At 45.4% G+C, this 143,457-nt stretch overlaps 3 protein-coding genes across 3 annotated transcripts in view; all 3 read left to right on the top strand.

Moving 5' to 3' along the window:
• RAE1 (ribonucleic acid export 1) overlaps positions 1-13,844 on the top strand; it is an 18,336-nt gene extending 4,492 nt beyond the window's left edge. Inside the window, exons 4-12 of the mRNA XM_060230746.1 lie at positions 4-96; positions 1,229-1,315; positions 3,654-3,740; positions 4,582-4,653; positions 5,001-5,108; positions 6,760-6,866; positions 6,995-7,070; positions 9,090-9,284; positions 12,389-13,844. Coding sequence (XP_060086729.1) covers positions 4-96; positions 1,229-1,315; positions 3,654-3,740; positions 4,582-4,653; positions 5,001-5,108; positions 6,760-6,866; positions 6,995-7,070; positions 9,090-9,284; positions 12,389-12,475 — 912 coding nt within the window. The 3' untranslated portion in view covers positions 12,476-13,844. The remainder of the gene's footprint in view (positions 1-3; positions 97-1,228; positions 1,316-3,653; positions 3,741-4,581; positions 4,654-5,000; positions 5,109-6,759; positions 6,867-6,994; positions 7,071-9,089; positions 9,285-12,388) is intronic.
• Positions 13,845-32,397: 18,553 nt separating this feature from the next.
• Positions 32,398-38,555, top strand: LOC132567551 (uncharacterized). Its single transcript, XM_060233232.1, has 3 exons — positions 32,398-32,608; positions 35,264-35,321; positions 37,271-38,555. Exons 1-3 carry the CDS (start codon positions 32,474-32,476, stop codon positions 38,395-38,397), a joined length of 1,320 nt encoding a protein of 439 aa, XP_060089215.1. The 5' UTR covers positions 32,398-32,473; the 3' UTR covers positions 38,398-38,555.
• Positions 38,556-48,976: 10,421 nt separating this feature from the next.
• RBM38 (RNA binding motif protein 38) lies at positions 48,977-101,087 on the top strand. The gene is made up of 4 exons (XM_060230745.1): positions 48,977-49,606; positions 60,396-60,519; positions 68,929-68,983; positions 99,637-101,087. Exons 1-4 carry the CDS (start codon positions 49,439-49,441, stop codon positions 99,938-99,940), a joined length of 651 nt encoding a protein of 216 aa, XP_060086728.1. The 5' UTR covers positions 48,977-49,438; the 3' UTR covers positions 99,941-101,087.
• Positions 101,088-143,457: the final 42,370 nt, after the last annotated feature.

Genomic DNA, 143,457 nt, shown 5'->3' with positions numbered 1-143,457 from the left:
TAGGTTCGTTGTTGGGAAGTCCAGGATAATGGGCAGACTATTCCAAAAGCACAGCAGATGCACACGGGCCCCGTGTTAGACGTTTGTTGGAGTGACGTATGACCCTTTATTTTACAAGAAGTATATTGCGAATATGTTGAATTGGGGGAGGGGGCAACTTTGGCTTTCTTGTTGACATTTTGCATTTGTTTCTGTTTAGTGTTTAACCACATGTCCACTTAAGACCAGAAGCATACTTTGCAAGTCACGAAGGTTAAGCAACCCTTCTCAGTGCTGTCACCAGTCTGTGTGTAAATACACCCAGTGTCTATGTGATGGATTATGTGTTAATTTATCTGAGTCCAGTAGCATTTTTGAGACTGACAAGATTTTGGAGGGCATAAAATTTTGAGAGTCAAAGCTTCCTTCTTACCTGTGTCTAATGAAGGTAGCTCTGACTCTCGAAAGCTCGTACCCCCAAAATCTTTTTGGTGTCTGAGGTGCTACTGGACTTGAATCTGTTGCAGATTAACACAGCTACCTGCTGAAACTATATTCATGTGTCTGCTCTTTATGTGAGTGTTTTATGCTGCTACGCTTGTGCTGGCATAGTACTGGCTGTGTGCCAAATGAAATGCACTGCTAACCAGCTGAGGTTGGGGGAACAGGTCTAAGGGCTGTTGCCATGGGAAGAAACATTTACAGTACACACACATCCGGTTTGATCTAAACCATTTCCATAGTTGCTGTTGGCCCAGGAAGGAAAAACAGTTGAATTAGTGCTGCAAGGCAGGATGACAGCTAGTTTAAATGGCTTTAAAAGGCATTTAGACAAACAGATGAAGGAAAAGTCTATCAATGGCTCCATATATTGAGACCATGAGGATAGTCTCAGAGGGTGGCTGTGTTGGTCTGCAGTAGAACAGCTAGATTCAAGCCCAGTAGCACCTTTAGAGACCAAAACATTTTGTTGGGGGGATGAACTTTTAGGAGTCAAAGTTCCCTTTGTTGCAGAAACCCATACCCCCCTGCAAAATCTTGTTGGTCTCTAAGGTGCTGTTAGACTCAAATCTAGCTGTATTGCTAACAGTTACAACAGAGGATTAGTGTATTCATGTTCTGCTTGTGGGTTCCCTATGGCCATCTGGTTGGCCACTATGAGAAATGAGAGGCTGGACAAGATGGACCTTTTAACCTGATCCATCAGAGCTGTTCTTACACCTGTTTTCTCTCTCCCCCCCCCCTTCAGGATGGGAGTAAAGTGTTTACAGCGTCTTGTGATAAAACTGCCAAGATGTGGGACCTCAACAGTAACCAGGCAATACAAATTGCGCAGGTATGATTTCCAAGGGTAATCTTTTTACCAAACTGCTATACAAGGATTTCAATAATTTTGTGAGGCTTTTTGTAATGTCTAGAACAGGGGTGGCTATACTGTGGCTCAGGAGCCACATGTGGTTTTTCCACACATTACTGTGTTGCTATCAAAGCCCCCACCTCCCCATTGGCTGGCTTGGAGAAGGCATTTCTCTTTTTAAATCACTTCTCCAAGCCAGCCAGTGTCTTGGAGAATGCATTCAAAGTTAGAGTTGATTTCTTTCCACCTCTCCATCCCTCCTCCTTCCACATCTATTAGTTTCCATCCTTCTTTCCCTCCTTCCTTCCCCTCAAACACTTGATGTTCCTGTCTCGCAGCTTTTAAACATCTGAACATAAGAACATAAGAGAAGCCATGTTGGATCAGGCCAATGGCCCATCCAGTCCAACACTCTGTGTCACACAGTGGCAAAAAATTTTATATATACACACACACTGTGGCTAATAGCCACTGATGGACCTCTGCTCCATATTTTTATCCAAACCCCTCCTGAAGCCACCACCACCTCCTGTGGCAGTGAATTCCACATGTTAATCACCCTTTGGGTGAAGAAGTACTTCCTTTTATCCGTTTTAACCTGTCTGCTCAGCAATTTCATGGAATGCCCACGAGTTCTTGTATTGTGAGAAAGGGAGAAAAGGACTTCTTTCTCTACTTTCTGACATTTACTATCTGGCTCTTACGTTAAGCGAGTTTGGCCACCCCTGGTCTAGAACTTTAAAGCCTCCACACATGTCCTTTCTCTGGAATGAACTGTTTATTTCTGATCTTTGTGACAGCGCTTCTGATAAAATATAGTGACCTTGAAAATATAAAGAAAAGCATGTCCAGCTGTGCACTTACCTTGACCATGTTGTAGCTTTCTCCCTAACGCTGAATCTTAGAACTGTTGGTTTTGCTTCGTTTGGGCAAAACCTGAGTTTGCACTGAATTGATGAGCAGGGGTCTTTTGATACCACGAACTTGCTTGTGAGCAGTTTCTCTGTTCTGTGCATCATATTCAAGGGTGCTGAACAAACTTTAAATTGTATAAAGCACCATTTGCGAGTTTCTTTTGTTTTCCAGCAAGGCTGGTTAGCTTGCCTGAAGCATGGGGAGGAGATGCAAGGCGGACAGTTCAGTAATAAGCTGGTAAAAAGCATTTGTCAAAATATTTAGGAAAGAGGTTAGCCTGGCTTTCCTGCATGGGATAGAGAAACCAGAACATGTCTGTGTGTATCTGAAACAGTGTAAATAATAGACAGTGACAAGTGTCTTTTGAAACATTCTTTTTTTATTTTATAATTATTTTACAACAAAATAGGTTATTCAGTGATTTTTAAGTAAATCAGAAATTGTCACATTTTCAAATAATTAAAGTAATTTAATTTGCTCAAGTCCAGTGTGGGTGTGTGTAAGAGAGATGTACCATCAAGTTGCTTTCAACTTAGGGAGACTGAATTAATGACCCCCAATATGTCTTGTCATTAACAGCCTTGCTCAGGTCTTGCAAACTGTAGGCCATGGCTTCCTTTGTTGACTCAGTCAATATCATGTTGGGTCTTCCATTTTTCCTGCTGCTTTCAACTTTTCCTAGCATTATTGTCAAGTGAATCCGGAATGTGACCAAATTACCTTAGCCTCAGTTCAGTCATTTCATTTTCTGTGGAAAGTTCAGGCTTGATTTGATCTAGAACTCACTTATTTGTCTTTTTAGTAGTCCATAGTATCTGTAAAACTCTCCTCCCAACACCACATATCAAATGAATCAACTTTCTTCATTGTCCATTTCCCACATCCATATATTGTAACAGTCCTTCCAAATATCTGTTTCCTAATTTCTTAGTTGCAGTCTCCCTTTTGGTTGATGATTGACTCAACTAACAAATGCTGTCCCCTTATATTTAACCAAAACCTTCCTTAATGTTAATGCATCTTTAAATTCTCCTTATAAACTTAAACATTTACCACTGTGCAGCAGTTGGTTCTTTATTTGCTTAAGTCCTGTGTGTGTGTGTGTATCGGAACTAAAGTAATCTTAGCCTGTTATTAGTTCTTTGATTCTATGGAGTTTATCCTTAAAACACAATGTTACACACTTTAACAGTCCTTCCAAATATCAGGGAGACCAGTTGCAATCTCCCTTTTGGGTTTTTTTGCCTTCCCATCTCCCAGTTGTTCCAGTTCTGTCAATTTGAGTTATTTCATCAACTGCCAGATTTTAATAATCCAGTCCTCGCTAGTCAATCCTTGGGAAGATTTCTAGTGACTAGCAATTAACATGTTAGTTACCTTTTAAAACATTCTTGTTGTCTAGCATGAAGCTCCTGTTAAAACCGTCCATTGGATTAAAGCACCAAATTATAGCTGCGTAATGACTGGAAGCTGGGATAAAACACTCAAGGTAAGCTGTGTTAACAAGGATATTTGTATTCCAGGAAGCTAGATCAAGATGGGGAGCTGTGTATAGCAGCAGAAAAGAACAAGAGTCCAGTAGCAGACTAACAAAATTTGCAACAGGATGAGTCACTGCTCACTCCTTGTATTCCCGGCAAGATTATAAATATTTCCTGCATAGCATCCAGTGTAGTACAGTGATTTGAGTGCTGGGGCAAAGCTCAGGAGACTCAGGTTCAAATCTCCACTCACCAAAGAAGTCATGGTGGTGTCCTGGGGCCCATCATTTTGCCTAACCTACCTCACAGGATTGTAGGGGGTAAAACAGAGGAGGGGAGAACTAGTGTGTGCCATTCTGAGCTCCTCGAAGGCAGGTTGAGACAAAAGGTAATAAATAAAACGGGGGGTGGGGGGGGAGAGCTGTTATTTATTTATAACAGTGGTTAAGATGGCGAAGTACAACCGAAAAGTCTGCACAATTCAGCGACGTGCTTGCTTAAGCAAGGCATTCTCTACCCACCCTGCCTCTTGTACCTGATTGTGTGGTACAATGATAATTCTGGTCTCACTTATACAGAGTTTCTGGAATAAAGGGTTTAAAATAAATTGTGTATGAAGTGTCCTGTGAAAACTGTGGTATAAATATGAAGGCTGAGAATGGTGCTTTTGAGTCGCTCTTCGAGGTGGCCTTTGAGCCAAAGTCTACCATGTCTAATACGTGGACATTCAGGCGCTGATCTGCATTAAGGACAGAGCCATTCAAAGCCAGGCTGACATGGCCACTTGCATGGGATTGTTGATACTGGATTCACAGGAGTCATGCCGTATTTTTAATTTTTTGTTTTCAGTTTTGGGATACGCGATCACCGACTCCGATGATGACGCTGCAGTTGCCTGAGCGGTGTTACTGTGCTGATGTGGTAAATAAAACTAGTTTTTGAGGCCTTCAGCTTTCACTTTGCTAGGAAAGGTGTTATTTGCCATTAGTATAGAATTTTACTTTTTCTTCCCCTTTGTATTTGGTGTTGCCATCATAAAAAGGATATGTGTCATCCACAGCTCTGAGCAAGAGAAGGTCACATAATGAATTGTGCATAATTGTCACATAAATAATTTCACTTTTCTGCAGTGAAACAGTTTGTTGCGAATTAGAAGCTTCCTAGAGTTGCCTTTTCAAACACAATTACTCTTTTCATTGTGCTCTACCAGTTAATTTTTGGTTCAGGTGATTATCAAAAATGTTCTCTTAACTGGATTTTTTTTCCAGGTATACCCCATGGCCGTTGTGGCTACTGCAGAGAGAGGTTTGATAGTTTATCAGTTAGAGAATCAGCCTTCAGAATTTAGAAGAATAGAATCTCCGCTTAAACATCAGGTAATACCTGAACTTAAGAAGCAGTCTCCTTTAGTTTTGGACACTGGATTGTTGTTTTTTAAATGGGACAGGAAATTATGGAGGAAGTCACATGATTTTGTTTAAGCTCAAAATATATTATTGACCTTTTTATGCAATAGAAATATTTTAACCTTTTTATGTATTTGAAATATTTTAATATAATAGGCCACATTTTAGAAGCTGTTTGCACAAATAATTCTGCCAGAAAGCAGAGACAAAAAGCAGGAACACACCAGTTGCTGTCTTCCTTTTGACTTTAGAAAATTCAGAGTGAGTGGGGTCCAAGAAACTGAATGTTTAGAACGCTGTTGGCAGAATTCTTTATTAGAAGAAGATTGTTTCTTCACTGCAACTCGTAATTTAATTACCAAGCTGGTGAATTATCAGCTCTTAACTATCAACCACATTTTTCCCCACCAAATTCTCTGGTTCTTGTAGTTGCAGATATTATCATGAAAGATGTGCTTCTCCAGTAATGTCTTTCAGTGCCTCCTCTTAAGCTGTGTGCATTAGCAGCTGGCCATTAACTCAGGAAACCCCATTCAGCAGCAATCTGGATCCATGCAGGGTCTTGCACTGCCATTGCCCATTTTAGAAGAAGAAAAAGACTGCAGATTTATACCCCAGAGACTCAGAGTGGCTTACAATCTCCTATATCTTCCTCCCCCCACAACAGACACCCTGTTGAGAGCCAGTTTGGTGTAGTGGTTAAGTGTGCGGACTCTTATCTGGGAGAACCGGGTTTGATTCCCCACTCCTCCACTTGCAGCTGCTGGAATGGCCTTGGGTTAGCCATAGCTCTGGCAAAGGTTGTCCTTGAAAGGGCAGCTGCTGTGAGAGCCCTCTCAGCCCCACCCACCTCACAGGGTGTCTGTTGTGGGGGAGGAAGGTAAAGGAGATCATGAGCCGCTCTGAGACTCTTCAGAGTGGAGGGCAGGATATAAATCCAATATCATCTTCTTCTTCTGTGAGATGGGTGGGGCTGAAAGGGCTCTCACAGCAGCTGCCCTTTCAAGGATAACTCCTACGAGAGCTATGGCTGACCCAAGGCCATTCCAGCAGGTGCAAGTGGAGGAGTGGGGAATCAAACCCGGCTCTGCCAGATAAGAGTCTTAACCACCACACACTTAACCACTACACCAAACTGGCTCTCCAGTTTAAGATTACAGCAGTTCTGTTCTGTTCAGGATGTCAGACTGCTCTGCCTGGGGGTGGGGGGTGGGGAGGAGAGGAAACATTGCACCTGGTCCTTTTAAGTGACTACTGAAATGCTCGTTCTGTCCATTGAGACACATATGCTTCAAATGAATGTTTAATTTGATCTATGCTGTTACACCAATAAAGGTTGTTGTTGTAAAATTTAATTTGATTCCTCTCCCCCCCACCTCCCAGCATCCAGGTAGCATTGTAATTTCTGAGAAACAGAGTAAAATTGATGATCAGATTTCAAGCTTTGACATAGACACACCAGCTATAAGTTAATCTAAAAGCATGAAACAAACTGGTTTTCATAATCAGCAAGTGTTCTCTGGGGCCTTAACGAGTCAGTATCTTTCATACTGTGCTGTGCCTATAGTGAATGGGGAGACTTCTGTACTGACCTGTCTAAAATGCGGTCTTTTTCATCTAGCATCGCTGTGTGGCGATTTTTAAAGACAAAGTGAACAAACCGACCGGGTTTGCCCTCGGAAGCATTGAGGGAAGAGTGGCCATTCATTACATTAACCCACCAAATCCGTAAGTTGTCTTGAAACATGTTGTGAGTTGCTTCCTTTTTTTGCTTGCAGTAACTGTGGACTTTGACTTGCAAAAACTCTTAATGTTGTAGTGTTGTGCAATATGAAATTTTGCATGCCTTTTTTCAGTGCGAAAGACAACTTCACGTTCAAGTGTCACCGTTCCAATGGCACAAACACATCTGCACCTCAGGATATCTATGCTGTAAGTATTTTCTAGTGCTGGCAACTATGTGCACAGATTATGGAGAAAACTGACATCTATAATTGAAATGTGGGCTGTGGAGCAGACCCAGAATATTTTTGAATGCAAAATGTGACAGTTTCCATGCTGATGACAGAGAACATATGAACATATGAAGCTGCCTTATACTGAATCAGACCCTCGGTCCATCAAAGTCAGTATTGTCTACTCAGACTGGCAGCGGCTCTCCAGGGTCTCAAGCTAAGGTTTTTCACACCTATTTGCCTGGACCCTTTTTTGGAGATGCCAGGGATTGAACCTGGGACCTTCTGCTTACCAAGCAGATGCTCTACCACTGAGCCACCATCCCTCCCCAGTTCCGATTCTGTGGTTCTTTATGTTGGATCCAGGTGGATAGCTGTGTTGGTCTGAAGTGATAGAGCAAAGTTTGAGACCAGTAGCACCTTTAAGTTTTATTCAAGTATGAGTTTTCTTATGCATGCACACTTTTGCAGGTATAAATATATATCTGGAGATAGATATAGAGAAAACTCATATCTTGAATGCACTCTTTTTCAGATATCTAAAGATAGAGAGATACATAGAGAAAGCTCATATCTTGAATTAAACTTTGTTGGTCAAACTGTGGCTTGGGAGCCACATGTGGCTCTTTTACACGTATTGTGTGGCTCTCAAAAGCCCCCACTACTCTGTCTTGGAGAAGGCATTTCTCTCTTTAAACCATTTCGCCAAGCCAGCTGGTGGCTTGGAAAATGTTTTTAAAGTTAAAGTTGCTTTCTTTCAACCTCTCCCTCATTTCCCCATCTATTTTCCTTCCTGCCTGCCTGCTTGCCTGCCTGCCTGCTGTCAAACATCTGAATTTCATGTCTTGCGGCTTTCTGACAATCGTTCTATGTTACACTTACGTTAAACAAGTTTGGCCACCCCTGGTCTTAAAGGTGCCACTGGACTCTAACTTTATTCTTTATGATTAGCTTGTTTTAATGAATGGAACCCGTTGAGCTTTGTAGACACCACTCAGCTTGTATCTCAGTTTTGTGGGTCTTAGCTGGCAGTGTTTTCGGGGTACCGAGGACTTATGGCGACTCTGTGGAGTTTTCAAGGCAAGAGACGTTCAGAGGTTATTTGCTATTGCCTGTCTCTGTATGACGACACTGGTATTCCCTGGAGGTCTCCCATCCATGTATTACCCAGGGCTGGCTCTGCATAGCCTAGCTGGAACACTGTCCCTGGAACACAGTTGGCAGTGTTTGAAACTCTCAAATCACTTGGAGCAGTTCTAGCTGTTGCCTGAGTGTATTCTGAGTTCTTGTCTCTACCTTGTTTTGGAGAATGAGTGACTTCCAAGCAGTCCTGTGGAGAAAAATTAACAACCCTGCAGTTTTTGGTGATGATATTGTGTGAGTACAACATGTCCACTACCATGGGCCTGTGTGCCCCAGCTGCCACCTCTAGCCCCATGCCACAGCAGAGGGAAAACAGAAGGGAACTCCAGGAGCGGTAGACAGAGACGCTGTCTGCTTTTGATGGGCTCCTCACTCTGCCCAAAAGCAACTAAGTTTAGGAGGAGAAAGGGACTTCTGGTATGTGTGTGTGGGAGGAAGCAACCATTCCCTTTCCTGGGGTTGAAAACCATGGTTGGTTTGGTAGAGCCACACTAGAAGAACAGGCCTAACCCCCTCCCCCCCCCCCCCCCCCCATTTGTGCTCTGCCTGTGCCACCAGCCTCAGTAATGGAGTGCTGAAGATGGGCAAGAACGAGCAACTCTCCCTGCTCCTTTTCTCCTTCATGACTGTTTCACTAGTAGAGCCAGTGGTGGTGTCAGGCTTGCTTTTTTATGGGAGTACTAACATACCGTATTTCCTCCATCCTAGCCTTTCTTCTGCCTGCTCTCGTGCCTGTCAGTTTAACTCCTCAAGTTGTTAGAAACTTACAAAATGTTCATATGCAATATGTACGGTAACGGTGTGTGGATCATGTCGCTGCTTGTTTAACGGGACTGTTTGTGTTACTTTAAAGGTAAACGAAATTGCTTTTCATCCTGTCCACGGCACTCTTGCAACCGTAGGGTCTGACGGTAGATTCAGTTTTTGGGATAAAGATGCGCGGACCAAGCTGAAAACATCGGAGCAGCTGGACCAGCCAATATCTGCCTGCTGCTTCAACCATAATGGCAACATTTTTGCATATGCTTCCAGCTATGACTGGTCAAAGGTAAGCTACCTGTGGCTAAAATGTAAAGAGTAGCTTTGGAGAAATTCAACATTACTAGTGGACTGAAGTGTCCAGTAGGAGGAAGGAAACTTCCAGTGCTGCAGGAAACTTAGCATGGAGGCTTACTCAGTTTTGAAATAAGCAGACTTCCTGGAAATAGAACTGAGAATGTCTGCAGAGTGCAGTGAATTCAATAACATCCCAAAGGAAAAAATAAAAACATTGAGGGGGGAGGGAGTTAAATGTTTTCTCTTTTAGAGTGAGCAAGATGTGTTTTAACACTGTGTTTGTCCATGTATGTTTTGCTCTGCCTTGGTTTCCTAGCAGCAGTGTCTTAAGTGGGGAAGACTTATGTGACGTTGCCCTTGATTCATCTACTTTGCTGCAGTCTTCTCTAAAACTGGTTTGGTATAATCCTTTTGAAAGGACTGCATTCAGGGCAGTTTTGGATGCTAGGTGTGCAGGAAGGTGTGTATTTTTGCAGATTCTGCCCGCATCAGCCATTTTCCTCATATCGCTTTAGAAATGCTATTTTCCTATCTCTCAGTGCACGCACTGGAGCAAGGGTGGCCAGACTTGCTAAACAACATCTGTTGTTTAAGAACCACAGGACATGAACAGATATTACACACTCATCTTTAGAAGAAAAAGATATTGGACTTGTATCTCATCCTATACTCAGAATCTCAGAGCTTTCACAGTCTCCTTTTCCTTTTCCCCCACCACAGCAGACACCCTGTGAGGTAGGTGGGGCTGAGAGAGCTCTTACAGCAGCTGTCCTTTCAAGGACAATTCCTATGAGAGCTATTGCTGACCCAAGGCCGTTCCAGCAGCTACAGATGGAGGACTGGGGAATCGAACCCGGTTCTTCCAGATAAGGGTCCACACACTTAACCACTATACCAGACTGGCTGTCTTTATTAAAACTCTTAATACTTTCTCTGTACAGAAAGATAAAATACATATGTATGCACTTTACAACATGACCATGCTAGAAGGAGACTTTTTAAAAAACAAAATCTGGAAATAACTGTCCCATAAGGCCAGCAATGGGAAAGGTTAGGGAATTATTTTTTGGCAGTTGTGGAAGAAGGATACACATGTGTACCATATAAATCACTGACCACCATTTGCACTATTATGCATACCTCTTTGCCTTGGCACCAAGGTTAGTAAATACAGCTTCTACAAGAGCTATGAAACTAAAGGGGAACCTTCCACAGCCCTCTTAATTCTGTTCCTCCTTCCAGTGGCTCCCTCGGCTCTTGCACTCTCTTTCGCTGCTCTAGGTCTCTGGGTGACCTCTGTTGTGGAGAAGAGTTTGCAAGCCTACCTATTTCCCCCTCCTTCCCTGCTTCATGGCGGAAATAGTTGCCTTTCGGTCAGTACTCAGAGGCTGACTGAGGTCCTGATGCTAAGCACACTTACTTGAGAGTAAGCCTATATTAAATTCAACCTCTGGGAGCCTCTCCTGAACCATAGTTTGGCCACCCCCGCACTTAGAAGGCTTTCTAAAAGCATTCTTCTAAATTTCAAGAATTGTTACACTGCTACAGTGGTACAGCAGTCTAGACCGCAGCATGAATGCCCCATTGCCAGTGTGAATGTCTGCGCTCACAGTAGCAGTGAGAATTACACAGAGGATTATCTCTGTAGTAGAAGCAGCCAAGGCTTTATAAAATTGGTTTAGAAGAGTGATTGAAATGCAGCCTAAGAATGTGGGCCTATGCAGTGTCCTGTAGTGATAATCACAGCTATGAATAGGGGTAGGGCTGAGTTGCCCGGAATTGATGCGGCTAGTCTAAGGGGGCAGGGGATAGGTTGTGGCTCAGCTGCAGAGCATCTGCTTGGCATGCAGAGGGTCCCAGGTTCAATCCCCGGTATCCCCATTTAAAAGATTTGGCAGTAGATGATGGGAAAGACCTTAACCTGAGACCTTGGAGAGCCACTGCCAGTCTTGAGTAGACAATACTGACTTTGATGGGGCTGATTCAGTAGAAGGCAGTTTCATATGTTCATGTAGAGATGGTGGAAACAGATGCCATCAAGAAAGGATAACTGAAAAATATTCCTAGCTTGCCTTTTAGGATGGAACGGCTTTTTACAAAAATCACAGGGCTGTTGTTGAGAATGGCAGCTAAGTGTTGAGCTTCCTCCCCACATAATATATAGTGCAATTTAAACCATGCTGTTCTGTTCCCCTTCAGTAGCAGCCAGTGAGAATGGTGGAAGAAATTCATTGCCTATCAATACCCAGTTATCGATTGTGCATGGAGTGAACTTGACCCTGGGTTGCTATTTTTGGCAGCTGCCCTGTGCTGCTTGTAATGAACAGTCAGTAGTCTTGCTTTGACTTAATGGGCTGCTAGTGTTAGCCTCGTTCAGCTTGTGTTGTGACACAAGAAGTCTTTTCCTTCCGAAGCTTCTGACACCAACTTCATACCTCTTCATGAAACCGTTCTGAACCAGTTGTGGGCTTACTCCATTTGTTTGGGGGGGGGGGGGGGCGGGTATTGGCAAGTCCCCAGGCAGCTAATTCTTCTTAATGGTGTGTTCTGGTGTTTCAGGGCAAGTACTTTAGTACATAAGTGACTGCCTCTGTCACTTATGACAACCAGTTTGGTATAGTGGTTAAGTGCGTGGACTTTTATCTGGGAGAACCAGGTTTGATTCCCCACTCCTTCACTCGCAGCTGCTGCAATGGCAGCCGTAGCTCTGGCAGAGCTGTCCTTGAAAGGGCAGCCTCTGTGAGAGCTCTCTCAGCTTCACCTACCTCACAGGGTGTCTGTTGTGGGGGAAGGAAGGTAAATGAGATTGTAAGCTGCTCTGAGACTCGAGATTCAGAGTGAAGGGCCGGGGTATAAATCCAGTATTTTCTTATCTTTTTGTTTTTTGCATTAAAAATTTTATTGTAGTGAGCAAACAGTTTATCCTGATAGAACTAGAATTTCCGTCATATTAGTGAGTGTCTTGTAATTATACAGCTGCATAGGGTTGAGCATCAGGAAGGTTTTGTGACTCAATCAGGAAGGTTTTGCAATTTGTTTGCAAAGCTTAACCTGGCAGCTCTGTGCCAATGATGTTCCTCTGGATTGCTTTTGCAGGGACACGAGTTCTATAACCCCCAGAAGAAGAACTATATTTTTCTGCGCAACGCTGCTGAAGAGTTAAAACCCAGAAACAAGAAGTAGTGAGTATCATTCACAGCATCCGTTTCAGCACTGCCTTTTTGCCGTGTGCCACCGTTGGGTCTTCTGGTTGCCTGTTTTGGATTGGTAACTTGCCGCTCAGCAGGGACTCTGTAACTAATAACCAAGCACATTCTCATAGGCTGGGAAATGATCTTTTGAGTGACTTTGTTTTATGCTGCACCAGCTGCTACCTGACACGGGTGTGAAGATGTGTTGGTTTCTTTAACCGTTGTGGTAGCCCCACGTTGGACCGAGAAGCACCGCTTGCATCCTAAGTAACGGCTTGACAACAAAAATATATTTTACAAACACTTCAGGGGAGGAATGTACATTGCCATCGTTGCAGGCAAACTTCCCTCCCCCATCTTTGCTTGAGAGCTCCCCCCCAGGGATGGGGGAATAATCTGAACGGGGGGGGGGGGGCTTTCTTTGTTCGTTGTTTCACAGAGATAATAAGTTTTATTTTTTACCTATGGGCCACCGAGACGAAAAGGTGTGTTTAAAATTTGTTGCGTCTTTTGTATTTTACATAGCGTCTTCACTCAACGTGAGCACGCTGGGGCAAAGATCCCAGGTAGAGACCATGTAGGCATTTATAACGATGCATTCCAGTAGTTAAGTTTCAGTTCTGCTTTTTTTTTTATTTAACAGCTGCATCCCCTTTAACTTAAAATGCCGGGGGGCATAGTTTTGAGGTGTGAGCGAGCCGCTAGGAGCTTAGAGTATCTTCTCCAGCCCTGTCTCTCAACCGCAACCGTGTCCTTAGAACTGTTCCACAATTCCAGCCTTGAGGCCTCAGCGTCAGTGTAGACACAGGTCTTCTGAGGGTGCTGTTCATTTCCCTCAGGCCTGCTGTACAGGCCACTAAGCATGCCCAGCAGAAACTGCTGTCTGTGCCTGCGGTATCGAGGCAAAGGGAGCTATAGCTTCAAGAATGTTTTATGTGAATGTGCCACATAATGCAACTTCAACGGTGACCCATTTCATGCCCTACAGGACTGTGTGTGTAGCTATTTCCAGAGGTCTCCCACATAGGAAGAGCTGGGTTTTTTTTCCCCTTGCTATGCCAGTTTCAGTATCTTAAGACAGGCAAACGTCTTCAGGTGACCAGCGTAGGAGAAACTTGTGTGGAGGCTTCTGTAATGTTCCTCTAGGCCAGACTTGTTCTTAGAAATGCCAAAAGATTGTCTTTTAAAAAAAACAAATAAAGCTGGGTGCCTATTTGTGTGGAGTGGAGGGGAAAATGAGGAGGACTGGAGCTTGTATGCCGAGGCGCTTCTTGGCTGTCCAAAACCTCTGTAAAAACCCGTATGTTGTACGAGTTGCTACAAATGAAATAAAACTGTTTATTAAAATGCTTCTGCATGTACAACGTTGTCAATATGTTTAGTAAGCTGGGAAAAATGGGTTGGGAGTCAGGAAATGGAGGGAGTGAAAATACTGAATTATAAGTCGAATTTCAGCGGATCGTTTGCATGCAAGTGAAGTTACTCAGCTTAGCAGTATCTTTTACATAATGCAGAAGAGCTCAGTCTGGGTTGTAAATTGGGCAGCCTCACTGTCATAGCCAGTGCATGCTCAGAAGCACATGCATTTTTACTCCTGTTCCACTGGTAGATATGGAATGAGACAATGCAGCAGAATTCAACAAAAACGGTCTTCAGAAAAATATCAAAATGAGGATTTCCTTATGGCAGGTACAAATTGTGCTTCCATATGTTGGGTTCCACATGAGCTATTGATGTAAAAGGTTCTTCAACCCTGTCACTTGCCCTTTCAAGGGCAATGTTCATGTGCCAGCATAGCATCCCTCTGGGCTCATCAATCGCTGATACACAAATGCTGCGTAAAAGCAGGCGAGTGATTGGATAGAAGCCTTCAAGCAAGATGCTGAGCCGCATGGAGTGATTTTGAGCCACACACCCAGTTTTTCTGTATGCGTCACATCTCATAAGATAGTCCAAAGCTGTGCAGGTGGCTGTCTTATTTTGGAGCTGGAATATGCTCACGTTACCTGTGCATACACCACATCATTGACAGTTCTGGGACAAATTGTATCACAAAAGGTCTGAGATGAAATTGATCTTTATTGGCTAATTCTTTCTGCCTCCTGCCAGGAGTTTACCAACATGTTTGTCTTGCACACTCTCAAGTGTAATTAGTGTCAGACGGACTCGGTGGGGAGGCTGCTGTTGCCTTAAGGCTGGAAGCCGCTCCTTCAGAGGACAGCCATCGATGCATATGAGCTTGTAAACAAGATGGCATCAGGCCTCTCAGCAGGGCAGGCAAATGGGAGAATTACAGGTTTCAGACCCAAGTTGAATTCTGTGTCAAATCCATTCAGTCTTTTCCCCGAGGCAAGGCTTCTAGCTTATGAGCTAAACTTCATCTGCGTTGGAGCTTTAAAAAAAAAAAAAAAAGGTTGTGTTGCTGAGCTTTGCAGACTCCTGTTTCTGTTCTGATTATAAAAAATAAATGTTTTTCATTTTTGCAGTTAACTCTTACAGCGATCAGTCACAGCCTAGCAGGTAAAAGAGAGAGAGTGTGTGTGTGTGTGTGTGTGTGTGTGTCTGCATGACCCATGCAGAGCAAATAATTTCTCAGCTTTAATAGAGCCGTTGTCCACTTATCTGTGTAACAAAATTGACCAGCTACATATTTAATTTCTTAGCAAATGGTGTTACATTTACATTTAATGCGTAGTGAAACCCTTTGCTGACAGTTCTGGGAACATACTATAATGCCGAAGTTCAGGGGTAGTAAAATTGACCTTCCTCGGTGTTTTTTTGCAAGGCATCTTACCAATATATGAGCTAGATTCAAGTCCAGTAGCACTTCAGACTAGCATAAACATACGGAGCAGTGGTCCTTGAGTAGCTGTTGGTCAAAAGGTATGGATGGAACACTGTGTCTGGGGCAGTGATGCTCCATATTCTTGGTGCTGGTGGGGGGGGGGGACTGTGGGAGGGCTTCTGGAATTCTGGCCCTGGAAAATAACAGAAACCTGGAAAATGGAGGTTCATGGGGTCTCATGAAACTTTCCATTTAATGAATCAGTTTGTGATGCAGCGCAACTTGTAAAACCCCCGTAAATGGCTTTTGCAAACCACACTGCCACCACTGGGGCTTGGAAGTGGCATTTAAGGAGACCTCCAGTCCCGCCGTTGGTACCAGCGTGTCTGCCAACACAAACCTCCTGGCACCTTGAGAATGTTGGGACAGGGAGCAGGATGGCGCAAACTGAGGTTTGGGATGAATTTTGATTTGTACCCATCCCTCGAACATTCTTACCAACCCATTCTGTTCATGTAGACCACTGACCAGACCTACAGGGGTTTCACCATTGTTGTACATCAACAGATGATGTGCACCAGAATCCTCTTGCAGTTCGTCATAAAGGGCAGGAGTGGTAGGCGAACAGTTTTTCCCAGGAACTTGTCCTCCATTGTGGATCTCTGAAAGGCCACTAATGAAAAACTTCCAAGGAACAAAAGGAGCCCAGCCCTTTATAGAACTGACAAAGCACAAGCTGTCAGAATTCTAGCACATCTGCAGTTGGTTGTCTAGTTCACCCACTGCTTGGTGAAGTGAACGCAGGAGTGGAGTCCAGATGTTTGTGGCTGCAGATGTGTGCCTGATAATGCATTTTCTGTGCCTTTTTGCTGTAATATGTATATGTAATCTATGTTCTAAAACCGTTCCTGCCTGTATATCTGCTGTATCGTATACCTTGAAGAAAAAAGAACCATATACAGCACTGCAGATGATCCCGTGCAATATCCCCAAACGGTGTCAGCCATCTACAGGGAAGGGGGCAGAAAGGGAGAAAACAGAGTAAGCCAGGAGTCCCCAGCAGGGGGTGGCACCCACTGACACCTTTCCTGGCACCTGCTGAATGTTTTTAGAATGTGGGCAGGGCCCAGTGGAGCTTTTGCCCAGCAAGGCTCCTTATTGGCCGTTGGAGGTTTGATTGGCTGTGCAGATTTTTTTTTTAAATGTTGCTTTGGCAGCAGCTGCCACCCCAGCATAAGGATCTTTGCCGTGACTCATGGTAAGCTGTTGCAGCCATTAAGTGGCTAGCTCTTAACTCCTTGTGCTGTACCCACCACGCTTTGTCAAAATTCTTAAGGTGACAGTAGGCTCAGAAAGGTTGGGGTGTGCGTGCGTGTGTGTGTGCTTGGATTTGGTGCAGATAAAACAATGTGAAATAGCGCATGTGAGCGACCACACTATAGTAGCTCCAGGGGATAAGAGGGAAATAATCCGATAGAAGTGCTCAGGCTAGCAGCATTGTGGGCCATTCTGGCTGTGATCTTGCTTTCTTTCAAACAGCGATCTTGCTGCTTAGTTTGCCTGTGCTAAGATTAATGCTTAAACCTTACGGCATCCCCTTGTGCGTCTGCTCAGCCACTAGTTGAGCAAGGTGGAATGAATTAACCTCTCAGGCCGTTCCACATTCCTGAGAGCCTTGTGGGACTGAAGTTTTTGAGCTTTATGAATAACCAGTCACGGGTTACAAACTCCTCGTGCTGCAGGAACCTTGCAGCTTGCAAGTAAATCTGTTTTGTCAAGGATCTGTAATTGAGATTGTATTTTAAAATCATGTACGGTTCACTTAAGTCTTGAGATGTTTATTTAAAGATTTGTTACCCAACAGTTTTTTGTTTGCAGGTATTTTAACCCTTCCATCTGAAAGAAAAACCAAAATAAAATTGTTTTCAGGGGAGCTTAGGACATGTTTCGTGACTGTTCACCCAAGCCTTGGCACACGATGGATCTTTCTCAAGAACAGGATCCTTGTTTCCCCAAAATCCACATGTGTTGCAAACCTGTAACTACCCAGTTGCCTGGTTCCCTGTGTGGTTCAAGAATCACCACTAGGTGAGCCAAGAGGAAGCTTTAGCAAAAGAAGGGAGGGTGTTTAAAGCCCCAAATGATGGACATACATAAAGGCTGTCATGTGGGCAGAGAGAACATGTTGTGGGATAGATCCAGGTGGGGTAGCCATGTTGATCTGAAGCGGTGAAACAGATTTTGAGTCCAGTGGCACATTTAAGATAAAGTTTTGTTCAAGGTATAAGCTTTTATGTGCAGGCTCACTTCCTCAGATACACGGAAATTGAAGTTAACATATGACATTTGCATGAAGTTGAAATGGAAGTTAACATTTCCGTATATATTTATAAACATTAGTTGGTCTTAAAAGTTTGTCTATAATATGGGATAGTAACTTGTGGACTTATTTCCAAAGCGGTTGTGGCAAGGATTGGTGAAATCACTTCATCCTTTTATTTAATAGTTTGTATACATAAGAAAAGCCTTGTTGGATCAGACCAGTGGTCCATCTAGTCCAGCATCCAGTCTCATAGTGGCCAACCAGTTCCTCTGGAGGGCCAGCACCAGGGCATAGAGGGTAGAGGCTTTCATAAGAGCCCTGCTGGATCAGACCAGTGGTCCGTTTAGTCCAGCATCCTGTCTCACACAGTGGCCAACCAGTTCCTTTGGAAGGCCAACAACAGCATAGAGGCTGACATCTTCCCCTAATGTTGCCTTCCGGCACTGGAATTCAGTGCAATTGTGTTTGGGGGAGGGGAGAGGGGTGAGATCATAGAGGTTCATGGGGGGCGGGGGCGGAATGTGTGTAAGGGACAGTTACACAAGTGCAAAAATAAATAGGCATGGAGTCCAGACTTCTTTTAACCTTTTAAAAGGTTCTAGAATCAGGATTGTGTCTTAAAATCTCCTAGGTTGGTAATTCTATAGATAATTCTGTAAAACTTTCTGAAAGAAATGCCTTGTGTTGGTATGCCTTGTGTTGGTATGCGTGCACAAGGTTCAAAAAGGAAAAGTGGCATTTAGATGATGGGATGTATAATTCCATATGAGATCGTGGAGTTAGCATATCTCCAGCTCTTACAAAATGGCATGTTCCATATGTGCTGATGGCTCCAAGGGTACCGTCACTTAGGGGTACCATCACCTAACCTGCTTTCTGAAATACAATCACTCCTCTTTTGTTCCTTTTATTTTTAAGGTGCCACAGGAAGCTTACTGAGGAAGATATCTCTACCAGGAAGTCAGTTAACCTTGCTTGCCTGCTGGGCTTTTCTTTCTTACGTTTTTTTAAATGCTGCAACAAAAGAAGCATTCAGATCATCTCCCTTTCCCCTCTCCTTATTTATTATACCGTTTTTCCTTAAAGTTTTTTTTCCAGTGACCCATTGTGTATATATATATAAGGGTGCATAGGGCTGGCTGAACGTTGAACTGAATGGTGGGACACTTTCACAATGGAAGTTAAGTGCAACATGAAGCATTTTTTCTGAATCCCTTTAAGGATAGGTATAAAACCACTCATGGAACCCCAGATGTTCATGGGTGAAGCTGCAGTTCAGTGTTTTGTTTTGCCTCAGTTCCCAAGCTCAGTTCCTGGCATCCCCAATTAAAAGAATCAGGTTGAAGGTGATGGGAAAGACCTCCTCTTGAGACCCTTGCAGAAAGAGATGCTGCCAGTCCAAGGAAACAATACTGACCTCAATGGACCAGTGGTCTGGCTCTGTATAACGTAGCTTCGTTATATCATACTTTCCTCCTCAATTCTGGGTTCATTTTATTGGCCAGTAAGATTTGCGACAAGTATTGGCAGTTAGACATGGCTGTACCCTCAGTATAGCAGATTCAGATGCAGTCTCCTATGTCCTTGTCAGGGAGTCCTGAGAAGGACTGTTTGATTGGTTGATTGTTTCCATGTGTTTAGTGTAGTCAGGAGATCCTATGATTGTCTGGCAGCCGGGAGTTCTAGCTCTTCAGCATTATCCAGGTGCACACTGAGGAGGAGAGCTAGAATTGCACCCCTCAATTCTGGGTCCTCTGTTCTTGCAAAAGATAAAAAGCATTCTAAGCTTTTGCTCCTCCCATGCTGGTTTCCTGCCCCCCAATTTCCCTGGAAGGTAATGGGGGGGGGCGGTGGGGGGGGAGAGTTTTCACTGAGAAGATGTTTGCCACACAAGGGCTGCTTCCACATGGGGATTTTAAAGTGAGGGCTGGAGGGGAGGGTCCACATGATATTCAGGTCTGAAATAGGAATGGCATGTGGACATTGTTCTTCCTGCAACCCTAGTGGTGCTGTGTTGCTGCTATAGGGCGAGCATGTTTTTGCATCCCTGTCCTGGAAGCAGTCAAGTTCCTCTAAAAGTCTCTCCCTCCTTCTCTCCCCTGCTCAGAGTGGCAATGGCTTTCCTGGGTTGAAGAATTCTTTTGCTGGGTAGTTTGAGATAATAATTTTGGTTGTCCTCTTCCAGACTTGTTCTGCTATAATTCCATTGGAAGGGTGTGTGTTGAAACAAATATCTCTCAGCAAAAGTGGAGTTCCTTGAATTTAAAAAGGTAAATGTAGTCCCCTGTGCATGCACCAGTCGTTTCCGACTCTGGGGTGATGTCGCATCACGATGTTTTTACGGCAGACTTTTTTTACAGGGTGGTTTGCCATTGCCTTCTCCATCCTTGAGTTTACAAAACTCTATATTTTAACTGTGGCTGGCCCCAAACCTTCTTTCCCCCTTCTACCTTTAAAAGGTGCCTGCCTAAATGGGAAAGGTGAAGGAACAGGAGATTTTGCAAAGCAATTTTTAAAACAAAAAGGAAGCAGAAGATTCACAACAGAAGGAACCCCCCCCCCCCCACACACACACACACCTGTGAGAAGGACTATGGAAACCAGGAGCAGTGACTGAGAAGCTTGGCAGCCCCACCTTCTGCTCTCTATACTTGGAGGCAGCTGAAGCTCAGAACAGTGAAGATGGGCAGAGGAGGGGGGAGAGAAGAGAGCCCCGTGCACTGGGCCGGATTAAAAGCCTGGGCAGGCCAGTTCCGTTCTGCAGGCTGTAGGTTTGGCATCCCTGTTCTAAAGCAAGCAAACAGACAAAAAGATTAGGTCCGGTGTTCACGAGGAATAATTATGCCACCTGACTGTATGGGGGGGATGGGGAGGGAGTGAAACCCAGCAAAAGCTAAGTTGTCTTCAATCATTATGTAGATTCTCTTTCCTGACTATGAGTCAGCTTGTTACAAGCCAGAAAAATAACCCATTTATTCCAGTTCCCTGGCTGTGCTTGTTCATTCAAAAGAGCTCTTCCCCCAGTCACTGCATAATAATGTGGTGAAATGTGGGCTTGGTGCTCTAAGGCCTCTTGTTCATAGCCAAACAAAACAAGTGCTGTTTACTTGGGCCAGTGGTTAGGGGCCAGTTGCCTGCATTCCCTTGACTGAAGTTCTCACTGGAGTACCAGTGGCAGTAGCTACCAACACATGTCCTGTCTGGGGCAATGATGCGCTGTATTCTTGGTGCTTGGGAAGGGCAACACTGTGAGGACTTCTAGTGTCCTGGTCCCACTGATGGACCCTCCTGATGGCAGCTGGGTTTTTTGGCCACTGTGTGACACGAAGTGTTGGACCGGATGGGCTATTGGCCTGATCCAACATGGCTTCTCTTATATTAATTGAGTTTTACGACTGAGTCTGGGGTCAATGAAAAGAGAAGAAAGGCAAAATGCAACTAGCTACCTTTCTGGTGTTCCTTGGATTCATCAGTGGTTCCTTAATGAGACGATACACCAGGTGTGGCCACATGCACGCATCTCTTTCGCACATATTGTGCAGCTCCCGGAGGTTGAGGCTTACTCTTCAGTTACTGCACATAGCATTGGGACCTCAGCCAGCCTCTGCGTGCTGACCCATAGGTAGGTAACTATTTCCACCATGTGTGAAGCGGGGAAAGGGGGGAAATAGGCAGGCTTGCAAGCTCTTCACCACCACAGAGGCCACCCAGAAACCTAGAGCGGGGAAAGACAGTGCAATTGCTGAGGGAAAAGAGTGAGCACGTAGGAGAAGGAAGCTGCCGGCTGCACCACTGAGTCCAATATTAAAGAGTTTTAATAAAAACTTGAGTGTGATATTTGTTCGTGACCTATGGCTCTCAAACATCTGACGTTTATTCTTTGTGGCTCTTGCATGAAGCAAGTTTGGCCACCTCTGAGATACACAATGCCAGAATGGATGCACATAAAGATACCTTATCTGTAAGAGGCTGGGGGCATGAAGTGCCCTTTAGTGAGGGGACTGGACTCAGTGTAGAGCATTTGCTTGGCATGTGGAAGGTCCCAGGTTCAAACTTCCAGTTAAAAAGGACAAGCTGTCGGTGATATGAAAGACTGAGACCTTGGAGAGATGCTGCCAGTCTAAGTAGGCAACACTGACTTCACTGCTCTCCCCCTATGAGCTTGCCCCAAAGCCTTTGTCAGATTTTGTGGTGCAGCTAGCAGTTTCTTGGTTGACAACCTTATGTGAAAAAAGCCAGAAGGAAAAAATAAATTGTGTCTAAAAGCTATAGTTGGGTGAAGAGCTGTACTATGTGAAACCTCTTTGGTATGAGTAGGAATCAGAACAAGGGGACCAGACAGACATTTTATTTACAGTCACAGACCAATTAAAATACAAGAATTTAAAAGCTTCAACACAAAAGATAAAATCTATGCTGTAATAAGTATTAGGATATTGTCTTAATATGTTCAGTATAAGAGACATCAAGATGCAAGTTAAAACATCTTAAAACTGAGAAGCAGTAAAACTAGTCTTTTGGATGATATAGCAGGCAGCGCAGAACTCGGCAACAGCTTTGGAAATGAGCTGGTTTTCATCTGAAAGCATGAGATTATTCTTATTAGGCATTCTTATTCTTGTTAGGTGTTCATTATTCTTAAGTATTCCTGGTATAAAGAGACCCATGTGAAATATATAGAGCCTGTATTACAGGCAAATTCTGGGCTGCTGGAATCGGGACCAAAATAAGTACAAGTTTGGGCGCTAAGGGATTAAAGTTCTCACAACCTGGACAAATCTAGATAGGTAGCCAGGTTGGGCTAAAGCAATATATTCTTCATCAGAATTGTTGTGGACAAATCTCAAATTCTCAGGCCCTTTGTATTTAGAAACTGCAAGCAAGCTCAGGGTTGGTAATACTCAGTTACAGAGTCCCAGATTCAGTCCTGAACATTTCCAACTTAAAAATACGTTGGGTGACGTCGCTGCTGAAACTTTGGGAAAGTCCCTGGGATGAGAGTACTGGGCTGGATGGGCCAGTGGTGCATCTCGGTATAACATAGGCTCATACATTCTTATTCACTTCTTAATAGCAAATCTATCTCTAAGCAGCAGCAGCTCAAATAGCCCACGCTAGCTCAAGCTCATTAACTGGGAAGCTAAGCAGCATTGGCTGTGGTTTGTCCTTGGATGGGAGACCACCAAGGTTGCTAGGGCAGAGGTAGGTAATGGCAAATCATCTCTTGCCCTGGAAACTGAATGAGAAGTCTGCATAAGTCGGCTGTGACTTTCTAGCACTTTTATGATTAATCCTAGGCATAAGAACAACTTGTTTGCTGTGATGGTAAAACCCTATCGATCATAAGTACACCAGTCTACAGAGGAAGCTGTTCTACTGGCAAGTTATCAGTCCACTTCAAAATCTGTTTCTTTGTTGAACCAACTGTTACTGCCAGGGGTGGAATTCTAGCAGGAGCTCCTTTGCATATTAGGCCACACACCCCCCTGATGTAGCCAATCCCCCAAGAGTTTACAAGGGTCTTTTTTGTAAGCTCTTGGAGGATTAGCTACTCCAGGGAGGTGTGGCCTAATATGCAAAGGAGCTCCTGCTAGAATTCCACCCCTGGTTACCACTGAATATTTGGACTGCCCAACTCCTTTCCAAAGCCAAACGCAAGATAATTTTTAAAAGCTGAAAGCTCTCTGTGGACCTCTGTTCCAGAAGCACTAAACCTGTGAAAGGCTGGCTGCTTTAAAAGGTAAAATGATGCAAGGTGTGACCATTTCTCTCAAATAAATATACACTCTGCCTTTATTTTGAAGATTCCAGCAGGCTTTGCTATGGTGTACAGTCTTCCAACCTAGAAGCCAGCCTCTTAGTATGCAGGGAATCCACATTGACTTTATGGCTGCAACAAAATACCCCAGAAAATACACACACCTACTGGATAGTCACTCTGATTTGATAGGTAAACTTTTAATGCTGTTCAGCATCTGTCATGTAACCACGCCCTCTATTTAAACTAACAAAGGCAGAATGTTACTTAGATTTATGGCACCCCTACGACAGCAGTCTGCTTTTTTCCTAACACTAACAAACACAAATCCCTATTTGTGATTCTTTTAATCTGCTAAAAACATCCCCATGATTCCACACTCTCCACTTATATTATGAATTGCTGCTTCCATTCCCATTTGTCTGATGAAGTTTGCTTAAGAGCATACGAAAGCTTACATTCTGAATGAAACATAGTTGGTCTTAAAGGTGAACTTGTCTACTGCTTTGTTTTATTGCTTCATACCAACATGGCTGCCTACTGGAATCTGTCATACTTGCTGCTACCTTTCCCTGGGCCAGAAGATGGCAGCATTTCTATATGCTGCATTCATGTGTTCAGAAACCTTTCAGCTTTTGAAGCATTCAATCCTACTAGGTACTAATAAAAAAAATGAAACTGCAAGTGAAAAAAAAATGGCTTTATCAAGTAAACAACCTTGGAAACTGGAACTCCCCTTTTTAATTATATGTGACTGCAACAGTTGAATCACAGGCTTTTATTCTGTGCTCTGGGACTGGGTCAGATTCCTCCCAAATCCAGGTCCCTCCTCATGTCTTCTCCAAAGAATAATACAGGTTTGTTCTAATTTTATAGAGTAATATCATGAAGGTTCTAATGATACACAAACAGGGACAGAAGCCTGGTAAAACCAAATTTATTTCCCCCCACCTTTTCTTTTCCGTGAGATGCCAAAACCACCTATCTTTTGCTTGTCTCTTTCGTCTGCTAAAACCCCTCTCTTTCCAAATGTAGCCCTGATTATAGCCCCGTCACAGAGTTTCTATTAATATATGTACTTTTTTAAGCCTGGGAAGACTCAGTCACGGATTTCCCAGCATCCCATCTCATTTGACCCTCCCAGCTGTTCCCAAAGGTGCTCCCATTTTAAACTCTTTGGTAGGCAGTCATTTGACAAGTGGGTCATAGCCAGGATGCTTTTCTTCTCATGCCTTGACCCCAATTCACGCGCAGTATCATGATAGTGCTGTCAGATACCATCATGGGACAGATGGCTGCACCTGAGAGTTGCCAGGCCTGGGTTGAGAAATTCCTAGAGATGATGAGGGTACAGTTTGGGGAGGAGAAGGACCTCAGAAGAGTATATTGCATGGGTTTCACCTTCTGAAGCTGCTGTTTTCTACAGGAGTCGTGATGTCTGTTGCTCAGAGATGAACTGTAATCCGGGGAGAATGTTAGGCCCCACCTGGAAGTTGGCAACTCCTATCTGTGGGTGTTCCCATCCTGTACTCTAGAAACAACTAAATGTGGCAGCTTGGTCTCTATTCTGTCTACACTCTGCTCTGAATTGCACAAGTTAGTAACAGCGCAATGCAAGAATAACAATCTATTAAGTCACAGCCTATGTCTATAGCCTTCAAGGTTCTTTGTCAGCTCTCTTGCATTGCTTCATCTCACAGCTCAACTGGAAAGCTCCAAGAATATAGGTGCTTCATTTCACCCCTACAACAGCAGAGCACCAGCACAGAAAGCCAGGGCTGTAACAGCTTGTGCTCTTGAGAGTCAAAGGGATTGCTTGGAGACTTTGTCACAAGGAGCAAAATTGTCACATAGGTTCAGATCTGAAGAGAAGCTATCTGTGACAGACAGTCAATGGCTATGCTGTAACCTGGTTTGAGATCCTTGAGTGATGGGATTTGAAGGAAATTCTTCAGTTCTTTAAAATAACCAGTTTACTGTAGTGGTTAAGAGCATGGACTCTAATCTGGGAGAACCGGGTTTGATTTCCCACTTCTCCACATGCAGCTGCTGGTATGACCTTAGGTCAGTCACAGTTCTTGAAAGAACAGCTTTCTCAAGAGAAGTTCTCAAAAGAGCTCTCTCAGCCCCACCTACCTCACAGTTGTGTGGAGAGGAAGGGAAAGGAGATTGTAAGCTACTCTGAGACTGCGAGTGAAGGTTGGGGTACAAATCCAATCTCCTCCTCCTCCAGCTGAGAGAGTCAAGAGTGACAGTTGAGAGTTAAGAACTGAGAGTTGAGTCTGAAGGAAGGCTAAGGGAGTGAGAGGATACAAAAGGATCCCCATTCAAGCTTGAGGGATGTAGCTGCTAGAAAGGGATGGGGTGATTTCTATCCAGTCTGAAGGAGAGGATCAAGAAGGATTCTATGTTAGGGTGGTGGGAAGCTTAGCTCATCCCTAACAAGTCTGAGGAAAATAGTTCCTAAAAGAAGGCAGTGATCCCGTTCCCTAGCCTGTGGAATAAGAGATGAAATTAGAACTTGAGTGAACGTTCCTGCCCTCACCAACTTTAGAGTCTGTGAGACAAAGAAGCTTATGCTTGTATCTTTAAACAGAAACTGCCAAGCTGTCCCTCTCGTCAAGTTTTAAAGACCTGTCTTAATAACAGAAACATTTTCTTGTTTGTGACAAATTATCTGGTGTTTATTTGAATACAAAGTTACCTCATTCCTGTTGTCTGTTCACCTCATAAAGGCCTACACCTGATTCCAACCTGACCATTTTCCCTCAAAGTTAAATAAAACTCATTTTTTGAACAACCATCAGCCTCTCGTGTGCCATTTCAAAATAGGACATAAGAAGGATTTCAGTCTCTCCTTTAGTTCCCCAGGCTGGGTCAGCATCTAACAATATACATTCAAACATATGGGTGGGACAGCCAGAGAAAAACAAAGAAGAACAGAAAAAAGGGGCTGCTCAGCAAAGAACAAGATAAAGGGAAATCCTGTGATAGAGGATGAAATCATCATACCATCCTCCAAGCATATGAGCCCCAGGTCATAAAGGGCATTAAAGGCAAGCACTAGCACCTTAAATTGGAACAGGAAGCAGAAAGAGAACCCAAACAGGGTTGCTATAACATCCCAACAGGCAGCCCCAACAAGAAATAGACTGCTGCGTTTTGCACCAAATGAAGTTTCTGAATCATCCGTCTCATGATACAATATTAGGATTTCCAAGATCGCCCTCTCCTTTTTGGGAACAGGCTTGTGATGAAAATCATACAAGTGTAAAATAACACCTTTTGGGGTTTTGTTTGTTGCCATCAAGTCACAGCTGACTTATGGTGACCCTGTAGGATTTTCAAGGCGATAGATGCTCAGAGGTGGTTTGCCACTGCCTGTCTCAGCTGGCAACTATGGACCTCCTTGCTTTTCTTCCACCCCTACTAACCAGGGCTGGCACTTCTTAGCTCTTGAGACCTGACAAGCCTGGAGCATCCAGGTCAGGGCAATAACCTTTGATCTGGACCAAGCAAAGATCAAAATTAAATATATATTCTTAGTCTTCTGCAAAACAAGAACAAGGTGTGAGTATTCATAAGCGAGCACCTATGTCAGATGCATGAAATCGGTAGCAAGGGAGAGGCATGTGGAAATACAGCTGGGGAAATTGCATGGCAAGACAAAATGGGAAGTTGAAAAGACTGTGCCATAACCATGTGTGAACTCTGCCCCCCCTTAGAAATGCAAATGAGAATACATCAAAAAAGATGAAATATTCAACAAGCACAAGCAACATCACCAAAATACGCCATTAAAAGGTCGAGACAATAACTACTATTCGTATCTATCACACCTACAAGCTATTTTAAACATGAAGTAGTTTCTCTTGCCCAGGGCTTTTTTGGTAGCAGAAACTCCTTTGCATATTAGGCCACACCCCTGATGTAGTTAATCCTGGAGCTTACAGAGCTCTTATCACAGGGCCTAGTCTAAGCTCTCGGGGGACTGGCTACATCAGGGGTGTGGCCTAATATGCAAAGAAGTTCCTGCTACAAAAAAAGCTCTTGCCAGACATCGTGAGATCTATATTTCTAGTTCCAATAATTAATGATGGAGTCCTATTGATTTACCCTGATGCGGATAACCCAGGCTAGCCCGATCTCATCAGCTCTTGAAGCTAATCAAGGTTAGCACCGTTAATATTTGGATGGGAGACCGTGAAGGAAATCCAGGGTTGGGTGACTTAGAAAGCAAAAACACAGGCAATGGCAAACCACTTCTGAACACCTCTGGCTTCAGGGTCACCATGTCAGCTGTGACTGGACGGCAAAACAACCCCCCAAATAGCTCGTTTTGCAAAAATTTCTTATCTAGGATATTTGTTAAATTTATTAAAACCTGCCTTTCTTCCCCATAAGGAACCAAATTGTCTTCCATGGTTCTCCTATCCTCCATTTTCTCCTGACAACCATTCCAGGCTGAGAGTGTGTGACTGGCCCAAGGTCACCGAGGCAGCTTCCATGGCAGAATGGAGATTCGAAGCTGGGTCTCTTCGAGATCCTAGTCTGGCATTCTAACCACCAGAGAGACAGTTTGGTGTAGTGGTTGAGTGTGCAGACTCTTATCTGGGAGAACCAAGTTTGATTCCCCACTCCTCCACTTGCAGCTGCTGGAATGGCTTTAGGTCAGCCATAGCTCTTGCAGAGCTGTTCTTCAAAGGGCAGCTTCTGGGAGAGCTCTCTCAGCCCCACCCACCTCACAAGGTGTCTGTTGTGGGGGAAGAAAGTAAAGAAGATTGTAAGCCCCCGTGAGATTCAGAGTGAAGGGCGGGGTATAAATCCAAGATCTTCCACTACTAGTACGCTATGCTGGCTAGTTGACTGCTATTCTTTCAACAGCTGTGAAATAGGGTTGGTGAGATGCTATGGCTCAGTGATCAGTCCAAGCACACCCCAACCCTAGTGGGTTTGATGTTCCTTTGGGAAGATGCCGCATGAGGTAACTGTTTATTCAATATGCTTTCCAAGCTTCTGAGCGACACAGGACACTTCCTGAATTGGTGTTCTCAAAGCGGTGGTGGTGGGGAGTTATTTGGGATTAGAACCTTTCTACCATCAGGTATGGGGAGAGTAAATGCTAAAGCCAGGGAAACAGCCATGCATATTCATCACTCCTATTCATCATTTATTTAGAGAACTAAACACAGAACGAAAATCCGCCTGTGTAATCTTCGGCGCTTTGTTTTTCTTTCTGGGGCATGTTCTGCAAACAGAGTTATGGCACTGGCAGATTAAATCGTAAGGGCTTCGTGGGCACAGAACAGCTGTTCAATTCAAAGGCCATCGGAATATGCAACAGCGCTTTATATTCAGAGCCGTAACTCTACCTTGGCCTGTTATATCTGGGCCTAGTCTCTAGCGGAGTTGGATCCAGGGAGAACAGCCGTTCCTGCGCATTTCTGTGAACATACAAAACCAGGGGTTTGGTTTCGTGTCACTTAAGATCCGGGTGACTTGGGGAACAACAACACCCATCTATGCCATTCACAGCAGGCCCTGAATAATTAAACCATCTCTTCGAGCTGAATGTATTCACTGAGTAATTAATCAGTCAGTAGGAGAAAATTTGCTCCCTTTAGGAAGCCAACCGTGCCAGCTGTTGCATCTTTTGTTTGACTTAAACAAATGAGATTGTAGATACGACAGTGCAGGCTGGACGTTTTGGAACCCGCGCAGTTCTGGAGCAGCAAGGATTTCCGATCTGCACTGAATAAATTTACCATCGGAACAGATTGAAGCTGCCTTTATGTATATGTACAGGACAAGGTTTAGGTGCATATCTAAGATGATGAAGAAGACTGATTTACACTCCGCCCTTCTCTGAATCAGAGACTCAGAGCGGCTTACAATCTCGTATATCTTCTCCCCCCACAACAGAACCCTGTGAGGTGGGTGGGGCTGAGAGGGCTCTCACAGCAGCTGCCCTTCAGACCCTGTTCTCCCAGATAAGTATCTGCACACTTAACCACTTCACCAAACTGGCTCTGTTTTTGTGTGTGTGCCTAAAAATGGAAAGCATTTGTTTGCAACAGAAATCCTCTTTCAGGAAGCTGTGTTCATACTCTGTGATAAACCCAGGTGATCTTCTATGTAATAAGTGAAATGCCTTCTGCTGTATTTCATGGTCAAAACAGCATGTTTCATGGCCACATGATAGGGGAAATAAATGTGAGACGCTTATTATGGAGGATAGCCCTGGATATCGGGTGTATTCTATGAAATGCAGAAAACCGACTTTGCACCAATTTGCACCATACATATCAAAACTTGATTGTGCTTGGTGGTGGTGGAAAATGCCATCAAGATGCACCTGACTTATGGTGATCCCAGAAGGTTTTCAAGGTAAGAGATGTTCAGCTATGATTTGCTATTGTCTGCCTCTGTGCCATGACCCTAGAATTCCTTAGTGAGCCAGTTCGGTGTAGTGGTTAAGTGTGCAGACTCATATCTGGGAGAACCAGGTTTGATCCCCCACTCCTCCACTTACAGCTGCTGGAATGGCCCTGGGTTAGCTATAGCTACTGCAGGGGTTGTCCTTGAAAGGGCAGCTGCTGTGAGAACCCTCTCAGCCCCACCCACTTCACAAGGTGTCTGTTGTGGGGGGAGAAGATATAGGAGATTGTAAGCTGCTCTGAGTCTGTGATTCATAGAGAAAGGCGGGGTATAAATCTGCAGTCTTCTTCTTCTTCTTCTTGGTAGTCTCCCATCCATATAATAACCAGGACCGACCCTGCTTAGCTTTCAAGACCTGGCTAGCCTAGGCCATCTAGGTCAGGAATTGTGCTTTTATAAGAACATAAAATAAGCCATGTTGGGTCAGGCCAATGGCCCATCCAGTCCAATGCTTTGTCACACCATGGCCAAAAAACCAGGTGCCATCAGGAGGTCTACCAGTGGGGCCAGGACACTAGAAGCCCTCCCTGTTTTAAACTACACACACAACTTTCATCAAAATGACTCCCCCCCCCAAAAAAAAAATGTGAAATGGATCTTAGTTATAGACTCGGCAGACTTGGGTGCCGGACCTTCCAGGGATTCCCTTGACAACTTTCACCAAGTCACAATGTTTGGTCTTGAATTCCTAAGGATGGAGCTAGCCATGACACTCCCCATAACACTTACACACCCCCATATTGTGACCTCACTACACGGTTCCCTGTTGCTGCTAGTGATGTAAAGAAGGGCATGGGGAAACACACAGTGATAACATCACAACATGAATAAGTCTAAGCCTGTCGGAAAGAGGCTGGGGAGAACATGACACGGGGCTGTCATTTTCTGCGGCAGTTTTGAGTTGAGCATCATGTCATTCCTATCCTCAAAGATCTCAGTCTAGAATGACGTCTGGAATCTTCAGTGCCCCCTCAGAGGTCAAGAATTATCTTCCAACAATACAATAAAGGCTAAAGGAGCTGGGTTTTCTTAGAAGCACCCAGCCAGAACATTGGACTCTGCCTTATCTGCTGCTTTTGGTGTTGGTGACTCCCCGAGCTCCAACGGTGGGGGCTGGCTCACCCAATGCTCCCCCCTGCTTCACCAAGAGTTGGCGGCAACACAGAGGAGGCAACAGGCAACCTGGCATCCATCACTGGTGCTGTTGGGCCAGTCTAAGCTCAGCAGGGTAGGTTTGCAGCACCACAAGGGCTTGCTTCTGGGCCATTTGAACTCCCCGGTCTGCGATTGGCACATTATACCCAACCCAAGGGAGAGGAACTGCATCCCAGCGATGCTCATTCCTATAGCAAATGTAGTGTCTGGGGCAGCTCTGTGACCTATTAAAGGACACCCAGGACAGAACTATGATTTCAACCTGATCTCCCATTTCCAGATTCTCTACCTGCTGGTGTTCATGACTGGTTCAGATTGAATTCAAAAATTAGGCCAGGGCCTGCTAATGTGTCGTAAGAAGGTTGGAAGATGAATGAATGAAAGAACTAAAACAGGAGAGGCAGCCTGCTATATCTCTGCATGATTTGATGCAACAAGCCAGATACACTTGATCTTAGCCCAAAAGTCAAGGTGAGCCAAAAATGTCCAGGAGTCTGGTCTGAGCTTCTTCTAATTAAAAGAAAAAGAGGCAGAACAGTGGCATGCGAGGGAATAAAACACTTGTGTACATACTGTCAAAGGAGGCAGGCCACTGCGTCTCTGCATGATTTGATGATTGCTTCCTTCCAATTAGCCTCCATTGAGGAAGAAGGGTTTTTTTAACCACATCTCTGTATCAGGTGTGATCAGAGTACTCATTTTAATCATCATGCAATACAGAGGAGTCCAGGAGTCTCTGTATGAGTCACAATTCTGAGCTTGCCTCCTCCTAATCAGGAAACAGCAACAAATCACAGTGCTTCATGAAGGTATACAAAACACCGACTTCTGCATGTAACAATGAAGAGGGTCACAGTGTTGAATTCAGAATATCATTTATCTGAAGTTTGTGAAACGTTCACACCAGCTTTGGATGACATTCATGAACAGCCACTTCCAGAAGTCTGCCAATAGGAGAGCCAGTTTGGTGTAGTGGTAAAGTGCACAGACTCTTATCTGTGAGAACCGGGTTTGATTCCCCAGTCCTCCATTTGCAGCTGCTGGAATGGCCTTGGGTCAGCCATAGCTCTTGCAGAGTTGTCCTTGAAAGGGCAGCTGCTGTGAGAGTCCTCTCAGCCCCACCCACCTCACAGAGTGTCTGTTGTTGCGGGGGGGGGGGGAGGTAGAGGATATGTGACCACTCTGTGACTCTGAGATTCAGACTATAGGGTGGGATATAAATCCCATTTCTTCTTCTTCCAAAAGAATCACAAGAACAGCCATTTCACTACAAGATTTTTGGGCCAGGCTTTGGCCAGTGCACTGCCCCTCAAAGCGCAGCTCCTGATTGGCCCATCTAAGACAATGCAGCCCGCTTCATACTTGATCAATGACACAGTATCTTTGTCACAAAGGCCTGTACTGACACCTTCAACCCTCTTAGCACATTTCACCACTGTCTGTGTGGCTTGCTGTTGCTTTGGCAGGCGGAGGCGGAAGGAGAGAAGAAAGATGCTGCAGTAGTTCCCGGATTCCTTTTTTTTCTCCAACTATGGCTGTCCTGGGGGACGGGGTCTACAACAGCTGCCTCCCTTTTGGTGAGGCCCACCAGAACCTGCTGGCTGTCATCCTGATCTTGTTGGGCTTTTTCGCTTTAGTGGACAATGCCTTTAAAATGGTCACTTGGGTAAGCAGACCACTGGAGGATGTGGGAATACGCCTCTCCTAATAGGGATGGGATGCTTGGAGCCCATTCCACACAAGTCTGATTTCCATCCAGCTTCTTGAGCCTATTTCAAGGAGCTGGTTGTATCCTGTATTTAGCCAGCCCCCTCTAGGTCTAGTCCCAACAACAAGATTCACCAGAGTACAGGGGGCATCAAAACCAACTCGTGGTTCTGTCGCCCCAGCTTCAAGAAAGCTATGTTGGCGTGAATAGGGACCGTTTCTGTCTTTATTTGACTGCCCTTCCCGAAACTGGACTCAGGGCAGTACACAGCAATTATAACTAAATTTCAATAGAGTAAGATTAAATATTTAGACAGTAAAAACATTGCAGTGACCTCTTGCATGTGCCCCAATCTCCTGAACGGTATGTAGGAAGGAGTTAGGCTGAGGCATCTCAGGCTTTGGAGGACCTACCAGAAGCTCTAACTAAAGGCTAAGCTTGACGACAGGGCTACTTAAGAACGTAAGGATATAAGAGAAGAAAAGAGAAGAGAAGGTCCATGATCCATCCAGTCCAGGTGGGGCCAGGGAAGTAGAAACCCTCCCACTGTTGCCCCCTGCCCAAGCATCACTGCCCCAGAGAGTTCCATCTATACCTTGTGGTTAATAGCCACTGATGGACTTCTGCTCCATATGTTGATTCAATCCCCTCTTGAAGCCATCTGTGGTTGTAGGTGCCACCACCTCCAGTGGCAGTGAATTCCATGTGTTAATCACCCTTTGGGTGAAGTATTTCCTTTTATCCGTTTTAAACCTACTGCTCAGCAATTTCACTGAGCGCCCTCTTAACACGAGTTTTCTGTTATTCATTAGCACACCCACCCACTGGTGTCTAGGGCAAACAAGAAGCATACGGGTCAGGGGAGCTAAGTCTTGTCTCCTCCTCCTGTGTGTCACCCCAGTGTGTTGTGGCTTTTTCCCTTTCTTAAGTGATGATGCACCAAAGCGAGGGGAGGAAATGCTAGAGGCGACGGGGGATGGCATAACTCCCCATATACATTGGCTTGAAGAAAACACCAGGTTTCTGTCCCGCATGTGAATCCTTGCCCCTCTCATGTGTAGCTTCGTCCCAAGTCTTCTTTGCAGTGCAACCCCACTTGCAGCTGCTGGAATGGCCTTGGGTCAGCCGTAGCTATGGCAGGAGTTGTCCTTGAAAGGGCAGCTGCTGTGAGAGTTCTCTCAGCCCCACCTACCTCACAAGGTGTATACCATGGGGGGAGAAGATATAGGAGATTGTAATCCGCTCTAAGTCTCTGATTCAGAGAAAAAGGGGTATAAATCTGCAGTCTTATTATTTATTCATTCAAAGGGTAGCCATGTTGATCTTCAGTAGAACAGAGCAGCTGGACTCCATTTGTGCCTCAGACACCAACAAGAGAATTAAGAGTGCAGGCTTTTGAGTATCAGAAGTCCCTTCATCAGAAACTTTACCTGGTGATGGAAGCTTTGATTCTTGAAAGCTAATACCATGGAAATCTTGCTGGTCTTTATGTATTTAGAAAATGTCTATGCTGCCTCTCCAGGAATTCTAAGCAGACGGACACCCTTGAAGCCTTTTTGACCGCAGTGGACTCAAAAGGATGTGCTTAGAATGGCACCATTAGTGAATCAGATCTCTGTGCTAAAGAATTGCTGCTGGTCTACACAATACTGAAACCACAAACAATGTGCAAAAGTAGTCATACAACAACAAACATTTACGACAGACGTCTATTAAAAGTGTTTGTATAAATATCACAAAATGATACATCTGTTCAGCATCCGCCTGTAGGTATACAAAACAGTTCCTTGGACAAGTTTGAAGCACATGCTCCTTGTTGAAAAAGAACTATTTGAATTAGTGGTTCCAAACATAGAAAATTGTTTGTGGTAAAAACAGCCTCTGAAGAAATGAAAGTGAAACACCTAGAATATTCAGGATCAAGGTTAGAATGTTTTCATTGCATCCATTGAGATGGTCTATTGTCTATGCACTGTGTCCTGGTGGAGACAAGCTACTCCAGTGATTTGGATATCTGTTCAGGACTGCAAGATATATAAACTGATATACATTGAAGATTCTCAGTGGACTTAGTTTGGAACTGTTTTGTATACCTGCAGGTAGATGTTCAACAGATATATCATTTTGTAATTTTGTGATATTTGTATGGACACTTTAATAGACACCTTGTTGTTTGTTGTAAATGTTTATTGTTGCATGACTTTTGGTTTTGGTGCTGTACAATGTGCTCCCAGTTTTTGTATTTGAGTCTATACAATACAATAAGGAAGAGCCCCGTGACACAGAGTGGTAAAGCTGCAGTACTGCAGTCCTAAGCTCTGCTCATGACCTGAGTTTGATCCCGGCAGAAGCTGGGTTCAGGTAGCCGGCTCAAGGTTGACTCAGCCTTCCATCCTTCCGAGGTCGGTCAAATGAGTACCCAGCTTGGTGGGGGGAAAGTGTAAAAGACTGGGGAAGGCAATGGCAAACCACCCCATAAAAAGTCTGCTGAGAAAACGTTGTGAAAGCAATGTCACCCCAGAGTCGAAAACGACTGGTGCTTGCACAGGGGACTACCTTTACCTTTTTACCTATACAATTCAGCAGCTCTAATTTTTCCTTCCCTCTCTTTAGTCTTGGAGGACCTTGGCTCCTTTCCTAAGGACAATGTCTGATTCTTGCTTCAAGAAAGGTAAGCCATAGATGAATAAGTAAGCAGAGAAACAAAATACCCTATTCCCTTTTCTGTCCGGCACTCTTAGGAATGCACTCTGGATCCTGCTGAAAATTTCCGAAGAGAGGTTTCTTTTCTTCCTTCTCCTGCAGTCCAAAATGCCCCCCATGGTGCTCCTGGAAGAGAAGGAATCCCCAGGAATAGCACTGGAGTGGGGATGGGGAGAGATGTTTGGTCTGCAGTGAGAGGGGAGAACTGGTTGGTCTCCTCTCTGTCAGTGGAAATGTTCTACGGGATCGAACTGTGCCTCTGTCTGCAACTCTGTCCTGTTTTCCAGCAGTTTTCTGGAACAGGAATAGTACTATCTTGTCCTGTGAGCCTCTAAGGACAAGTCAAATAAAATTCACTGTCAGTAATGCAGCTGCAAAGAATTAAGCATCTACATGGATATTGAGCACCTGCAAGGACAAATGTGGGAGGGAAAAGCCTTAGATGTGGTTGAAAAGCTGAAAGGTGTAGTGAGCGTGTGAGAAAAGGCAGGGAAAGGGGCTGCTTGTCTCTTTGCTAGGAACACTGGGAGTTTCACAGCTTAACGGAAAGAGGCCAGCCACCATTTATAATTAAAGAGCCAAAGTGCACCAATATTCAGAGCAAGAGCTCAACGAAGATTCAGTATTAAAAAAAAAACCCTTATTTGTGTAACTGAACCTATTCAGCTTTACATCACAGATGACTGACATGCTAAATCATAGAATCACAGAGTTGGAAGGGCCATACAGGCCATCTAGTCGAACCCCCTGCTCAGCGCAGGATCAGCCTAGAGCATCCCTGACAAGTGTTTGGCCGCTGCTTTAAGACTGCCAGCGCTGATTAATAATCCATGGAATTTCCACAGCCAAGCACTGCTTCCTGCACTTCCCTTACTGTAGGGGTCCCCAACGTGGTACCGTGATGCCCACTGACATCTTTCCCAGTATCCACCAAGTGTTTTCAGAAAATGGGTGGACCCAGGTGGGGCTTTTCTCCAGCAAGATTTCTGATTCATTGTGCAGATTTTTTAAAATGCTGCTTCAGCAGCAGTTGCCATCACTGTACAAAGATCTTCACAGTATGTGACTGAAGGTAAGCTGCGGCAGCCATTTTGCGGCTGGTTCAGCCTCCTGCAGCAACCATTTTGTGGCAGCTATTTTATGGCTGCACCCACAATGTCAGAAGTCCAAGGGTTCCCACAGGCTACAAATGGACTGGTACCCCTGCTTTATATAGGAACTGGCACACACAAGGTCTTACAATGTGTAATATACACAGAAGCACCGTGTGTGACTTGAGTGTACTAGCATAAATCTGCACATACTTCACACTTGGATTACTAGCAACAATCCATCTCTATCATTTCCCTTCCTGTAAAGCATTACTAAGAAGACCTTCAGTCACATAATTTTACCCCTTATTTATTTTATTTACCATATGAATACATCCAGGGCTTTTTTTGTAGCAGGAACTCCTTTGCATATTAGGCTACATCAGGGCTGTGTGGCCTAATATGCAAAGGAGTCCCTGTTACAAAAAAAAGCCCTGAATACACCTTTCTCACTCAGACTCAAGGCATCTTTCTCAAGCAAATGCTGATTGCCACTTTGAGGTCAGTCAGCGATTTTTCTCCAGGCCAGTTTGGCAAGAGATTCTGGAGGTTTTTGCCACCTTCTAGGCATGGAGGAAGGGTCACTGGGGATGTATGTGTGTGAGGGAGTATTTGTGAAATTCCTGCACTGTGCAGGGGGTTGAACTAGATGACCCCAGAGGTCCCTTCCAACTCTATGATACTATGGATTACAGTATGAACTGTGATTCACTGGGAATTCCATAAATTAATCCATACAGTTCAGAAGCAAGGCTGTGTGACCCAGACCTCCCCCTTCCTTGAGGATTCTTTTATAGATGTGATCGTTCTCTTCCTCTGTCACAAGGTGGCACATGGCTCAACACAATGAAGGCCATTTCTAGCAGCAAGAGATTTTGGGCAGATTCAAGGCTGGTCAAAGGGCGGAAGAAATTACCCGGCCTTCGCTTCCGGTGCATCATTGACCCTGTGAAGGTAACTGTGCAGATGGGCGACTCCAACAAGGCAAAAGTCTGCTGGCCTCAGGACAGTAAGAAGAAAAAGACCTGCTACTACAGCGAGGGTTCAAGCCATCAGGATACGGATGACAAGAAAGCCAGCTACTGGTGCAGAAACCAGCAAAAGCTCCAGGCCAGCCAGTGCAGTTCCCACGCCTCAGATACCGAAACTCCTCAGCCAGCGTGCCCTGCTGGGTCCGTTGCCTCCTGGGTCCGTTTCAGCTTCAGCTCACCGGAGCGGACGACAGAGGTGGGTAGCAGCTCAGCCCGCTACGGGGCTCTGGCACGCAACCACCAAAGGGCCACGGGAGATAAACAGCGTTGTTTGGAGGTGGCCAGCGAAGGCACTCAAGGGCAGCGGTTCCTCCAGCATTCTGCTGTTTCCAACGCAGAGCAACCTGCTGCCCACCGTTCGGATCACCCGCACTGCAACCACCAGTCCAGCGAGACGAACTTCATCCCTAGCCCTATTTTACCGGGCCCCAGGCAAGTGGTCTATTCTGCTCTGGCTTTCGACACAGCCTCCAGGACGCATCTCAACAGCGAGGAGCACCATGCCTACCCACACTCGGCCAGAGGCCCCCAGAACCGCCTGGGGCTAGAGTGGCACCAGCATCTGCCAGCTGCGCAGCAAGCAGAAGTGTACGTCTATCTCGTCAGCCCGCCACCCCCCAGTCCGGAACACAACCCCGAGCAGCCTAACCATCCCTTCTCAGTAGCCCAGACTGTCTCTGGCAAGGGCACACTAGCAAACAGGAACTCCTTTTGCCAGTGCAGAGGAAGTTCCAGTCAAGAGCCGGCAAGCCAGGGCAGCTGTGATATCCATAAGCAACGTAAGAGCATCTGGGAGAGAAAGCACCAACAAGCGTCCCTACAACCAAATCTGTATTTCAAGAAGCTGCCGGGAAGCAGTGGGGGGGTCAGCCTGAGCCATCGGGGAGGGCTCGAGGTGGCACCCCCCACCATAGCCAACTGAAGGTTCTTTCCAATGAAGATGGCCACCCCCTAAGCTTCTTACCCTGAGAAAGTGGGTGAACTCCACTGGAGGAGGGTGAAGAAAGGGCATCCACTGTAATTTCACTGAAAACCTCTGGGCATGCATGGGTCAAATAAAAGCAAGGCAAAGCAGAAATATTTCTGTGCAGGGGCTCCAAAGACAGCAGTGATGGGCAGGCCTCATTTTGGGCAGGAGCTCACAGGAGTGGAGCTCTGGAACCTCTAAATTTTATTGTTCTTTCTTACCCCCCATCCCCCCATACTTGCTCCATTGTTCAATCCCTCTTCAGAATTTGGCTGAACTCTTTAAGATGTGACAAACTTTCTAATATTTTCTCCCACAAAAAAATGGGGAAATAACCAAAACATAAAACAGACAGATGAAAATCTTCATCATGCCACTGTGACCACGTAAGAGAAAGAAATTTAAAAAGTATGATGGGAGTAAGGTTTTATTATGACAATTATAATTCAAGAAGATAAGAGAAGCCATGTTGGATCAGGCCAATGGCCCATCCAGTCCAACACTCTGTGTCACACAGTGGGCAAAAAAAACAGGTGCCCTCAGGAGGTCCATCAGTGGGGCCAGGACACTAAAAGCCCTCACACTGTTGCCCCTCCCAAGCACCAAGAATACAGAGCATCACTTGCCCCGCACCAAGAATACAGAGCATCACTTGCCCCAGACAGAGAGTTCCAACAATATGCTGTGGCTAATAGCCACTGATGGACTATCAGAAGCATTTTAAGGTAGATGCTGAGCTGATATAACTTAGTACACTTTCCGGTGATGTCAGGGGTGTGTGGCATATGCAAATGAGTTGTGCTAATGAGCTCCGGCACCTCTTTTTCTACAAAATGACCCCTGGCAGGGTTAAGACACATTTGATATTCCTCTCGTACGGAACTGAGGATCTAGCCTCAACTGACCCCACTATCTCCCCAACAGCAGTTCCCTGTTACACTGATCTGGAGAGAGGGAAAAGCAGTAACTCCACCTAGACATGGATAACCCAGGCCAGCCCAAATTCATCAGACCTCAGAAGCTAAGCAGGTTCAGCCCTGGTTTGTACTTGGATGGGAGACCCCCAAGGAAGATCAGGTCTGCTATGCAGAGGCAGGCAACAGCAAGCCACCTCTGAACATCTCTTGCCTTGAAAACCCTACAGAGTCACCATAAATGGGCTGTGACTTGATAGTACTTCCCACCACCCCTAGCTAGAGGTCTGGGAGGGAGTTGCCTTGGAGCAGGGGTGGCCAAACTTGCTTAACGAAAGAGCCACATAGAATAAATATCAGATGTTTGAGAGCTACAAGACATGAACGTCAGATGTTTGAGAGCCACAGGCAGGCAGGTAGAAAAGGTAGGAAAATAGATGGGGAGGGAGAAGTGGAAAGAAAGCAACTTTAACCTTAAATGCATTCTCCAAGCCAGCAGCTGGTCTGGCTTGGAGAAGAGACAAATTTTATTTTTTAGTACATGGCTTCTCCAAGCCAGCAGATGAGGTGGTGGAAGCTTTGAGAGCCACACAGTATGTGTGAAAGAGCCACACGTGGCTCCTGAGTCAGTTTTGCACCCCTGCCTTGGAGGAAAGCCAGCAGCCATTGCCCCCGTGTCCTTAGATATCGGCTTGTGCTTCAACACATGAAGCTGCCTTATACTGTGGTAGAGTAGACCCCTGGTCTATAGAGGTCAGTATCGTTAGCTCTGACTGGCAATAACTCTCCGGGATCTCATTCAGAGGTCTTTCACATCACCTACTACTTTTAACTGGAGGTACTGAGGACCGAACCTGGGTCCTTCTGCATGCCAAGTAGATGCTCTGCCACTTGCACCAAGGCCTCTCCACAGCTTGCGATGTTGGGGCACAAACCTTTGCTGTGGAAGCCCAATGCAATTAGGGAGCCCAGGCTTCCTTCAAAGCAGGGATGATGCCCCTGAAGGCAGTTGGTGGGCTCTTACAAGAAAAAGTGCAAAACGTTTACCACACTTTGATGAAGATGGAGAACTCTCAGACTGGGGGCCAGGAAGGAAGAGTGCCTAAAGAAATTTGGGTTTCGGAACCAGGCCTAAAGAAATTTGCCCTGGGGACCAAGCAATCCTTGCCCTGAAGCATCCAAAACAAAATCCTCTCCGAGAGCCAGTTTGGTGTAGTGGTTAAGTGTGTGGACTGTTATCTGGGAGAACCGGGTTTGATTCCCCACTCCTCCACTTGCAACTGCTGGAATGGCCTTGGGTCAGCCATAGTTCTCATAGGAGTTGTCCTTAAAAGCGCAGCTGCTGTGAGAGCCCTCTTAGCCCCACCCACTTCACAAGGTGTCTGTTGTGGGGGAGGAAGATAAAGGAGATTGTGAGCCACTCTGAGACTCTTCGGAGTGGAGGGCGGGATATAAATCCAATATCATCATCTTCTGTGTCAGCAATATTTCTAAGACACCCCAACCTCCTATGAATTCCTATTGTTTTTTCACTGCTTGTGTTGGATGGGAATAGGCTATGTGGCATAAAAAGTGCAGGATTTATCCATTAACATTGGATTAAGTCCCATAGATGGGGAAGGCAATGGCAAACCACAGCGTAAAAAGTCTGCCGTGAAAACGTTGTGAAAGCAACGTCACCCCAGTCAGAAACGACTGGTGCTCGCACAGGGGGACTACCTTTACCTTTTTAAGTCCCATAGAACTTCTGCAATGGTGCAGCCTTGCACACCATCACTAGCAAAAAAAAAAAAAACCTATTGGGTCCTATCCATTTGACAGGCTCAGGAGCAATGTTCCCTCTAAGCTGAGTTAGTGTGAGCTAGCTCAGTTTTTTAGCCTCTAGTCACACATTTTTATCTTAGCTTACAAAAAACGGCCCCAGAGCAAACTAATTTATACAGCAGCTGTCAACTTCAATGCTAGAAGTTCACAACTTTAATACTAATAGCCATGGCTTTTTTTTTAGCAGGAACGCAGCTCCAGCTGGCTTGGCATCAGTGGGTGTGGCCTAATATGCAAATGAGTCCCTGGACCAAGGGAGGCCAGACTGGACTTTACACGGGCCAGGGCCTTCTCAGTGGCAGCACCAATGCTGTGGAATGCGCTCCCTAAGGCCATAAGAGCTCTGCAGGATCTCTCCCAATTCCGCAGTTTATAAAACTGAACTTTTTAAACAGGCCTATAACAACTAGGGGAGAAGGCTGCTGTTTTTATGCTACTGGGCAACTCCACCAGAAGGACCACCAACAGATAAATTGTATACTCTGTATAGCACCAATACTGCTTTAAATTATAATTGTCTTATGTTTTATATTTGAAATTGAGATGTTGGTTTTTATATGATCGTTAGCTGCCCTGAGTCCGTTTGGAATGGGCAGGATATAAATGGAAAGTAAATAAATTTTTAAAAGCCCTATGTGAAACAATGGTGACGTCAGGGGGTGTGGCCTAATATGCAAATGAGTTCTTGCTGGGATTTTCCTACAAAAATAGCCCTGCTAGTAGCTTATAAAGTAGAATTTCTGCTCACAAGACTCCACAGCTTAGAGGGAACACTGTTCAGGAGAATGTTCCTCATATTTAAGCGTACTATTCTAGCTCAGTGGTAGAGCATCTGCTTTGGTAAGCAAAAGGTCCCAGGTTCTTTCCCTGGCATCTCCAACTAAAAAGGGTCCAGGCAAGTAGGTTTGAAAAACCTCAGTTTGAGACCCTGGAGGGCCACTGCCAATCTGAGTGGACAATACTGACTTTGATGGACCGAGGGTCTGATTCAGTATAAGGCAGCTTCATGTGTATGTGAAAAGGTTAGTTAATTCAGAAGCGGCACTGCTGGACAAAGGGCAAAACTTTCAAACCTTTTCTGCATTCATCGTACCTCCATATTTTTTAACAAATGCAAAAGCTCATTATTTGCAGCAGTGGCGAGATTTTAAAGGCCACAGTACATTCAGGGAAAAAGGGGGGGGGGGGAGGAAGACGGCTTTGGAGACTGCATGATTCTTGATACCAAAAGGGGATTTAGGGTTTCTCCTTTGCAGCCTAGATCATGGCAGCTGTCCAGAGCTGGTCTTAGCAAAACCAACAAGCCTATCTGTTCCCACAGTATTGAACAAGCTTGCGGAGAAGTGACGTGAGGCGCAGATTCTAAGCCCCTGTTTTTAAAAGGGCTGCCTTCTCTTATGAGTACTTCCAGTACATTTTCCTCCCGTCCTTCCTCCCCAGGAGTTCAGGGCCAGCCTACATGGTTTTCCTTTCCTCCATTTCATCCTCAAAACAAATCCCATGAGGTCAGGCTGAGAGAGGGAGGGAGCACACAACCAGATGAACCTGACGGCACAGTGGGGATTAGACCCTAGCCCAAAACTCTAGCCACTACACCCAGTGCTCCCTCTAAGCTGTGGAGTCTGGTGAGCAAAAATTCTACTGCTTGAGTTACTGGCATTAAAGTTGTGAGCTTTAATGCCAAAAGTTAGCTTGCTCTGGGGCCATTTTTCCTGAGCTAAGGCAAAAATGTGTGAGTTGGAGGCTAAAAAAACTGGGAGCTAGCTCACACTAACTCAGCTTAGTGACTACACCATACTTGGCTTTCGTTCCCAGTCTTCCTATGTCTTTCAAATGGAGACATGAAACCACCTTATACTGTATCAGGCCTTTGGTCCATCAGGGTCAGTATTGCCTATTCTGACTGGCAGCAGCTCCCCAGAGTCTCAAGCAAAGATCTTTCACATCACCTACTGTGAGATCTTTTAGCTGGAGATGCCAGGGATTGACCCTGGGATCTTCTGCATGCCAAGCAGATGCTCTGCCACTGAGCCACAGTGGCAGAGCATCTTCCTTCATTTATACCTTACTTCCTTCATTTATACCTTGCCTTTCTTTCCAAAACACCTTCCATCATTCTCCTGTCTGCCATTTTATCTTCCCAACAACCTTGTGAGGTAGTTTAGGCTGAGAGTCTGTGACTGGTCTAAGGTCACCCCGTGGGGTTCCATAGCAGGATTCAAACCTGGGCATCCCAGATCCTATTCCTACACCATGCTGGGTCCTTCAGCAGTGGAAAGTCCGACAGGTAGTGTTTTAACTGGGCTGGTTCCTTTCCCATGATATTCAATCCAATTTTGCCATCATTGTCTCCAGTGCTGATTGGTCAGCAGAACAGAAGTCCAGCCCAGTCCAAATACGTTCTCTTAGGTCTACATTACCTATGAAGAAATATCTGCAGAAGTATGCAGTAATTCACGAAAGCTCACGCCCTGCCCTGTTAGTCTTTTAAGCTACCAGACTCCTGCTCTTTACATTACCCATGATGCACTGCATGCCACACGTGGGATTGAACTGAGATTTTGCAGAACAGGGTCAAGGAGAGTTCCCATCCCTCAGCTGACCTGCATGCAGCTTTGGTTGCAGAAGGGTGCCATCTTCCAGGTGAAGCCTGGAGTTCTCCCAGGATTGCAACTGATATTCGGGGCTACAGGATTCAATTCCTCGGAGGGGGGGGCTGCTTTAGCGGGCGGACTTTATGGCATGACGCCCCAACTAAGTTCTCCCACTTCCTCAAACCTCCCCCTAGGCTCATCCCCTGCAAGAATGTCCCAAGTTGGCAACCCTGATTCCTGCACTTTCCAACTAGACTATGGGGCCGTTAATCAAAACGCCTGCATATATGCACGTGTGAACAAGACTCCTGAGTCCCAGGGCTTCCCGGTTTCCCAAAGAAAACTGTTTTTAAAAGCTAGCACACCACCCACAAACTCGCGCGGTTTGCTGCAACACAGCTAGCTTCCCGGCTCCAGCAGCTACAAAGCTTCCACCAATAAATCGAGGACGTCGCTCCGGCCTCCGCCGATGGTCATTTGCAACACCCTAAGCGGATCAGGCGAGAGGGGGACAGCGAGCGGCAGGTTGGCTGACCTCGAAGCGGCTCCCCCGCCACTTCTCCAAAAGCCAGACCTCGCCAGCAGTTGCAAATATTTGCAAACGTTAGTCCTGCAAAGTTTGAAAATCCTCCCCCCGCAAAAAAGAAAAAAACCCCACTCCGCCCTCTGTTCGGCGGCGTTCTCCGGCGGGCTTCTGAAGGCAAACATTTGCTTTGCAAACTCACATTTCTTAGTCAAATTCAGCGCCAGCCCTTCTCCCCGTCCCCACCCCTAGGCAAATCACTCACCTGCCGGCTTCTTCGCAAAAAACAAAGGGTGGGGGGAGGTTACCGTAGCGTCTGCTGGGAAAGGTAGTCCCCCCCCCCCCAAAGAAACAGCTGAGCAATTCGGCAGTTTTATTCAGAATGTAAGCTTTCGTGTGCATGCACACTTCTTCAGACGGGTACCTGATTCCTCGTCTGAAGAAGTGTGCAAAAAACTTACTAAAGGTGCAACTTGACTACTTTGTTCTACTGCTTCAGACCAACAAGCCTGCCCATCTGGATCTAGGTGAGCACTTCGTCAATAGTCTAGGGTTGTTAATCTCCAGGTGGAGACTGGAGATCGCGGAGTTACAACTGATGTTCAGATTACAGAGCAGGCTGGTTTATTAAAAGCATTTACTACAATTCTCCTGGGGAAAATGGCTGCTTTGGAAACTGGGCTGCAGTAGGGTGGGTTGCCAACCTCCAGGTGGTGGCGGCTGGAGATCTCCTGGGTTCACAAATTATTTCCAGACAACAGACATCAGTTCATTTGGGGAAAATGGCCATTTTGGAAGGTGGGCTCTATGGCATTATACCCCTTGAAGACCCTCCCTTCCCCAAACTCCATTCACCTCAGCCAGAGCTGGCAACCTAAACTGTATGGGACTATACCCTACATAGCATTGCCAGCTCCAGCTTGAGAAATGCCCAGAGATTTTTGGGGTAAAGCCTGAGAAGAGCAGCGATTGGGGAGGTAATACCCCAAAAATCTTGTTGGTCTCTAAAATGCTATTGGCTATCCTCTGAGATTAACAGAAGGAGTCCCAATGGAACCTGCAGTTACTTCTGGAATTCTGAGAAAAGGCTGTGGAGGCCATCACAAAATGGCTGCCATGGGGGTTAGGTGCAAGATTGGCTCTTTTGTTTGGGCAAGAAGACACAGCTTGGTTTCAGTTTCCAAAGAGAAGGGTTTAGTCACCGCATGGACACAAAGAAAGGTTGCCCAGTCAGGAACATAAGAAAGTTTGTGTCTTAAGCTGAAAATGCTTAGCTCTGATGAGCAGGCAAAGGATGAGCTCAGTGTTGTGGTAGTCAGTCAACTGTTTGGAAACCATCTGAAGCTGAACTGTTAGCTTCCATTTCTATGTACTCGAGGAAGTGTGCCTGCACACAAAAGCTCATCATGGCTGCCCGCCTGGATCCATCTGAAGCTCAGCTGTTGTTTTTTCCCCCAGTTCAGTTGAGACACTTTGGATTTTATCCCCAAGGTTCAAAAAGCAATTGGGCCTCAGCAGGGCTTTTTTTTAGCAGAAATAGCCCAGCAAGAACTCATTTGCATGTTAGGCCACACCCCCTGACATTACCATTGTTTCACACAGGGCTTTTTTTGTAGAAAAAGCCCAGTGGGAACACATTTGCATATTAGGCCACACACCCCGACACCAACCAGCTGGAACTGCATTCCTGCTCAAAAAAACCCCTGGGCCTCAGGAAATACATTGGTGGGCACCACAGTACCACTGGCCACTATGCTGAGGCTCACCAGTTTAACTTTTAAGCAAAGGCAGGCTTAAAATTCTGCTCACTGCTTGAAAACATTTAACTCATTTTTAATGATATCTTTCCTTTCATCTGAAACAGACCCCATAAGGCAAATTGACAGCGTGCACAACTGGAAGGGGTAATGTTCCAAAACTAAATGGCCCCTGACTTGTTCCTTCATCATGAATTCATGTACCAGCATATTATTAGACCATGCTTTCGTAAATGGGAGCTATCTCACAGCCTAGTGGCTCTCAATGTGAGGTTATAGCCCTCCTGAGGCTGCAGATCTAAGAACGTTTTCCTGGGAGTCAGCCCCACTGATTAAAACGGGACTTGGTTCCTAGCAGACAAGTTTAAGATTGCTCCCCTAGCGGAAACAGGCTGCCGTCTGGCTGCTTTCCAAAGATTTCCCGTTTTGTGCCAATATTTTTCCAAATCTGCTTTGAGATTATTTTGCCTGAAACACAGAAGTCCCATGCCATGTGACTAGGAAGATGCACATTTTCAAACCCCCTGCTCACCTGAGAGCCATTTTCTGCCAGCATGCAACCCAACTTAAAAAAAGTTGCTATAGCATTATGATGTTATAGCGCTATAGCACCTACCAGTGTTTTCAATAGCTAGCAAAGCGCTCTCAGGGATTGGGGGGGGGCAGGCAGAGGAAAGTTACTGCCGAGGAAGACCAAGAAAAGTATGTACAATCCTTCCATGGGAATATTGGCGGGGGGGGGAGCAGAATCACTAAGCCCCTCCTTCCAGTACTACCATGAATGCCTCTGCATTCACAGCTACAGCTACTTTACCACAGGAAGTTATCCTTTGTGGAAGCAGTCTTCATATACCCTCCAGAGCAGGGATCCCCAAACTTTTGGAGCCTGCAGGGATGGTAGGCACAGCCACAGGAATTGCAGCCAATCACAAAATGTCAGTTTACCTTCCTTTTACCTTGAGCAAAACAGTTCACATCTGTGTATAGAACTGCCTTCATCTTAAAATGGGCAATGGGCAGCGCAAGACCCTGTGTGGCTCCAAACTGTTGATGAGCAAGCGCTGAGTGGAAGGTTCCTGTGTTACTGAGTGGCCATTCACCTGCACAGTTTAGAGCAGTGGTCCCCAACCTTTTTGGCTCCAGGGCCAGCCCGCCCCAGGAGGCAGGGTGAGGGGGGACCCAATTCGGCCTCTTCCCCCCCCCCCCGCCCAGCCTCTCCGCTCCCCCCCACCCCCGTGCAGCCTCCTCACCTCTTAAACGTGCAATTTGTCTCCTACTTTGTTCTACTGCCTCAGACCAACACGGCTGCCCACCTGGATCTATCCTCCTCCCTCCCCGTTCTCTTCCCTCGCCCGCCCCCCGTGCAGCCTCGCCACCTCTTTTTCCCCCCGTTTTCTCCATTTTAAGGCTGGGGAAGGGGTGGTGAAATCCTCCCAGGCCGCCCCCCCGCAGTGGTTACCCCCTCCTTCCCTTCTTGTCCCATTCATTCGACTTCCCGCCCCCCCCCCCCTGCAATCACAGCGCGCCACCACCTCCAGGGCAGGTGGGGGAGGCGACTGGACAGGAAGGAAAGGAAGGGGCGGGTGGCGGTGGTGGGCTCGGAGGAGGAAGCAGACACGCCGTGGCCGGCGGGGGTGGGGGGAGCAACAGGAAAGGAAGCAAAAGAGGTGACAGAGGAGGAGGCAGGCACGCCGCGGGTGCAGAGCCCAGGCGCAGGGGGGCTGGAGGCAAAGGGACGGGAAGGGAAAGGCAGGGCGGCTGGCGGCCGGCAGCAGCGGCAAGCAACGCTGCACTTGCCTCCTTCCCCCTTGGGGAGGCAAGAGCAGTTTTGCTCGAAGCTGCTGCAGGCTTTCCCGGCTGATCGCGGCCCACTACCGGTCCCTGGCCCGGGGGTTGGGGACCCCTGGTTTAGAGGGAATACTGGTCAGGGAGTGAGGTTATATATAACTCTACCAGCAACTCTTCAGCACTTCAGGCAGAAGCTGTTTAACAGGGCCTCTTTTAACAATCAGAAGACCTTCTGGGCCAAAGCCCCGCGACATTCTAAAAACTCTTAGTAAATCTCCTTTGTTGTTGATGGGCATCCTAGCGCCCACAGCCTCCAGATTGGAGACCCCTGCTCTAGAGTGACTTACCATATATAGATTCAAGTGGGCAGCTGTGTTGGTCTGAAGCAGTTGAGCAAAACAGGAGTCAAGTTGCACCTTTAAGACCAACCATATATAGTAGTGGTATATTTTCTATATACATTCAGGCCTCTAATGATGTGAACTTTTGCCTGGGGAAGTCCCGAGGTGCATTCACACTACACTAGAAGCGCACGAGGCTTTCTGGGGGTGAGGTGGCGAGCCGGAGGCAAGGACGCGCCCCCTTGCACAGATTCTAGGGTTGCCAACCTCCAGGTGGGACCTAGAGATCTCCCTCTTTTCCAACTGAGCTCCAGCTTGCAGAGATCAGCCCCCCCTGGAGAAAACGGCTGCTTTGAAGGGTGGACTCAATGGCATTCTACCATGCTGAGGCCCCTCCCCTCCCCAAACGCTGCCTTCTCACAGATTCATCCCCAAAGTCTCCAGGGATTTTCCAACATAGGCCTGGCAACCCTAATTCTGCCTGCCTTCGCTGGAAGGGCCCAGTGGCAGCCTTCCCAAGCGGCCAACTCGGCTGGCCCCCTGCGTGCCCTTGAGCAAGCGCGGGCCTCCTCTTTCCTCCTCCTCCTCCCCCCGTCCGATCTCCTTTCCCCGCCGCTGCCCCCGTGCCTCGCGCCAACTTCTCGCAAGGCGTGGCCTTTACGAAGGCCCGCCTTCGACTTCAACTTTCAGGGCAGCCGCGGCGAACTACAAAGCCCGTGGGCCTTCGCGGAGCTTGGAGCTTCTTCCTCCCCCACCACCCCAGAGCAAAGGGAGGCGTGGTCGGAGCCTGAGCTGGGAAAGGGGCGGAGGGAGAGGATGGGTACAAAGTGCGGCGCGCGCTCCGGGGGAGCGGCTCGAGTCTCGGCGGCTGCAAGCGGGAGGTTCTGTTGCACGAGGGGGCGGCGGTTGTTGCCGGCGCGCTCAGGACCAGCTGAGCCCGCCCTCCTTCTCCTCCTCCGCCGCCTTGCGCTGCAGCGGCTCTGCATGGGTGGCCAAGCGGCTGCTCTGCCTGCTCCGTCGGCGCTCTTCCTCGGCGGCCCGGAGCCCTCGCCTCCCTGCCGGGCGATGAGCCTGGACGAGTAGGACGGGCTCCCCGCGCTCAGCCCTGGAGGTCTTGCCTCCCCTGCTGCCGGCTCCCCCCTTACTCCTTTTGGATGCTTTGCCCAGCCTTCCCCACTCCCCGCCGTCGCCTGCCTCCTCCTCCTCCTCTTCCTCGTCCGCCTCTCCAAGCAGCGGCAGCCGTCGAGGCAGCGCCATGCACACGGTGCAAAAGGACACTACCTTCACCAAGATCTTCGTCGGGGGCCTGCCCTACCACACCACGGACGCCTCGCTGAGGAAGTACTTCGAGGGGTTCGGGGACATCGAGGAAGCCGTCGTCATCACCGACCGGCAGACGGGCAAATCCCGGGGCTACGGCTTTGTAAGTGCGGGAGGGGCGGGGGGGAGGAGAAGGCTGGAGGGAGGGTCGCTTTCGAGGGGGGAGGGGAGAAGCTGCAGCGGTGGGAGGAGAAAGGATCCGGCCGTCGGATTCAAATGTCCCTTTGCGCGCCGTCTTAATCCGAGGTAGCCGCCTAACGCGTCGGGGTTCCCGAGGCTCGATCGTGCGTGCGGTTTAGAAACTTCAGTTCTAGAGAATCCTGCATTGGCAGGATTAAAAAGGGACGTTGCTCACAAAACATGTTATGCTTGAAAACAAAAAAAAGAACCCTTAGACACCCCTCCCCCTTTTCCCTCCCCCTCGCATTTGTTCCGCTTTGCCTCGGTTTCAGCCAATGCTCCGTTCCTCCTTTAGCGCGACTTCGCCGCTCCCTTGATGCGTGACATAATTTATGGAGGCTCTTTAACCCCCCTGGAGATCCCTGAGTAGGGGAACGAGGTTAGAGCGACGCGATCCGTTCTCCCTCCTGGAGGAAATAACGTGGGATCGAAGGGGTTTGCCGGGCCCAGGGGCGGGAGGGTTGGTGTAGTGGTTAGGACAATGTTCCCTCTAAGCCGCAGAGTCTTGTGAGCAAAAATTCCACTTTGTGAGCTATTGGTATTAAAGTTGTGAGCTACTGCATACATTATTGTGCTCTGAGGCCATTTTTCCTGAGCTAAGACTGAAATGTGTTAGCTGGAGGCTAAAAATCTGTGAGCTAGCTCACATTGACTCAGTTTCGAGGGAACACTGGTTAGGGGATAGGATTTGGGTTAGGATTTGATTCCCCCCCTCCCCCCCACACAAACACACTGGCATGAGCTGACTGTTGAGTTGTCTCCTTTGCCCACCTCACAAGGTTGTAGTGAGATAAAAATAGAGGGGGAAGGAATCTTTGCCTATGCTGTCCAGGAAGGTTGAGATAAATGCACTGGGTAGGTTGACATAGTCCTGGGATTCCCCCCCCCGCCCCCCCGCGAAGATTTTGTTTTCCCCTAGTGGTGGAAGGAAGAAGAGGAAATGGATGAGGTCCAGAAAATTGGTCTTTATGGCTAAGGGGGGGAAAGGCTCATCCATATCAATGAACAGGTGGTTATGGATAGGATGTGTTGTGGCCCTTACTTGTGTCCAAACACAAGTTTCAGTGGATTGGCTGTGAATCCATCAAGGCTGGATCCATTGAGGTCTTTCCAGAAGGATCTTCAGAGACTGGGTGGCATTTCTGTAGGCACTCGGTGAAATTGGGTTCCGAGAGCCATCTTGTATTTACAGCCCTGTGAGATTTTGCAGTTGAGACCAGTGCAGCCTTGGTGGAGTGTGTGTGCATGCTGTGTTCAAGTCACAGTGAGAGTTTCATGGAAGTAGTAAACAGCTGCAATAACTTTAATAGAGGCCTAGCCAACTACCAGGGGTGGGGCGATCCTGGATTTGGTCCTAAGTAATGCCCAAGACTTGGTGAGAGATGTAAAAGTGATTGCGCCGCTTGGGAGCAGTGACCATAATGTTATTGATTTCACCGTTTGTATAAATAGGGAGTTGTCCAAAAAGACCACCACAACCACGTTTAACTTTAAAAGGGGTAAATACACTGAGATGAGGAGGCATGTGAGGAAGAAACTGAAAGGAAAGGTACATACGGTCAAAACCCTTGAGAAAGCTTGGACGCTATTTAAAACTATAATCCTAGAAGCTCAGATAAAATACATACCACAAGTTAGGAAAGGCACAAACAGGCATAAGAAAAGGCCTGCGTGGTTAACAAATAAAGTAATGGAAGCTGTAAAAGGTAAGAAGGACTCCTTTAAGCGGTGGAAAACCAGTCCAAGTGAGATTAGTAAAAGGGAACACAGGCTGTGGCAAATCAAATGCAAGACTGTGATCAGGCAGGCAAAAAGGGACTATGAGGAGCATATTGCAAAAAACATAAAGACCAACAATAAAACTTTCTTCAAATATATTAGAAGTAGGAAACCAGCCAGGGAGGCAGTGGGGCCCTTGGATGACCATGGGGTAAAAGGATTACTGAAGGAGGATAGGGAAATGGCTGAAAAGCTAAATGAATTTTTTGCCTCCGTCTTCACTGTAGAAGACGAGAACTTTTTGCCCGCCCCAGAACCACTAATTTTGGAAGGGGTGTTGAAAGACCTGAGTCAGATTGAGGTGACAAATGAGGAGGTCCTACAACTGATAGACAAATTAAAAACTAATAAGTCACCGGGTCCGGATGGCATACATCCGAGAGTTCTGAAGGAACTCAAAGTTGAACTTGTGGATCTTCTAACAAAAATCTGTAATCTTTCATTGAAATCTGCCTCCATTTCTGAGGACTGGAAGGTAGCAAATGTCACCCCCATCTTTAAAAAAGGTTCCAGAGGAGATCCGGGAAACTACAGGCCAGTCAGTCTGACTTCAATACCGGGAAAGTTGGTAGAAACCATTATCAAGGACAGAATGAGTAGGCACATTGATGAACACGGGTTATAGAGGAAGACTCAGCATGGGTTCTGCAAGGGAAGATCTTGCCTCACTAACCTGTTGCATTTCTTTGAGGGGGTGAACAAACATGTGGACAAAGGAGACCCGATAGATGTTGTTTACCTTGACTTCCAGAAAGCTTTTGATAAAGTTCCTCATCAAAGGCTCCTTAGAAAGCTTGAGAATCATGGAGTAAAAGGACAGGTCCTCTTGTGGATCAAAAACTGGCTGAGTAATAGGAAGCAGAGAGTGAGTATAAATGGGCAGTCTTCGCAGTGGAGGACGGTAAGCAGTGGGGTGCCGCAGGGCTCGGTACTGGGTCCCATGCTTTTTAACTTGTTCATAAATGATTTAGAGTTCGGAGTGAGCAGTGAAGTGGCCAAGTTTGCGGATGACACTAAATTGTTCAGGGTGGTGAGAACCAGAGAGGATTGTGAGGAACTCCAAAGGGATCTGTTGAGGCTGGGTGAGTGGGCGTCAACGTGGCAGATGCGGTTCAATGTGGCCAAGTGCAAAGTAATGCACATTGGGGCTAAGAATCCCAGCTACAAATACAAGTTGATGGGGTGTGAACTGGCAGAGACTGATCAAGAGAGAGATCTTGGGGTCATGATAGATAACTCACTGAAAGTGTCAAGACAGTGTGCGTTTGCAATAAAAAAGGCCAATGCCATGCTGGGAATTATTAGGAAGGGAATTGAAAACAAATCAGCCAGTATCATAATGCCCCTGTATAAATCGATGGTGCGGTCTCATTTGGAGTACTGTGTGCAGTTCTGGTCGCCGCACCTCAAAAAGGATATTATAGCTTTAGAGAAGGTGCAGAGAAGGGCAACTAGAATGATTAAAGGGCTGGAGCACTTTCCCTATGAAGAAAGGTTGAAACGCTTGGGACTCTTTAGCTTGGAGAAACGTCGACTGCGGGGTGACATGATAGAGGTTTACAAGATAATGCATGGAATGGAGAAAGTAGAGAAAGAAGTACTTTTCTCCCTTTCTCACAATACAAGAACTCGTGGGCATTCGATGAAATTGCTGAGCAGACAGGTTAAGACGGATAAAAGGAAGTACTTCTTCACCCAAAGGGTGATTAACATGTGGAATTCACTGCCACAGGAGGTGGTGGCGGCCACAAGTATAGCCACCTTCAAGAGGGGTTTAGATAAAAATATGGAGCACAGGTCCATCAGTGGCTATTAGCCACAGTGTATGGAGCACAGGTCCACCAGTGGCTATTAGCCACAGTGTATGTGTGTATATAACATTTTTTGCCACTGTGTGACACAGAGTGTTGGACTTGATGGGCCGTTGGCCTGATCCAACATGGCTTCTCTTATGTTCTTATGTTCAACTGTAAGATGTTGGCTCCAGATGTAGTCTGTTCCATTGTCTCTGCATTGTAGGGTCAAGGCCTGAGCTCCCAGAAGTTTCACAACATATCTCTAAGGGGATCTCTGGGCTCTAAAAGTGTGCATCCCCATCCTGTTAAGTTTTGTGATTTGCGGACTTCTCTAGAATTCTGTTCCTCCAAGCCATCAACTTTGCAGTTCTGTAATAGATGGGCCTGAACTGCAGAAGTTGCGCAAAATGTGTGTGCTATTTTATTCTTTAACATCTTGCCTTCCTTGGTGGTTATCGATCGCCCACTCAAAAGCCTTTCGGGTCTTTATGGAGCGGCAACTGTTCTCTTGAAGATCTGTTTTGTTTCTGACTCTGCTGTCACGGTGGAATGTCTTCATTATCCCAATATATTGTTGCCTTAAGCTGTCTTCTGGAACTGGAACCTTGTACCTCTTCCCAGTTTTATAGAAAATGGGGTGGAAGAAGTCCTCTGCCCCCCCCCCCCCAACATTTATGCTTCTCTCCTTGGGTACCTCACCAGCTCTCAGATCTGCCCCTTACCCATCCTGTAACTATCTACCAAACTTCACAGTGCATTATTGGACCAATGGAAGGGCATTTTATCTCCCTTACAGGAAAGACTAAAACACATTCTAAATTACATGTCTTGGAAGCTAAGCAGAGTCAGCCCTGTTGGATGGGAGACCACCAAAGAATTCCAGGGCCGTGATGCAGAGGCAGGCAGTGGCAAAGCACCTCTGATACCACTTGTCTTGAACCCCCCCCCCCCATGATGGGTCACCATAAGAGGTGATGACTCTTTTTATCACTACCACATGGATAGGCCTTGCTACCAAGATGAAGATCTTGTGTCCTCTTCATATAATTGCCATCTATCCCATTGAGATATGGCAAAACTCCCATATTTTGAGAGCCTCGTAGTCCAATAATTCTCGCTAAGATGGTTCTCCAGAGGAAATCTTTGACTACTTTAAGGGTTTCGTATTCAAAGTAAAAAGTCAGGGGGGTGGCAATGGGAAGGAAGTGGATGAATTATGCATTTGATAGGCTGCTTCCGCTGAAGTGGTTGCCCGAGTGCTGTCAAATCAATTAAAGTCAAAAATCAATTTGGGCAGGGACAGTGGCTCAGTGGTAGAGCATCTGCTTGGGAAGCAGAAGGTCCCAGGTTCAATCCCTGGCATCTCCAAAAAAGGGTCCAGGCAAATAGGTGTGAAAAAACCTCAGCTTGAGACCCTGGAGAGCCACTGCCGGTCTGAGAAGACAATACTGACTTTGATGGACCAAGGGTCTGATTCAGTATAAGGCAGCTTCATATGTTCATATGTACAAATCAAATGTTAGTGATGATCATCTGCCTCTAAACCAGGTAATTGGAAAGTTTAAATATGTTTGCTTTTTATCTAAACAACATAATTAGTTTCAATAAGCCAAGAATTCCCGTTTGCTCTCAGAAGGGAAAGCAATCTTTGTTTTTATTGCTAATCCTAGGATCCTATCAGAACTGAAATTGCTTTTTTTTTTTGCTCCTGTCACAGTAATCAAATAAAACTTTTGTTTTGACCTTTAAAAAAAAGGGTTGCCAGCTGCCCTATACGGTGGCATACTATTTGCCTATCAGTTGAATTCGAGAATGATGGGTGAGAGTGTTATAGGGCAATAAATGGAGGCTGTTCATTGCTCTGTTGCTTGCAGGTTAAACTGAGAACATGCCTTTCCCAGAGGTGTTCCTTAGAGACAAACAAACGTTTGAGGGGATACGAATTTCATAGTGAAAGTTTCTTTCGTCAGGCAGGAGTTGGGATGGAGTCTATCAAGGTTGGTCTTGTCTGCTCCATGACTGACAGTGAGTGGCTCTCTAGAGCAGTGATGGCGAAACTTTTAGAGACCGAGTGCCGAAACTACAACCCAAAACCCACTTATTTATCGCAAAGTGCCAACATGGCAATTTAACCTGAATACTGAGGTTTTAGTTTAGAAAAAAACAACTCATAGTGAAATTAGCAAACTGAAAGAACATTTGGTCTGGATAGCATTAGCTTAGGAAACCAACAAAATAGTAACATGTCAAAATTGGGAGAATGATGGTGAGAGTGTCATAAGGTAATAAATGGAGGCTGTTCATTGCTCTGTTGCTTGCAGGTCTCGGTTAAACTGAGAACATGCCTTTCCCAGAGGTGTTCCTGTCCACCGAATTTACTTTTGAACATGTAACATACATTATAAACATCATTCTAGTCTGCCATTAGGAAAAAAGAATACATTAAAATATAGTGTGTTTAGTAGGAGCTGGTGGTTAGGGTGTCCAAATCAGATCTCAGAGGTCCTGATTCATATGTCCACTCTGCCTGGCAACTTGCTGGGAAACCTTGGACCAGAAATATACTCTGAGTTAACCCACCTCATGGGTTTGTTGTGAGGATAAAAGAGAAGGGGAGAGTGTGTCAAACCACTTCAGTGTCCTTTCGGGGGTGGAAGGCAGGGGTTACATGATGTTAGTTAATAAATTAAGTTGATGAAAGGAGTCCACTGATTTATATGATTAAATCTGGGTCCAGCAGCACCTTAGAGAACAAGATTTTTGTGAGTCAAAACTCCTTTTATCTCATCAAGGGAGCTCTAATGCTGGAAAGCTTGTGCCCCCTCCCCCAAATCTTGTTGGTCTCTAAGGTGCTCCTGAGCTCGAATCTAGTTCTGCTATGGACCAGCACAGCTACCCTTGGGAACTTCAGGGATAGTCTGAATTTTATTAACTAGAAAGTCTGATGTGAGAAAGGAGGGCCAGTTTGGTGTAGAGGTTAAGTGCGCGGACTCCTATCTGGGAGAACTGGGTTTGATTCCCCACTCCTCCACTTTCAGCTGCTGGAATGGCCTTGGGTCAGCCATAGCTAACCTTGAAAGGGCAGCTTCTGGGGGAGCTTCTCTCAGCCCCACCTACCTCACAAGGGTGTCTGTTGTGGGGGAGGAAGATAAAGGAGATTGTGAGCTGCTCTGAGATCCTGAGATTCAGAGTGAAGGGCGGGATATAAATCCAATATCTTCTTTCTTTAAACTAAAACTGCAATCCTGTGCATGTGTAGAGAGTAGGTGCCACAGTGCTCACTATAGATTACTTCCGAGTAACCATGGAAAGCAAGCCCAATGATGAAAGGCTAAGGGACTTGGGGATATTCAGCCTGGAGAAGAGGAGGTTGAGGGAGGAGACATGATTGCTCTTTTGAAGTATTAGTAGGGCTGCCACTTAGAGGAGGGCAGGGGACTGTTCCTGCTGGCAGCAGATGAGAGAACTGGCATAGCAAAAACTTTTTAACAGTAAGAGTTATTCAACAGTGCAATCAACCCCCTCACTGGCAGTCTTTAAGCAGCGGCTGGACAAACACTTGTCAGGGATGCTCTGGAAAACCAGAGAAGCAGTGCAACAGTTCAAAAACAACTTATCAACAATTTGCCGTATGGTCCCTGTACCTTGAAAGAGCTCTGTTCAGATACTGCTATCAGAAGCATCGTATTTGAAAGCAAGGAAGCCTGCAATTCCTCCCTTTACATTCCTAAACCAGAGGCAATCCCTGCCTCTGTTTCTGCCAGATTAGTGGGATCCAACATTTCCTGTAATAAACCCACATCCTTTTACAAAAAAACCGTACTTGATTCAAGGTCCTGATCTCTCCCCCTCCCCCCTTCCCCACACACCCATGCTCTCTTCTTCCCTTCGGCTTTTACCGTGGGAAGTTTTGAAATATGAAATGCAACCAGGTCTTGGCTACATGAAAACATGAAGCTGCCTGATACCCATCTCTCTAGTGCAGGGGTGGCCAAACCGTGACTTGGGAGCCACATGTGGCTCTTTCACATACATCGTGTGGCTCTTGCAGCCCCCACCAAAAAAGGCATTTGTCTCTTTAAACCACTTCTTCAAGCCAAGCCAGCCAGTGGCTTGGAGAAGGCATTAAAAGTTCAAGTTGCTTTCTTTCCACCTCTCCTTCCTTCCTTCCTTCCTTCCTTCCTTCCTTCCTTCCTTCCTTCCTTCCTTCCTTCCTTCCTTCCTTCCTTCCTTCCTTCCTTCCTTCCTCCCTCCCTCCCTCCCTCCCTCCCTCCCTCCCTCCCTCCCTCCCTCCCTCTGGCGCTCGTGTCTGGTGGCTCTCACACATCTGACATTTATTCTATGTGGCTCTTATGTTAAGCAAGTTTGGCCACCCCTGCCCTAGTGGGTCCCATCTAACCCCCTCCCTAAAACTGCAGGAACACCTACAAGGAATTTTCCTGTGTGTTGTGCTTGGCGGCTGCATTGTGGTTGCACCCATCCCCCCCCCCCCAATGTCAGAATTCCAAAGGTGCCCACGAGCTCAAAAAGGTTGAAGTGCTCTGTTGTCTCTCTGAACGAGGCCCAGTTAGGGTTGCCAGATTTGGGTTTGGAAATACCTGGAGATTTGGGGGAAGGAGCCTGAGTTTGGGGGGGAGGAGGAGCTTCAATGAGATATGACTCCAGAGCCTCATGTGTGTGTGGGGGGGGGGGGGATTGAGCGCATGTGCCCACAGAGAGGGCTCCGAGTGCCGCCTCTGGCACCCGTGCCATAGGTTCACCACCACTGCTCTAAAGCCTTCTGTAGGGGTCTTTTGCATCATTTCTTACCTGGTCCTTTTTAACTGGAGATTCTGGATGTTGAGCCGGGAACCTTATTATGCATACAAAACAGATGCTTTATTATGGAGCTACAGCCTCTCGGCCACTGAAGATGAAGGACTCGGGCTTCTCAGTGCATGTATGCACAGCAGTTTATATTTCTGTAGGCTTATCATATTTATGCATAGAATTCAAATTTAAATTCCAGATGCGCAGCCTGTCTTTGCATTGGAGGCTGCCTTACCTATAAGTTTCATGTTGTGAATGTTGCTTGTAAACTGACATTAGCAGTGCGGTTCAAATGGCCAAGCTTTACATACATATGTAAAATGACTAAAGCTTTTTTCAAGCTTATGTTGATGTTCTTTGCAGTCTGATCTTCAGACCGTTTGTTCTTCATCTTTTAGTCTTTGCTACTGACTGTGTACACTATAAATAATATATATATTTGATAATATTTATCTTTAAGTTACTTTAACCCCTTGAACAGTGCTGGTATATTTTTGGGTTGAGTTTGTTTCCCCCTTTCCCTGCCCTCTGTAGAGTGACGTAAAGTTACAGCCTATGTCTGGCAAAGCCATAGTGTTTTCAAGGCAAGAGACATTCAGAGGTGGTTTCCCACTGGCTGCCTCTGCATAGTAGTAGTAGAAGAGGAGATTTGATTTATACCGTGCCCTTCACTTGGAGACTGAGAGCACCTTTCAATCTCTTTTCCCTTCCTGTCTCCACAACAGACACTCTGTGAAGTAGGTGGGGCTGAGAGAGCTCTTTTGAGACCTCCTCTTGAGAGAACTGTGACTGAACCAAGGTCACTCTAGCAGCTGTTTGTGGAGAAGTGGGGAATCAAACCCTGGTTCCCCCAGATTAGAGTCCACGCTCATAACCACTACACCAAACTGGCTCTCTCTGTAACCCTATTGTAATCCTGGGTTTCCTTGGAGGTCTCCCATCCAAATACTTTCAGGCCAACTCTGCTTACGTTCTGAAATGTTACAGGCTATCCGGGTCAGGGTGTTGTGAACTGAGCATATTTTAAAGGCCATATAGTGTACATTGAAGACTAAAGAAGTATCTGTACTTTCCCTCAAGCTGAGTAGTGTGTGTTTTCAACAGTAAAGTTTTTTGCTTTTATTCACTGGCAGTCTTGAAGCAGTGGCTGGACAAACCCTTGTCATGGATACTCTAAACTGACCTTACATTGAGCTGTGGGTTGTGGTAGATCAGGGGTCCCCAACCCCCGGGCCGTGGACCAGTAGTGGTCCATGGCCTGTTAGCAACCGGGCCATGAGTTGTATAATTATTTTATTATATATTACAATGTAGTAGTAGTAGTAATAATACATTGGGTTTATATCCTTCCCTCCACTTTGAATCTCAGAGTCTCAGAGCAGTTCACAATCTCCTTTACCTCTCCCCCCTCCCGCCCCCACAACGGACACCCTGTGAGGTGGGTGGGGCTGACTCAAGGCCATTCCAGCAGCTGCAAGTGGAGGAGTGGGGAATCAAACCCGGTTCTCCCAACTAAGAGTCCACACACTTAACCACCACACCAAATTAATACAAATAGTGCACAATTGTATCATCCCAAAACCATCGCTCCCCCACCATGGTCCGTGGAAAAATTGTCTTCCACAAAACTGCTTCCTGGTGCCAAAAAGGTTGGGGATTGCTGCACTAGATGGCCTGTATGGCCCCTTCCAACTCTATGGTTCTATTCTGTTGTTTGCTGCTGACTCAGTTCAGGTAAACAACTTCTGTTCCTTTTTGTCCCCAGAAGAAAAGCAGCCATGACGGCCTCCTTCTTTTAGCAAAGCATATATGGATATCCTCCTTTTCTGAAAAAAAAAAGGAAACCAAAAGTTTTAGGAATTCTGATCGGCCTTGGCACCTGCCCCTAGTTTACCACCCATCTCCTGCTTCCCTTGGGATATTTGTCAGCTTTTGCCTGGGCTAGTGTAAATCATTACCAAACTGCCACCGCTGAAGAGCAAACTTGGGAGGAAGCAGGTGTACCCCAGAGTTCAAGGAGTGTTGAGATCTGCGTGACAGCAGGCCTCCGTTTTGAGGAGACGTAGCGCTGTGAGGTATTCAGCTTTGCCAACCTCTTACTTTCTTGTGATGTTGAGCAGAAAACAAAACACCACGCAGGTGGAGATGGAAGGCTCCCTCTCTGTGGTCTCCACACGAAGGATTACTCCCTCCTTCAGCTTTTGCAGTGAGGTTTCGGGCCGAGGAAAATCGACGCTCTTCGCCTCTGTGGTTTTTGGGCAAGCGCTTGCCAGAGAACGAGCGGGGGGCGTTCAGATGCTACAAAATGTGGATTGTGCTTCTTTTTAGGTGACCATGGCCGACCGAGCTGCTGCCGACAGGGCCTGCAAGGATCCCAACCCCATCATCGACGGCCGGAAAGCAAACGTCAACCTTGCGTATCTGGGAGCAAAACCAAGGAGTATTCAGACCGGTGAGCATTCAAACATTTCTTTCCAGTTAGTTGGGCTTGCTTAAACTAGTTCAAGACTTTGAATAGGGCAGTATAAATAACCCCAGGGCTTTATTGTTTGTGCCCAGGAAGCTCGGATTCTGCTGTCAAAACAAATTCTGCATGTTAACGCTTACTTTCTGCTGCCGAGTATGGAGTTCTCAAAGTGTTGGCAGCCTCATGGGTAGGGGCAATGAGGCAGAAAAGGGTGGGAAGTTCTACCACGCACACCCTTGAGCCAAGTGTCTGAAGAGGGTGGGACAACATCCATAGCAGCTTTGACAACCAAGTGATGACATCATCAGCCTGCACCAGTCTCTGTTAGCAACTGCGCCACCTGAGTTGCTATGGCAGCTGACAATCATAGCATGTAAATAGAAGATGGAAAGGTAGGGTTAAGAGGAGAAGGCAAAGCATGTGGTTTCTTGAGAGATTCTATCTGTTCAAACCTTAAAGCCTCCTTTAAGGCTTCCAACTTTGCTGAGCAGAGTTAGTGGGATACTTTTTGTTTTCTTTATTTCCAGAATTTATATTCCACCTTTCTGTCTGCACAAGGGCCCCCAAGGCAGCTAACAGTTTAAAACATATGTAATAAAATCATGTTTTAAAACCATTAAAATCAACCTTTCCCAAAACATGCATAATTAAAAATTTAAAACGGTTAAAATCCAAACAAAACATAAAAACAACAGTTTGAAACACTGGTTAGGAAGAGGGGATCGTGGAGGGAAAGTCAACCAAAACCAAAAACAGCAATTAAAACTTTGGGTACAAAGGAGGGGTCACTGAGAGAATGCCAAATGAAACAAGCAAACAAAAAGTCTTCACCCACCAGTGGAAGGTGGCCAGAACGAGTTGAATGGGAGCCAGTTTGGTGTAGTGGTTTTGTGTGCGGAGAACTGGGTTTGATTTCCCACTCCTCTATTTGCAGCTGCTAGAATGGGCTTGGGTCAGCTGTAGCTCTCGCAGGAGCTGTCCTTGAAAGGGCGCTGCTGTGAGAGCCCTCTCAGCCCCACCCACCTCACAGGGTGTCTGTTGTGGAGGAAGATGATAAAGGACATTGTAAGTCGCTCTGAGTCTCTGATTCAGAGGGAAGGGTAGGGTATAAGTCTGCAGTCTTCTTCTTCCCTGGGGAGAGAGTTCAAGTTTCGGTGCTATGACTGAGAAGGCCTTCTCCCTGATTGCCACCTGCCAGTGCTTCCCAACAGAAGGCATTGCTAAATGTTCCATGAGGCCCAGGGATGGAAACCAGGATGATGCCGAGCAGACTGGGGTACTTTTGTTAGTCAGCAACACTCACAGAGGTGTCTGGGACACACCACAACAGAGTACACCACAAACAACAACTTTTCAGTTTTGGCCTCGGGGCATTTTCTGCTAATCAGGATAAGCAAAATGTTGCACTAAGGTTGTCTGGAGAGGAGTTGGGGGAGCGGTGTCCCATCCTTTTAAGGGAGCTTCAGTTAGATGTTATTGACCAAGTGATGTTGAGAGCTTCAGCTGCCCATTCTCATACATGCTAAAGGGACAAGTCATTTTTCTCCGTTGGCAACCCCAATCAGAATGCACACCTTAAGAACATAAGAAGAGCTCTGCTGGATCAAACCAGTGGTCCATCTAATCCAGCATCCTGTCTCACACTGGCCAACCAGCCAAGTGTACGTGAGTGACAGAGCATTCTCTTAACCCTTTCCCTCCCAGATCCTCTTGCATGAAATATCCAACAAGCTAAGTCCTGAAGCTTCAAATGATGGGGTTGCTACAGCATAGTGAGTTTGCATGACTGAATCCCTCATTTTATACCCAGCCCTTCTTTGGCTGATAGCCATTCACTGACGACTTACATATAACCAAGCAAGCAAATGGTCTTGTTCGTTATATTTTTATCCTTCCCTTCCTCCCAAGGACTCAGAGCAACACACTTGTTGTCACCTCCCTTTGTAGTCTCAGCACTCTTGCTGGCCCATGGGAACGTAGTGATCTGTTACGGTTGGGAGGGAATTTGAATCTGTTGGTTGGCTACTGTGCCGAGTTTCTGGTCAAATGGGTATCATTCTCCAGAGCTCGTTAGTTATGTAGTCCGTGTGCCATTTTGCATTAGAGGACTGCTTAAACCAGCATCATGTGGTGTACTATAACCTCCACTATGCCATGGAAGATCGCTGGGTGTTGTAAGAACATGAGAAAGCCCATCTTGTCCAGCATCCTGCCTCATACAGTGGGCAACCAGTTCCTTTGGAGGGCTGACGAGAGCATAGAGGCCTTTCCCCAGTGTTGCCTCCTGGCTCTGGGATTCAGAGGTTTAATGCCTCTGAACGTTGGAGGTTCCCCTCAGTCACTATGGCTAGTAGCCATTGATAGAATTATCCTCCATATCTATCTAATCCCCTTTCAAAGCTGTTTACTGCATCTCTACATCCTCAGACAGCAAATTCTACCACTGTAAAGTAGTGTCTCCTTTTATCCATCCTGGACTTCTGCCCATCGGCTTCATTGGATGCTCTGGAGTTCTAGTATTTGAGGAGAGGAAGAAAAATTTCTTTGTCAACTCTTTGCACCCCTGCATGATTTTATAAACTTCTATCATGTCTCCCCCCACCCCATCCCCGTCTCTTTGCTAAACTTGAAAAGTTCCAGATTCTTCAGCCTTTCCTCATAGGGAGGGTACTCCAACCTCCTGTCTTGGTTGCCCTCTTCTACTTTTCCCAGCTCTCTACAGCCCTTTTCAAGATACAGTGCCCAGGACTGTACAAAGTATTCCAAATGAGGCTGCATCATAGATCTATGTAGGAGTACTATAATATCAGCTGTTTTATTCTCAATCCCTAACACTGATTTAGCTTATTCTGACTATATTTATATGCTGTAGAAGAAGTTTGTTCAGTAGTTTTGGTTTGTGCCCTACCCACAGTTTCTTGTTCTGTTTTGGATTCTATTGGCTGTGATTTTCCTATTTCACCATTGTAGCACACAGAGTTGATGCTTTCATTGAGCTACCCACTACAACCCCAAGATCTTCTTCCCTATCAGTTTTGGCAGGTTCAGATCCCGTTAGCCTATGCTTGAAACTGTGGCTTTTTTTGTCCTAACATGTATCACATCACACTTAATAGCACTGCAGCTTCATTTGTCGCATTGTCACCCACTCACCTAGTTTATGGAGGTCCTCTTGGAGCTCTTCACAGTTAGCCTTGATTTTCACCATCCTGAATAATTGTCTGTCATCTGCAAACTTGGCCGCTATGCTGCCCTCCATTCATTCCAGATCATTTATGAATAAATTAAATGGTACTAACCCCAACAGCAATCCTTGTGGGACCTCACTGTTTATTTCCCTCCATTGTGAGAACTGTCCATTGATTCCTACTCTTCGCTTCCTGTCATGTAATGAGTTTTTAATCCATAAGAGACCCCGTCCTCCTATCCCATGACTGCTAAGTTTACTCAGGAGCCTTTGATCCTTCTAGTGTCCTGGCTCCACTGATGGACCTCCTGATGGTGCCTGGTTTTTTGGCTACTGTGACACAGAGTGTTGGACTGGATGGGCCATTGGCCTGATCCAACATGGGTTCTCTTATGTTCTTATCGTTGGACCAATGGCATACTTTCAGCCTAACCTACCTCACAGGGTTGCTGTGAGGATAAAATGGAAGAGAGAACAATCTAATCTTCTTTGGGTCCCCTCTGGGGAGAAAAGAGGGGTACAAATGATGTAAATGCATACTTTTATGTCACTGGGGATGGTGTGAAAGGAAGATTTCATTCTCACTGTAAACGTGCAAAGTCGCTGAGTAAGGCAACTAAATTGGATGACTTGAGACTGCAACCCTGTTTATATTTATTTGAGAGTCCTGCTGACTAGGAAGGAAATCCCCAGTGGACTCATTGGGCTCATTTTTTTGTGAAGAATGCTTGGAACTGGGCCATAGTTTCCAGAAGTAATGACTTCAATTACTGGGTGGAATAGCATTTCTTCATGAGACAAAGTAAAAATTTCATGCTTTTTTTGGCTGGTACAGCCATACATATCAATAATTTTGAAAACTGGGCAGATAGATCTTGAGTAAGCCGAGGGCAGAAAACTGGAGTACAAGATTACCCAGGCGGGTTCTATGAATGATCCTAGTGAGAAACAGAATAGCATCTCTTGTAATTAATTTTCTGGATCCTGCAGGAAGCTGATAACAATAAATACATGACTTGGAGTGTAATATTGATAACGCATGACCTCAAAAGCCACATATTCTTTCTTTGCCTGCTCCCAACCAAAGTTGTTACTGTTCAGGGATGTTTAGGGGAGGGACGGTGGCTCAGTAGTAGAACATCTGCTTTGTAAGCAGAAGGTCCCAGGTTCAGTCCCTGGCATCTCCAGCTAAAAAAGGTCCAGGCAAATAGGTGTGAAAAACCTCCACCTTAGACCTTGGAGAGCTTCTGCCAGTCTGAGTAGACAATACTGACTTTGATGGATCAAGGGTCTGATTCAATATAAGACAGCTTCATATGTTTGATAGGAAGTAAATGGATTCATTTTTAAGACTTTGGTCCAGTGTAGACATTGCAGCAGCTGGTTACAGTTTAGCAATAGGGGTCACTCCCTTATTGGGATACATGAACATGCATGAAGCCACCTTATCCTGAATCAGGCCATTGATCTATCACAGACCAACTGTTTTCTCAGACCGGCAGCAGCTCTCATGACTTTAGATGGAGATCTTTCACATCACCTGCTACCCAGTCCTTTAACTGGAGATGCTGGTATTGATCCTGGGACCTTCTGCATGCCAAGCAGATGCTCTGCCTCTGAGCCATGGCCCTTCTCCAAACTTTGGCTAGATTGTAACAGAGAAGAGAGGAGGGAATCTGTACACTGGAGGAGGAGGAGGGAGGGAATGAATGAATGAATGTATTTATAAAGGTCATAGACCAGCAAACAATTCATAAAAGTCCATAACTAATAAAAGTTGATGTAATTGTACAGTTATAGTATATTATACCATGCACATGCATAAAATATAGAGTGTGTTCAGGCCTCCATTATGATTTTCTGTTGCCCCAGAAGGTAGAACCAGAACCACTGAGTTGAAATTAAATCAGAAATCGGCTTACAATTAGGAAGAACTTCCAGCTCATTAGAGCAGTTCCTCAGTGGAACAGGCTTCCTTGGGAGATGGTGGGCTCTCCTTCCTTGGAGGTTTTTAAAAGAGGCTAAATGGCCATCTGATGACAAAGCTGATCCTGTGAATTTACCGGGGTGGGGGGGCGTGTATTTGTAAGTTTCCTGCATTGTGTAGGAGGCTGGACTAGATGACCCTGGGGGTCCCTTCCAACTCTATGATTCTATTGACAGGTCCTGGTTTGGTGCTCAGGTTTTACTGACAACTGAATCAAACTCAAACGTCATTACAAACCCTGTTTCTTAAAAATATAAGCCAAAATCACTGGCCGTTTTCTGTTTAAACCACCCTAATACATTTGAAATGGGGTTTATATGACACACTGCTGTGTTTGTTATATTACTTAGTCTGTTCAGAAAGGGGCTTCCCCATATGCAAAAGCAGAGAAAGCTGGTGTTGGCTTGTGGAGAGGCCAGGAATTGGGTCTATGGGATTGTCCTGAAAATTCCTTGTATTTTAGATAAAGTCCCCAACAGGAAACTTCATTTGTGCTGTGCATGTACAGGTAGAAGATTCCTGAGAATAAGTGGTGGCAGATGAAGGCAGCGTGTAGGTGGGGAAAAGGGATTTGGTAGTGGTGGGAAGTGTCCTCAAGCTGCATCCAATTTATGGCAACTTCAGAATGTTTTCAAGGCAAGAGACATTCAGAGGTGGTTTGCCATTGCCTGCCTCTGCCTAGCAACCCCAAACCTCCTTGGTGTTCCCAGTACTGACTAGGGCTTATCCTACTTGGCGTCTGAGATCTCATGAGATCAGGCTAGCCGGCATCATTTGCAAAGGGTTAGTAGACATTGACATTTGCAAAGGGTTAGACATTTGCAAAGGTCTGAGTAGACATTGGGGTTGGTATTTGTGGGTTTCCTGCATTGTGCAGGGGTTTGGACTAGATGACTCTGGTGGAGGTCCCTTCCAGCTCTATGATTCTGTGATCATCCAGGTCAGGACTAAAGAAGAGTCACACTGATCAAAATGTGTATGTACTACCCAGCCAAGCCCAGGAATTAGTTCTCATGAGTTTGGTTGCCATTTGGTAAAGTAACGTGAACATTTTAGAGACTTCAGAAAAAACTGTGGAGGGTGGGTGGGGGGGAGACAGTTGACACTTTTACTTGAAGATGAAGTGCCCTGGATCTTCGTTTATATGAACCTGTATGTTCAGAAGCATAAATGAAGTTGCTGGAATGTGGACTGGTAACAGGATGCCATGTGCTGAATGAATAATGTCTGTGAAGTTTGGACAAATATTGAGGTTGTTTGGTTTGTCTGGGGGGTTTTTTGTGTGTGTGAGTGGAGGGGAGGGGAGTGAATTCACCCTAACCCTTTGTAAATGATATAGACCCTGTTTGAAAGACGGTCCCTGGAAGTATAAACAGATTTCTCAGACTAGGGGAAATTGTTCCTGATAGAACATAGGCTACAGAGCACAGGGAAGAAGGAAATTTCTTATCACTGTAGCACTAATAGCAGTTCTACAACTGTGTGGGGGGAAGGGGGAAATACAGCGACATTTTACATCCAAGGAGGGGTTTAAAAAGAGGAAGACAATAAAACAGTGGCAGATAGTGAACTGTACTTAATCAGTTAGAATTAATGGCTGGAAATTAGAATACTGAGAAACTAAAGTTGTGCACAGGAGCTAAATATTGGGAGTAGGACAGTTTCTGTGAAGACTGACAGCAGTACAACTGTTGCACAACAGCAGTGGGGTTGGCAGGTTGTTTCTAAAACAGTCCAAGAGAAAAAGAAGACTTGAAATGTTATAGCTTTTTGTGTGTGTGTGTGTGTGCTCTAAATTTGGGGAATTACAGCTGAAAAACACACAGCATAACTTGTTTTTACGAGGAGACAAAATTCCAAGAGCGAAGACTGGCTTTCCAAGATGTGCGTGTACGTGTCTGCAGCACTTAGGGGCAGAACAGGAGAAGTGATGTAAAAGAACATAGGATTTTGGGGTGGATACAAAGACCCTTCTGAACAAATATTATAGAAAGATAATTCCTTTGTCAAGGTGGCGATTCCAAGAAGCCATATTTATCCATTAGAAAATCCTTGAAACGAGTTTGATCACATGGACACATGAAGCTGCTTTATACTGAATCAGACCAGTGGTCCATCAAGGTCAGTTTTGTCTACTCAGACTGGCGGTGGCTCTCCAGGGTCTCAGCCTCATGCAGAGGTCTTTCACATCACCAACTATATGATCCCTTTAAATGGAGGCACAGGGGATTGAACCTAAGACCTTCTGTATGCCAAACAGATGCTCTACCACTGAGCCACAGCCATTCCCCTAAAACAAACCATGAAATACTTTTTATTAAGGCCCATCAAAATGGCACAGAACAATGGGCAAGCTTTCAAATTTTCCAGTGCTCCTCATCAGGGTTTTTAACAAGAAAGGAAGGGGAGGAGTGGGAGAGAGAAAAGAAGTTCCAAGCCATGATCTTGAGGCTTTTTGTCTGCATCCTGTTTTGGTAAGAATAATGTGTTTTTTCCCCCTTTCTTGCAAAAATATCTATTACAAAGGAATTTTAAATACTTTCTTAAAAATAGCAAGCTGTATTGAAAGTTCCAAAGTAGAACTTGAAAATCTAGACTTTTTAAAAAATATATATATTTAAAAATACAATGGTGAGTCCAGTAGCACCTTAAAGACTGACAAAATTTGTGGTAGGGTATGAGCTTTCATGAGTCACTGCTTGCTTCTTCAGATACAGGTGAAATGTAATGCAGGGACACAAGACAAATCATGAACGTTTTCTGTTGGTCTTCAGTCGTATAATCTATTTGGATTTTTATAGCCTCCCATTTCCTTTTGGGACAAAGTGCATTACAGTCTTCTCACTGCAATCTTGCAGGTTCAACAGCGTGAACAGCAACACCTGATTCTGAGTCTCATGTAGAAAGTGTGTGATTACTGAGCCTTGAATTTATGCACTTCAATATCATTGGACCACTTTCATTCTTAATAGAGTTGCCAACTCCAGGTTGAGAAATACCTGGAAATTTGGGAGGTAGAACATGAGGAACATGGGATTTGGGGCATAGCGCCATAGAGTTGAACTTCTAAAGCAGTCATTTTCTCCAGGTGAACTGATCTCTGTTGCCTGGAGATCAGTTGTAATAACAAGAGGTTTCCAGCTACCACCTGGAAGTTGGCAACCCTGTAGGATGTGGCACAGTGTAACCTAATATTGTGTTTACCAATTTTTCCTCTTAGGTTTTGCTTTGGGGGTACAGCAGTTACACCCAGCGCTCATTCAGAGACCCTTTGGGTAAGTGGAGTTTTTTGTTAATTAATGCTCAGATTGGTTGGTTTCAAATTGCTTTAACACCCCCCCCCCAAAAAAAAACACACACACACACACACACAACAACACAGAATTGTCAAATTGAGGCAGTAAGCAAAGACTCGGCAGTTTTGACAAGGTTTTCTCGTACTCTTATGTCTCTCTATAAAGCTTGTCTATGGGTTCTCAGTTCATTGTTACTTAAACTATGTTACACCGTCATCAAACTGCAATCACGACCCATAATCCCTTGCAGTGTTTGCACATGTGTGGGTCCCAGAATTGCTCAATAGAGCAGTGTTTCTCTGTTTATCCTCTCGCCTCTGCCCCCGGTCAAAATGGCTTCTACAGGGAAGGAAGGTCTGTGTGGGACCCTCTTTAAGCTCACACGTTTGAGGTGAGAAGTTCTCTTCATTGGGGCATTGGGCCCGTGTGGAACATGGCATAGTTATGTTTACATATTTTTTATTTGTTTATGTTATTTGTAGTCTGCCTTTCTCACAGGGGCTGAAGGTGGATTATGTATAGTGAGTCAGTACAGTTGACAAAATGGAACATCCGGTAACCAATGCATTAGGATTTTTAGGAGCCTGGAACCACAAGAAGGTAGTAAAGCATAGCATAAGTGTTTACATGACACATTAAGTGGTACAGAAATTCCAAAATAGGATTCTGCTTACAGTAAGCTATGCACAGCAGTATAGACCACAGTCTCAATCATTTATCTAAGTAAGTTTATGAACTCTTTTGTCCAGTGGAACTTTATTACCTGCACAGAAAAACCCTCCTGAATAGTTCAGTTTTGCATAATTTGCAGCAGGCAAGGAGAATGGGAGGCTTCCTGCCATAGTTCATGCATGCAAATGAAATTTGGGGGTGGGGTGTTTTATGGACAGTATCTGGTGTCTCTTCCTCCTGTTCGAAGCACTGGCACAATTCTCCGGAACCTTCTGCTTTGAGCCACCGTTGCTCTGGAAGGTTCTCTCCCTCAGGCTTCGTGGAACTGAATGGGAACTGTGCCAGAACATCAGTGTGTAACTACCAAGGGCCTCTGTGAGCGCCTGCCCAATGCAGCCCTCCTAAGTTAACTCTTGAGCAGGGCAATGCTTCTGCACAACCCTCATCCATATATTTGGGGCCTCATTCGGAGGTGCGGCTTTCCCTCCGCTTTGTCCCACGTGTAAGAAAATCCTGGCCCCTTAACAGCAAGCTGCCGTTGGATTGCCAAGCCTAATATTCAGTGAAAGAAACTTTAGGTCAAAAATTGATTCCGGACAGATGTTAGACGGGGCTCGAGGGGTCCACAAAGGCGAACCATTGTCTTCCACTTTCAATAGCAGAAACCATCCCCTCCCCAGTCCAAAAAGATCCCCTTTTTCTCCTTCTAATAGGACCTGGCAGCTGCTCTGGAAAAGAGAAGTGTTCTCTCTCTGAACAATAGGGACTGTCATACTATCTTCATTTAACTATTTAATGATTGATGCAGTTCCTTCTTTTTTCTTTCTGTTTTAAAAAAAGTACCCTTTTTAATGTGAATGTAGATCGGAGTTTTGTTTGAAACTTTTGCAAGGAAAAAACGGGTCTCTCTCCCCCCCCCCCCTTTTTTTCATGAGAAAGCTTTGGAACACTGCTGGTTTTGAAGGGACAATGTGTGGGAGTCCTGTAGCCCCCACCCCACGCCTTTGTCAAGAAGAATTAATATTTAATCTCTTCTCCGGCACTCCACGCACAAACCGGCCTTTCTTTTCCAGCCGTCCGGCTCTGGCTTACCCAGAGGCATCGAGTTCATGTGTCTAGAGAACTAACAAGGTGGTGTTGTCTAAACAGTGAGCCCCACTGCCTTTGTGGTGTGTTTTTTTGAAAACGCATTGTTTTCCTTACAGCTAACTAATGCCGAATGCTAGGGAGAGGGGAAAGGCCTAAAGAAGCGCAACAAAGAGCATTAGGTATGTGGGGGGGTGGGGAGCGCAAAGCAGAGGCTTCTTTGGTTAGAAAGCCTATTGTGGCTTGTTGAAATCAATAACACAAACCCTGTTGAGAATGTTGTAACTCTTATGTCTGCTGTCTTCCTGTCAAAATCCTCCATTCCTTAAAAATGTCACTTCCTCTGTAGTCCCATAAGAACAACGTAGGTCTGCATAGGCTATTTTGAGAAATAAACTACCCTTAAAAAGAATTATTGCTTCTCCTCCCCAAAGGATTGTTAGTTGCGCTATGGATATTAAGTTTGCTGTCATATAATTGAAAACCTCTGTGCATTATTTCATTGTCACATTGTGCCAGCCAGTGTCCAGGACAGAAGTGACTTAGTCCTGGTTCAGAGAGCTAGAAGTCTGTAGGTCAGGGGTGGCTAAACTGTGGCTCGGGAGCCACATATGGCTCTTTCACACATGTTGTGTGGCTCTTGAAGCCCCTGCTACCCCATCAGCCAGCACAGAGAAGGCATTTGTTTCTTTAAGTTACTTCTCCAAGCCAAACCAGCCAGCAGCTTGGAGAATACATTTAAAGTTAAAGTTGCTTTCTTTCCATCCTCTCTCCACCCATCCACTTCCTTCCTTCCTTCCTTCCTTCCTTCCTTCCTTCCTTCCTTCCTTCCTTCCTTCCTTCCTTCCTTCCTTCCTTCCTTCCTTCCTTCCTTCCTTCCTTCCTTCCTTCAACATCTCATGTTTGTGCCTTGTGGCTCTCAGACATCCGACATTTATTCGATGTGGCTCTCACATTAAGCAAGTTTGGCCACCCCTTCTGTAGGTGATGGGCCCATAGCGGAGAGGGCTCTGCAGAAAGCAACCACTGAATGTGTAGAATGAAAAATGGATAGATTCCGCCCCCACAGCAGTCTTTATCCACAGTTCACTATCAAATACATAGGCCAGAAACAGACTGCTGTCTCTCTGGCAGAATTCCAGGTCTGCTAACTCTTCTGTTATGATGTCATGGAATCTTCATAAATATCCCAACTGAGTAGTAGAAAGGAACACTTGCAAGTGCCGAGGTCACACAGGACGTAAGAACAGATATCCATGCGCAGCTTCAGAGGGAGAAGAGGCCCACCATTGCAACTGTGTAAGTCCTAACAGGGTGGTTAACTCGGTGAGTTTAGGTCAGAAGCCTTTGTCCAGGTTTCTTCAAGGACTTTGTTGCTTAGCTAACTTTCTTGAGCAACCTGGGCTTTCCCAACGCTTCTGTACACAGGAATGGCAGACCGCATACCAGAGAGGAGGACTGTTTACTTCCATTGTGAATAGATGACAGTATGATATGCACAACGTTGTTGACAACAGACTGGCCTGCAGGCAGGGAGGACTTTGCAGCTTATCGAATGTGCAGCTTGTAAAAAATGCAAGCCTACTGACAAGGAAGGCCCCCCCCCCCCGGCCCCGTGTGATGTCGAAAACGACAGGGCGGAAGGAGGAAGGAAACGAAGGCCGCTGACAAAATTGTCTTCCTGGCGGTGTGCAGTCCTCTGTCTAGTTTCACGTTGATTTCCATGGGTCTTGGAGCTCATACCCCTGTGGCCCTGCTGGTACCATTGCAAACCACATCCCAGTGTCTTGTTTTCCACGCCCAGCTTTAATGTTCGCTTCTGCCACATGGGTTGCTGCCATCACACTGAGAGTTGCCAGTGCATGTTCGAAGGGAAGGGCCCATCACCTGGCAGCCCACAACGTGCAGAGAGCGACCTTCGCGACAATCAGAGTATTCGAGTGTATTTGCTATGGGGTGGAAAAGTCGCCACAGGGATGCCAATTTCAGCAGCATCTTTACACCTAACGGGAGGTATGTGCCAGCCTCCTGTTGGCCTTTGAAGATAACTTTAATTAGATTCCATTGCCTTTGCAGCCCCAAGACTGGCCTGATCTTGCCAAAGCTTAGAAGCTAAGTGGGGTCCAGAGCTTTTTTGCCCAGAAAAAGCCTAGCAGAAACTCCTTTGCATATTAAGCCACACCCCCTGACACCAGGCCAGCTGGAACTGCGTTCCTGTGTGTTCCTGCTCAAAAAAAGCCCTGGTGGGGTCCATACTTGAATGGGAGACCACCAAGGAAGCTTGGGGTTGCTATGCTGAGGAAGGCAGTGGCCAACCACCTCTGCTTATTCCTTGCACTGAAAATACCTACTCAGTGGCACACTTTACCTTACACGTTGCTTCCCTTGCTTCCTTGCTGGGGGAGGTTGACGGAGGTTTACAAGATTATGCATGGGACAGAGAAGGCAGAGAAAGAAGTACTTTTCTCCCTTTCTCACAGTACAAGAATTCATGGACACTCAATGTAATTGCTGAGCAGTAAGGTTAGAACTGATAGAAGGAAGTACTTCTTCACCAAGGACTGATTTAACGCGTGGAATTCACTGCCACAGGAGGTGGTGGCAGCTGCATGCATAGACAGCTTCAAGAGGGGATTGGATAAACATATGGAGCAGAGGTCCATCAGTGGTATACCAGCAGAAGGTATAGATGGTACTCTCTGTCTGGGGCTTGGGGTGGGGGGGAACAGTGGGAGGGCTTCTAGCATCCTGGCCCTACTGGTAGATCTCCTGACAGCACTTGGTTTCTTGGCCACAATGTGACAGAGTGTTGGACCAGATCAGTCATTGGCCTGATCCAACATGGCATCTCTTATTTTCTTATGATGGGTAAATATGTAACGCTTTCCCTTCCTCCTGTTTCCCTATTTCAAATTCTGCCTCCACCCCAGCAACTTTCCCATCAATGCTGCTTGCCAGTTTCCCCTTCTTCTAAAAATGCCATTGCGTACACTTCCATGAACCGTGTGGTTTCATCCCCAGCTTCTCAGTGCAGTGGAGGGGTGGGCAGATGCACCCTACTATATTCAGGTGTGCCCTGTTGTATTCAGGAGGTTCAAAGTCCCAGATGCTCGGCCTGATCCAGCAGAGCTCTTTTTCTGTATATCAGCAAGAATCTTGGTGAACATTTGTTTTTGCTGCACATTGCGGAAAACTAGTTTTGCATGTGTCGTGGAAGGGTTTTATGGTGGTCTCTGTGTTTTCCTTTGTGCACCTTAGAGCATGAAACAATTCATGTTGATAGGGCTTGCCAGTCTAGGCTATTAATGTTCTAGTTTCTGGGGCATCTGTTTCACTAGTAGAAAGCCACCCAGGCTTCACTGAGCATGCTCACATGGCACTGAATGTTATAAATTATGTATTGGTTACTAAGAGACAGGATCCAGGAGAAGCAGGAAAGTGGGAGTGGGGGGGAGAATATATATATATCGCAGGCTGGTGAACGCAGCGCAAAATCACCCAAATGCTCATGACAACAAGCAGCGAGGCCAGTTTCAAATCAGGTGCTTTTCCAAGCAACATGACTTGGGCAGTTGATATTCCTTGAGCACCCCACGACCTTTAAAAAGAAATATTGCAAGTTTGCATGGTGCATGAATGTGGACCTCCAGATTTTTGTGTAAGTGAATGCAGACATGTGAGTTAAAGAAAGCAATCTGCCCTCCCCTTTTTAAAAACTAAAAGCAGAGTTCACATTGTCCGTTTATTGGAAAACACTAGATTGGGGGTCCTCAACCTTTTGTAGGCGCCTTTGGAATTCTGACACGGTGTGGTGGGCCCGGCCACAAAATGGCTGCCACAGGAGGTGGAGCCAGCCATAAAATGGCTGTTGCGGCTCACACAGTGAAGATCTACGTGCTAAAGTGGCAGTTGCTGCCAAAGCAGTGGTTTTAAAAATCTGCACAGCCAATCAGAAGCCTTGCTGGCACAAGCCCCACTTGGCCCTGCCTGCTTTCTAAAAACTCTTGGTGGATGCCAGAAAAGATGTTGGCAAGCACTGTGACGCCAGTGGCATCACGTTGGAGTCCCCTGTACTAGCTTGATCCCATTTCCTGTCCTGGAAAGTTTAGGGAATATGTGTTATGTGCATCTACGTCCATGGGTCTGCCCACTTCCCCTCTTCCCCAACAGCTTTCTTCAGTGTCCTTTAGGTCTGTTATTTAGAAGCCTGTCCATTGCTGCAGTCTTCCACATTTCATAGCTGTCTCCTTTTTCACAAGATGCTCTGTTATGCTCTAATGATTCCAAAGTGTATACTTGGGAGCTTAAAATATAACACCAGAAAAGAGTGCAAAGGGGGAGGCCTTTCAGCTCAGTCTGTAGCATAGTCAGGAGAAAAGAATAAGGTTTTCCCCCTCCAGTTAGTTAGATTGGCTGCTTAAATTAAAGCTGCATGGATACTATGTGGATTCCCCTCCAGATTATAGCGAACCTTTAGAAATCAGCTCTAAACAATCTATTATTTCTAGAAATATCAGGGATGGTTGAAGTCTGTGAGCTTCAAAGGAGGAATGAAGGAAATAGTTCAGTTATGACTTTCTGACAAATTGGAGGTCTTTCCTTCCATATGAGAAATCTTTGCAGAGATTCTCCTGTTGTTTTTGGGAGCCATCCTGAAAACCCGTGCTTGCAATATCTACAGCCGACTGATATGCAGTTAAACTGTGCTGGAACTTTAACTGTGGGTCTGGTGAGAATCTGCTCTGAAATGCAGCAGATGTGCACAAATTGGATCACTATCCAACTCCCTTTGTGTATATTTAAAAAGTGTCAGTCCATCTGGCCGTAGAGAGATGTTTGTGGGCAGCAGCGAAACTGGGCAAAACTGAGAAATATTCTTAAACCACAAATCCACCTTTAAAATGAGATTCATTGGAGCAACTGCTGAATGTCTTGAAGACTTTTTCAAGTTGATACTTCTCAGGCTCTTTTTGCAGCAGGAGTTCCTCTGCGTATTAGGCCACACACCCCCTGATGTAGCCAGTCCTCCTGGAGCTTACAGCAGGCCCTGTACTAAGAGCCCTCTAAGCTCTTGGAGGATTGACTACATCAGGGGGGTATGGCCTAATATGCAGAGGAGTTCCTGCTAGAAAAAGAACCCTCCAAGATTTCGAGTAGTCCTCCACAGGGTGTGATGTTAGAGAATATTTCTAAATAGAGGATGTCCAGTCTGCAGGAAATTGGAGTTGCTGATATTCCTCTGATGCGCAGGCTGGTATTTCTCTGGTTCCTTGATCTCAGAAGCTGAAGAGGCCCCGGCCAGTATTTGGATAGGAGACCACCAAGGACTACCAGGGTCATAACGCAGAGGCCGGCAATGGCAAACCATCTCTAAATATCTCTTGCCTTGAAAACCCTGTGGGGTCACCATAAGTCAGTTGTGACTTGATGGTGCTTTCCATCACCATCTTTCCTCTACTTACCTGAGCTGATGTTCCTGTGTGTGTGTGGTGAAGAGGTGGATGGACATCTGCCCCCCCCCCCCCTTATCACTCAGGTGAGAATCCACATAGAACATCTAAGCAGATGGCCGGATTCTCTCCCTCCTCCACTTTTGAGAGAGGTGGGGGGGGGGGACAAATGATGTGGATTTCCACGTGAAGGACAATGGTGAAAGTATCACCACCACAGCAGAATACTTGGTCAGCATCTGAGAGTCTGTTTGGTGTAGTGGTTAAGTGTGCGGACTCTTATCTGGGAGAACCGGGTTTGATTCCATTCTTCTCCACTTGCAGCTGTTGGAATGGCCTTGGGTTAGCCATAGCTCTCGTAGGAGTTGTCCTTGAAAAGGCAGCTTCTGGGAGAGCTCTCTCAGCCCCACACCCACCTCACAGGGTGTCTAATGTGTGGAAAGGAGATTGTAAGCCGCTCTGAGACTTTGATTCAAAGAGAAGGGCGGGGTATAAATCTCCTGTCCTCTTCTTGAATTGGACTACCCCTTGAGAGTAAACACCATAGGTGATCACTTTTGCATATGAAGGCATGTAACTACCAGAGGGTCTTGTTTTCATGTTTGTTGTTAAAGTGGAGTTGGTACGGGAAAAGATAAGTTAGAAGTGAGAAGTAGTGGGGGAGGGAAGCTTTAACCTTTCTGCCTTTCCATACACACCCCTCCCAGTAGCTTTTCTACAAACACCTTGTACAAATTAGATCACTGGTGTATCAGGGTTAATATTGTCTTCTCTGACTGGTGGTGATTGTCCAGAGTCTCAGGTCAAAGTCTTTCACACAGTCCACTACCTGATGGGATGTGCCAGGGTTTGACCTGGGACCTGACAGCCAGTTTGGTGTAGTGGTTAAGTGAGTGGACTCTTACCTGGGAGAACCGGGTTTGATGCCCCACTCCACCACATGCAGCCAGCTGGGATGACCTTGCGTCAGTCAGAAGTTCTCTCAGGGCTGTTCTGTCAAGAGCAGTTCTCTCAGAGCTCTCTCAGCCCCACTTACCTCACAGGGTGTCTGTTGTGGGGAAGGGCAGGGAGACTGTAAGCCGCTCTGGGACTCCCAAGTAAAGAGCTGGGTATAAATCCAATCTCCTCCTCGCCAAGCAGATGCTTTACCTCTGAACCACCAGCTTCAGTCTTCATTTGAAGCTCCACCCTCCCTTCAAGGCGATTTCCCTGACCTGCAGTGGCCTCCACTGAAGTGCTGTTCGTCCTGCCCTGGATGTTGCTTGTATCTGCAAATGGCAGTTTTGAGCAGCCATTTTAGGTTGAGGGAAGGAGATTCATTTAAAGACGAAGGTCTTAATCTGAGATATATATTTGCACCATGGCTTTTTTGAAGAGGAACGTACCTGTGATCACTGAACTTCCAGTGTCTCATGTAGCCCTAACTATTATTATTTTCAGAAAATGCATCGTTTAAAGCCCTTCCTTCTCACCGATACTCAAGGTGGACTACAAATTTACTAAAGTTCCACCATCTCGCTACCTGGTGGTCTTTGCTCATTGCTCAACGGCAGCTTCATGTGCTGTGTTGTCCTGGTACAGATCCCAGGGTGTGGAACACACACCCAAGGTGTTATTTGTGAGGGTACTTGAAGGTCTGTGGTTCAGTGGCAAAACACTTGCTGCAGAAGGTCTTGGGTCCTATCCCTGGCATCTTCAGTTGAAGAAGCAGGGCTTTTTTTGTAACAGGAACTGCTTTGCATATTAGGCCACGCATCTCTGATGTAGCCAATCCTCCAAGAGCTTACAGGGCTTTTAGTACAGAGCCTACTGTAAGCTGTCGGAGGACTGGCTACATCAGGGCTGTGTGGCCTAATATGCAAAGGATTTCCTGCTCCAAAAAAAGCCATGAGAATAGAGTAATGGATGCTCTGCCTGAAAGAGGTGCTGCCAGTCTGTATAGACAGTATTGACTTTGATGGATTCATGGTCTAATTTGGTATAAAGGCAGCTTCATGTGCGTATGTAAATTGCTGCTTTCCCTCCATGTATTTGAGACAGAACCCACCCCCTAGCTTTTCTTTTAACTTTCTTCGATCTTTATAAGGGCAGAAAAAAAAAATTATGCATAAAGTTGCATTCTTGGCAGGGGATGCAGTCATTGTGGCAGGATTGTTTGCCCTCCTGGAATACAACCATAGCTTGAAGTTTCCTCCTCCCTCAAAGTTCTTGCAGGTAGAAGTTCTTGCAGACTTTCATTGGGCTTAAATATGGGAAAGCCACCTTCAAATCCATCGCCCCCCCCCCCTCAAAACTCACAAGTGGGCTTTCAGGCATATCCCTCCCTCCCAACCCGGCCTGCCTCCTAAGAGCTCAAGCGACCCTCTGCACTCTTTGGCGAAAGCAGACTTTCAACAAGCACAATGAGGCAAATAGTGACTTCCTCTTGGCCCACCTCCAGGCTGTTGGCTGCTCACAGAAACGCCTTTTGAAATCGGCAGAGCAGGCCCAACCGTTTCCCCGGAGCGGCAAGAACAATGCTCGCCTATGAAGGCGGAGAGCCAGCCAACAGCCTGGCTTGCGGTGACAAAACTGGTTTCAGGCTTTGCAAAGGTCGGCGGCAGGAAGGCAGGGGAAACTGATGGGTGACAGAGAAGCAGGTGGTATATGGAAAGTGCAGGTGCCAGGCTGGGGTTGGAAGGAAGGAGCGTCAGCAACCAGAATATCCCCAGCCGTGGTCTGGGAGGGTGGGAAGCCAGGAGATAACTGCGTAGTCCCAAAGAGAGTTTGAAAAAGCCAAGCAGGGAAGGTGGTTGAGCTAACTGCCAGGGAACGATGGATCCCAGCAACTGGGGCTTTGGAAATGTATGATTCTGGACAACCAAGTATCCCTTTTAAGGTTAAAAAAAACATGCTGTGCCACAGAGCCACAGTCCCTCCCCAGTCCACTGCAATATTCAGATTCTGCAGCAGATTGATGGGACCTCAGCAGACATTCCAGAAACCTGAGAAACAAACACTGTTAAGTAGACACATCTTGGCTACTGTTGAGGTCTCTGAGGTTATTTTCGATGTGTGCCCTATTTGTATGGGACACTGGCCAGGCATGTTGGGCCTTACAGATCGCCTCAAATGGGAGTGCATGCTATGGGGCACACCCAGTATTCATGTGCAGTGTGTACTGCAAGGGAATATCTGTAATGGCGGGAAATAACTCATCTGTCAGTAATTCTCTTCTCAGTGAGGAGCCTCCAGTGGTTTCCAAGAACCAAACCAGAGTTTTCCAAAGCACTGACTTGACTGAAAGTCGCTGCTGCAGTCCATTTTCCTCTGCTAGCAACTAAAATGGAAATTGGTCAGCATAGATAGTGCCACAGGCTCAGACCAGTTTCACACTAGACCTTTAATTCTGGTTTAGCCCTGTCCCCGTGCTGACATTCTACACCAAAAGTATAGAATCATAGAGTTGGTTTCTCTGATTCTAGTGTAGAATGTCAGTTTGGGGACAGGGCTGAACCAGGATTAAAGGTGTAGTAACAAAATTGGTCTCCATCTTTGAGAAGATGTACTGGAAAAGACAATTATGTTAGGAAAAGCTGAAGGCAGCAGGAAAGGAGGAAGGCTCAACAGGATTTTGTTTTTACAGTAAGAGTAGTACATCAGTAGAATTGAGAGGTTGTGAGCTTCCCCTCACTGGCAATCTTTAAGCAGCCACTGGACTTGTCGGGGATGCTAGTCTAGGCTGATCCTGCATTGAGTTTTGATTAGATGCCTCGGCTGGCCCCTTCCAAATCTGTGATGCTATAAGATTCATTGATTCAGTCAAGGAAGCCATGGCCCTCAGTTTGCAAGATTAGGGCAAGGCTATGAACAAGAAGATGCTTTGGAGGTTACTTCGTAGAGTTGCCCTAAGTCACAGGCGACTTCACAGCAACTAACACACACACGATCATTCAGTCCTGTTCTTTCCTTAAAATCAGGTGCAGTAAATACCTGTTAAGGAATTTGTAGAGTCTTTCCAGGAACTCCAGGGTCATCAAATCCAACCCCCTATAAAATGCAGGAAAATCACAAGTACCTCCCCCTGCCCTACTTCTCATGATCTGCCTAAGTTCACAGACTCAGCCTTGGTGTCAGATGGCCAGCTGGCTTTAATCTGGCTCACAGGGCTCTTTTCTTCCCCCCCCCTTCCCGTTCTCACTCTTTGAAGCTCTGGGGCTGCCCAAGCTGCAAGGAAAATGTGGAATGGATCGTCCATTAAGGTCTCTGTGCCCTGATAGATAGGGCCCGGAGACCTCAATGGAAAATCCATTCCACGTCCTCCCTGCAGCCCTGACTGTGCTGAAATGTGTTTCAGTGGAGTGGAGATCAGTATTTGACCCGATGATCAGTGGTTTCTATTTCTCCTTATCTAGAAACCTCTGGTCAATGCTTTTTTAGCTACCCCCCCCCCCCCCCCGCCAAAAAAAGGAGTTACTTTCTGAGCTGCAGATTTCTGTAAGCACAGCCATGAAAACAGGAACTTGCAAGGAAAGCCTTCTTTGATGTTTACATCATAATGGCAGCTTGCTGTCCTTTGACTGGACCCCACCTTGCATTCTGTAGGCACTAGCTCATCCCCACATAATGTTTCTCCCTCCACAGATATTCTTGGTGCTTTGTTGTGGGGAGACTGTTGTGTTTGAAGGAACTTGTCACAGTAGTATCTCAGCCATTTGAATAAGAGCTCTCAGGAGCCATTTGAGTTGGAGCTCTCATGGGGATTTGTTCTTTATCCTAACATCAAACTTTGGAAATAGGGATGGACTGAGAAATATAACGTGGGCCTTTTTTGTTCCATAGCGGGAGTCCCCAGCTTTTAGGGGACTGCAGGAACCTTTGGAACTCTGATGCAAGGCAGTGGGCAGAATCACAAAATGGCTGCCACAGGAGGTGGAGCCAACCACAGAATGTCAGGAAGCAAGGTTGTATATAACACTATGGTTGCGTTCGCACACCCTAAATAATGCACTTCCAATCAACTTTCAGTGCACTTTCCAACTGGATTTTACTGTGTGAACTGGCAAAATCCAGTTGGAAAGTGCATTGAAAGTGCATTATTTAGCATGTGTAACCACAGCCTACTAGTACCTTTTCTCTCTGAAATGTTGAAGCTCTGTTTAACAGGATGCCTTTTAATGTACAGAGCCAGTCAAAAGCCGTGCTGATCAAGAGCCCCATCTAGCCATGCCCACGTTCTAAAAGCACTTGGTGTATGCCACAGAAAAGGTGTTCACTGATCACCACTTTGGGGACTTCTGCCTTGCAGGAATACCTATGAAAATGAAAACCTATCCGTTTGAAATCCACTTTGCTTTTCTGTGATCAGTAAACAGGAGACGCATGAATCTGGTTGCTTACACAGAGATCTTGCTCATAACTTCTCATGGGAGCCTGAGACTTTATTTTTTTGACCTCACCCTGTTGAGGTATCTCCAGAAGGAGAAACATTTACACTAGACTTGACCTTAGAAATCAGTGCTTGGGGTAGCTAAAGCAAAATGTCATGGGCATGCATGCAAGACACATTCTTCCTCATCCAGTACCTGCAAGGACACTATCTTCTTCACCCAGTGGACCCGTGCAGAAGATGTCTCAAGAATGCCTGAATTGATCTTTGCAGGTCTTCTATTAGGCTGAGAGTCATTGACTGGCTCAAGATCACCCAGTGAGTTTCCATGGCAGAGTGAGGATCTGAGAGACCCAGCTAGCCTGACACTCTAGCCACTACACCATGCTGCCTATCCATGTGTTCTTTCTGGCAAGGAGGGAAGGAAGCAAGCTCTGTGCAGGTGCTTCCATTCTGATGACTGGTTGAAGCCAAACTGGGCTTTGGCTGGAAATGCGGTTCTTTTTGGAGAGGGAAGAAATGTGCACTCTCTGTCTTTCCTGGGTCTCTTGGTTAGAATCTCCATCTTATGTGTATAGTCCCCGTGCAGCAGAGCTCACACATATATATTGTGTCGGGAGTATAGACCACACAGCAGCAATTAGTTCATTGGTCAACCTAGCCTAGTTTTAGTCGCTCTTGGAAGTCTCAAGCAGAGACTTTCTTACTTGGGATTCTTTCATTGGAGCCAGTTTCCAAGAGTTGCCCTGTTGGTCTGCAGTAGAACAGCTGGATTCTGGACTCTATGTGTGCAAAGCGTGGTGAAGTTGCAGCTGGCTCACAGCAACTCCAGCAAGGGCTTTTCAAGGCAGGTGAGCAACTGAGGTGGTTTATCCTGGCTTTCCTCTGCAGAGTCTTCTTCGTGATCTCCCTTCCATATACGAACCCTACTCAGCTGCCGAGATCTGATGAGATTGGGATATATCATGCTGCCTTCCCTTCCTGGACTCTCCTACTGGACTCGCATCCAGCAGTTTAACCGGAGTCATTGGGAACTTGAATTTAGGACCTTCTATGTGCAACAGATGTACTCTCTGCTATAGAGTTATAGGATTGCCATCTCCAGGCTGGGAAATAGCTGGAGATTTGGGAGGGGGGGGGGGGTTTGCAGAGGCATGGGATTTCAGTGAGGTATAATGCCATAGAGCAGGGGTGGCCAAATTTGCTTAATGTAAGAGCCACAAAGAATAAAGTCGGATGGTTGAGAGCTGCAAGACCTGAGCATTCATTCATTCATTCACATTTTATTTATATCCCGCCCTCTCTGCTGGAGCAGGCTCAGAGCATCAGATGGTTGAGCCGGGAGGGAAGGAAGGAAATAGACGGGGGAGGTAGAGGTGGAAAGAAAGTAACTTTAAATGCATTCTCCAAGCCACTGAACAACGGGGTGGTGAGGGCTTCAAGAGCCACACAATATGTGTGAAAGAGCCACATGTGGCTGCTGAGCCGCAGTTTGGCCCCCTTGCCATTGAGAGTCCATTTTTCAAAGTGGCCATTTTCTCCAGGAGAACTAATTTCTGTTGCCTGGAGATCAGTTGTAATCCCAGGAGATTTCCAGCCACGGCCTGCAGGTTGGCAACTCTAGCTGTAACTCCTCTATAGTAATTTCCTCCACAACGCATGCACACATTTTTTTTAACACACTCATTTGAAGCAGTTTGGCGGCCATGATTTCCTGCCTAAAAAGTGGGCAACTGGGTAAATTTAGAAGCTTGAATAATCTCAGTTAGGCCAGAGATGCTGCGTTTGTATCCGAGAAAAGAAACGTAACTTTTCATCTTTTCCCTGTGGTTGTATAGCTTTGGCTGTAACGTGTCACACCCTCCGCTTCCTCTGCTGCCACTCCCTCTATCGGTGTTTCTCTTCTCCGTTCTCTCCTCCTCCACTTCCTGTGTTACATGTTTTTTTTTTAAAAAGAAAACTGCCAAACAGGTCTCCAGGTTGCCCTTTCAGTTGCTGTGCCACTCTTCCAAAGTGCCTCACGTGCCAGCTCATGGTGGTGGTGGGGGAGAGATAGGGAATTCTGAAGTAAACCTTCTCTCTGCTTCTGTTGAAACTTGGCCAGCTGGCAAAGGGGACTTAACTTGGCATCCGTGAAGCAGAACACTTCAGAACGGAAAAGGTTAAAAAAATACCTGGCTCTGCCCATAGCATAAAATGGGAGAAAAAAACAGTGGCAGCTGAGTTCAGTGGCCCATTTGCTGCACCTGTTCGTTGTCATTTTGAATGGCCCTAATAAAAGGTGCTTACATGGATTCTGGGTTTTGTTCTGGATTTTTCAGGGGCCAGCGCAGCTGTTTACAGCTTTTTTTCTCTTCTTGGTGGCCTGGACCAGATCTTGGAAGCTAAGCAGGGTTGGCCCTGGTTACTATTTGGATGGGAGACCTCCAAGGAAGACCAAGGTCATGCAGATCCAGGCACTGGTCAGCCACCTCTGAATGTCACTTGCCTTGAAAATCTACCGGGAGTGTTGAACTCATTTGTTATGAGGGCCGGACTGACATAAATGGGACTTCATCGGGTCAGGCCACCTGTTTCATAAAATGTAATCCCAGGTAGCGTAGACATAAACTTTATAAAGAACACAAAACACAATTAAAAATATTATTTTTAACTTAAAATAAAACATGCTTAAAACAGTAACACTCTTCCTATATTTTGTGTTTAATAGTCTTTGATAATTGACACCTCCCAAGCCTCCCCCCCGGCCACCGCCTTTAAAATATGCCTGCCTAAAATGGAAAGGTTGGGTAATGGTAGGATTTGGCAATGCAATTTTTAAAACAAAACATCAAGAAAAAGCTCAAGCACCACAGCAGAAACTAAAAATATAAAATGCTCTTAGCCTAGGAAAATATGAAGTGGCTGGGCATTGCAAGCTTCTCCCCTCTCTCCCCCCCCCCCCAGTGTACTCTGAGTGTCTGTAGCTCTCCAGGGTTTCAGGGTTTTTTAAAGGTTGGTTTGAGATAATAATGGTCCTCTTCAGCACTTGTTCTGCATTGGAGTCTCATATTTTGAGAGGGTGTGTGTTAAAACTAGTATTTCTCTGCAAAACTGAAGTGCCTTAAGTTTGTAGAACTCTATATTTTAACTGTGGTTGGTCCCAAACTTCCTCCCCCACCTTTAAAAGATGTCTGCTTAAAATGGAGAAGTGGGAGAATAGTGAGATTTGGCAATACAATTTTTAAAAATAATACATCAAGAAAAAGCGCAGTGATCACAGCAGAAACTAAAAATGTAAAATGCTCTGAGTATAGGAACACATGAAATGGCTGGGCACCGCAAGTTTCTCTCCCCCCACCCCCACCCCGGTCTACTCAGAGTGCCTGTGGTTCTCAAGGTGTAATGTTCCCCTTTGGCTTTGTCTTCCCAGGCTAGAGTACTTACTCAGGCATCCATTCTCAGGTCCATTCAGCAGAGACAAGCTGGCTCAAAACATCAGCCATTTGTAAGGAGACAGCTGACTAGTTTGGTGTAGTGGTTAAGTGTGCCAACTTTTATCTGGGAGAACCGTTTGATTCCCCACTCCTCCACTTGCACCTGCTGGAATGGCCTTGAGTCACACACTTTCTGAAAAGCTTGGTGGGTGCCAGGGGAAGTGGGAAACCCTGATTTGAGCAATCATTCCCTCACCTTAGGAGCTGTATTTCCCAAGAAGCTACAGTTCCCAGGATTCATCTGGAGAAGCCAAGTGAAGGTGGCAGTGGTAGAGGCTGCTACTACTCCAAAATCCATATCCTCCTCTTCTTTCATTATGCACCCCACTATGTGTCAGTGCAGGATGGAATTCCAGCTTCTTATATGTTCAGGTTTCTCATGTGTACATGTGAAAAAATGCTCAGTTCTTCCAATCTGTAGATGTACAACAAAAAAAGAAAATAAGAAAATGGGATGGTTGTGTGTGTGAGAGAGACTGTGTCATTTTTCTTGCTAAAGCTAAGCAAGATGCATAGGCATTGTTCCCATGTGGTGGCAAAGTCTTTTGTCCTTGTTTTGTGCAGATTGTATCTTGAACTCTTGTTGCCTGACAACCTTTCTGGTCTGTTTGTCCAAAAGTATTTTTGGCTGTGCCAGCATGTGGTGGCGCTAGCAGTACTGTTAGCCAGAAAGAGTGGGGGGGAACACAGAAGGAATCTGCCCATCTTTTCAGGACAGATCCCTTTTAGCCCCTTTCACACTTTCCTGCCATTCTCAGTATCAGTTGTTGTAATTCCTGCTTGCAACGGGTTGTGCTTGAAGGATTGGGCAGCCCGACAATCTCTGGGCTCAAGGTTCTGTTACTTAGATTTCCTTTTCAGCTTTTGGTGAAACCTCAGAAGCCAAATTTCAGATAAATACATGACAATAGTCAGAGGAGCAGAGCTTGTAGCATCTTTTGTCTTGAGTTCCATAAAATACTGGCATATTTTTCAAAGGCTGCAGGGTTTTTGGTTCAGTGATACCAGTAGTATCTGAGGAAGTGTGCGTGCGCATGAAAGTTCATACCTTTAATAAACTTTTGCTGGTTTTAAATGTGCCACTGGCAAAAAAGGCAGTGGCGGGGTGTGTATGTGTGTGTTTTTTTTCTCTTAAGAGCCAGTTTGGTGTGGTGGTTATGTGTGTGGACTCTTATCTGGAAGAACAGGGTTTGATTCCCCACTCCTCCACTTGCAGCTGCTGGAATGACCTTGGGTTAGCCATAGCTCTCACAGAGTTGTCCTTGAAAGGACAGCTGCTGTGAGAGCCCTCTCCAGCCCCACCCACCTCACAGGGTGTCTGTTGTGGGGGAGGAAGGGAAAGAAGATTGTAGGCCACTCTCTGTCCTTGAAAGGGCAGCTGCTGTGAGAGCCCTCTCCAGCCCCACCCACCTCACAGGGTGTCTGTTGTGGGGGAGGAAGATAAAGGTGATTGTGAGTCACTCTGAGATTCGGAGTGGAGGGCAGGATATAAATCCAATATCTTCTTTATCTTCTCTCTTTTTTTTTCCAAGCTGACCTTCCATTACCTTGACACTGCAATTTTATATTTTTTAAAAATATTTTATATTTTTAAAAGCACAAGAAAGTATACTTCCTCGACAATAAAGAATGTGTTGGTCTGTAGCACTGAGAGGATGCCGACTGCCAATCTTGTCCTCCGACGTTTCTAGTTTCTTGGGATCCATACATGGCAGTTTCCTCGAAGTCGAGTACACGATGGATCAGATTTGTTTAATTCACGAGACAACAGTGGGTGGCCGAATCACCTTGGAATTTTAAAACTAATACTCTCTGAGCACACTGTACTGGTCTTGTATAGCACAAAACCCAGTATAGTGTTGCGCAGCTTCATGCACCAATGATTATCACATGTAGCTCAAGTTGAGCAAGTAGGTAGAAAGGAAGAACTGGACTTGCCAGCTTTCTCACCCTTTCTGGCCCAGTTTTGGGCACTGGAGCTCGCAAGAGTGTTCTGTGACCTTGGTAGACTGGTGTATTCCAAGATGGACAGGACAGGGTATGTAGCAACAGGATCCTACAGTCTCCATTTTTAGTCCTGCCTTTAAAGCCACATCAGGGCTTTTTTGTAGCAGGAACTCCTTTGCATATTAGGCCACACACCCCTGATGTAGCCGATCCTTCAGGAGCTTACTGGGAGGGCCTACTGTAAGCTCCGGGAGGATTGGCTACATCAGAGGTATGTGGCCTAATATGCAAAAAAGCCCTGATCCTGCCTTTGGGCTCATACAGCATTACTAGCTTTGTAAAGTGTAAGTCTCTGTTTGCTTTGTGAAAATGTAGGTGTTTTTAGGCTGACTTCTTGTCGTATGTGCTTATCTGACATTTTTTGGGGGAAAGGGTTTAAATATTTGCTGTGTCTTCCTTGGCTTGGATTGTTGGTTGCTTTTGCAGAGAGGAAGCCCTGGACACCTGGGAAACTCCGCACACACACACACAAAAAGCTCCTGCATGTGTCAGGAACGCATGGGCCAGTGCTTTCATGGATTTGGTTTTAACCTGGGGTTTTTGTGATGGATTTTGCTATAGCCCAGGTTACTGTTTTGCATGAAAGCTGCCATAGTGAAGTGGTTAGGATGCTGGACTATAATCTGGGGGAATTCTGACCAATTCTCCACTAAGCTTGTTCCGGTGTCGAAGCTCTCCCCCACCCTGATGGTTCTGTCCGATTTCGCACAAGCTGACATGGGGCTGCAACTTGCCCCGCCTCTTTCGCGCAGCAAGCAGAAAACAGTTTTCAGAGGATCTTGCTTGCCATGGGAAAAAGGCAAGGCAAGCTGCAGCCCCTGCAGCGGCTTGTCTGAAATTGGACAGAAGTATCAGGGAAAAAGAGCTCCAACGGCGGAACAAGCCTAGTGGGGAATCAGTCTCAGATTCACATCCTCATGGTGCCATTAGGAAGTTTGCCGGGTGACTGTGGGCCTGTCACTCTTTCTCAGCTTCACCTTCCTCACAGGGTTTGCATGAGAGTAAGACGGGAAGGGAGACTCATGGCACCCAAAAGTCCTTGGAGGAAGAAGGGGGATGATGACAGTGTGATAGCATAGTAAAAATGGGTCTCGCATGGTGTGATAAGTGATTGCCTTGTTCTGATGGGTGTTGTCAATTGAAAAAGGTTGTACCTTACAGCCTCATCAGGCAAGCGCTGTGAAGGAAACCCCACTTCTCCATCCACAACCCTTGGTTAATATGGCCATACCCAGATCAGGCCAAAAATGTTTTCCTGTCTTCTGATAGGGCTACTCCATTTAGGAGCTACATAGACTCATCTTTGGATTGGAGGCATTCTGTATCACGACTGTAATCTTAGATGGTCCCAACTCCTGACCTGGGTAGTCCAGGCTGGTGCAGTCTTGTCAGCTCTTGGAAGCTAAGCAGGGTTGGCCCTGGTTAGTATTTGGATGGGACACCAGCAAGGAAGTCCAGGCTCGCTATGCAGAAGAAGACAAGGGCAAACCACCTCTCTCCTGCCTTGAAAACCCCATGGGGTCACCATAAGTTGGCTGACAGCACGTTCTACCATTGTTAGAGGACCATATGCTCACCCTTCCGTTGTTGTTGTTGTTGTTTTAAATTGTCCACCTTTCTCACTGGGGCTCAAGGTGGTTAACAAGACCAACAGAACTATTGTTGCTCAGTATGCTAACTGCACTATATATATGGCCTTTCAAGTTTACACCATGGCTCAATTTGGGCGTTGATTCAACTGACTACAAGCTTAAAATATAGGAAGGTCCTCTTTGCTTCATGAACCGCTCACTGTTTATCTATCTGTGGTAGGCTTATGTGTATACAATCTGACCTGTTCTGCTTTGTGTCTCATTAATTTTGACACGGGCATCTTGCCAGGTAGTTAGGATAACACCTTGATCCTGACTGGGAGCCATCTTCCCCTGTCTTGGGGCCTGAGGTGCCAAGTGAAACCCGAGGCGAAGCTCTACTCTGCCAGCGTCAGTAATTCTAATTTTAGGTTTGACTCTGTTCTTTGGTGTGTTCTTCAAGTGCTTTTTTTTTTGTGGTCTCGGCCAGTGATTAATCAGGAATGCCATGGAACAACTCATAAGTTGCCATTCACAGGGTGAATTTGATGTGTGATGACAGTTTGAAGATCACTTGATTGATGTTTTTATAATCACATTTTGAGATGAAGTTCTTTTCTGGCATCAAGATGTTATTCTTTCTGCCTTGTTTTGGATCCCCTTCTTTTAAACAGAAGAGCACGGGGGGGGCGGGACTTAAAATCTCATTTTTTAAAAAAAGGGAAATTAGATTTTTTTTTGGGGGGGGGGCCTTGTTCAGGTTTCTGCATTTTATAATCCATACAGATGTCCCAAAATGGGACAGTGGCATACATTTCTTTCCCTGTTTTTAATAAACACAAGCGTACTTTGTCAATTTTTCAACTTCAGGAAAAGCAAACCTTTTTTTAAAAAGGCAAAAGAAAACGGAACCATTTTTGAAACAGTCATCCGTCCAGGAGAGAACTTCATGTCACTGCAATTGGTGTGTTCTTTCTTTAGTTGAAAAGTAATCAAAACTTAACCTACCTGGTCTGAATTGGAAGGAGGGGGTAAATTATAAATGAGTTTGTTACATTGTTTTGTTTTTTAAATAACATTCTAATTTATTTTTCACCATTTCCAGTTTCAAATCTTTTAATAACATATTTTGAAATTGGGGCAGATTGTGTGTGTGTCCATTTTGTAATCTCTAACTTTAGCACACAGAGGTAGTTCTGAAAAGACTTTACTGCAGTATTCATTAGAATTTAAGAACGTGATCTACAATAATGTTTTTCAACTGAATAGCTGAAAGTTAGGGAGGGATTAGTCCCAGGAGATGAGGTTAGGTTCAGCATGCATGGTGTAAATTTGTAGTGGGTGACAAGCAGTGTTCCCTCTAAGCTGAGTTAGCGTGAGCTAGCTCACAGACTTTTAGCCTCCAGCTGACACATTTTTGTCCTAGTTCAGGTAGGATGACCCCAGAGCACACTGATTTATGCAGTAGCTCACAACTTTAATGCCAGTAGCTCACAAAGTAGAATTTTTGCTCACAAGACTCTATAGCTTAGAGGCAAGATAGAGTAAGTGTAACACTCTGGATCTGTTAACCTTGGTTAAAGGACAGACTTCAAGACTGAACATTCCTTCCTCCTCCTTTCTCATGGGTAAACTGTCTACTAAATCACAGTTACAGCTTACACTCTTGCCAACAATAACCACAGTTGTCTTGGTATATCAGTCCTGATTTTATGTTGGACTCTGTTGGACAAGGCAAAAAAACCAAAAGGCCCAAAACAAAACACTGACGGGGGAACTTGGTGGCACATGAGTGATGGTTTTTGTTTCAGTTGGGCCACTACCCAAGTGAAGCAACTAAGGTTGGCAAAGGTTTTGCCATCCCTTTAATAGATGAAGAAATGGGCTGTTGGAGCTTTTCATAGCATGGGGCTAAATGATATCACTTGAAAAGGAGAGTTGATTTTTATTCTCTGCTTTTCTCTACCGTAAGCAGTCTCAAAGCAGCTTACAATCTCTTTCCCTTTCTCTCCCCACAACAGGCAGCATCTTGTGAGGGAGGTGGGGCTGAGAGAGTTCAAAGAGAACTGTGGCCGGCCCAAGATCACCCAGAAGGCTTCATATAGACCACTACACCACGTTGACTCCCACTAAGCTGAGGATTGCTGCAGATCAGACTGACAATAAAAGGACAGCTTGAGGGCCCATTTTCAAAACTGACAACCTTAAAAATTGCTATTTGTGCTACACAGCTGCTTTACACAGGTTGCTGGCCTGTTTAGATCAGACACTGAGCTAACCCACATGGGCAAATGCCTTTATTTTGTCAATGTAATGTTTGAATCAGGACTAAGTAAGGAATTAACATAGGCCTGCTTTCTAAGGGCCATATGGCTGCTGCCGCATACACATGAAAGGTTCCTTTTCCTTTTTAGTTACCAGACTCCATATTACCCAACCAGTCATTTCCCCTCTCCCCAGCATATGGAGGAGGTTAAGTGGGACAGACCACTGTTGCTGGAAGGAAACATACCTAAAAAGGGCTTTTAGGGTCACTTACAGTTACCATATCTTGAAAAGCAAAAAAGAGGACGTATTGCCCAACGAACTACTTCGACCAAGTGATCACTGTGACAAATCTTATTCTAAATACCCCTATTATTTAAGCTGTGATAATTCTACTAACTAGGAATATTCCTAAGCTTCCAGTCCCCAAAGAGGACATTTTCATCAGTTTTTTTAAAAACAAGATCTCATAAGAACATAAGAGAAGCCATGTTGGATCAGTCCAGTGGCCCATCCAGTCCAACACTGTGTCACACAGTGGCCAATATATTTGTGTGTGTGTACACACACACACAAACACACACACACACTGTGGCTAATAGCCACTGATGGACTTCTGCTCCATATTTTTATCCAATCCCCTCTTAAAGCTGGCTATGCTTGTAGGCGCCACCACCTCCTGTGGCAGGGAATTCCACATGTTAATCACCCTTTGGGTGAAGAAGTACTTCCTTTTATCCATTTTAACCTGACTACTCAGCAATTTCATTGAATGCCCACGAGTTCTTGTATGGTGAGAAAGGGAGAAAAGTACTTCTTTCTCTACTTTCTCCATCCCATGCATAATCTTGTAAACCTCTATCATGTCACCCCCACAGTCGACGTTTCTCCAAGCTAAAGAGCCCCAAGCATTTTAATCTTTCTTCATAGGGAAAGTGTTCCAATCCTTTAATCATTCTAGTTGCCCTTTTCTGAACTTTTTCCAATGCGGTGACCAGAATTGTACACAGTACTCCAAATGAGGCCGCACCATCGATTTAGAGGAGGGATGGTGGCTCAGTGGTAGAGCATCTGCTTGGTAAGCAGAAGGTCCCAGGTTCAATCCCTGGCATCTCCAAAAATGGGTCCAGGCAAATAGGTGTGAAAAACCTCAGCTTGAGACCCTGGAGAGCCGCTGCCAGTCTGAGTAGACAATACTGACTTTGATGGACCAAGGGTCTGATTCAGTATAAGGCAGCTTCATATGTCCATATATGTCCATATACAGGTGCATTATGATACTGGCTGATTTGTTTTCAATTCCCTTCCTAATAATTCCCAGCATGGCGTTGGCCTTTTTTAATTGCAATCGCACACTGTCTTGACATTTTCAGTGAGTTGTCTACCGCGACCCCAAGATCTCTCTCTTGGTCAGTCTCTGCCAGTTTACAACCCATCAACTTGTATTTGTAGCTGGGATTCTTGGCCCCAATGTGCATTACTTTGCACTTGGCCACACTGAACCGCATCTGCCACGTTGACGCCCACTCACCCAGCCTCAACAGATCCTTTTGGAGTGCCTCACAATCCTCTCTGGTTCTCACCATCCTGAACAATTTAGTGTCATCTGCAAACTTGGCCACTTCACTGCTTATTCCCAACTCCAGATCATTAATGAACAAGTTAAAGAGCATGGGACCCAGTACTGAGCTCTGCGGCACCCCACTTATTACCGTCCTCCACTGCGAAGACTGCCTATTTACAGTCACTCTCTGCTTCCTATTATTAGCCAGTTTTTGATCCACAAGAGGACCTGTCCTTTTACTGCATTACTCTCGAGCTTACTAAGGAGCCTTTGATGAGGAACTTTATCAAAAGCTTTCTGGAAGTCAAGGTAAACAACATCGATTGGGTCCCCTTTGTCCACATGTTTGTTCACTGTAACAGGTTAGTGAGGCAAGATCTTCCCTTACAGAACCCATGCTGAGTATTCCTCAATAACTTGTGTTCATCAATGTGCCTACTCATTCTGTCCTTGAGAATGCTTTCTACCAACTTTCCTGGTATTGAAGTCAGACTGACTGGCCTGTAATTTCCCGGATCTCCTCTGGAACCCTTTTTAAAGATGGGGGTGACATTTGCTACCTTCCAGTTCTCAGGAATGGAGGCAGATTTCAATGAAAGATTACGTATTTTTGTCAGGAGATCCACAAGTTCAACTTTGAGTTCTTTCAGAACTCTTGGATGTATGCCATCTGGACCCGGAGACTTAATAGTTTTTAATTCGTCAATCAGTTGTAGAACCTCCTCTCTTGTCACCTCAATCTGACTCAGGTCTTTCAACACCTCTTCCAAAATTAGTGGTTCTGGAGTGGGCAAACGCTTCTCATCTTCCATAGTGAAGACTGAGGCAAAAAATGCATTCAGCTTCTCAGCCATTTCCCTATCCTCCTTCAGTAATCCTTTTACCCCTTGGTCATCCAAGGGCCCCACTGCCTCCTTGGCTGGTTTCCTGCTTCTAATATATTTGAAGAGATTTTTATTGTTGGTCTTATGTTTTTTGCAATATGCTCCTCATAGCCCCTTTTTGCCTGCCTGATCACAATCTTGCATTTGATTTGCCACAGCCTGTGTTCCCTTTTATTAATCTCACTTGGACTAGCTTTCCACCGCTTAAAGGAGTCCTTCTTGCCTTTTACAGCTTCCATTACTTTGTTTGTTAACCACACAGGTCTTTTCTTATACCTGTTTGTGCCTTTCCTAACTTGTGGTATATATTTTATCTGAGCTTCTAGGATTGTAGTTTTAAATAGCCTCCAGGCTACCCCAAGGGTTTTGACTGTATTTACCTTTCCTTTCAGTTTCCTCTTCACATGCCTCCTCATCTCAGAGAATTTACTCCTTTTAAAGTTAAATGTGGTTGTGCTGGTCTTTTGGGGCAACTCCCTATTTATACAAATGGTGAATTCAATAACGTTATGGTCACTGCTCCCAAGCGGTGTGATCATTTTTACGTCTCTCACCAAGTCTTGGGCATTACTTAGGACCAAATCCAGGATCACCCCATCCCTGGTAGGTTCTGTGACCATCTGCTCCATAGCACAGTCATTGAGAGCATCTAGAAACTCAATCTCTTTCTCTCGACCAGAACACATATTGACCCAATCAATCTGCAGGTAGTTAAAATCACCTATTACGACACAGTTTTTACGTTTAGCCACTGTCTTTAATGCTTCCATCATATTATAATCATCCTCTATCTTTTGATTTGGTGGGTGATAACAAACTCCCATAGTTAAATTTCCTTTTGGACCCTCTATTTCGACCCAAAGCATTTCTAGAACGGAATCTAATTCTTTGACCTCAGTCTTACTGGACCGTATACCCTATCTGACATACAGAGCCACCCCACCTCCAACCCTTCCCTTCCTCTATCCTTCCGATATAACTTATATCCAGGAATCACCGTGTCCCACTGATTCTCCTCATTCCACCAAGTTTCTGAATTCCCACAATGTCTGTTTTCCCCAACACTAAACATTCAAACTCAGCAATTTTTCTTAGAACACTTCTAGCATTTGTATACAAACATCTGTAATTTCCCAGGCAAGTTAGGCCCGCAACCTTCCTCCTGCTGCGAGACTTTGGCAGACACACTATACTGTTTGTCACCATCTCAGTGGACCACTGAGCCATTACTCGGTAAAAAGGTAACAGCTAACCCTTCATCTCTTTGAGATGAGTCCTCCCGAACCAGAGACATTTCATCTCCTGTCGGCTTTCCCCCAAGATTTAGTTTAAAAATTGCTCTGCCACCTTTTTGATTTTATGCGCCAGCAGCTTGGTTCCATCTGGATGGATGTAAAAAAAAATGGATGTAAAAAAAAAGAGGACATCTAGTAACCAGTGTTCCCTGTAAACCGAGTTAGTGTGAGCTAGCTCACAGTTTTTTAGCCTCTGGCTCACAAAGCCTCCGTCTCAGCTCAGGAAAAAATGGCCCCAGGGCAAACTAATTTATGCAGTAGCTTACAACTTTAATGGCAGCAGCTGACAAAGTAGAATTTTTGCTCATAAGACTCCACAGCTTAGAGGAGAGTATTGCTAGTAACCCTAGGTCAGAAGGAAGATTTTTCCTGTCTCTGGTTCAGTTCACTTCTAAATTCTGACTTTAACCAAAATTAGAGCCCCAGATACAGCTTGTTCTCCCCCTTCCCCAGATTTCAGAATAGACTTTCTTCCACCAAATTTACATTTCTGGATAGTTTATGTCAAACATAATTATCATGTTTGGAATATGTAGAGAAATAGTCTAGAATAGCTGGCAAGAGAGGACGTGGGCTGCTTCTGCACTATAGCTTATTAAAATGTCTGTCAGAGATGGCTTCGCTATAATTAAATTCCATCTCAGCGCAGTGGGTGAAGTGACTTAGGTTCCAATTAGTGATTTCCACTTTTGCTTAACTGTATGCAGCGTACAAATAACTACAAAGAGTATGTATAAAAATACAGCCAGGAGAGAACGGGGTGCCCTGGAGAAGGGAGGCATACAGATGTCACCCGAGTGCAGCAGTCTTAATGGATTTAGTTGTGTGAGTTTTATAATTGTTTGAAACTTCACGACTTAAGATCAGTAGCTTCATTTTTATATAGTATTTGGACATTGCCAAAGGTGCCGTATTAAAAGAGCCATTCTCTCCTACAGTAGAAAAGAGCAAGAGTCCAACAGCACCTTTTAAAGACTAACAAAATCTGTGGCAGGTTTGAGTTTCGTGAGTGACTGCTTACTTCAGATATAGCTGGAATACCCTGCCACAAATTTTGTTAGTCTTTAAGGTGCTACTGGATTCTTGCTCTTTTCTACTGCTACAGACTGACTAACACAGCTACCCATCTTGATTTGTTCGCTCCTATGTGCAGTAGATGTGGGATTGTTACCTCTAAGATTGCTGCAGCCCCTTTCAGTGTTTGTAAATACTAGTAGTTCCATTTTTTAAAAAAAAAAAATAATGATAAAACTCTGCTGCCCACTTACTTGGCTTCTTTCACTAATCCAAGCAGTTTTAATTGATCGACCCAACAAATTAATCATTGAAAATAGGGCAGAGCCACTGTGGTGTAGCGATGCCCTAGGACCGGAGAATACTGAGGTTGAAATCCAGCTCTTAGGCTGAGAGAGACTGGTCTCACCTACCTCACGACTTGGAGGAAGGGCAGAATAAAAATTTCACACGTGGTCCTAATGAACATGGTGCATCTTTTCAATCAATGGTAAGGTCCTCATGGCACGCATGTGGCATGTGCTTGCCAGGCAGGGCCAGATCTCCTCCCAAGCGACCAAGGTGCTGCTGGGGCTAATGGCACAAGAGAAGGCACAGCTATGGCTTGTGCCCCCCGCCCCCGCCAATCACCTCTCAGACCTGAACAGCTGAGTCCAAAGAGAATCCCTGAAATGCTGGCAGCTCTGCTGGACTTGGTTTGCTCCAAGCTTCTGGCCGCATACAACTCTCTGGTTTCCCTCCTCACCACGACCACTGTTTGGTTGGTGGCACAGTGACATATTTACTAGAACTCTTTGCTTTTCCTCCCCCAGAACTTGGGACACAAAAGGTGCTTACACCTTTTCTAGAGCTTCAAGCTTGAGCCTTTGTTCATTAAAACGGGGGGAAGAAATTCACATGAATTATTAGATATGTTTTGTTTTCAGTACCAAAGAGAATCTCTTGAACAAGTGAAGCATGTTGACAACTCCAGCCATACAGACGTTTCCAAGATAATTTCCTTTCCCTGTTGAAAAACGTTTAAACTCCTTAAAGGTTAACTTTGGTCAGCCAGTGCCTTTTTGTCCAGGGTTCCAGATAGATTCATCATCAGCTGCAATCAGAACAAGTTTCAGCCTGTTAGAGAATTGGGGAGGGTGTTTACATGGTAACTTCAGGGAAATATGAATAGGGAGTGGGAGAGGAGAATAAACAGAATAAGCTTTTTGTGTTTTACAACAAACGTCTCGTAGTTACTGCCCCCCCAAAAAACAAAAAGCTCGCTGTATTGTGCCAATACAGGTTTAAACACAGAGTCAATGACAACAATGCTGGAATGTTAAATGAACTTGAAAGATTTTTTCTTTTATTGTAGCTAGAAGGAACTGATCAGTACATAGCAGGATTCTCTCTGATAAGAGCTTTGATGAAATTGCCTCACTGTCATGTTGAGGTGGGCAGATGGCTCCATTTTGACAATAACTCCTGTTTTGTTAAGGTACCTCAACTAGAAGTTACCACACATATTTTTGCCAAGGCCCGCTCCAGGGAGGCTCTGGCAGATTGAGAAAAATCAGAGGCACAAGGGGCCTGAAACTTGTTACACTATTTGTCTGGAATTCTGACAGGACTGTTGCTGAAAGCAGATGGAAAGTTTCCGCTGACTGTTCAGGGACCATGGTTTTCTGGACTTGTTAGGGTAAAAAGGATGGTCCACATTAGGGCTGTCAGGCCACATTAAGGTTGCTGGCAACCCCTCAGAGCAAATAGGGCCAGGGCCTGAAAAACATAGTCTACATGTTACATTCACGGTACAGAGGAAGCTGAAAACGGCTTCCTCGGGAACACTGAGCCAGGATAGATTCTCCATGCCAATATCATAGTAATGGCCATCTCTCTGGAAGGTTTCCATGGCAGCACTGCTTGTTTTTTGATTCTGGCTAGTGCTGGTATGAAACAGTAGCTCTTTTCAGTCATTTGTTTTACCACGATCCTCCTGATATATGTGATCACCATTTTTTCCCCCCTGAAAGGGGCAATGTGTGTATTTTCAGCCAGGAGACACACATACTTACGGTTCTGGTGTGCATGTATTGAAGCCGAAAATACATATATTGCCCCTTTCAGGGAAGAAAAATGGCTTACATATATTGGTAAGATTGTGTGTAGAGTGTTATGTGGTAAACAAAAATTGAAAAGGGTGAATGTTCACCAGTTTTTCAACACATACTATGAGCTACATGGAAAGCGTGGAGAGACACTTAGGAAATATGCCTGTCTTTGGCAGCTAGATCCATAATTTATACCTAGTGGATGGGGCCATGATAGTGACCAGGCCTGATCTGCTTTCTTACCATGAAATGGCTTCTTGTGGTATTTGCTGCCACAATTCAGTCATTCTGGCACCCTTTCCAGACAGGGAAGGCTGTTGTGTGGGATAAGTTACCTAGGAACGGCCTGCAAAGACACTTCCTTGACAATCTACAAACAGAGGAGATGCTTTATTGTATTATTTTAAATTTGAATTATAGGGGTTTTTTAATTGTTCAGTTTATGTTGTGATCCACCCTAAACCCATTATGGAAAAGGGCGGAATATAAGCCTACTAAATATAAATAAATAACTACTGGCAACTTCTAAACCATCCGTGTGTATACTTGCCTTCCAGAACGGACCTTTGGCTGACATGAGAGAGCAAGGGTCAGCAACCTTTTATAATTTTTATAACCAAAGAGCCAAGCCATGCAAAATTTCTTTGTTATTAGTTCACCTTTCTTGCTGAGATTCTAGGTGGATTGCAGGATATAAACAGTGCAGTCCATCAGTTTAAAACAACCAGTGAACAATGCAATGGGACTAGGATTTCAGAATTGGGGAGTAATGTAAACAAGAAACCAAGGCAAACCAAATAGTCAGAAGGCAGTTTAAAAGGCAAAGACAATGCAGTAAAAATAGGTGATACAATTATTGCAGCAGACTGTCCCATTGTAAAGGTGTCCTCCTGGGCTGTTCATTCTATTGCAGTTTGTAATCTCTTATTAAAAATGCCATCTTGGACATGATGGTTTCACGCATTATGCAGAAAGACAGAAGAATGGAAGTTTCCCTAACTTTCTCGGGCAGGCCATTTCACAAGATTGAAAACACCACTGAGAATGCACATTGAGCAGGCAGCTGCTAAGTTTTCACAATTGCAGGGGAGTATCTTTAGAAGATTTTCCTCAGACAAGCAAAAGTGTAGCGGCAAAACATAGCATGTGGGTCCACAGCCATTCAGGACTTCGTAGGTGATAATCAGAACCTTGAATTGAACTCAGTGACTGATTAGAATCTGCAGAACGGGTGTGACATGCATGTTTCTCCTTATAGTAGCCAGGCAGCAGTGTTCTGAACTAACTGCAGTTTTATTTTTATTTGATTTTTAGCCCACCCTTTCCATAGAACAGGTTGTCTTTAAGGGCAGACCCATGTAGAGTGCATTACAGTAATCTAGCCTCAAGGTAACATGTCCTGGAGCCACACGGCCAGGTCAGTCGAGTCAGAGGTAAGGGGGCCGTCTTTTAAAAGCCAGTAGAATGCCTTTTTTATGCAGCTGCATTAACTTGCTTCTCCAGTAGTTGTGCTGGATCCAGTATAAGTTTCTGCTGCCCTAACACTGGTAGTTGTGGGTCTTTTGTTAGGAAGTGGCACTCACAACATCTCAAGTAGTGAATATACATAGCGTGGCTTATCATACTGATTTGTGAGTATTCAGAAGGCATTTACTTTGGCAGAGCTGGTAATAGAATGCTGAACTAGATGAGTCCTTATACTCCTAAGAATTTATGGCTAAGCATTCTGCCATTTCCGTAGCTGGATTTAAAACCTTCAGTGTTTGTTTTTGCTTTCCCGTGGAATGACTCTAGATCTCGTTCAGCAAACCACAGCATAAAGTGCCTCAGCGATTCTTCCATCTTTGGGAAAGTAATCTGACAATATCTTCTTTTTTAAAAATCCTACAGGCTCACGCATCACTTTATCTACCCTCAAGCCATCGTCCAGCCCAGCGTGGTCATCCCGACGCCTGTCCAGTCCATCACATCTCCGTATATAGACTACACAACCGCAAGCCAAGCCTATACACAATTCACCACAGCTGCCTACGATCAGTACCCGTACGCTGCTTCCCCTGCTGCTGGCTTCATGGGGTATGGCTACTCGGGCGCAGTTCAACAACCTCTCACAGCTGCCAACCCGACCGTAGCGGCCCCAACAGCCTTCGTGCAGTACCAGCCTACGCAGCTGCAGCCGGATCGTATGCAGTAGTGTCCTAGCCTGGAGTCATCTTCTTTTCTCAGAAGACTGTTCTTTTCTTTCCTTCTGTGATGGAATGGGGAGATGTAAAAAAGGAAAAAAAAAATCTGTGGAAAAACAGAGGAAGCAAAAAAATAAATAAATAAAAATTTAAAGCTTTTAAAAACCAACCTTATTAGGAATGCATATCAATACCTAAGCTATTTATAGTGTTACAGACAAGTTTTTAAGTCCTCTCAGAAAGACTTACACATGCAGCAATGGACTCTTTTTTTATCAAGACAAATAATGTTGCAAAGATGGACTGAATATGACTTTACAACGTGAAAACTACAGGTTCTTGCACACTTAATAGCAGTCTACTTCCATTGCCTATCTTTTTCTCACTCCGGTTTTAAAAATTTCTCTGCGTATCCCTTAGGCCATCAAATTCTGTTGCCTGGTTACCTAACCTTCAACACACAAGGTACTCGGAGAATACAGAAATGGGGGGAAAAATGCAAACCTTTTGTTGTATTAAACCCTTTGTAATACTCAGAGATGCCTTACAGAAAAAAAGAACCTATTTTAATATTTATTGTGATCTTTTTATTCGCACGAGCTGTGAATTGCAGATGCAACGTCTGCCTTCTTTAATTTCTCAACTAAATTATTGTATGTAGGTGGGGGAGGGGGGAGTTCCTAAGTAAGTGCTAAATCACTTTTCGACATGCAAAAAGGGAATATTGGCTTTAAGGACAGCAAAATATTCCTTTAGTCAACGCACTGTTAATTTTTCTTATTGTAATTATTACTCTGTTATCTCAAAGTTTAGGTATATTTTTAAATGCAGAAAAAAAGGAGGGGAAGAAATACTGAACATATTGTCTACTTTGATAGATCTTTTGTTATAATGCTGCAAAGTCTAGAGAAATCCTACAGTATTTATATATAAAAGCTAAGCAGCGTGTGGAGTCGTGGGCCCACAGTGCTTAGGAGGACGTCAGGAATGGATCAGAGTTTTAAGGCGGTGTTACACACTTGAACAAAAGGTTTTTTTAAATGTGACACTTTTGATGCCTAATGGTCCAACAGCTGATGAAGTGAAGAGAAAACAAGACCGTGTAAGTTAATTACATTTTTACAAAAAAAAGAGCAATAAACTATTTTGATTTTAAAACAACTCAGTGCTGTGTTATATACCTTTGTAGCCAGTGCTGTGTTATCTATTAAATGACGCATCTGTCCAGGTGGAGTTTAATGTGACTACAGATAAGTAATAGGAAAATGCCTCGCTTGAGAGTCTATGTACACGCATGCAGAAGATGTTCTCGTGTATTAGAAGGAATCTTAGAAGACAGACCTCATGTGGAGTCAGTGAGGGCAATCCACAGTCATGTGGAGTCAGTGAAGGCAATTTGCCCTCTCTGGAGTGTGGAAGGATGGTTTTGCCCTCATTGTAATCCTGTGACCCCTTCCCCCCCATAAGAATGAATGGCAGACACTTACATAAGAGGAAAAGGTATATTTAAGAAGATGATACTGGGTTTATATCACGTCCTTCACTCAGAGTGGCTCACAAATCTCATTTACCTTCCTCCCCCACAACAAACACCCTGTGGGGCTGAGAGAGCTCTGAGAGAATTGCTCTTGTCAAGGACAAGTTATGCGAGAGCTATGGCTGACCCAAGGCCATTCCAGCAGCTGCAAGTGGAAGAGTGGGGCATGAAACCCAGTTCCCCCAGATAAGAGTCCGTGTACTTAACCACTACACTTTGGGGGAACAGCTGAAGTAAACCACAAGAACCACTGAATTGCAAGCCTGTGACAGGAAGTGATGTTACTTTACGTGACTAGAAGTGATTTGCCTTTGCTAAAAAGGAATCTTCTCCATGGAGTGACCTTGTGTCACTCTTCTGTTGCTTTCTCAGCATGCAAAAAAAGGCAAGTCATATGGTGCCCCTGTTGTCTACAAATGCCCACTAGCAGCAAACCCTTCCAAAAACAATTTTCAAAAAAGAACTCTATAGAGACTCATGATCCAGCTGAAGCACCCATCCAGTGATTAAAGATGACTGTTTTGAAGCGTGACAGGTTGGGAAAGGGCTTTTTATTAAAATAAAAAGTCTGAAAGTCTGCTTAATTCAGAATGGTGAATTGGAGCTTTGTGTTAACTGATAAAAGGAAGTACTTCTTCACCCAAAGGGTGATTAACACATGGAATTCACTGCCACAGGAGGTGGTGGTGGCTTCAAGCATAGCCAGCTTCACGAGGGGATTGGATAAACATGGAGCAGAGGTCCATTGGGGGCTATTAGCCACAAGGTATAGATAGAACTCTGAGGTAGTGATGCTCTGTATTCTTGGTGCTTGAGGGGGGCACAGTGGGAGGGCTTCTAGTGTCCTGGCCCCACTGATGGACCTCCTGATGGTGCCTGTTTTTTTTCCCCCCCTCTGGCCACTGTGTGACACAGAGTGTTGGACTGGATGGGGCATTGGCCTGATCCAACATGGCTTCTCTTAACTCCCCATTACTGAAGAGATGGAGGTTTATCAGGCTCATTTTCTCCATGACAGAGACTCATGGAAAGCGGAGCAGTTTGAACTAGCTCAGTTATGCTACAAAACCAGCCCCTTTTCATTACCTCCTTGCTGAGAGGGGGAGGGGCGGCATTTGGCCCAAAATATTTACTTCAAGCAAAGAGCTTCTTGTGCGGTATTTGTAGCAAGCAGTCGTTTTCACTCAGGGTTTCAATTCCCTGATAGATTTGTCTGCTTCAATCCTAGCTTTCCAAATGTCTTGACGACTGAGACAACATTTTTCTCCATTGCAATTGGAAGCAAGCTTTGCCCCAAGCACAATACTCGTGCTGAGATGTGGAAACATTGCTTTCTGTGTGCGGGTAGCACATGCCTTGTGATTGGAATCTGGTAATGTCTAGAATATTAACTCCTGTGGTTGCCCAACTTGTAAAATGGAAATAACTCTGGCCCATCTCACAAGATCGTTGTGGGGCACACACAAGATGGAGTGTCACTCAATGCACTGAGTAAAGGATAGTTTATATTTCCATACTAAGGCAGTTTGCCTTCCTTTGAGGGCAAGTAAATGTTACCCATTTCTGTAATGGGTGCCATTGGCTCAATCAGTTATGCAGGGCATTCCCAGGTCGCAGTACAGTCACCTGCCCCCAGAGAAGCTTAATTTCAAACAGACATGGCTATAAAAATTGTTCTTGCTCTCCAAAGACACCCTCATGTGTTCTGACCCTGAGTGAAATGTACAGCCCACAATTTCTCCCAGGGCAGCAGGCATTAACCTTTGAGAGAAAAACAAAATACTTTCACATGGGGCTTTTTTGTTTTTAGAACAATCCCAGCAGGAACTCCTTTGCATATTAGGCCACACCCCCGATGCCAAGCCAGCTGGAACTGTGTTCCTGTGCATTCCTGCTCAAAAAAAGCCCTGCTTTCACATTAAATATATGCCAGCACTAGTGGATTAATGGAGGGAGACAAATTAAAACCCTGCTTATTAAAAAAAAAAAGCTACTTAAAAATTTGTGTTGCTTCTTTGGACTTCTGTGAGTCTTCAGTGAAAGGAAGTTTTATTACTTGTGCAGCAAAAGGGAATATTTCTCTGGGTGCCATGCCTTGGCAATGGATGCAATTGACGACAGATCGCTCACAACAAAGGATAAAGATTGCATTGGAATGACGAAACGAGGCAGTGGAATGGGAACACTTATCAGGCGATGAAAGGGCATTCTGGGAACGAGCAGGCGTCTGTGGGCACCTCTTGGCAAGGGAGATGCATTTTATCATTCGGAAGCCATAGAAGGGCAATGCCCCCATGTCACTCCCTTGCAACAGCAATGTGGAAGCTGGAGTGACTGCACTCTAAGATGGCAAATTTTATGTTCTTCCCACTGCAGTACCTTTTATAACTGGCATCCTTAAGCAATTCGCCATTTCTTCCCCAAGCAAGGCATTCCCTGTCCCTAAATTATATCAGCTCAGCCTCTACCTTAAAATGCTTCTTGAATTATCATTGTCATCATAAAACCTTACTCTCATACTTTTCAACTTACTTTCTCCTAGGTGGCCACAGTGGCAGGATGAAGATTTCCATCTGCCTGCTTTATATGTTTTGATCATTTTCCCATTTTTTGTGGGGGGAAAATATTAGAAAGTTTGTCAAATCTTAAAGAGATCAGCAAAATTCTTACAAGGGGTTTGAACAATGGAGCCCAGAAGTAAATACTGGAGGTAGGAGGGAGAGAAAGAGTACAATACAATTTAGAGGTTCTGGAGCTGCACTCCTGTGAGCTCCTGCCCAAAATGAGGCCTGGGCCACACCCCCTGATGCCAACCCAGCCGGAACTACGTTCCTGCTTAAGAAAAGCCCTGGGTTTTGTTGTTACACATTCACAATTATTTAAAATTTGGGGATGTTGACTCAGATGTGCTCTGACCTGAACGACCTGATCACATCAGATCTTGGACGCTAAGCAGGGTCAGCCCTGGTTAGTATCTGGATGGGAGACCAGCAAGGAAATCCTGAGTCACTACACAGAGGCAGGCAACGGCAAACCACCTCTGAGTCTGAACTTCTCTTGCCTTGAAGACCCTATGAGGCTGTCGACTGCGACTTCACTGCACTTTCTGCCAACAACTTAGACATGATACAAACCCTAACTTAGACATGCCTTGATAGATGGCCCAGGCTAGCTCAATTTAGCAGCAGCAGCCCTGGTTAGGACATGGATGGGAGGTCACGAAGGAAGTCCAGGGCTGCTATACAGAAACAGGCAATGGTAAACCACCTCTGGATGTCTCTTGTTTTTAAGACTCCAGGATGGGGTTCCCATAAGTCAGCTGTAACTTGTAAAGTTCCTACAGTGATCTCTTTCGTGCTAGACGTGGCGAAGAAATCCCACCTACCATCATGCTGGGGAGATAGAACCATGTTGTTGGCATAGTTTGCATGCAGAAGCTCTAGGTCAGGGGTGGCCAAACTTGCTTAATGTAAGAGCCATACAAAATAAACATCAGATGTCTGAGAGCTGCAATATAATGAATGTCAGACGTAGGTAGGTAGGTAGGTAGGAGGGAAGGAAAACGGAGGGAGAGGTGGAAAGAAAGCAACTTTAAATGCATTATCCAAGCTGCTGGCTGGCTTGGTTTGGATAAGTGATTTCAAGTGAAAAATGCCTTCTCCAAGCTGGCTGATGGGGCAGTGGGGGCTTTGAGAGCCACACAATAAGTGTGAAAAAGCCACCCCTGTTCTAGGTTTAATTCCCCAGCATCTCCTGTAAAGCATCTCAGGCAGAACAGGGGAAATATTGTCCAATGACATTTTGAAGAGTGAGTGCCAGTCAGACCAGACGGTACTATGATAGACAGCTGACCGGTCTGCCTCAGTAAAAGGCCGCTTCATGTGTTCACACTTTTTAATTGCTCTTTTCCAACAATAGTTTTCTTCATAGTTGAATCCATCCAGAATGCTGCTTTCTGCCAATGCTGCTTCTCAGGTCAAAGCGAGGGTTCACATGGCTCTCTGTCAAGTGGACAGCCTGGGGGATGGAAGGGAAATGTCATTCATCTCATGCTGGGATTGTGCCAGTTCTCACAGTCTCCTGGGCACATGTCAGGTGGCACCCTTTCTATCTTTCATTCTCTTTCCTTAAGACTGGGTTTCAATTCTGAAGGCAGCCAAAAGTTTCAAGCAACTTCTCCTTTTAAAGAATGACGACACTCAAACAGAGGCAAGATGGCCATCTGACAACAATGCTGATCCTGTGACTTTAGGGGGAGGTATTTGTGAATCAAGCAGCCCCGTGGCACAGAGTGGTAAAGCTGCAGTACTATAGTCCGAGCTCTCTGCTCATAACCTGAGTTCGATCCTGGCAGAAGCTGAGTTCAGGTAGCCGGCTTGAGGTTGACTCAGCTTTCCATCCTTCCGAGGCCAGTAAGATGAGTACCCAGCTTGCTGGGGGGGGGGGGGGGAAGTGTAGAGGACTGTGGAAAGCAATGGCAAACCACCCTGTAAAAAGTCTGCTGTGAAAACATTGTGATGCGACATCACCCCAGAGCTGGAAATGACTGCTGCTTGCACAGGGGTCTACCTTTACCTTTATTTGTGAATCTCCTGCATTGTGCAGGGGGTTGGACTAGATGACCATGGGGGGTTCCTTCTAACTCTATGATTCTAACATCTACAACTTTATTTTCCCAGAGGTCAATAGAATCTGAACATTCCTCAAACCAGGGTCCAGGGAAACGGGGACTGCAGGGAGAGACGCTGTGGCTCAGTAGCAGAGCATCTTCTTGGCCTGAAGGTCCCGGGTTCAATCCCCGCATCTCCAGTTAAAAGGACAAGATACTAGGTGGTATGAAGGACCCAGGGCTTTTTTTTGCAGCAGGAACTCCTTTGCGTATTAGGCCACACCTCCCTGATGTAGCCAATCCTCCTGGAGCTTACAGTAGGCCCTATAAGAAGAGCCCTGTAAGCTCTTGGAGGATTGGTTACATCAGGGGTGTGTGGCGTAATATGCAAAAGAGTTCCTGCTATAAAAGAAGCCCTGGAAAGACCTCTCTGCCTGAGAACCTGGAGAGATGCTGCCAATCTGGGTAGACAGTGCTGACTCTGATGGACCCATCTGATTTGATTCAATATAAGGAAGCTTCATCTAATGATGTGCTCACAAGGTTACTCCAGGGGTTTTTTAAGTCCTTTGTAAGGAGAGAGGGTGAGTTGTTCTCATTCCCATCTAACTCATGTGAAGATTGTTGTTTTCAGGCTAGGTTACCAACTCTGGGGAAAGGGGGTGGTTGGCACATGGTGCATGCCACCAAAGGAGGGGGAAGCTAAGGAGAATCCACAAACATTTTGAAGTCAAACTAGAGGTCCTCAGGTTACTAACATTTGCGAACCAATGTATTTGTGCATGAAAATACTTCTAGAGATAACAGACACAAAATTCTTGAGGGACAGTACAGTCTGCTTTTTTTTTTTAAAGCTTTTATTTATAGTCCTCCTTTCTCATTGGGACTCAAGGTGGATTACACAGAGTGAGTCAATCAATAAGATGGGGCATTCAGTAAACAATAAAACATGATTTGGGTTGTTGAACCAGGGCTTTTATTCTGAGGGAATGCGATGGAATGAAGTTCTGGAACAAAATTTGTGTGTGTGAGAGAGATTTAAAAGTTCATGAGGGGCATCCATGTTTTTCTCCATTTTCCTCCTGAGAGTTCTGGAACCTCTTTTTCCAGAAAAAAAGCTCTGTGTAGACCCAGCCAGAGGAGCCCCATGGTGCAGAGTGCTAAGCTGTAGAACTGCAGTCCAAGCTCTGCTCACGACCCGAGTTTGATCCTGGTGGAAGCTGGGTTCAGGTAGCCAGCTCCAGGTTGACTCCACCTTCCATCCTTCTGAGGTTGGTAAAATGAGTACCCAGCTTGCTGAGAGGTAAAGTGCAGATGACTGGGGAAGGCAATGGCAAACCACCCCGTAAAAAGTCTGCCGTGAAAACGTCGTGATGTGATGTCACCTCATGGATTGGTAATGACCCGGTGCTTGCACAGGGGCCTACCTTTACCTTTACCTTTAGACCCAACCAGAAGTCCAAAACCAGAACTGAAGCAAAGTATTAGTGTTAATGTGGCACATTAAATGATGCAAAATTACACACTAGAATCCAACCCACAACAAACTCTATGCAGTAGTACAGTCCACAGGCCACGCAGCTTCCCTTTCTGCATATGGAAGGTGCCCCACCTGAATAGTAACTATAGGATATCAAGTCAAAGAACCACTATCTTCAGGGAGAAGTTCCCCTTCACAGCAATATGATTGCTAAATGCAAGTTTTTTAACACACTCTAAGGCTGAGGTCAGGGAGGTTATCCAGCTACGCAGTTTACTGCCACTGAGCCAGTCATTAACACATTTGCCATTGCTGATAAGCTTCAGAGCCAGGCGGGGAGGGAGGGAACCCGCTGTGCCCTCCACTGTGGTTATCTAGTTCAGACACTTGTAGTGCCCCAAATGTTTCCTGCTCGATAAAGTGGTGTTTTGGGAGGTGGGGGATTGGGCACCTTATTTGTAACTCATGTCAGCAGCTGTAGTCACAGGAAGACTGCAGAGGGTTAACAATTCTGGGATCAGACATTCCTGGAGATCTGGGGATGGTGCCTGGGAAGAGCAATTTGAGGAGGGGAGGGTGACATAAGGTATGGTTGGTTGATGGCAGCAGGAAAATCCCTCTTCCCCACCACCATTGCCTGCTGCACCTCAGTTGGATGGCAGGAAAAATATGGCAGGCAAAGTATTTTTCCCTAGAAAAAGCCCAGCAGGAACTTATTTGCATATTAGGCCACATCCCCTGATGCCAAGCCAGCCGGAACCCTGTGTGTTCCTGCTCAAAAAAAGTCCTGATAACGGGTGAAATTGGGGGGGGGATGTGGTCAGCATACCCAGTGTGATGATGCCACGGCTGGCACAACCTGGAAGTGACATCATCATGTTGGGTGACACTCTAGACTTTGCCCAAAACTCTACACTCAAACCATAAGTCTAGGATCTGGGAGATGCAGGTTCAGAATGATCCTCACTCTGTCATGGAAGCTTGCTGAGTGACCTTGAGCCCACCGAACTTACTTCACAGGGTGGTTGCTGTAATGGGGAGAAATGGAGGGGTGGAGACTGATGCATGCCACTTTGAGCTCCTTGAAGGAGAGGTGTGACAAGATATACTAAATTAAAATTAAAATAAACAATACATTGCACAGTATTGCACAATTACCAATGAAGTTTCATGAAGCAAGCTCTGGTTCATGAAAGCTTCTGCTGGATAAATTTTCTTACCCTTTGAAATGTCACTGGATTCCTATTTTATTTTGTTGCTATGCCCAAATAGGCCAAATGGCACGTTACCACTGATACGTAAGTCAGATCCCTGCTCCCCCCAAAATGCAGGAAGCCAAGGGCAGGCCCTAAACTGTCTGGCACCCTAGGCAAGGCTAACTTGGGGCACCCCCTGCACTGATAATGTCAGAGAGTCACATGAGTGGTGCCCAGTTCAGTGCCCCTGGAATGCCAGCGCCCTAGGCAATCACCTAGTTTACCTAGTGGCAAGGCTGGCCCTAAGCATAGGGCAAAATGCAATTGTGCAAAATCCAAACCTAGCCAGGCCAAACATAGAGATTATTCATTAGTTCCACTGTTTTTACAAAAAAAATAAAATAAATTAACACCTGTTACAGGCAGGTTTTGCTAGGATATGAACACTACAATGTTTAAAGCAAGAGCTGCCTTCTCCAGACTGGGTGGGACCCAGCTTTCCCTAGCCAGATGCAACTCACCAGGGCTGGGAGCCACCTTCCCTGGGCTAGATGCAGCCTTTCTACCCTTGGCAGGATTCCAGGTGGGGCTTGAAGATCTCCTGGAATTATAATTCACAGAATCATAGAGTTGGAAGGGACTTCGAGGGTCATCTAGTTCAACCCCTTGCACAATGCAGGAAACTCACAAATACCTCCCCCTAAATTCACAGGATCTTCATTGCTGTCAGATGGCCTCTGTTTAAAAACCTCCAAGGAAGGAGAGCCCACCACCTCCTGAGGAAGCCTGTTCCACTGAGGAATCGCTCTAAAGTTCTTCTTAATGTTGAAACTCTTTTGATTTAATTTTGATTTAATTTCAACCCATTGGTTCTGGTCCTACCTTCTGGGGTCACAAAAAACAATTCCATGCCATCCTCTATAGGACAGCCCTTCAAGTATTTGAAGATGGTGATCATATCACCTCTCAGCCGCCTCTTCTCCAGGCTAAACATCCCCGGCTCCTTCAACCTTTCTTCATAGGTCTTGGTCTCCAGAGCCCTCACCATCTTCGTTGCCTTCCTCTGGACCCATTCCATCTTGTCTATATCCTTCTTAAAATGTGGTGCCCAAAACTGAACACAATACTCCAGGTATTGAACTCCATACTGCAGAGAGCTGTTTCCCTGGAGGATGGACTCTATAGTATTCTCTCTTGCTAAGTCCCACCCTTCTCCAGGTACCATTAGGGTTTTCAACTTACAGGTGGTGGCTGGAGATCTTCTGGTATTACAACTGATTGCCAGACTACAAAGATCACTTCACCTGGAGAAAATAACCACTTTGGTAGGTGGACTCTACCAAAGGGTGGGGTTTGGGGAGGGAAGGGGCCTCAGCATGGTACATTGCCATAAAGTTCATCCTCCAAAGCAGCCATTTTCTCCAGGGGAGCTGATATTTGCCAGCTGGAGATTAGTTGCAAAAGCAGGATACAATAGGTTTATCAGTTTGATAATACACAAGTAAAAGTAAAGTTGAACTCAAATGAAAACACTGGCAGGTGTCTAACAATCCTTACACTCTGTGGAGCAGGATTTTCCTGCTTCCTCCTGTTGCTATGGTCCACTGAGGCCACCCCCCCGCCCCAATCCTGAATCTTTGTTCAGAGGAATTAGCAATCTATCAGGCACTAAATAGGGTGCAAAATCAGGGTCTGCAGCAGGGGCAGGGAATTGATGGAAATCGCTGCCCCAAATTCTGCAAACAGAATTCCTGTCCTGTCACAGGAATGATATCGTCACTTATGCATTCTAGCAGGAGCTCCTCTGCATATTAGGCTACGCCCCCCTGATGTAGCCAGTCCTCCTGGAGCTTACAGTAGGCCCTGTACTAAGAGCCCTGTAAGCTCTCGGAGGATTGGCTACATCAGGGAGGCGTGGTTTAATACGCAGAGGAGCTCCTGCTAGAAAAAGAGTCCTGCATTTACTGTATGTATCTATGTATGTATACCCCACTGTTCTCCCTAGGGTTGCCAAGTCCAATTCAAGAAATATCTGGGGACTTTGGGGGTGGAGCCAGGAGATATTGGGGGCAGAGCCAGGAACAAGGGTGTGACAAGCAGAATTGAACTCCAAGGGAGTTCTGGCCATCACATTTAAAGGATAGCACACCTTTTTAAATGTCTTCCTTCCATAGGAAATAATGAAGGATAGAGGCACCTTCTTTTGGGGCTCATAGAATTGGACCCCCTGGTCCAATCATTTTGAAACTTGGGGGATACTTTGGAGAGAGGCACTAGATACTATATTGAAAATTTGGTGCCTCTACCTCAAAAAACAGCTCCCCCAGAGCCCCCGAAACCTCCGGATCAATTCCCCATTATACCCTATGAGAATCGATCTCCACATAGGGAATAATGAAGTGCTCAGCAGACGTTTCCCTCCCCCACCCCGTTTCTGGCAACTCTGAAGCGAGGGATTGGCCTCTCTACTCACAAGTTGTTGCCAACTTCTTCAAAGTAACACAGACACACCATCCCAAGAGGAAGCCTTTCAATCGGAGACTGAAGCCTTTGGAGGTGGAAAGGCACATGGTCCTCTGGGGGCAGGGCTTCACCCCCGCCGGCCAGCTGACTGGGGGTGGGAAGGAGCCTGGGAAAGCAGAAGAACCCCCGCTGGGACCTGGGGATTGGCAAGCCTAGTTCTCCCCCATGGGGACCCGAAGCAGCTTACATCCTTCTCCATTTATCCTCACCACAACCCTGTGAGGTAGGTTAAGCTTAGAGCATGTGACAGGCCCAAGGTCACCCAGCGAACCTTCATGGCACGAGTCAGGATTCGAACCTGGATTTTCAGATTCTGGTCTGACATTCTGAATCACTGCACCACACTAGCAGGACCAGCCCTAGACTGTCTGGCACCCTAGGCAAAGCTAACTTCTGGCACCCCCCCCCCCCCAATAACATCACTGAGTCGCATGGGAAGCACCCAATTCAGTGCCTCCAGAAGACCGTTGCCCTAGGCAATCACCTAGTTTACCTAATGGCAGGGGACACTAGGTCTTCAGGTTAGATACCTGCCCTCAGATCTGGCCCTTTATGAATTTAGACTGCCAAATTAAAAGGCATGTTTATATTTGAAAGCTTCATTAGAAGCCTGGCTTTTTTATGTATATATTTATCCGAGGTATTTATATGGTCCTTGCTCTGAGAGTTCCACTGCAGTCAATCCAATACAAAGATAATCGTCTGCCAAAATCATTAAAACACACCAATTGCAATCTGATAAGATCTCTTGAATGGAGTGGCAGCCCTAATTGTAATTTCCCCCTACAACTCATGCCACTGCCAAGAATAAATTTCTCCCCAGGATTCTCAATTGCACATGCCTTACCTATGCGCATGTCTATTTCTTTAAAATACTACCATAAAAATAATTGATTCCTGAGGAGGTGTTACAAAGAATGGGCCCTAAACAGCAGAAGAGTCACAAATACATTGAGGTGCCTAATATGATTGAGGCTGCAATCCTAGAAAAACGTAGGGTCAAGAAATACCTGGAGATTTGGGAGATGGAGCCTGGGAATAACAGGGGTTGGAAAGGGGAGGGACCTCAGGTAGCTATAATGCCACAGGCCCCGCCCTCTAAAGCAGCCATTTTCTCCAGGGGAACTGATATCTGTAGTCTGGAGATCAATTGTAATACCAAGGGAATCTAAGTCCTGGTAGAACATCTGCTTGGTAAGCAGAAGGTCCCAGGTTCAGTCCCCGGCATCTCCAACTAAAAAGGGTCCAGGCAAGTAGGCATGAAAAACCTCAGTTTGAGACCCTGGAGAGCCACTGCCAGTCTGAGTAGACAATACTGACTTTGATGGACCGAGGGGGGTCTGATTCAGTAGAAGGCAGCTTCATATGTTCATAAACCAACCCAGTTTAGAAGGAAAAAAATATTGGATTTATACCCCACCCTTCACTCGGAGTCTCAGAGCGGTTTACAGTTTTCTTTCCCTTCCCTTCCCCACAACAGATACCCTGTCAGGTAGGTGGGGCTGAGAGAGCTCTGAGAGAATTTCTCTTGAGAGAACAGCTCTGAGAGAACTTGTGACTGACCCAAGGTCACACCAGCAGCTGCTTGTGGACGCGTTCTCCCAGATTAGAGTCTGTGCACTTAACCACTATGCCAAACTGCTTCTCCAAACTTACTGTGGAGGAAGATTTGCTGAATTCAGTGGGATTTATTTCTGAGTAAACACAGTGAGACTTGCACTGCGCCCATCACTTTATAGTTTTAAAGATAACAACCGTTCTTGATTTGGCAGCTTGCAAGAGCTAAGAATGAATATGATTCCAAAGTAGGGTTGCCAGGTCTCTCCGGCCACCAACAGGGTATGAGGGCTTGTAGGGTTGTCAAGTCCAGTTTGGGAACCTCCTGGTGGATTCAGGGTGGAGTCTGGGGAGGGCAGGGACCTCAGTGGGGCACAACACTATACAGACCACCCTCCAAAGCAGTTATTTTCTCCAGAGGTCTGATCACTGTAGTCTGCAGATAAGATGTAATTCCAGGAGATTCCGAGGTCCCACCTGGAAGCTGGCATCTCTGTTTCTCACAAATACAAATTGGTTTCTTGTAATCCTTCACAATAAAATGAGAAGGGGCTAAGTGAGAAGAAATAAAGGACAACCTTTTCCACTTACTTAAAAAAAATGAAAAGAGAATGCTGGATTGCTTTTACAGAGTAGCCAGGACGATAAGAACTGAGTTCCTAATCTCAGATTCCAGTAGCCTGACAGAGTGGCGGTTGATAAGAAACATGAATGTTCGACGCTACATGGTAAAGAGAGCTGCCCGGAATTTTTTTGAACTACAGTTTATTCTGCATTAGAATTAGAAGCTCATTCAATATATATTCTCTCAACCATCTTCCAGAACAAGAGGTAACCATCCTATTTGTCCCTTTGCACCTGATGTGTGAGGAGGTGTTTATGAATTTCCTTTCACAGAGCCTGAAGCATAATATTAAACAACAGCCGAACATTGCATTGAACAGAAGTGGTGGCATATTCCCTCATGAAAGTCAACCTGTTTGTAGTATGTATAATTTTGAGCAGAAAAAATGGCTAGCTAGGCTAAATCCTGCCACTTACAAAATCACGTATTCATGAGGGGTCTTTTCCAACTATTATACCTAGGGTTGACAGCTCTGGGTTGCAAAATATGTGGAGGTTTTTTTGGGGGTGAAGCCTAGGGAAGGATGGGATTTGGGGAGGCACCTCAGCAGAGTACAATGCCATAGACTCCACCCTTCTAAGCAGCCATTTTCTCAAGGGGAATTCATCTTTATTGTCTGGAGATCAGCCATAATTCTGGGAGATCTCCAGGCCCCACCTGGAGGCTGGCAGCACCAACTACACCACATAGACTTTCAAATCCTGGCTGGCAAGCACCAGAATTCTCAAGAAAAACTATAAATATAATTCCCTCCACACAATGTTTTTTTCCTCATTATTCGTGGTGTATATGACCCAGGCCAGTGGTAGCCAGACTCTTCATAGGGCTTGGAGATCGGCCAGAACTAAAACTGATCTCCAGATGTAGGATTGCGAGGTTACACGAAGCATGACATCACTTCTGGGGAAGACCAGAAGCAATGTCACAATGTTCTATGAATTGCTGGAAACTTGCTTCACTTTCTGAGCCAAAGTTAATTCAAAAGCATACATATTCCCTTGGATTTTTACCCCCTGCCCCTTTGCTGGCCCTGGAAGGTCGGTCCCCACCCACATTGAGGTCAGTATTATCTTTCTTTCCCCCTCCCTCCCTCCCACTTTTTGGAGCTTGCAAAGAGGCTTCTTTTTTTTCTACAGTGATCCAAGTCCACAGAAAGACTCCTTTCGCTAGACTCATGCTGCTTGTAAAAAAAACAGAAGAAAGTAAAAACTTTTCTATGCCAGGGCCATTGAGCAGCCTGGCTGAGGATTCCCTCCTCCTGCTTGGTCTTCCTTGGTGGGCTCACTTGACCTCTCCTTGAAAGAAGCACCTGCTTCTTTCCTCCTCCCTCCTCCTTCCCTCCATCAGTGGTCCTCAGGCTGTAATGGTGGTTGCAATGGCTTGCTCCTGCCTTGCCTCCTCCATGGTCCTGAGGCAGCCTAGCTCCTGCTGCTGCTGTAGCAGTCTCCATCTCTTGCTTCTACCCATGCCTCTATAGCAAAACAAAATAAAGGGGGGGGGGGAATCATCAGCTTGGAATGAAATTGACATTCAATATGAGAGAGACTGGGATAGAAAAGTTTTCAAAACATTTTTTCCCTTTAATGCTTTAGTGGACAAATTTTGAAGAGGAGGAGAAGAAGAAGAAGATTGATGATTTATACCCCACCCTTCTTTCTGAATCAGTGTCTCAGAGCAGTTCACAATCTCCTTTACCTTCCTCTCCCACAACAGACACCCTGTGAGGTGGGTGGGGCTGAGAGAGTTCTTCCAGAAGCTGCCCTTTCAAGGACAACTCTGCGAGAGCTATGGCTGACCCAAGGCCATTCCAGCAGCTGCAAGTGGAGGAGTGGGGAATCAAACCTGGTTCTCCCAGATAAAAGTCTGCATACTTAACCACTACACCAAACTGGCTCTGTGGAACCATTCTGGCAGTATCTGGAAGCCTAATATTAGAGTGGTGCCTTGTTGTTTTAATTTAAAAACAAAAAACAACTTTGGACTTTACCCCTCACCCACCCCAATTAAGAAAAAAAAATACAGTTTTGCATTTAGCTGCAGAATAAATGCACAGAATACAGCAGAGAAAAAAGAATGGTGCATACAGCAGACACACAAATCCAAACTCAAGCTTAAAGGCTTGACTGCTGGGATTCTCTGCAGTAAGCTTTCCATGCATAAAAGGCCCAGGTCTTTCTGCTGCATCCAAATGATGGGGCAGCTTCCTTCATCTCTTTGTCATCCAAGGAGGTATTGGAAGGCAAGCAGGCTCATGACATGTAGCAACCCAAGTAATATTGAGGAGTTTTTTGGGGAGGGGGGGGAGAAGTGGCTGGTAATGAAAGCTGGTAGCGAGAGTTCCAAAGTCTATAAGCAACTAGACACAACAACAAGCCAGAGGCTTATACAAAGTCATCCTTCTTTGCAGAGTTAACATCCCCCGACAGGTAAGGCATGCTCTGCCTATATTTTGTGTGGACAAAGTCATAATCTTTAACAACCTGGAAATCATTAAGGCCAGAGGTGCTTTTCTATTCTTAGTCTTATCTCTCAAGACTGCAAATAACCCTTGGTGCAGATTCATGTTATCAAATCCCGACTCAGAAGTGGGGGGGTGGGGGCGAGGGGAGAGCCATTAAGATTGCATGAGGGTTATTTGCTTTTATCTTGGAGAGATAGCAAATTGTTGCTGCTGCTGCTGCTGCATTGATGAGGAAGGAATTTCTCCTGTGGTTCAGTATTTCACAACCACACGTATGCCAGTGAAAGCAACCAGACTTTTAGGGGAAGAAGAAGAATTGCAGATTTATACCCTGCCCTTCTTTCTGAATCAGAGACTCAGAACGACTTACAATCTCCTATATCTTCTCCCCCTACAACAGACACCCTGTGAGGTGGGTGGGGCTGAGAGGGCTCTCACAGCAGCTGCCCTTTCAAGGACAACCTCTGCCAGAGCTATGGCTGACCCAAGGCCAAAGCCTGGCCTGAAAATGTTGTAGTAAAATGGCTGTTCCTGTGATTCTTTTGAAAGAAGAAGAAGAAATTGGATTTATATCCCACCCTATAGTCTGAATCTCAGAGTCACAGAGTGGTCACATATCCTCTACCTCCCCCCTGCAACAACAGACACCCTGTGAGGTGGGTGGGGCTGAGAGGACTCTCACAGCAGCTGCCCTTTCAAGGACAACTCTGCCAGAGCTATGGCTGACCCAAGGCCATTCCAGCAGGTGCATATGGAGGAGTGGGGAATCAAACTTGGTTCTCCCAGATAAGAGTCCGCACTCTTAACCACTACACCAAACTGGCTCTACACCAAAGTGCTTGTAGGTGGGAGAAACCATTGGCTTCTTTTCTTCTTGCTGGTCATTGAAACAAAATAACCATCATATAAGAACTGTGCTGGATAGTATGCACCAGGGCTTTTTTTTGTAGAAGAAGGTTTGAGGAGAGGCACTGGATGCTATGCTGAAAATTTGGTGTCTCCACCTCAAAATATAGCCCTCCCCCCAGAGCCTGATATCCCCACAGATCTACTATATTTTCTCCCCCCATTATATTCTTGGCACATAGGGTATAATGGAGTGCCCAGCAGATAACCCTGAAGCAGGGGGAGGGCCTCCGAACCGGGGGATTGGCAATCCTAGTTTGAGATCCCCACTCTTTCATGGAGCTCATTGAGTGACCTGAAGCCAGTCGCCTACCTCAGAAGGTTGTGAGGATAAAGTGATGAAGGAAAAACCACATTTGCTGCTCTGAGCTCCAAGGAGGATATAGAGTTACCAACCTCCAGGTGGGACCTGGTGTTCTCCCAGAATTACAACTGGTTCCTGGTTACTGATGTCGGTTCACCTACAGGAAATGGCAGCTTTGGAGGGTGGTTTCTATGGCATCACAGCCCCCCTACTTCCCTAAATTGCCCTCCTTGGGTGCTAAATCTCTGGGATTTTCCCAAGCCAGAGATGGCAACCTTAAAAGTGGGATAAAATGTCCCAGTGATAGGAGGGATCATGGCATAGACTTATTTAAAACAAGGTAACATACATAGCTTTGTGGGAAAGATTTTTGCAACAGTTTTGGTCATCTCTGGGTGGTAGTGGGGATCCCTTTGTACAAAATAGTATTCCAGACTTGTAGCAGTTTCTCTTTGTGCCCATGATTTTCATTTTTCCTGGTCCACACATAACTCTTGGCACATAGGCTCTGACCTTACACCTACCTTGATCAATTCTGGACCATGTGACATACAATAAGACACTGGATGCAATATGTATGCCCTTGATTAGGACATAATGCAAAAGAACAGTGGCAGCACAATATATAAAATACAAAAATACAAAATATTGTGCAAAAACAAACACTCTTGACTGGTGTATACAAAATTCTATTGTCATGAAATGAACAGCCTATAACAGCCGCAAATTAAGATACCAAAATGGGCGCTTGAGAGAGAACTTGGCTGGAGGTTCAGTTGACTTACGAGGAAGCTGCAGGAACAGCGGAATGCAATCAAAGCCGGGGTTTGCGTGAAGGCTAGAATTTTTCCTTCAGAAGTCAACAAGCAACGGAGGGACTCCTGTGGAATTTTATTATTGAGTCTTAGTACTCAGTTTGGAAAACTCAGAGACTGTGTGGGGTCCTCCTTGGAATATTGTTTTGAGACTTTTATTTGTTGTCTATTTATACTGTATGAATGCATGCCCACTGTTGTAGGCTGTTCATTTCATGACAATAGAATTTTGTATACACCAGCCAAGAGTGTTTGTTTTTGCACAATATTTTGTATTTTTGTACTTGATTAGGACATAAGGCTGTAGAATAAGAGGCCTCAAGAATATCTTTAAGCCTTTGTCACCCATGCATAGAGAAAGTAGAGAAAGAAGTACTTTTCTCCCTTTCTCACAATACAAGAACTTGTGGGCATTCAATGAAATTGCTGAGCAGTCGGGTTAGAATGGATAAAAGGAAGTACTTCTTCATCCAAAGGGTGATTAACATGTGAAATTCACTGCCACGGGAGGTGGTGGCGGCTACAAGCATAGCCAGCTTCAAGAGGGGATTAGATAAATATATGGAGCAGAGGTCCATCATTGGCTATTAGCCACAGCGTATTGTTGGAACTCTCTGTCTGGGGCAGTGATGCTCTGTATTCTTGGTGCTTGGAGGGGAGGGGCAAAGCGGAAGGGCTTCTAGTTTCACTTGTGAACTTCCTGATGGCACTTGGATTTTTTTTTGTTTTTGGCCACTGTGTTACACAGAGTGTTGGACTGGATGGGCCATTGGCCTGATCCAACATGGCTTCTCTTATGTTCTTAGGTTCTTACTTCATAAAATTTCCTTGGGGTTCAGCATTGTTCTATTGTTTTATTGTATTCTGTATTATGAGCCAATATGTGTACTTACCTTTCTGACCTCTGAAGAAGACCAGTCTAGGGGCGTTTTCGCACTGACCTTAATCAGCAGCGACGCCCCTCTTCACCGCGCAGGATCGGCGCGGATTTCGCACTAATTGCCGCGGAGCACCCGGAAGAGCCGGAAAGTCCCGCGGCTTTTGCGGCGCAAATGGAAACTGGTTTTTGGCGGTTTCCGTTTGCGCCGCAAAAGCCGCGGGACTTTCCGGCTCTTCCGGGTGCTCCGCGGCAATTAGTGCGAAATCCGCGCAGATCCTGCGCGGTGAAGAGGGGCGTCGCTGCTGATTAAGGTCAGTGCGAAAACGCCCTAGGTCAAAACCTGTCAGGTCAAGTTGAGTGGTTTCCCATAGTGGTTTTATGATTGTACATAGAATAGAGGCTTATGATGGGCCCTTAAATGGTTTTAGCTTTCTACAATAAATACATCTATGTTGGTTTATGATTTATTTTACAGTTTGTTTTTAATGGTTGGCCCTTTCATTGCATATTAACCTTTCAGGTTTCTTACTTCTGTTTATATATATCCCACTTTTCCCCTCAACAAGGACCCAAGGTGACTTACAATATCATTCTCCTCTCATCCATTTTATTTTCCCAACAACAAACCTGTGAGGTAATTAGGCATAAAGAGAGTGACTGGCCTAGGGTCCCCTATGGAGCTTCCCTGGAAGAGTGGGGATTCAGATCAGGGTCTTCCAGGTGTTAGTCCAACATGAGTGTCAGTTTGGTGTAGTGGTTAAGTGCACAGACTCTAATCTGGGAGAACCAGGTTTGATTCCCCACTCCTCCACATGTATCTACTGCTATGATCTTGGGTCAGTCATAACTCTCTCAGAGCTGTTCCTTTCAAGAGCAGGTCTCCACAGAGCTCTCTCAGCCCTACCTGCCTCACAGGGTGTCTGCTGTGGGGAGGGGAAGGGAAAGGAGATTGTAAGCTACTCTAAAACTCCAAGTGAAGGGTAGAGTATAAATCCAATCTCGTCATCCTCCTCCCCTCTACACCAATATTCCCTCTAAGCTGTGGAGTCTTGTGGGCAAAAATTCTACGTCATGAGCTACTGAGCGGTTTGGTTGCTGTACAAATTACGTAGTTTGATTTGGGACCATCCTTCCTGAGTGAAGACAAAAATGTGTGAGCCAGAGGCTAAAAAACTGAGCTAGTTCACACTAACTCAGCGTAGAGGGAACACTGCTCTACACTCTGTTGTCTCTTGAGACTGCTTTTCACACTGAGGCTAATGACCAGATTTGGGTGGGGAGGGAAGGAGGTGGTTTAGCTGGTAGCAGGAAAAGATTAACCCAGCCTTGCTGGTCTTTTCTAAAAACCAATGTGAGATCCATCCATGGGTCTAACTGCATTAGGTGTTGGTTGAACGAACTTTTGTTTATAGAATCTGTTATGTATGTGGACTCAAGTGAAGACTCTGAGTGTTCCTGCCTGGCTCATTGGAGCCATACGGACTGAGCTTGGAGACTTGAGAACAATGGGCTGCAGGATCCAAATCTCTGCCACCCTGGGCCAATCCCAAGCACCTGCCGGTTTGAATGACCCAATAACATGCTTGCACGGATCCCAGGGATGTATATAAGTTTGGCCCCATTGGCCTAGTTCTCGGTCTTGTAGTGAAGCCACCTGCCATGCTGTACTTAATAAAGAGCTGGTTATCATTTATACTTCAACTCTTCACTGCATAGAACTCACTGTACAATAGAATCCAAGTTTCTTGATGTGGCACCCAAACAAACAAACAAACACATATTCCATCAATCAAATGGTCCACTATTAAGCACAAAGTTAATATGAACTCATATTGAGAAAATAAACTGGATGCTTATTAAGCAGAAAAGACTGGAGAGTGACACACATTCTTATTCTTTGCAGGCTTAAGCCCATCACTGGTCTAGACTGAAAACGGCAGTCGTGTTGTGGAATGTGGAGTGAAGGTGCCAAGGAGCACCCAAGCTGGCACTGCTCTAAAGAAACCAGGAGTCTGGGCTACTGTCTAATGTACTTTGGCCAGTTTCACTAGAACAGAACAAAACAAAGCAAAGCTTGCTGTCTGGGGGATAGCATGAAGGCCAGCCAAAAAGGGATGGAGTGAGCGATTGGAAATCTGGATCTGAAGGACTGTGACGCTCTGTCAAAAAGAAACATTTTACAAAAGTTGCAACTGCTTTCCTCATCTCTGTTGTATGTATGTACATATTGACAATCCCTTAGCAACCGTGGTTTCCCCTCCCGCTTTGTTAGGCTGAATTGCACAAGATTTGCCTAGTCACATCAGTTAAACAGCAGACGCTGGATGCCAACGGAGAAGAATGCAGAAAGAAAGAATCCGGCTTCTCTTCTTTGAAAGGCCAGAGTCAGGCATGCTTGGAGCTTGCAATCTAATTTTAACTCTTCTGTTGCCAGCTAAGGAGATTGGTGTGTTTTTCACTCATTCCTGCGAATTTAGTGACTTTAATGTCACAATGGGGGTTCCCCCCCAACTGCACTTTATTTAGATGGGAAAAAAAATCAATTGTCTTGGAAGCATTGAAGCTTTACGCATATGGTTGTCAAGTCTCTCTGCCACTGTGGCAAAGCACGGTGCAATGATGTCACCCGGAAGTGATGTCATTGTGCCAGGCACGGCACACGGGGGACACTCTAGGAATTGCAGTAAAACTTACTGTGATTTCTAGAGCATCCCTTGTGTGACGTGCCCAGCATAATGATATCATTTCCAAGTACCATGATTCCTAGAGTGTCCCCCGTGTGATGTGCCTGGCGCAATGATATAACTTCCAGGTGATGTCACTGAGCAGCACATGCTGTGTAGTGACAAGGCTCTTTGGGGGCTGGGATCCGCCCAGCAGCCTTCTCTCTGCCGACAGGTTGGGACCCCCAAACCAGGGAATTTCCCGTCCACAGCGGGAGCTTGGCCGCCCTATTTACACAGTGTCCCCCAATCCTCCATGTTTCCCAGTTAAGGGGAAAATGCTGTTCAAACAAATTACAGAGATGACCTGACTCCAATAATAACCAGAGAAAGAAATTTTACTTAAAAAAATAGAAACACGTCTCACATGACATATTCATGTGGGTATATTTAATTTATTGTGAACAGACTAACTCCCAAAAGACTAACTTGCTACAGTTTCAATCCTAGGAAAGAGATAGAAGAAGAGAGGTGCTATATAAGATGAAAGAGAAGGCAAGCAACAGCCAAAGAGGCTCACCCCTCCACTGAAGAAGAGGCCCTGTTGCATACAGAAGGTTCCAGGTTCTATCCCTGGCACCTCCAGTTAAAAGAAACAAATGGTAGGTAATGAGAAAAAGTTAGGCCCGAGACCCTGGACTGCCACTGCCAGTCTGAGTATTCAACAGTGACTTTGATGGGCCAATGGTCTTTTTCCTGATGCCTTTGGTGGTGGTAGAAAACATGTTCCCTACAACATCCTCTTCCAGAGCTTTTAAGAGACCACACGGTTGAGTTAGCGCCTAATTTAAGCCATTCTAACTTTAGTAGTAAAGTTCCTGAGAACAGAATGCTAATTGGGACCAATACGCCCTCTAAGCTAGGGGTATCCATCTCATTTGTTAGGAGGGCTGGATCTGACATAAATGAGACCTTGTCGGACCGGGCCACGTGTGTCATAAAATGTAATGCCTGGTAACAGAAATATAAACTTTATAAAGAAAAAAAAAACATAATTAAAGATTTTTTTTAAAAAAAAGCTTTAAATAAAATATGCTTAAAACATTAGCATTCGTTGGTCTTAAAGGTGCTTTCTTTTCATCTCTCCTATGAGATTCAGGGAACTGGGCAAAGGAAGCTCTGGCTCTTTCCTTCCCTCCCCAGGGGAGGAGCCTCAGCCAAAGAAGGAAGAGAGGCTTGGCTCAGTAGCTCTGCTGTGCGATTGAAAGAGCCTGGCAAAGCAAGCCCCTTCTTCCTCCCCAAGAGAGGAGTCTCAACCGATGGAGAAAACAGAGGCTTTGCTCTGTAGCTCCTGTGCAATTGAGCAAGCCTGGCAAAGCAAGCTGTGCTGCAGAAGGAAGCAAGAGAGAGGGAGAAGGAAGCAGATGACAGCTAGTTGCTCTGGGGCCTGATAGGAGCCCTCCAGGGTCCTGATTTGACTCCCAGGCCGCATGTTTGACACCCCTGCTGTAAACTGTGGAGTCTTGTGAGCAAAAATTCTACTTTGTGAGCTACTGGCATTAAAGCTGTGAGCTGCTGCATAAATTAGTTTTCTCTGGGGCCATCCTTCTTGAGCTAAGACAAAAATGCATGAGCCGGATGCTAAAAAAACTGTGTGCTAGCTCACACTAATTCAGCTTTGAAGAAACACTGATTGGGACAGCATAGAGTCTGTTAAGAGCAGTGGCAGAGGATAGATGAACCTCTGTATTCTACACAGAGAGAGAGAGAGAGAGTCTAATGTAGTCTGTATGACCTCAGGATAGTAAAATAGTACAGCACATTCCTGCTGGATAATCTGAAAAATGTGAATTAATCAAAAAGTACGTATGTACATAAGGGGGTTGGACTAGGTGACCCTGGAGGTCCCTTCCAGCTCTATGATTTTATATTAATAAATTGTGTCACTCAATTAAGAAGCCTTGATAATTTTTTTAAAAATGCTATCTTGTTAAATTAGAAGCATATTTTTAATCATTGGAAGCTGTGATATAAATTAATCTGAATAATTCACTGACTAGTGTAGCCACAATGTTCTGCATATTTTATTCTGAATATAGTATTTAGATTAGATTATTTTTCTTACCCATGGTTTGAATACATTATTGCAGATCAAATACCATTGCAATTAATTTGTGGCATAAAACCAGGAAAATTTGACTAGAGTAAGCATATCCTGCAGGCAGCTGATGGGGAGGGGACATTGCTTACCGTATATATTATCCTGATTTTATTTATTCATTTTCTATATTTATAGCCCTTCCTTCCCTTAATGTTTTAAGCAATCAATATGAAACAAGCAATCAATATGAAGCAATCGATACAATCAAAATGAAGAGGCATCTAACCAGGGCTTTTTTTGAGCAGGAATGCTGGTTTGGCATCAAAGGGTGTGGCCTAATATGCAAATGAGTTCCTGCTGGGCTTTTTCTTAAAAAAAAAGCCCTGCATCTAATGAGTACAATAAAAGGACCAGGATTACAAAAAAAAAACCTGAGTAAGCACAGTGTATTAGTAGAATTACCAGATGTCCTCTTCTTACAGGGCATATTCCCTTTTTTGTGTGTGTCAGTCCTTCCTTCCTTCCTTCCTTCCTTCCTTCCTTCCTTCCTTCCTTCCTTCCTTCCTTCCTTCCTTCCTTCCTTCCTTCCTTCCTTCCTTCCTTCCTTCCTTCCTTCCTTCCTTCCTTTTCTCAAACATCTGACATTCATGCCTTGTGGCTCTCAAACATCTGACATTTATTCTGTGTGGCTCTTATGTTAAGCAAGTTTGGCCACCCCTGGGCTAGTCATCTCTTATGGGCTCCACTTGTTGTTTTCTAATTTTTGCATGTTTGACTGTATGTATCATCCTGATATATAGCATTGCTTTTTAAAATCTTGTACTCTGCCTTGAGTTTCAGTGAGGAAAGCCTGGCAAGGAACAAGGTGAGTACATTATCTTGTGGTGTGGTATAAAGTGTTGTCAAGTCGCAGCCGATTTATGGTTTTCAAGGCAAGTGATGTGCAGAGGTGTTTTGGCACTGCCTGCCTTTGCATAGCAACTGCGGACTTCTTTTGTGGTCTCCAAGTAGTAACCAGAGCTGACTCCACTTAGCTTCTGAGATCTGACAAGATTGGTTTAGCCGAGGGTCTCCAGATCAGAGCAAATTGTCTTGTTCCAGTCATTATTTATATAGCAGCAAGGGCGTGCCTGCATCCGTCTGCACCTGTTTATTTGCTGCAGCGTTTTATATCCAGGGTGCATCTTTCTAAAAATTACTCTTGTGGTGAGGAGCCTGGCTTTGCCCGTTAGCACAGGCTTTGCCCGTTAGCACAGTCTCCAGACTACCGTGATGACAGTCAAAGTGACCCGTTCCTCTTTTGGTCTCACTCGGGGGGCTTCCTGTAGTTATCACACAACAGCTGTGTGCATTGATCCGTCCTCCAGGCCCATCCTTTCCTGCCCCATTTCTGTCTCTGCCCTCTCATTATGAAAATGCCACAGCTGACGGTGAGGATTAGATACGAGGTTATGGGGCAAGAATGTACTTGAACACATGAGACTTCTAGGAAAAGGATTTGGCCAGTCATCCAGCATGAATTGGTAAAGATAGGATCTTGCTGTCCTAGCCATTTTGGGACCTCATGGGTTGAAATTACCAAGAGTTTCTCCCTGTGGTTTCTGACGAAAAGAAGATATTGGATTTATATCCCGCCCTCCACTCCGAATCTCAGAGTGGCTCACAATCTCCTTTATTTTCCTCCCCCACAACAGATACCCTGTGAGGTGGGTGGGGCTGAGAGGACTCTCACAGCAGCTGCCCTTTCAAGGACAACCTCTGCCAGAGCTATGGCTGACCCAAGGCCATTCCAGCAGCTGTAAGTGGAGGAGTGGGGAATCAAACCCAGTTCTCCCAGATAAGAGTCCACACACTTAACCACTACACCAAACTGGCTCTGTAAGCTTTGGCTCTATTGGTCAACATGACCCGTTTCATTTATTTATTTAATTTATATCCTGCCCTCCCCACCAAAGGCAGGCTTAGGGCGGCTCACAGGTTAGGGTCAAACAATGACCAAACAAGATAAAACAATAATAAAAATAAGACATAAAATAATTATTAAAATATCAATATCGATAGTTGCTAGTGCAAAAATTCATACAATTAGAATTTCAGTGATAGCAGATGGCGAGTTGGTCAGTATTAGGTGTTCCAACAAGGACCCAGGGACGTCACAGCATGGAAAGAGAAATCCAGAGTAATGTTTAGGTTTATGGACCTAATCCGTTGCTATAGATGTTACCATTATGAGACAGCATGGTGGAAGAGTGCTGTTTTACAGGCCCTGCAGGGCTGTAGAAGCTCTCACAGGGCCCTAACCTCCTCCGGCAGTTCATTCCACCAGTGAGGTGCGGCAACGGAAAAGGCCCTGGCTCTAGTTGACTTAAGCCTGGCTTCTCTGATGTTGGCTGACTCCTGTTCTGGTACGTGATGGTTGATGTGTGCAGTGATTGCAGGGTCGCCAGGTTTGGGTTGGGAAATTCCTGGAGATTTTGGGGTTGGAGCCTGAGAAGGGGAGGGTTTGGGGAGGGGAGGGACCTCAGCAGGGCACAGTGCCATAGAGTCCACCTTCCAAAGTACCCATTTCCTCCACGAGGAAATGATCTCTATTGTCTGAAGACCAGTTGTGTGATTCCAGAAGATCTCCAGTGAGTACCTGGAAGTTGGCCACCCTAGGAGACTGGGGCAAGGTCTGTCTTGGCCTCAGCATTTAATAAAGCTATGAGAAGGGCCTTCCAGCAGTATGGGGTGTGTGAGGTCATCAACATGCTGCTGACACCAAAGTCTAGCCGATGTTTTCATCTCACCCATGCATGCGTTGTAGTAATGATCTCTATGAAGATGTATTTGGAATCTTCTGTGAATTGGTTGAGAGCTAACAAACCAGAGCCAGAACCAAATAAAGCAGAATTGTCAGTGAGCGTGATCTGTGGAGACACAAACATGACTGTGCTGGACAGGTTCATAATCTCCCAGACAAAGCCTGAGCCTCAGCTTTGTGCCTGAATGTTCAGCTGTTGCCTCCGGCTGCTAGAAATATCTTTTAACAGTTCCATCTGATACGCCAGCTGCACCTCACCCTGAAGAGCAGGGACTGTACTGCCATTATGTCTGCCTTCGTAACCTTGTGGATCCATGACTGCAACGGCCTCTACGTGAGGCGCCTTCTGAAGATGGTTGGAAAGCTGGGGCGTGCCGTGTAAAGAGGAACAAGAGCTGGTTTCTATACCCTTAGGCGCCCTGCAATGATGTGTTCAGCGCCACATGTACACACACTCCAATTAAACACCAGGAATTTACCACAGTCAGAACCTTGAGTGACAAATACAGAAATCCAGGAACTGCCTAAATGTCAGAGTTCAGCCAAAAAAAGGGGCATCTCTCAGAGAGATTTTTTTTTTAATTAGAAAAGTGTTGCCAAAAGGTCATTTGTGCCTGATGTGTACTAAGTATGAAATATAATTCTCCCTCAGAGGCAGCAACTCAGAACCTTGCCTTGATTCTTTCTTCCTTTTTGCAGTTGTGTGACCTCTAGTTACCTGGGAATGGCTACCTGAGGTCAGGACTGGGCAAAGTGAAACAGGCCAACTCAGGAGGCCAAATCCGTGCTACATTTTCTGCACGTGAGATTGTTTTGTTCAGTTCACATTCAGGTTGCTGTCAAAAGAAGAAAAAGAAACCTAATCTGAAGGGTACTTCCCCTATCACAAATGGTCAGCTTGTCCAACATCATGCATGTGGGAGTATGAGGGAGTTGTATCTACAGGAGAGATCTGCAGAGACATGTGTCTACATGGAAGGCCATAGAAACAGGGCTGGCCCTGCCATTAGGTGAACTAGGCAATTGCCGAGGGCACTGGCCTTCTGGGGGTGCTGAATTGGGTACTCGGTGATGTTATCATTGTGGGGAGGGGGATCACCAGAGGTTAGCCTTGCCTAGGGTGCAAGACAGTCGAGGACTGGCCCTGCATTGAAAGAGTGGATGAAAGGACAAAGGGAGAAAGAGGTGGGGCCAGAGAGAAGCTTCCAGGTTAAGACAAAGAGAGGCATCTCAATCAAGGAAGTAACATTATACAAACTTAGAGTGATATAGCACCCCCCACCCCATGTCCAGGCATGCTGATTTGCTCACTCCAACACCTGGCTCAGTGGTAGACCAGCTGTTCCACATGCAGAAGATCTGAAGTTCATTCACCCAAGTATCTGCAATTAAAAGAAGTAGTTGGTGATGCAAAAGACCTCCAGCTGAAATTCTGAAAAGCCACCACTAAGTAGACCATACTGACCTTGATTAGATGAATAGCCTGGCTCGGTTTAACCCAGCTTCAAGTGTTAAATCTGAGAAGCCAAAGGTCCGCTCCCCAATATCTTTGCTTCTTCCACATTTCCTTCCTTATTCACTTTCAATCTTTCATGTGAATTTTCAAAGGTTTGAATTGAGGGTAGGGACAGATAAAGCAGCCGATACTCTTACTATGAATTTTTTAAAAAAGGATTTTAAAAGCAACGGCATGATTGTACATGTGAATACATTTACCAAAGCACATGGCTCACCACTCTTACTCTCAATGTTCACTGGCATGCATGACGTGACACGAAAGCACAATAACAAGAACCCACATCCCACCAACAAAAGGAAATTCTCTACTCTGAAAGGTTGGCTTCCCAAATCAACAAAACAGTGGTATCACAAAGGCTGATTCTCTGCTCATCAAACATCTTCAGGCTCAGTGGAAATAGATTTGCATTTCCCATGTAGCAGATCTGATCACTGCAGAAACAAAAGCCATGAAAAGAAAGCCATAAATAGACAAACAGCACTGTGGGATGGATTTACAAGCTGCAGCAGGAATAGCATATTACACACATGCAGTGTGACTGGTAGATATAGATGCCACATAGGAGTGAGTGAGTACATGGACATCCTTGCAAGGCTCCAAAAAGATTAAATTGCCAGGCTGAAATACAAGACATGGGGTAAGAACACTGAGACACACCTCTCAAAATAATCAAGGTTTCATTATTCACTTCTATATGTGGCTCCCACATGGGGATTTTACCACACATGGAATGCCGGAATTAAATGGGAATATCCCAAGACGTGCTCATTCCAATCACAACTCAGTCTGAGAGCTCGTCCTGGGCATGACTTGGTATGAGTGTTCATTACGAGCACAGTTTATGGCATTTTCAGAAATTTCCCCCTTAACTGCAGAGAAAAATGAAACCTATTTTTGTATTTTAGAGGAGAAACTGGGAGTGGGGGCTGCATGTGGAGTACCTCTCTGGATGCTGCACCCATTGCCACCATGGAGGTGGGGGTGGAGCTAAGCTCCATGTTCAAACCAGTGCAGGGCAACTCACTGCCACCTGCTATTAAGAACATAAGAGAAGCCATGTTGGATCAGGCCAATGGCCCATCCAGTCCAACACTCTGTGTCACACAGTGACCAAAAACCCCAAGTGCCATCAGGAGGTCCTTCAGTGGGGCCAGGACACTAGAAACCCTCCCACTGTGCGCCCCCCAAGCACCAAAAATACAGAGCATCACTGCCCCAGACAGAGAGCTCCAACAATATGTTGTGGCTAATAGCCACTGATGGATCTGTGCTCCATATGTTTATCCAATCCCCTCTTGAAGCTGTCTATGCTTGTAGCTGCCACCACCTCCTGTGGCACTGAAGTCCATGTTTTAATCACAGTTTGGGTGAAGAAGTACTTCCTTTTTTCCATTCTAACCCAACTACTTAGCAATTTCATTGAGTGTCCATGAATTCTTGCATTGTGAGACAAGGAAAAAGGTAATTCTTTGTGTACCTCATGCATAATCTTGTAAACCTCTATCATGTTACTCCTCAGTTATTGTTTCTCCAAGCTAAAGAGTCCCAAGCACTTTAACTTTTCTTCATAGCGAAAGTGTTCCAACCCTCCTATTCCCTTCCCTTTTATTAGCCCTTTAAAAGGCTTTCATTTCCCAGACAAGCTGCATGGGGATGTTACAGTGCAGATTGGCCAGGGAAGGAAGGGGAAAGGGAACTTATCCTGGATGCTGCAGCAAGTAGGTAAATGCCATTCCGACCACTCCCATGCAGCTTGCTGCTGCCATGGCAGAGTGCTCTTTTGCGCCCTCATTTGGGAAGCAGTCCCTAATTGCAATTCTGCACATATAAAACATGTCTCTTTTATTGCATTCAGGGCTCCCACTTGGTGGGAAACTACCGCCCTCCAAAAGCTGTATGCAGTCACAAGAAGACAAGAAGGAGACAGGAGGGAAGGCAGAACAGTATAGCCCAGTCCTGTCAGATCTTGGGAGCTAAGCAGGGTTTGCACTTGGATGGGAGGCCACCAAGGAAGACTCTGTAGAGGAAAGCAATGAAAAAAAAAACCACCTCCTAACTTTCCTTGGAAGCCACTTGCTGGGGTGATCTTAAGTCACTTGCAGCTTGTTAGGGTTGCAACTTGTTCTGGGTTGGAAATTCCTAGAAATTCAGGGATGGAACCCGCAGAGGGTGGGGATCAGGAAGGCGAGAGACTTCAGCAGGGTACAATTCTATAGATTCCACCCTCCAAAGCAGTCATTTTCTCCAGGGAAACTGATCTGCTGACCAGAGACTAGTTGTAATTCTGGGAGCTCTCCAGCCACCACCAGGAAGTTATACAGAAAGAGATGTTGTAACAAAAGAAAAAAAACTGTATAAAAGTAACAACTGTTGATACAAGTCTTGGCTTTCCGCTCTAGATTTTGAAACAACAATTTATTATCAGTATTATTGACAGAAAAAACATTACACACCAGATGCCAGATTTTAACAACATTGGCAAAATTACAATAGAGGGTTGATGTTACAGCAACAGCAGCAGCAATGGATCGCCTAGGTAACTATCCGTTTCATTTGCCTTCTTCAGGTTGCAGTACACTAGGTAAAGCCTTGAATTCAGTAATGGAATCCCCAGTATTTCCTTTAAATTTATAGCTAGACACTCTCCAGCTTTTACAATTGTTGTATTAGACAGTTGCAGTTGGAGCCTCAGAGATCAACAGTCTTCCATTAGGGGTCACCCTTTGTCAGATTCAAAATGTCTCTGTGCTAAACTCTGTGACGCAACCACCAGGAAGTTGGCAACCCTAAACTTGACGGCAAAAACATATCTAAAGAAGTAGCCACCACTGCTAATGGAAATCAACCCAGTGTTCCATGCAGGAGTCGCAAGGGGATAGAGAGAAGCAAAGCGTTTTGTTATACAGCAGAAATCCTTGGGCCAGACATTAATGCACGGCTAGTGCCTGACTATGACGTTGCAGGGTTGTGAAACTTGGACATGTTCAGTGCAGTCAACGTTTAGCACATGTGCCGAATGGAAAATGTGAAGATGTACCCTCTGGCTTGTTATTCCAAAGGAAATCTTTCCAGAAAGAGGCAGGCTCCTGATAGCACAAATCTAAATTCGGAAGCTGAGCCAAAAAGAATGAACAAAAACTTTCCCCCCCTGCATCCACATTTGGCCATCTGACTACACAAACAAGATGCTTATCTGACAAAGGGGAATTAGCAGTTACCATGAAAGAGGCTTAAATGGGAAGAAAGAAAACTCTTACATGCTTTGACTTCATCAATTCTGAGAACTATTGAAGACTATTGAAGCAGAGTCCTGTAGATGTTTGGAGACAGAAAGAGGCCTATTACGGATGTACAGCTTTCTGCAGAAAATATGAACAAGTCAAGCCATTAAGTTTGACTTTGGATTCTGTGCCTGTCATATGCACCGTTCTTCCCCCCCCCCCCCAGTGTATTTATTCTGCAGCTACAACCAAAAAATGGCAGCGCAGCCAGGATTCCCAATGGATGCTCACAGGCACTGCTCTGCACTGCCTCCTTTCACTGTCCAGTTTAAACCAAGCAGCAGGAGAGGGCATCCCAGCCAGGAGTAATTTTTTCCCCTCCCAGCAATCTGAGACTAGCAATAGTCTCATATCACTAGACTCATACTGCTCATTAAAAAAAATGTAAAACAATGAGGGACATACTGATGAATGGTACAGAGAAGGTGAAACGACCTGGATGTGGGTATGGGAGTGACTTTCAAGCGGCAGGAAAAGGGCAGTGGGGGAATCCGAGGGAATCTATATGCTTTTGAATTACCTTCAGTTTGAAAGTGAAGCAAGGGAAAAACCAGCAAAAAAGTATTCGGAAAACCCAGAGAAACTGAAAACGGAAAGCGAATTGAGCGCTGAAGGGAGGGGAAACAATGCAGAATGAAAAAGGAAACCTGTGAAAAGCAAGGCAAGGCAAAACGCACATGAACAATAGGCCAGAGTTTCGGGTCTCCAAAGAGCAATTTTAGAACAATTAGTCCAAGTAGCTATAAGGACTTTCTCCCTATGTACATATCCTACGCTTAATTAATCTTGGCTTGCCTCCCAGTGCTCTGGTTCAGTGTTTGCTATATAGAACTTATCTATACTATATATTTACCCCTGATCCAGAAGCAAGTATAACAGGAGTTGATCAGGTCTTCAGAAGAAGGCATAGGGTTGCAGCCTTATGAAGACTTCATTGCCCTCACAAAATCCTGAGAATTTTTATGAGAAGAAGCAAGGAATTCCTCAGAGAATTCTCAGTATCTCCACCAGATTACAGTTCCCAGGATTCTTTGCAGAAAGTTGTGAGTTTTTAAAAGGTATAAAACTAATACAAGGTCTTGTGGGAAAGAAGAGTTTCCTTCCCTACTCTGTTGCATTCAGTCTTTGCTTTTTCTGCTTTCCTCCATCCTGTCTCTGCTTCCCTCCCCACCCATTCTTTACTCTCCTCCCCAGTCTTCCTGTCTGTCCAGCCTGCTGTTTTGCTCGCCTGCACTTCCCTGCTTCCACTTTCCCCAGTTCCCAGTTTTTTCCCTCCCCCTCGCTACCCCCGCAGTCTTTCCTTTCACCTCCTTTTCTCTCCCTATTCCAGTTTCCCCCCTTCAATCTTGCCTCCTTCTTTTGTAAGGCACCAGAGCTTTTTTTGAGCAGAAATGCACAGGAACGCAGTCCCAGCTGGCCTGGTGTCAGGGGGTGTGGCCTAATATGCAAATGAGTTTCAGCAACAAGTGTTGCTGTTATAGTTCTGTAATATTTGTAGACTCCTAATATTATTCATTAGCTTTTATGAAACTCGCAAAACCCTGCTTTGTAGAAATGGATATTCTAGCCTTGCAGGGTCCCATTGCATGGATTTTTTTGATCCCCATGGAGATATCCCACCAGGAGACCCCTTCCAATTACTCCAGGGGGCAGCTGTTCCTTCTTTCCCTCTCCTGTCTGACACTGCTCCGAGAATAATTGGCTGACTTGATGGAAATCTTTGGACATGGCAGTCCACGCCTCAGTGCAAGCTGGGCTAAACCACTCAAGATCCCTTCTAGTCTTACATTGCTATAGTTCTTGGAGGATAAGCGCTTCATGCATGAAAGACTTACAAATGATTGTCATTTATCATTTTGGTTGTATTTGCCAACCTACAGCAGAGGAGCCCCCCCCCCCACCGCTTCTAATATAATTTATCCTCATAGCAAGCCCATGAAGTAAACTTAGACTGGGAAATGATGTCTTTCCAAGGCCACCCAGAACGTTTCAGCAGGCTAGTCCCTAACCACATTGGCTCTTAGGGAGCTGCAGCACAAGCTTAAACAGAATTGTTGTGTCCATTGAAGCCTATTGACTTAAATGGAGTTAGAAGGTTGTAGCTCTGCCTAGTACTGCACTGTTAAACAAGCTGACTACATCTTCTAGGAAAGATGAAGCAAGATAGTGTTGGCAGGTCATTATTTTGGGCTCTCACTGGGAAAGTGATTGAGCAAGTCAGACTCTGAGGAATTCTTGTTTTAATTGTTCTGTTTTCAAATGTTGCCTTTTCCTAGTTATGTGCATACCTGCCAAAAAACCAGAATGATAATTATTTTCAGACAGCTTAAATGGTTTAGATTTTTTTTGGGGGGGGGGTCATGATTTTTTTTGGTAAAGACTGAAACTACACCTGGGGTAACTACACAAGGGCGCAGAGGAACTTTGAACCAGGCATTCTTATTGGTTTCATCCAAGGCTTTTGTTTTTAGCAGGAACACACAGGAATGCAGTTCCGGCTGGCTTGGCATCAGGGGTGTGGCCAAATATGCAAATGACTTCCTGCTGAGATGTTTCTACCAAAAAAAGCCCTGGTCTAGCCCCTTTTTGCTCATTACAGTTTTGGTTACGATTCTCTGGAAGGAGGAACTGCATTACCCGCAATCTGCACAGTACTCACAGTAGGGATGCCAACTTACCCATTACTATGGGCAGGCCTCAGATTCAGTGGGAGTTCACAGGAGCACAGCTCCTGAACCTTTCTGAGAGTTCTATCTCCTCCTTCTGAGATTTCCACCTCCTTGTCCATTGAATAGTAGGTGCAGCTGCATAAAAATCCCCGGATGAGCTCCACCACCTATTTTTCTACAAAACAACCCCTGACTATGGATGACTTCCTGCTGCCATCTCTCAGCCCAGTGCTGTTCAAATGAGAGGGGTGGGTGGGAAATAAAGACGAAAGAAGATGTAGATGTCACTTCTGGCTAAAACCAGGAAGTGACATCACCAACATGCTAGGATTTTGCTGCTCTTACTATAGAGATCAGCAAAATCCTAGGCTACCAGTGTTTTATTTGAAAGCAATGTTGGCACATCAACATCTTCCCCCCCTCCATAATGCCCTCCTGCCCAAAGTGTCCTGGCAACCTTCATTCAAGGTCATCATTTTCTGTGAACAGAGCATGCACAAATTTGTACCCCCAATAAGCTAAGGTATTTGGTCATGTGCACTGACAGTAGAAGATGCAGACACTGTCCTACTCATACAAAACAGTGGCATGTGTATTAGTAGGACTGCAAGTTTCTATGAAGAAAGGCTAAGGGACTTGGGAATGTTCCATTTTGAGAAGAGGAGGTTGAGGGGGGACATGATTGTTCTCTTTAAGCATCTGAAAGGCTGCCAATTAGAGGAGGGCAGGGAGCTGTTCCTGTTCGCAGCAGAGGAGAGGATTTACAATAACGGGCTTAAATTAAGGGCGGGAAAGTGCCTCTTTTGGTGGGGGTGGTGCGGCACTTCTGCCTCGCTTCGCGGTCCAATTGCTACCAGGCTACCGACTGGTACAGGTTCACGGCCTGGTGCTTGGGGTCCCCTGGACTAGATGGCCTGCATGGCCTCTTCCAACTCTGTGATTCTAGGCAATCCAATCTCCTCCATATAAAAAATTTGAGTGTCAAAAATTTAATATTTGAAAAGGGCTCCTAACACTCTGTTTCTTCTGCTGCTACTCATCACTGCTCTTACCAAGAAATTAGAAATAATCTCAGAATCTGTTCCTCTCCCTCAGTATCCTATTTTCTGGCTTTTCTTCTGACTTCTGCCAGCAAGTAGTTCTTGTTGGTAGCAGGAGGCAAAACAGATCAGTGGGGGTGGGGAAGGAGCCTGTGATCAGGAGGGCCGGCCAAGGACAACCTATTGTTAGGGCCCCCCAAAATCCTAGAGCTCATTGAGAGGGAAAATAAACTCCCAACCAGTTTATGTGAAGCCTGGAAATCAGACTTGAGGCAAATGGGGTCTAAGGGGGCAAAGACGAAAGACTCTCTGAGAAGAACCATCACATTCCTGCCTCTTGCACAACACTGCCTTGCTTTACACCAGCTTTGCTTAAGGAAGGCACAGTTGTCTTTTAATAGACACCAGTTTTTCAACCAAAGGAAGAGATAAACATTTTCATCCCTATATTTAGATGCCCGCTTTGACGGTCTGGCCCTGGGGAGTTTGGGCAGCCCTCCTGGATGCAGTTCTGTGCGTCTCTTCTTTTGTTAGCATGATGCCCCAGCTCACTTGATTTGCATGCAGAGCCAAACAGCTGGATACTTCTGCTAAGGATAGGCCCCCCCCCATTTCTTAAAACCCACTGGGGGGGGGGGGAAGAACACCACAATGAAAAAAGCAGAAAGTCAGAAACAGCTGGGGATTGGGTGGGGGGGGGATAGGATAACAACATATCATTTTGTTAATAATTTAGATTCAGGGAAGGAAAAACCCTGCCCCTAAAGACTCAAGAATATAAAAAACAACTGGACATTCCATAACTAAAGAGGAGGAAGAAGAAGACTTTAGATTTATACTCCACCCTTCTCTCTGAATCAGAGTCTCAGAGCGGCTTACAATCTCCTTTATCTTCTTCCCCCACAACAGACACCCTATGAGGTGGGTAGGGCAGAGAGAACTCTCATAGAAGCTGCCCTTTCAAGGACAACTCTGCTAGAGCCATGGCTGACCCAAGGCCATTCCAGCAGCTGCAAGTGGAGGAGTGGGGAATCAAACCCGGTTCTCCCAGATAAGAGTCCGTGCACTTAACCACCACACCAATCTGGCTACACCAAACAAGCCCAACCAAAGTTAAACATTCATTGATTTCAATGAGAAGCTGGAAATGCATGTGTAACTCTCCCTTCAAAATGCAAGGGACTGAAAAATGCCCAGTGTTTTGGGTTAGATAATGCCCCAGATTTAAATAAGACTACGTTAGAATGCTTAAACCTACTGACCTGCTAAGTACATTGTTAAAATAATATATATTCAGTTTGCTTGTTAGCTTTCCCAAATAATAGCATTTCACTAAAGATATTACTAGCTAAGGGGACCTCCACATCTTGAGACAATACGCCTCTAAATACCAGTGCTGGAAGCAGAGTTGCCAGGTCCAACTCAGGAAATCTCCAGAGACTTTGGAGGTGGAGCTGGGAGCCAGGTTGTGACAAGCACGACTGAACTCCGAAGGGAGTTCTTGTGATCACATTTAACTACCTCCTGTTGGTGTTACTTCACCTTCCCTCCCCCGTTCATTCTCTAGCAGTTAAGGACAGTTGTGTTGGTAGGAATGGCCAGCAGTGGAGGCCGTAGGAAGCTGGCAGGATTGCTGGGATCCTGAGAAGATCGTAAAGAAGGGAGAGGAGGGACTCTGTCCCCAGGTGCTTTCCTTGCAACCTGCATCCACAGGAAAACGATGGGTCCATTGTGTGCCAGGCTCACCTTCGCTTGCAGTTGATGACGGTGAGACCAAATGAGTTTGTGGGATTTGTCTGCAAGCGTACTTTAGAATACATTCTCAGAGTCCTTTGTGACTTGCCTCTTCATTTGCCTGCTGAGAAATTTCTAAGCCTCTTCAGGCTTTATGGTTTCCTTGGAAGATAAGTTAAGTTGGCATTGGTTTCCTAAAGGTAAAAAAGAAGCCTTAAAGGGAACAGAAGCCTGAAACCCTTTGGTCTATTTTTGCCTTCCCTTTACTGACGTTCTACCTTTTTGGAATGTTCAGTTGGGCTGGATTGCAATTTAAAGAAGAAGAAGAAGAAGAAGAAGAAGAAGAAGAAGAAGAAGAAGAAGAAGAAGAAGAAGAAGAAGAAGAAGAAGAAGAAGAAGAAGAAGAAGAAGAAGAAGAAGAAGAAGAAGAAGAAGAAGAAATTAAGTAAAAGAACCTGTTCTCGCTAAAGTCAAACCAGATAGCAGTTTCCTGTTTGCAAGCCAAGCGTCCGTCATCCTGAATGGTGCCGTTGGCTTGGTTTCTGTTTAAGTTGTTTTATCCACCTTGCTGGTTCTGTTTTTGTCCAATGAAACTGGCACATCTATCTCTCCTCTGTTAGGAGAAATCAATGGGGCACCAACCTCTCGATCTGCGGGCATGCCTCAGCCTGCCTCTCCTACAATAACTGGTCTCAATCAAGAGGTTTCTCCCTCCCCGCTGCCATGCCTGCTATGCAGTTGACATTTATAGTTGGGAAACAATCAAAAGCCACTCAGTGTATTTACCCAGAAGCAGAGTCAACATTTCTTTAATAGGAACTGAGTAATTTAATGGAAGCCAGCTGGAAACATGTAGGGTACGTAGCGGCAATTTTATTTGCGCGTTGCAGGGACCTGATCCTGCAAAATGCTGTGCATTTCCAAGCACCCAGTCTCAGGTTTGAGTCAAAGATTACAGCCACTTGATTGAAACTGCTGGTGGTTTTATGTGAAATGGCCCTAGATCAGGGGTGGCCAACAGTAACTCTCAAGATGTTTTTTTGCCTACAACTTCCATCAGCCCCAGCCATTGGCCATGCTGGCTGGGGCTGATGGGAGTTGTAGGCAAAAGAATTGCAGATTTATAGAAGAATTGCAGATTTATACTCCGCCCTTCTCTCTGAATCAGAGACTCAGAGCGGCTCACAATCTCCTTTCCCTTCCTCCCCCACAACAGACACCCTGTGAGGTGGGTGGGGCTGAGAGAGCTCTCACAGCAGCTGCCCTTTCAAGGACAACCCTGCGATAGATATGGCTGACCCAAGGCTATTCCAGCAGGTGCAAGCGGAGGAGTTGAATAGTCTTTTGTGAGACTTTGGTGTAGATGTGGGTTGGGTTCTCTTCTGTGATTAGGTTCACTTTATATTGATATACTGTCCTTTATTTATAAAACCTAAATAAGTTTTGTATTAATTTTGAGCTGGCTTTTCATGGAGGTTTTGACCTTTTTCCTGCCCCACCTGGGATCAGCAACCCTAATTCCTGCTACAAAAAAAGCCCTGCCCACACCACAACAGACACTACCCAGGGAGACAGGTGGAGTCAGACGTGAATCCCAGAGCTGAGTCTCAAAAACTTAGTTTGGTGTAGTGGTTAAGTGGTTAAGTGTGTGGACTCTTATCTGAGCGAATCGGGTTTGATTCCCCACTCCTCCACTTGCACCTGCTGGAATGGCCTTGGGTCAGCCATAGCTCTGGCAGAGGTTGTCCTTGAAAGGGCAGCTGCTTGAGAGCCCTCTCCAGCTCCACCCACCTCACAGGGTGTCTGTTGTGGGGGAGGAAGGGAAAGGAGATTGTGAGCCGCTCTGAGACTCTTCGGAGTGGAGGGCGGGATATAAATCCAATATCATCATCATTACACTCCCCAAATCCTGTTGGTCAGGACTTTTTTTGTAGAAAAAGCCCATCAAGAATTCATTTGGGTAAGAGACTACACCCCCTGACATCACCATTGTTTCACACAGGGCTTTTTTGTAGAAAAAGCACAGCTGGAACTCATTTGCATATTAGACCACACCCCCTGATGCCAAGCCAGCCAGGACTATGCACTTCTGCTCAAAAAAGCCCTGCTGTTGGTCTTAAGGTGCTCCTGGATTCAAATTAAGCTGAATGGAGTGAAAATGTCTTTATTCTTCTTTGACTTCAGCTTGCTTCAAACCAAGTGTGAATTCCTGGATCTTGTAGTCAGACTCAAATTAAGAGCATCTTAAATAACAGATCATACAGACAAGATGATACGATCTGTATGGGGAAATATGGGGAGCTGTCAGTCTGTGTTTTATAGCGCACCCACGCTGTAGCCTTCCTCACGAGGGTGAATATGAAAAGAAAACAGTCACTGAGGTGCATAGTCCATAGACGAATAATACAGATCAGCCACAAGGACGTAGCTATTTAATGCTTGAGAAGTGCACTGAGTACACTCCGTATGTTCATGTGCTCCTCCTTGTATCCCATATGGCTGAATAATTTAGAAATATTTTTTTTTAATAACTCTGCTGCCTGTTACAGCTTGAAATGACAAGGCAAAGGTACCCAAGCAAGCTGTTCTTTGAGCAGACAAGCATCTGGCCCGAGATGGAAACAGGTGGAGAGAAATCCTTTTCAGTCCGCCAAGGGGAACTGAAACAGTTTATGGGTAACATACACACAAACACCAGGCATTATCTAGCCAGTTAAGCATCCTTTTTTTTGGGGGGGGGGATGGTTTTAATCAATGTGCCCAAGTGCATCAGTATATGCAGGGCATTTTTTGTAGCAGGAACTCCTTTGCATATTAGGCCACACATCCCTGATGTAGCCAATCCTCCAAGAGCTTACAGGACTCATAGTACAGGGCCAACTGTAAGCTCCAGGCTACATCAGGGAAGGGTGGCTAATATGCAAAGGAGTTCCTGCTACAAAAAAGCCCTGAATATATGCAAAGGAAGGGGGGGGAGGGAAACAAAGTTGCAGACTGAATGTATTGCTGAATAGGGATGCCAGCACTGGGTTCTGCTGGGCATTCTGCACATTGTATCTTCAGGAATTCTAGGGTTTGACATTAGTCCTCCTTTGGCTTGCATTGCCACAGTAGCAATGGATTCTGCTAGGCACTAGTACATTGCACTTGTTCTGCTGGTCTTGCCAAAAAAAAAAATCCATCACCTGCTTGGAGTGTGTCTCACATTGGTCACATTGGTCCTCTTGAGCTGTCATTGCCACAATGGCACTGGATTTTTCTGAAAGGGAGGTACTAAAAGGAATGACAGTATTGCCCTTTGGAAACAATGGGAGAGGCTTGAAGGCCCACTGGAGTTAATGGGAGCCAAGAATACCAATTGACTTGCATGGGCTCCATTGAAATACATCGCAGCACAAAATAGTTGCAATGAAAATGCACTGCTCTGGGACTGGAAGGATAACAGCTCCCAGAGTGGAAAGATGGTCCCCAGAAATAGAATTAGTGTCCTGGACTAGAATGACAGGCCACAAGTGGAATGATGGCCCCCGAGAGCAGCAGAAACGTTCTGGGGCTGGAATGACAGCCACCAGAGTGAAATGACAGCTCCATAAATCCAATCCTCACCATACTTGGCAGGCAGGTAGAAGAAAGCCAGTTGGAGATTCCCTGAAAGTTTGGTGTCTCTAGCATGCCAAGGGTGGGGGGCATTCTACTATATCACGAACCTCACAAACCAAGCTGGTTCTTTTGTGATGGTTTGTAAACCCTAAAAATTTGTGATGGTTTGTAATTCATGAACCAGGCATGCCATTGATTGAAATGAACTACATTCTCCCAGTCCATGCCCATCCTTATTGCTGAATAGCTGAGGATTATGGGTTAGATTCTGGGAACCCATTCAACGAACCACGGATCCTTCCTTTGGAGCAAAGAACCATACACCGTGTTGCACAAGACCATGACTTCTTGCACCCAGGCAGGGCCTTTTCTACAAAAAAGCCCAGCCGGAACTCATTTGCATATTAGGCCATACCCTCTGATGCCAAGCCAGCTGAAACGGCATTCCTGTGGGTTCCTGCTCAAAAAAAGCTCTGCTCGGCATAGTTCCTTGAGCTAGACAGGAAGACTGTCATAGCTGGAACAAACTCATAGGATTCAACCCAGATCAGTGCAATCCTGAGCAAGCTACACCAAAGACAATATATCTAGGTTTTGCGGGGCCCTGGGCAGAAAGAGCACTTTGGTTCTTGCCCACTGCCACGCTCCCTGCTTGCACCCTTGTCTTATTGACTTGTCTGTGTGCTCTTCCCCAGCTGCTTGCCCATATAATAATAATAATAGATTTTATTTGTATCCCGTCCTCCCCGCCTAGGCGGCTCAGGGCGGCTAACAACATTTTATGCATTTACATTAATAGATAAAAACTTCAAGTTTAACAATTAAAAATTAAACATATAAAAACCAGTTAATAGAATTAAAATACATAATATAAGTTAAATTAAATATATCTGGCAGCAATAAAGATATTCTGGCGCTGGTTCTGCCTGTTTAAATAGTTATATATGTTCTTCCCTCCCAGGGCTTATTTTGAGCAGGAATGCAATTCTAGCTGACTTGATATCCTAATATGCAAATGAGTTCCTGCTGGGCTTTTTCTACGAGTGGAAGTTTTTAGCATCATCTGCTGGGTTTGATTGTTGTGTTTTTATTATGTTTTAATTATGCATTTATTTATATAAATATGTTCTGTGCAATACTTCCTCTAAGCTGAAGAGTCTTGTGAGCAAAAATTCTGCTTCTGGGCTGTGAGCTACTGTGTGCTACTGTGAGCTATTGAATAAATTGGTTTGCTCCGGAGCTATTTTTCTTGAGCTATGACAAAAATTGCGAGCTGAAGGCTAAAAAACTGTGAGCTAGCTCACACGAATTCAGTTTAGAGGGAATACTGGTTCCATGTTGTACACCGCCCTGAGCCCTGTTCTTTCAGGGGAGGGCAGTTTAAAATCTAATCTAATCTAATAAGTAAGTAAATAAATAAATTTAGGACTGCACTGTAGGAGAGCAATCCTAAACAGGTCTAGTACTCAGAATTAAACTTCATTTTACTCAATGGGGCTTTACTCCCAGGAAAGTAAGTACTCTTGGGATTGTGGCCTATATCTGTAAAGCCACAATCCGGAGGACAATTCTTTGGCAAGGGATTCCCTGTGAACTCTCTGGAACGTGCCTTCTAGTCAATATGTTTTAGGGTTGTGTATTGCATGTTTAAAAATATTTGGCGAGCTGGAACTTGCAACACTTGACCTGAACGACCTTTTGATGGTCCTTCATTGGTCATAAATAGCGTCTACAAAACAATACTCGACATAATATCAAGTAATTAAAGAAAATGTTAAACAGGTTCAGTTAATCCGGAGCTCTGTGGTTTTCTCAGTTGGTTAGTTTGGGAACTAAAAAGGCAACTTTGGCCAGGACTTCTTAATTGGATTATTGTATTACTGTATCGACTCACGCCAGGCCATTGTGAGCTGCTGACAGGTGTTCTCATGCATGTGTCTTGAGACGATGAGGATACCATGAAGCGTAAGCAGCAAAGCAACATGATCTGACTATGTAAATTTCAGAGGGGCGAGGGAGAGAGAAGGGGAAAGCAGATGGGAGGGGGATGGCTCCCTTTCACTCTCAACGTTTCTGGTGCTGGGTTCTGGGGACAAAAAAATCTCCCGCCCTGCCCCACCCCTCCAACTCCCTGTCACAGCAGCAGAGCTGATGGCTGTTAATACTAAACGGATATTTTGAAACCTAAACTGTGCAGTCTGAATTGTACCATGTGCAGACTCCAGTCTGTATATGGGAGGGGGGAGGGGGATTAAAAATGTGTCATGGCTGCCAGTGCCTTTTCAGATACCTCCAACACAGCTGATGTTCATGCAGTGAACTTAAATCATTGCATATTAAAAGTCCACTAAAGGGCTTGAGGGGACATAGAAACACAGAGCTGGAAAGGACCTCAATGGTTATCTAGTCCAACTCCCTGCACAATGCTATAAATTCACAACTACTACCCCCTGCACTCCCCCATTATATGTACGGCATTTTACTTCTAATGGGGTATGCCATACAGTCCAGCTTCCAAAGCAACCATTTTCTCCAGGTAAACCTGGAGATCAGTTGTAATAATGGGTGATCTTGATCACATGTCTACCCTTCTTCTTAAGTGGTCCCCTTTTTTAGATTATTTTGCTTGTGGTATTTTCAGACAGGGAGCATCTAATTCTAGTTTATTGGTTTGGCATTAATAAGTACCAGTTATTTTTATATCTTATATTAACATGTAACAATCTGTTTGTAAACTGTCAATTTTGGCTTTGTATATTTCTTATCTTGTATATGATTCCAGGTGGGGCTGAGAGAGATCTCACAAAAGCTGCCCTTCCAAGGACAACTCACCCAAGGCCATTCCAGTAGCTGCAAGTGGAGGAGTGGGGATCAAACTTGGTTCTCTCAGATAAGAGTCCACACACTTAATCACTACACCAAACTGTGTCTCTTAACTACTACACCAAACTTAGCCATTACACCAAACTGGCTCTCCACTAGCCACCCACCTGGAGATTGGCAGTCCAACTGCAACTTATTTATGCCTCTCTCTCTCCCCCGCCCCAGACACATACATACAAAAATATGCAGAGAGAGAGGGAGGGGGGGATTACCGACCAGTGTGGTTATCCCAAAACTGCAAGGTTGGATCTGGGGGGGGGGGGGGGGCAGACGGGAGTGCTTGCCCTGGGCGCCAGTGGAGGGGGGGGGGGCGCCAAATTGGGTATAGTCCATTATATTCTA

The sequence above is a fragment of the Heteronotia binoei genome, chromosome 2 (genome assembly GCF_032191835.1).
Source record: "Heteronotia binoei isolate CCM8104 ecotype False Entrance Well chromosome 2, APGP_CSIRO_Hbin_v1, whole genome shotgun sequence".
Taxonomy (NCBI): Eukaryota; Metazoa; Chordata; class Lepidosauria; order Squamata; family Gekkonidae; genus Heteronotia; species Heteronotia binoei.
The sequence above is the reverse complement of the archived record's forward strand: the minus strand, read 5'-3'. Positions and strand labels throughout refer to the sequence as shown.

Excerpts from the sequence above, each read along its gene's own strand:
- LOC132567551 (XM_060233232.1), top strand. The coding sequence starts at position 32,474 with ATGGCTGTCCTGGGGGACGGGGTCTACAACAGCTGCCTCCCTTTTGGT. Across the intron at positions 32,609-35,263 it reads CCTTTAAAATGGTCACTTGG|TCTTGGAGGACCTTGGCTCC; the intron begins GTAAGCAGACCA and ends CCCTCTCTTTAG. Across the intron at positions 35,322-37,270 it reads TGATTCTTGCTTCAAGAAAG|GTGGCACATGGCTCAACACA; the intron begins GTAAGCCATAGA and ends CTCTGTCACAAG.
- RBM38 (XM_060230745.1), top strand. The coding sequence starts at position 49,439 with ATGCACACGGTGCAAAAGGACACTACCTTCACCAAGATCTTCGTCGGG. Across the intron at positions 49,607-60,395 it reads AATCCCGGGGCTACGGCTTT|GTGACCATGGCCGACCGAGC; the intron begins GTAAGTGCGGGA and ends GCTTCTTTTTAG. Across the intron at positions 68,984-99,636 it reads CTCATTCAGAGACCCTTTGG|GCTCACGCATCACTTTATCT; the intron begins GTAAGTGGAGTT and ends AAAATCCTACAG.